Consider the following 144,179-nt stretch of genomic DNA (forward strand, 5'->3'; position numbering starts at 1 on the left):
ATGGGCTAGAGAGGTCTGGAGCCTGCCTGCCAACATGAGGTGCAAGAGTAATGGAGAATCTCCATCTGGAGACAGTGGGACTGAATTATTAGACATTCTTTAGAAAACAGGAGACTGATTATGTTGTTAAAGCATCCAGGGTTCCATGTCTGCCTTTCAAAACCCTGGACTTACCCAGTTCAGTTGGGAGATCAAGCACACCTTAGGGCAACCATATTGGGTTGCATGGCAAGTAAGATAACTTTATAAGCACATTATTTTACATGAAGAAAGGCTGACAATCATAGGCCATGCTTGCAAGGGTGGATTGTTGGAAATGAGAATATGGGGAACAGGAGAAGTTTGAAATTACTGTTATTAATAATTGATAATAACATAATATATAATTTTCTGAAGGAGCATAACATCATTTTTTCTCTAAGTTATTTCTCATCATTTCTTTAGTGTCTGAGCCTCATCTCTGTACTTTTGCAGAAAATGCATTAACTGAGTTTATCCCCACTGGATTCCTGAGTATAGAAACCTTCTTCGGCCATCAAGAGTGGGGCCCCAAATTACCACACTGATCTACTTTCATGAAGGATCTACTTTCCTTCACGTTGTGTAGGAGTTTGCTTTTAGTAGCCTTTTCACTTCTATCACAGCTTAGGAGGGGGTTGTTTGAAATCACTTGGGATATAAAAAAGCAACTTTTTCTAAAAGATAAGAGAAAGGAAAGATTATATTTGCCCTCATTCATCGGTGACATGCGCATCCATATATGGACAGTTTGAAAATGCATTTCTCACACTTTTCTTAAAGGATTCATTGTCAGTATTTATTGGTAGTAAATATCCCTTGTTTAAATTGCACAAAAATGTAGGATTATAAGTAATCTAAGGTTAATTAAGGAGATTGTCATAGACGGAAGACCAGATATTTCACACACAGCTTCAGTGCAACTTCACATGATCCATCCGGGATAGGATCATCACAGTGGAAGCATCTCCTTTAGAATATGGGTCATGTCTAAGCACTGTAACTTGAATAGGGCATCTGACATGGAGGTGGAAAGCATTCTGAAAGCAAAAGACAGGATAATAAAATTCTCAAGGTCTTCTTACCGTATGATTTTTAACTCATGATAATATCCTCCAGGAAAAATTGATGAACCTGGGGCAGTGTCTCAGTTTGGGCTGCTATAACAAAAATACCATAGACTAGGTTGCTTAAACAACAAACATTTATTTCTTACAGTTCTGGAGGCTGGAAATCTCAGATCAGAGTGCCAGTCTGGTTGGGTTCTTCCTGAAGGCACTTCTCCTGGTTTACATTGTGGCCATCATCTGATGGCAGGGAGAGAGAGAGAGGAAGCAAGCTCTCTCATGTCTTTTTTTATAAGGGCACTAATCCCATTCATGAGGGCTCTACCCTCATGACCTATACACCTCCTAAAAGCCCCACCTACTAATACCATCACACTGGAGGTTAGGATTTCAACATACAAGTTTAGGGGGGATACAAACATTCAGTCCTTAACTGACACCGGGGGATATTTGCCAAACGTTGCAGAACATTTCAAGTTTTTAAGAGTTGTTTAATGGAAGTTATGTAATAAATATATTGATTATGAATATATACATGTGAGCACACATATGTTTACTACATCCATATACACATAGTATGTGTGTACACGTGCATACATATAACATGCGTGCACATGTGTGTATGCGTAATCATATGTGTACGCGTGTATGTATATACATGTGTGTGTGTGTGTCTCTCTCTCTATATATATATATCTGTCTCCAGAATCCAAAATTAAGGTGTTGGCAGAACCTTACTCCCTACAGAGTCTCCCGTAGAGACTCTGGCTAATCGTTTCCAGCTTCTGGCTAATTGTTACCTCACTTCAATCTCTGCCAGTGTCTTCACATTGCCTTCTCTCCTGTATGTCTGTCTTCTGTGTGTTTTTTATAAAGGCACTTGTCATTGGATTTAGGGCCCACCCAGATAATCTAGGATGATCTCCTCACCTCAAGTTCCTTAATTTAATTACATTGTAAAGACCATTTTTCCAAATAAGGTAACATTCACAGGTTCCAAGGACTGGGGCATAGACATTTCTTTGGGGGGACACTGTTCAGCTCACTTCAGAAAGGAAGATGTTGCACTTTTTTTGGCTTTTTTTTGTTTGTCTGGTATTAATCTTTTTACTGTATATTTTGGCTTTGTGTTTATGTCATCATTATCATCACAATGCTGTAGTATTATTTTTTTTCATCTCAGTCTATCAACAATGGGGTACTGGAAACAAAGCCATCTTATAGCCAATTTGGCCTTGATATACCATCCACGATTTTCTCCAAATTGTTCCTTCTTCTTTATATCCATATCGAGAGAGTTAAAGGACTGTCAAACCAAATGAAAAGCACCATTTGGCAAACTTATGGTTATTTTGGCAAACACTAAAGGAAGTCTGAATCAAGCTTGTAGTTCTCCAGAGGTAGGGCTTGGCAACCTGTCTACACAAAAGCAGGTAACAGTTACCTCAGAGAAGACACTGTGATTCCCACAGCCCCAGGGCCATTGGTGTAGGTGAAGACAAATATATTTCCCCCTGTGGATCTATGAACCTCAAACATTTAAATTAGACTAAACCATTCAGGAAATTCCTTTCAAGTCTCAGGCCTTATTCCATTTCCCAGTGCCAGGCTGGCTTGGTGATCTCTCTTTTTTTTTTCCTAAAAATGTTACATATAACATTTTTACATTGGATATAATCAAACAATGTTAAAAAAGGAAAAAAGGAATAGAAGGAACACAAGTAAGGCCAAAATACCGCAAGTACAATCTGTGTTGAGGACTTTATAAAAACTATAAATTATTTCAATTATTAGGTTATAAATGAGACACAGACTTGTGCTGACTTCTTCTACTGTCTTCCAGTGTCTTAAAATTACATATTTAATGATTCTATTGCAGAAAATGTGAGTCTTTCTTGAGGTGAAGTTTTACTTTAGCCTGTGTGTGGCTGTGGTAAACAGAATACTTTGTTTCATATTTGTTACTTTCCTGTGGAGGACTCTGTCCCTTGGTGATAGTGGAGGACAATTCGAGGACTGTCTCAGAACATCGTGACTTTGTATGTCTTATAGTTACTCTCGGACTTTGAAAAGAGGATCTTAGAGATGTGGTCAGATAGCCTCAAGACAGGATGTGCCATTCTTCAATACTCTTTGGTCCCTGGTGGCTCAGTGACCAAACTTACTCTTTCCCACTTAGCAAGGAGGCATGTATGAAGCCGTATGGGTGATAATCATGATATTCAATTCATTTCGTAAAAACTTTTATTTAGAACAATTGTACAAACATCTAATTGATTGGTAAAAATGGGAATATAGCATGATTCTCATTTTATGGCCCACCTTTTTAACAAAATGCAAGTCGTAAAGCAATATAACTGCAGTGTTTCTTAGCTTCAGATGTGCGTGGCTTGAGCTAGAAGGAGCCCTTCATTCTCAGCACCTCAGAAAATTTCCATCCATATTTCTTTCTCTAGGTTGGTTTTCTAACTTGAGCTTTCCTTTTAACAAACCACTAAAAATGTTCTCATATTTTGCTTGTCCTTCTCCTACTTTTACCTTTTCCCCTGCTTGTGATGGTTATTTGTTTCCCCAGAATTACTTAGATTTTGATTCATGGTATAAATAAAAATATTTATGGGCTCTTTAAACAAAAATGTCAATTTGAAACTTTTCACAGACGAAAAATAATTGTTGGAAATGGCACAGAATGGATGACACAAAACCAATTATTTTTGTGTATTTGCTATTGTGTATAATTAGAAATTGTTTGGGGTATGTAGAAATAGGCACTAGTCAGAAAGAAGGGCAATTAGGCAACCAGAAGAAATATCCATGTCCAACCTAAATAAAAAGCATTAAATATCACTTATTAGATGAATTTGAAATATCTTTGCTCACAGGAAAAGATTCATATTTTTTATTTGAAAATTATAAATGCCTAGCCAATAATTAAATATAAATAGAAGACTTATCCTAAATGTTGGACTAAATTTCTATTTGCCTTACAGCAAAACCAAGGCTATTTGATGGAGTAAATTGAAGATGGTCTTGACATAGCGAGAGGTGGGAGGGCTTGAGGATAAAATTAATAATGAAGATTTCTAATTATTTTCATGGTTATTATTTTAGTCCATATTAGTCAATTCCCTATTCTCTTCTTGATATTATTTTTTTGTGTTGTTCATATTAGTTTTGCATATTAATGCATAAGAAGATAATCACAAGAAAGATGTCTTCTGAAACAGACCAACTGAGAGTCCTCGATGACAGTCTTCCCGCAAATGAATGTTGATGGGTTGAAGAGGAGGAATCACATGAAATTCAGGTTAGTTGAAAATGTTCAAGTGGAGATTAAAAAGAGTGGTATATTTTCTTCTTATCCTTACATCTTAAGGTAATAATTTACCATTAATATGTAGGTGATGTTTCATTAAAACATGGACCAAGACTGCTTGATTTTATTTGAGCAATGTTTCAAACATCGTGCATATTTGGATTCTTAATGAATTTGAATCACTTGTTAACGGTATATTCTGGCCGTTATCCAATATTCTTCCTTCCTAACAGCCTATTTTTATACCAAACTAATGAAAAAATTAACCAAAAATTAACTTGCCTATGATGTGTCTCAGCTCCATGTCTCCTCCATTATGAGCTTGCTCATTTCAAGAGGTAGAATTCTAGAACCTTATTCCCCATCTATACCAACTTCTAAGAAAAGTGAAAGAAAACCACTTCTGGGATAATCTAGGTCATGCTTAAAAGCAAATGGATATGTCCCTTTCATTCGCCACATCACCAAAGCAGTCACTAGCAATTTTTACTGTGTGGTCGACAGAGCAGGTGTATTTTCATTTTTATGGACATCTAAAATATGGTTAAGCCATATACAACTACTGGGACTCATGAGGGGAAATTTTGTAAGACCCATGCTGTGTAGAGCATTATCACATCTGAATCTATAAACTTGGTAGGTAGCGTGAAATGGAACTCTGTGTTGGATGATTAATCATACTATAAATAATTTCTTTAAATGTGTGAAAATTCTAAAAGCATATGTCAAATTGAACACCATTTTATGACTCTAACAGTAGAGAAATTCATGAATCATTCAAGTCCATTTAGCAGAGAAAATTGGAGAGAAGTATTAGTCTTTCACATCTTAGTATGTTCTCTTAAATTTCTAACTTAAAATGACAAACTTACAATGGCAATGGTTTGGCGAGTAAGGGCTGTTTTCCACATCCAATTAGATTACAGTTGAATTCCTGTTTCTTTCCAATTTTCTAAGTTGTGCTATCTAGAAAAATGTGACTTAATTAGTCGAGCATTGTGGCCATAGGCCAGCAGAGAAGCCGTAGAATGTAATAAAGCTAGCGGAAACTTTGGGAGTCAGTCTGGATTTGGGTCCATATCCAGGTTTGGTCTCTTTCTAGTTCTATAAACTTAGGAAAATTATTTAATTACCCTGAAAAACATCTACGTTGCATAAATAACGAAAGGGTGAGTCTAGGTGATAGATCCAGGGCTAAAAGAGAAAATGATTCAATGTCAAAGACCTAGCATGCTTCCTGGAATTCAATAGAAAATGACCTTTACTAGTTAGAAGCAGAAGAAGCAGAATATTTGGATAGAGCAGTTTCTTTTCTGTCTGCGTCAAAGTTCCTCAGCTCAGGCACTGTTGACATTTTGGGCCGGATAATTGTTTGTTGTGGAGGATTGTTCTGTGCATTGTAGAGTGTTTAGTAACATGCCTGACAGCTAGGGGCTAGCAGTGCATCTCATTGTCAATTCTCCCCACCCGTCTCTGCCACCTGGAGCCACCTGGAGCCTTAGTTGTGACAATCAAAAATGTTGAGAAGACATTGCCAAATATGCCTCAGGGCAAAATTCCCCTGGTTAGAACCACTGGTCTGCATGAAGAGCAGGGTCCATTGCCCCATCACCTGGGTCCAGCCCTGGGACCCTGTCCTTCAACTTCACTCTTGGCTGGTTATACAATTCATGTAAGAACTCACTCAACATATAGGAACATGGTCACTATATTTTTGGTAATCATCCCAGAACTTGCTGGAGGAAAATTTCTTAATTACACAAGTTGTTCCTAAATTAGAATAAAGTGTCAGAAATAGAAATGAAACAAGGTATAGTATTTAATTACTTAGTTAGTGCTAAGTAAATTCCACGTGAATTTGAAAAGAAAGGACCACATCAGGCAAATAATTCATACTTAACAATTACCCTTGTTTAATACAGAATGTCTTAAGACAGTTGTTTGATTTCTAAGATTCAAGAATAATCAAAATGAAGTGAAATACATACTTGAGGTAGCAAAATATTCTGCTTTGTCTATTAATAACTCTATTTTCTTAAGTGATCTTTAACAGACACTGTGTAGAAGGATTTTTTAAAAACTGGCATTCTATAAAACACTTGTTTTCACAGATAAATAATTATTTTATTATATTATTTTTGTTTGTGGGAAAATAAAACTTTAAAAAATTAGTATAAACAAAAAGCTTACAGTTTTAAGCAATAAAAGCTATTCTGCCTGTTTTAGGGGACTGTAAAATGAAAACAAGTTTTCAAAATGTGCCGTTTAGTGGTTTAGTACATGTCAGATGCATAGATTGGAGCAGATTACATTTGCAGTTACTTTGTCTTCATGAAAATGTAAGTGATATAAAAGTTGGGGATGGGGGAAGGAAAATTTGTGATGTGATCATGAGGAAGGTCAAAATATTCTCTATTCTATACAAGCAACTTGTAAACTAGGTCAATACAGTTCTTGGTTTATTTCTTTATTTATACTCAACTTTGACTCCAAATAAATTGAGTTAGCTAATATAAAATATAGAAAGATTACTCAAATGCTTTAAGTAGAAGCAGAAAGAAAAAACATGATCCTAGGAACATAAAGTTAAGCCAGTAAAAGCCTTTTTAAAAAATAGAGCTATAAAATTAACTTGATTATGGTAATGATTTCACAGTGTATACATTTATCAAATCACCACATTTTACACTTTAAACATATGCAATTTCATTTGTTAATTATATCCCAAGAAGACTGGAAAAATAAATAATTAAAGCTGCAATACTTTATTGTATATACAAAAAATAAACAGGCAAAAGATCTAAATAGATATTTCTTCAAAGAAGATATACAAATACCAATAGCACATGTTCAACATAATTAGTCATCATGGGAATGTAAATCAAAACCACAAGGAGATACCACTGCACACCTATTAGGATGGCTATAATCAAAGACAATAATATTAACAAACTTTAGTGAGGATGTGGAGAAACTGGAACCCTCATACACTGAGGGTGAGAATATGAAATTTGGAACATATTTTGGAGAACAATCTGGTATTTCCTCAAAATGTTAAACATAGAGTTACCAAATGATCCAGGAATTCCAAGAAGACATTTGGAGAGTGAGGTGAAAATTATCATTAGTTTGTTCTTTTTTGCAGAAATGACTGGATCAGTCATTCATAGAGTATTTGCTTCTCTCCCCATACTCTAAACAGCAACACCTCACTCTTGTTAGCATGGGTATTATCAGAAAGGTGAGAAATAACAAGTATTGGTAAGGATGTGGAGAAGGGAACCCTGTGCACAGTTGGTGGGAATGTAAATTGGTACAGCCAATGGGAAACAGAATGGTGGTCCCTCAAAAAATTAAAAATACAACTACCATATGACCCAGCAATTCTACTTCTGGGTTTTTATCTGAAAGAAACAAAAACAAGAACTCAGAAAGATATCTGCAGCCCCATGTTAATTGCAGCATTATTTACAATAACCAAGGCATGGAAACATTCTAAGCACCCCCTGATGGATGAATGGATAAAGAAAATATGGTATATAATACACAGTGGAATATTATTCAGCCATAAAAGAATGAAATCTTGCCATTTGTGACAATACAAATGAACCTCGAGGAGATTATGCTAAGTAAAATAAGTCAGAGAAAGAGAAATATTGCATAATCTTACTTATATGTGAATCCAAAAAAAAAAAAAAAAGACCACAGACTCAGAGATACAAAGAACAGTTTGTTGATTGCCAGAGGTGAGGAGTGGCGGTGGGGTGAAATGGGCAAAGGTGGTCAAAAAGTACAAACTTAGAGTTATAAAATAAATAAGTACTGGGATGTAATGTACAGCATGGTGACTACAGGTAATAATATTGTATTGTATATGTGAAAGTTGCTAAGAGAGTAGATCTTAAAAGTTCTCATTACAAGAAAAATTATTGTTCCCACATGTGGGAATGGACTTATTGTGGTGATCATTTTGCTATATATACATATATCAAATCATTATGTATTATATCTAAAACTAACACAGTGTTGTACATCAATTACATCTCAATTTAAAAGAAAGAAAAAATCCACCATCTTTAGCTCTTACATTTCTTAACTCTCTAGCAGTTCACAGTCTAGTGCTCTGTGAGAGAAAATGTGTTTGCTTCCTTGGAAATGAATCTCTTTGTAGTTCCGTGTCCTGTGGACCACACCACACCAAGAAAGGAGAGTACAGAACAATGTTTAATCAGCAGATAGATTATGCAATTCAGTGCATCCTCCATTGTCAGGAATAGATGCCCTGGCGTCGTACACAGGGAGATCAACATGATAGTATCATGAGATTTCCCGTCCCGCCCCCAGAAAAAAAAAAGTCTGGCTCTCAATATGTTCAAGTTAATAACTCAGTTTTAGGGAGACCAGAAAATGAGTAATGACAGTATATGACATTAAAGATGGCTAGTATTACTGTAATTTGCACAAATGCCAAATTATAAGCTTGTACCTTCTAAGCTTTTTGAAAAGAATTTTTGCACTATGAAAAAAATAGCAAAGCAATTTCTACATGGCTTCTACTGCCTGTTCATGTGTTTAAACCGAGAGACACGTCCTCCACTATCCAAATGATTTTTCACCAGCCCCCATTTCTATTTAAAACTATTAGAGGAAGTTACCAAATCATTAGAAAGTTGAGTCAGTTCTTTAGAAACCGAACTTATTTCCTACAAAAACAATAGTATACTTGTGGCCTACCTAACTCATGCCCAAATATAGCAGTAAAAACACTGTAGACTCCAGCATCATACTCCGAGCCCTCTCAGGGGACATTCAAAATGGATTCTAACTTGGGATGACAGGAACCATGTCCTACTGCTGTAACCCTTTCAGTACTGTCTCCTCAACAGAATGATTATTAGGACCTGGATAAAGAGTTGCAGCCATCTGAGGCTTGGGTGAAGGACAATGGAGAGAGAACACAGAGTCCTCTGAGGTCCTTTCTGCTACATCAGCTTCTAATTACATTTCTCATACGGCCCTGAGAGTTGCCCACGTTCCCAGTTCTCCTACCTTGACCTGTCCGTTCTGCCCACAGTTTGTCTCCTCTCCCAGGCCACTAACATGAAAAACTAGAGTTACTCTCTAGTCTCCAAGTCTGTGGAAAGTACAGTCCTTTGCAGCAGCGGTTTTCAATTTTTTTTTTTTGACTAAGACTCATCGTAATAGAAGTATTTTACATCATAATTAAATAAATATATACCTACATATATACATAACTGAAACAAAAGTTTTATGGAACAAATCTCAACATACTATGTGATATGCTCAACGATAATTTCTGTTCCATTCTAGTGTATTAAAAGATGTTAGTCACAGCTCACTAAATTGATTTCATGACTGATTTACAGGCTACATCCCATTGTTTGAAGAACTCAGTTTAAGGTTTTTAAAAAAGATTTCAATAATAAAATTTAAAAAAATTTTAAACTAACGAATAAGGGAAAATTCACGAAATTTCTAAAAATGTCACTCTACTGGACATTTAGTTTGTTTTGGCTCTTTAGGTGTTGAAACCTAAACGTTTGGAAAATTCTCCACCTTATGATACCTAAGGAGGCAGGGCCCTTCTCCTACTGCAAAACACTCCCATTCCACTATCCAAACCCCCTCTTTCTCTGTCCCCTGGAAGTGAGGGTTTAGAACAACCTTACAGGCCCTTGGTCTGGAGCAAGAATTCATCTGGCAGCATAACTTACTCTTGACCGCAGACACCATGGTACAACAGTGTACACTGTCTAGTGCCAGAGGCTGCATCCAGTGTCATCTGCAAGGACAGCAGTGTCTGCACCCACATGGTGTTTGGTGGTGGGATTTTAGCCACGGTCATTGTGCCCAGGTTCCTTCGATTCTTGCCTTGCCTGTGTCTTATTTTCCAGCTGTTTTAGCAATTCTCCTCCTGTTTAAATCTGCATAGTGTTAGTTGATTTCTCTTGTTTGCAATCAGTTGCAATCCATTTCCCTAAGGTTTAATTAAACATTAGGGATTTTAGCTCTGCTTTATGCAAAAAAAAAAAATTATCTTGGCAATTCTCTGAAAAATCTGCATTAGAAGTCCAGGGGAGAGAAGGTTGGGGAACTCGGAGAAGTGAAAGTTTAATTGGGAGATTGAGAATGTAGCTTGCTGGTGAGACATTAAGTTGAGGAAGAACCCATCTTGGAATTTTCCACTTTTCTTTTCCAACTAGCTTCCTCATTATTTCCCTTCTTATTGTCAAAAACTCTGGGGGTACTAAAATACCAAGATTCAGAGTGGAGGAAAGGAAAGGCAGTCATAGGCAAAGAAAGGAAAGGGAACCCTAGTTGCCCATTAGGGAATAAAAGCAAGCTGTTATGGTCACTCCTGGAGATAGACTTTCACGTGCAAGAGGGCAGTCCTGGGTATGTATGAGTAGAGAACTATACAGGAAGCTAAAATACATTATTACCCATGAGCATTTATCTGAGTATAATTAATAATTATTATTATTATTAAATAACATAAATAATTAAAATTATTATTACAGTATTTTGTCGACACACTGTGATATCCAGTTTAATGCTTCCCAATCAAGAGCTAGATTAACAGTATAAATTCTCCTGGTTGATTCATCCAGATGGTACTCAATTTCTGTACAGTTTCTAGTCAATAGGACTGGAACAAGGAGTACCCAAGTACCAAGATGCAGGTTTGTTAGGGCAAACACTCATTAATTTCCACTGTTGCTTTCTTCTTTGAAACATTATGTTTTGACACTTCAACTGTCCTCATTTCACAAGAGATTTCAGACTAAATGTTTTGTGTATAAATCTAGTGCAATATGTTGAAAACTTTAATTCACACCCCAAATATCACCGGGCTACCAAATCTGCACTGGATTAACGCACATGTGTAAATGTGATGACTCCTTATGCTTGCTTCTAAGCTAAATGAGCACAAATATGTTCTTGTAGCAAATAAGTGCTTGTGAAATATCTAATGAAATAAACATGAAAACCAATAAATTCACAAAAAAGCAAAAAGAAAAAAAGATGCTGTAACAAATAATTTCATTTCAACTTTGACTAATTTATCTCAGGCACAAGTTTGACTAATTTATCTCAGGCAGTGGACATATAGGTACAATTAATATAAATATTGTTTTAATACCTAAATATCAATTTTAATATTTAAAAAATTTGGAAAGGTAATATTTACTGGCATTCATCTCATGAGTTTCTATTTAAGAAAAATACAGTTTTAGAAATACTTATTTTCTTAGAAATTTTTCTTTTCCTAGGACTTTTCTTCACCTGCATTGTTATAATGAGATATAGATGTAAGGCACAGATTTTGTTCATGTGGATTTTCATGCAGTAGAGATTTTGAACAGTATGAATAAATTATCAAAAAGTATCACCTGTCGTTTCGGACTTGAGTATAATTAAGGCTGTTTTGCCTATATTTGCTGCCATTCTGAGATGTGAAGAGACAGAATCCTTGGGGGCATCATCTAGTTTATTCAGTAAAGTATTAAAGTTTGTAAAGAATAATTCTTGCTCATGAACCAAATGCTAAAGGTAGCTCCCAGAAACTGACAGATAAACTTATCTTCACAAATAGTCACATAATCAAAAATGAGAAGGAAAATACTTAAAATTTTTAAAGTAAGAACAAATAGTTTTAATCTTTGATCCAACTGATAAAAAATAATTAAGCATTTATCACATTTAAAAATCTTCATAGGTTTTTGAGTGCTACCTGTTTTAGGAATGGTAAGCTCAGAATCTAAGCCTGTTTAGAGTCAAGAAAAATGAAAATGAAGTAAATTCTAGAAGAGTCATAAATTAACTTTGGAAGTTATTTCAGGAGATTAATTACCTGTGTGGCTATGGCCGACCAGCTTCTCTGGGTCTGCTTTTCCTTATTTGTGAGTCCTGAGCCAGTTGGTGTTACCCTAATACCTGATAAGACTAAACATCTAGTAATGCAAAGAAAGAAAGAATGGATCATATTTACTAGAAACTTAGGATGTGCTGCACAGTGTTGTTCTTTATGTTGTCTCATTTAAGGTCCATAGTAGTCTTGGTGGTAGGTGTCTAATGTAAAACACAATGGAGCCAAGTAACTTTGCCATGTGACGCGAAGCCTAGGTGAAACCCAGGTTGTATCCCCTACTCTTTGGTATGAGAAAGTTCAGAAAAGCTCACTTCAAATATTACTTCCTTTAAAAAGATTTCTCTGACTCTCCCAAGCTGCTCAAGAACTCTTTCCTTTTGCCCCTCAATGCACTTTATTAATTCATCCATTATATAAACCATCATACTAGTTGTTTCCTGTCCACCTCTCTTTCCTGAGAGAGGGGACTGTGATATTTCATGTTGTATCCCCAGAATCTATCAATATATGCTACACAGTAGGTACTAAATGTATATCCATTAAATAAATGAATGGCATATTTGACATGTTTCTATGGAAATAAAAGGTAGTAGGCTGACCATCAATTTAAATAAAATAAGACAGTCATCCAATACCAATAACTTGGCTCTGCTTTGATGAGCAGAGCAGACAGGAGTTCGATTGAGCACTGGCGTGAGGAGAGCTGCTGCATAGTCCAACTTGGCCAGTCCAAACCATACACGAGTGAAATCAACAGCAGAGCAATGTGTTTCTCTCCTTAAGAGCTGCCTAGTATAGTAAGACAGAGCTAACCTGACTGCTCCTGTGTCTGCATCCTGACTGGTGTGGACTTCTTTCTCAAGATAAAAGATTTGTTTGGAAATGTCTTCACTTGCTGAGCAAAATGGTCCACCAATGTCAAGTGTCCCATATTAATTCTCTTAGAATTTATACTTTCTTGTAAATGCATCTTCTTCAAGAAGAGCCAATCCTCCCTCGGTAGATGAAATGCATTTGAGTGAAGCATGCAATTTTGCTGCTCCAGCTAAAGTTGCTTGTACTCACAGAATTACCATTAAGGTGGATAAAATAATAACGTTTAATTAAATTACTTTATAATGATAATATATTTATAATTATACATATTAAGAATAATCATATTTAGGTGAGAAGTTAAACAATACATAAGAAACAAATTGCTTAATAGCTTGGTAATTTATCTTACTTATTAATATATTTGGAATATACAGGAAAGAAAAAAAGATAATATAATAGCAAACCTACAGCTTTCATTGACTCAAGGCTTTCATTGTTTCATATTGTCATATTTCAACAATATGAAGAAGCTAATGGACTTTAGTTTCATTAATAACATTTCTGATCCTTCACTGAATAGTTTACATTTTACAAAGTAGGTTCTGATACATTAACTCCTTAAAACTTTACAACTGCCTCCTATGGAAGTTTTATTCTTAGTTACAGGAAAAAAAAAAAGAAAGAAATCCATTGAATAATGGAGTCAGCATATATGGTACAGCATTATGTTAATATTCTTAAAAGCTTTAAAAAAGAGCAGGATTTTCATAAAATAGTATTTCAAAGAAAGTGAAAAGAAAAATAAATTTTACCATAGATGCTAAATAATTATACAGCAAAAAGGAGCAGGACTAAGTGTAGGTAGTTATGAAAGTAATTTTGTTATATAACACTCAATAATAACATTTTCATTGGAATAGTTTTTAAATAGATTTCCTATTCATTCAAAGCTAATTCCTTGATATAATATTCTCTTTATTCTGGAAGAAAGGAATACTGACAATCTTTTGGAATTACAATATAATATAAGTATTAATCTCTCTGTACATCAAAACTTTAACAGCTAGTACACAGAGTCGTGGGTACTTCTTGAAAGCAATAAAAATGGTTTTTGAGAGGGAAAAGTAAGAGTATATATAATTTTTAGTGATAAGGAAATCCTGTGAAGAAGACTTCTGCTTCTGGTTAAGATAGACTAATATGACTGGATTAAATCTCACATCTGAAACAACTTAAAAACGGACAAAGTATATTAAAAAATGGTTTTCAAGACATTGGACATCCAGCAATGAAGAACAGTAATCCTTGAGTTATAAGGAGTAAATGAGATGAGCCCAATAGTTGTGCCAGCTTATTGACTGGAAAGAGTTCCAGGGCACAGGACGAGAAGAGAGAGCAAGGTGGAATCTGGCAGTCCCTCTGAGTTGAAGAGATGGAGCTCAGAATCCTGGGAGACCAACATGGTTAGAGGTTGCAAGGCATAGTATCAGGGAGGAGAGAGAAGCCCAGAGTAACTCTGAATCTGTAGAGGGTAGTACTTAAAATTTCAGCTGAGCTCAGATCAGTGAATGCATGTGAATAAAGTATCGAGGTTGGGGAATGAGCCAATCAAAAGGATATGAGGGAGCAGTATGCAAAGCTTACTCAGGGCCAGGAATACTTCCTATTTCGACCATCCAGAGTGGAAAATCTCATTATTCACAGGGCATTGGGTAGAAAAAGTGTTTTATCTCAGTAGTGGGGCAAACTTAGCACTACAATAATCTTTGCTCTAGTTCTGCCTAACAAAGCTTAAAAACAGGTTTCCAAAGAATCAAACTTTGTGTTTCCTAACTGCATCCCAGAAAATAGGTCAGTACTTAAAGAAATACAAAAATATTCAGCACTAAATAAGTTAAACTCACAATGTCTAGCATCCAATCAAAAATTACCAGGTATGCAAAGAAAAAGGAAAATATGACTGATTTTGAAGAGATAGATCAATCCATTGAAATTGATACAGAAATTACATAAGCAATGGAATTAATAAGGATGAGTTAAACAATAAGTATAATTGCATTCCATATATTCAAGAAACTAAAAGACAGGCTGAGTATGTTAAGTAAAAACATAGAATATATAAACATTATTAATGTTTATATTAATATCAAAGTAGATTTAAGAGGAAAGAATATTATCAAGGTCATTTAATATGATAAAAGTATCAATGCATCGAGAGGACATAACAATGCTCAATGTTTATTCATCTACTAGCAGAGTTTTAAAACACATGAAGTGAAAATTGATAGAATCACAAGGAGATATAGATAAATGCACAAATACAAAGATTTCAACACCCCTCTTCAATAAATTGTGGGACAATTAGTCAGAAGATCCGTTATGCCGTAGAAGATGTGAGCAACACTGTCAATCAACTTGACCTAATTGACATTTACAGAACTCTCCATCTACCAATAGCAGAGGATACATTATTTTCAAGTGTCCTTAGAACATTCATAGATCATATTCTGGGTCATAAATCAAGTCTTAGTAAATTTAAAATCATACTAAGTGTGTTCTCTGACTGCAATGGAATTAAATTTGAAATCAGTAAGAGAAAGGTATCTGGAAAATCTGCAAATATTTAGAAACTAAACAACAACTTTATAAAGTACCCATGAGTCAAAGAATAAAAAGGGATCAGAAAGTGTTTTAAATAGAAGGAAACTAAAAACACAACATTTCAAAGTTTGTGAGATGCACTAAAGCAGTACTTGGTAGAAAAGCAAGGCCCTGAGTTCTACCTTAAGAAACTAATAAAGAAGACCAAATCAAACTTCAAAGAAACAGAATAAAGAAAATAATAAACATCAGATAGGAATTCATATATAGGCTCATCTGGATAATCCAGGATAACCTCCCCCATATCAAGGTCCTTAACTTAATGACATCTGCAAAATCCCTTTACCATGTAAGGTAGCATAGTCACAGGTCCTGGGTATTGGGACTTGGACATCATTGGTGGGCCATAATTGTGCCTACCACAGTAGGTAATACTATGAACAACTTTATACCAACAAATTAGGCAATTTAGATGAAATGGACACATTCATTTAAAGAACAATCTACTAAGGCATAATGAATAAAAATAGATAATCTAAGTAAACCTATATCTACTAAAGACATTGAGTAGTTGTAGTTATGAAATTTCTCATAAAGAAACTTCCAGGGCAATGTCACTTTACTGAAGAATTCTCTCAAACATGGAAGAACAATAACCAGTAAACTGAAAAAAAAAATACTTCCTAACTCATCCCATGAGGAAGGTATTACCCTGATACCAAAACCGATAAAGAAAATATAAGGAAAGAAAGAAAGGTAGAGACCACTATTGCTCATGGACAAAGGTGAAGAAATTCCTTACAAAACATTAGAAAATCAAATTCAGCAATACATAAAAAGGAAAATATATCATGACTAAGTGAAGCTTATCCTAGGAATGCAGTGTTGGTTTTTATATAAGAAAATCAATGAAAGTAGATTTAAAAACAAATGCCATAAGATCATCCCAATACATGCAAAAAAGCACTTGACATAATCTTTTTTTTTTAGTGAATTACCATTTTATACCAGTCATATTGGCAAAACAATTTTTTTTTATAAAGCAGGTTCTTATTAGTCATCAATTTTATACACATCATTGTATACATGTCAATCCCAATCGCCCAATTCATCACACCACCACACCCAGCCTCCCACCGCTTTGCCCCCTTGGTGTCCATACGTTTGTTCTCTACACCTGTGTCTCAATTTCTGCCCTGCAAACTGGTTCATCTGTACCATTATTCTAGGTTCCACATGTATGCATTAATATATGATATTTGTTTTTCTCTTTCTGACTTACTTCACTCTGTATGACAGTCTCTAGATCCATCCACGTCTCAACAAATGACCCAATTTTGTTCCTTTTTATAGCTGAGTAATATTCCATTGTATATATGTACCACTTCTTCTTTTTTTTTTTTTTTTTTTAAACTTTTATTTTTATTTTTTTTTTTAATTTATTCATTTATTTATTTATTTTGGCTGTGTTGGGTCTTCATTTCTGTGCGGGGGCTTTCTCTAGTTGCGGCGAGCGGGGGCCACTCTTCATCGCGGTGCGCGGGCCTCTCACTATCGCGGCTTCTCTTGTCGCGGAGCACAGGCTCCAGACGCGCAGGCTCAGTAATTGTGGCTCACGGGCCTAGTTGCTCCGCGGCATGTGGGATCTTCCCAGACCAGGGCTCGAACCCGCGTCCCCTGCACTGGCAGGCGGACTCTCAACCACTGCACCACCAGGGAAGCCCCCACTTCTTCTTTATCCATTCGTCTGTCAATGGGCATTTAGGTTGCTTCCATGACCTGGCTATTGTAAATAATGCTGCAATGAACATTGGGGTGCATGTGTCTTTTTGAATTATGGTGTTCTCTGGGTATATGCCCAGTAGTGGGATTGCTGGAACATATGGTAATTCTATTTTTCGTTTTTTAAGGAACCTCCATACTGTTCTCCATAGTGGCTGCATCAATTTACATTCCCACCAACAGAGCAAGAAGGTTCCCTTTTCTCCACACCCTCTCCAGCATTTGTTGTTTGTAGATTTTCTGATGATGCCCATTTTAACTGGTGTGAGGTGATACCTCATTGTAGTTTTGATTTGCATTTCTCTAATAATTAGTGATGTTGAGCAGCTTTTCATGTGCTTCTTGGCTATCTGTATGTCTTCTTTGGAGAAATGTCTATTTACATCTTCTGCCCATTTTTGGATTAGGTTGTTTGTTTTTTTTCATATTGAGCTGCATGAGCTGTTTATATATTTTGGAGATTAATCCTTGTCCATTGATTCATTTGCAAATATTTTCTCCCATTCCGAGGGTTGTCTTTTTGTCTTGTTTATGGTTTCCTTTGCTGTGCAAAAGCTTTGAAGTTTCATTAGGTCCCCTTTGTTTATTTTTGTTTTTATTTCCATTATTCTAGGAGGTGGATCAAAAAAGATCTTGCTGTGATTTATGTCAAAGAGTGTTCTTCCTATGTTTTCCTCTAAGAGTTTTATAGTGTCTGGTCTTACATTTAGGTCTCTAATCCATTTTGAGTTTATTTTTGTGTATGGTGTTAGGGAGTGTTCTAATTTCATTCTTTTACATGTAGCTGTCCAGTTTTGCCAGCACCACTTATTGAAGAGACTGTCTTTTCTCCATTGTATATCCTTGCCTCCTTTGTCATAGATTAGTTGACCATAGGTGCATGGGTTTATCTCTGGGCTTTCTATCTTGTTCCATTGATCTATGTTTCTGTTTTTGTGCCAGTACCATATTGTCTTGATTACTGTAGCTTTGTGGTATAGTCTGAACTCAGGGATTCCTCCAGCTCCGTTTTTCCCCTCAAGACTGCTTTGGCTATTTGGGGTCTTTTGTGTCTCCATACAAATTTTAAGATTTTTTGTTCTAGTTCTGTAAAAAATGCCATTGGTAATTTGATAGGGATTGCATTGAATCTGTAGATTGCTTTGGGTAGTATAGTCATTTTCACAATATTGATTCTTCCAATCCAAGAACATGGTATATCTCTCCATCTGTTGGTATCATCATTAATTTCTTTCATCAGTGTCATAGTTTTCTGCATAAAGGTCTTTTGTCTCCCTAGGTAGGTTTATTCCTAGGTATTTTATTCTTTTTGTTGCAGTGGTAAATGGGAGTGTTTCCTTAATTTCTCTTTCAGATTTTTCATCATTAGTGTATAGGAATGCGAGAGATTTCTGTGCATTAATTTTGTACCTGCAACTTTACCAAATTCATTGATTATCTCTAGTAGTTTTCTGGTAGCATCTTTAGGATTCTCTATGTATACTATCATGTCATCTGCAAACAGTGACAGTTTTACTTCTTCTTGTCCAATTTGTATTCCTTTTATCTCTTTTTCTTCTTTGATTGCTGTGACTAGGACTTCCAAAACTATGTTGAATAATAGTGGTGAGAGTGGACATCCTTGTCTTGTCACTGACCTTAGAGGAAATGCTCTCAGTTTTTCACCATTGAGAATGATGTTTGCTGGGGGTTTGTCGTATATGGCCTTTATTATGTTAAGGTAGGTTCCCTCTATGCCCACTTTCTGGAGAGTTTTTATCATAAATGGGTGTTGAATTTTGTCAAAAGCTTTTTCTGCATCTATTGAGATGATCATATGGTTTTTATTCTTCAATTTGTTAATATGGTGTATCACATTGATTGATTTGTGTATATTGAAGAATCCTTGCATCCCTGGGATAAATCTCACTTGATCATGGTGTATGATCCTTTTAATGTGTCATTGGATTCTGTTTGCTAGTATTTTGTTGAGGAGTTTTGCATCTATATTCATCAGTGATATTGGTCTGCAGTTTTTTTTGTAGTATCTTTGTCTGGTTTTGGTATCAGAGTGATGGTGGCCTCATAGAATGTGTTCCTATGAACACATTGGAGTGTTCCTTCCTCTGCAATTTTTTGGAAGAGTTTGAGAAGGATGGGTGTTAGCTCTTCTCTAAATGTTTGATAGAATTCACCTGTGAAGCCATCTGGTCCTGGACTTTTGTATGTTGGAAGATTTTTAATCACAGTTTCAATTTCATTACTTGTGATTGGTCTGTTCATATTTTCTGTTTCTTCCTGGTTCAGTCTTGGAAGGTTATACCTGTGTAAGAATTTGTCCATTTCTTCCAGGTTGTCCATTTTGTTGGCATAGAGTTGCTTGTAGTAGTCTCTTAGGATGCTTTGTATTTGTGTGGTGTCTGTTGTAACTTCTTTTTCATTTCTAATTTTATTGATTTGAGTCCTCTCTCTCTTTTTCTTGATGAGTCTGGCTAATGGTTTATCAATTTTGTTTATCTTCTCAGAGAACCAGCTTTTAGTTTTATTGATCTTTGCTATTGTTTTCTTTGTTTCTATTTCATTTATTTCTGCTCTGATCTTTATGATTTCTTTCCTTCTGCTAACTTTGGGTTTTGTTTGTTTTTCTTTCTCTAGTTCCTTTAGGTGTAAGGTTAGATTGTTTATTTGAGATTTTCCTTGTTTCTTCAGGTAGGCTTGTATAGCTCTAAACTTCCCTCTTAGAACTGCTTTTGCTGCACCTATAGGTTTTGGATCATCATGTTTTCATTGTCATTTGTCTCTAGGTATTTTTTGATTTCCTCTTTGATTTCTTCAGTGATCTCTTGGTTATTTAGTAACGTATTGTTTAGCCTCCATGTGTTTGTGTTTTTTACGTTTTTTTCCTTGTAATTGATTTCTAATCTCATAGCGTTGTGGTCAGAAAAAATACTTGGTATGATTTCAGTTTTCTTAAATTTACTGAGGCTTGATTTGTGACCCAGGATGTGATCTATCCTGGAGAATGTTCTGTGTGCACTTGAGAAGAAATTGTAATCTGCTGTTTTCGGATGGAATGTCCTCTAAATATCAGTTAAATCTATCTGGTCTATTGTGTCATTTAAAGCTTGTGTTTCCTTATTAATTTTCTGTTTGGATGATCTGTCCATTGGTGTAAGTGAGGTGTTAAAGTCCCCCACTATTATTGTGTTACTGTCAATTTCCTCTTTTAGAGCTATTAGCAGTTGCCTTATGTATTGAGGTGCTCCTATGTTGGGTGCATATATATTTATAATTGTTATATCTTCTTGTTGGATTGATCCCTTGATCATTATGTAGAGTCCTTCCTTGTCTCTTATGACATTTTTATTTTAAAGTCTATTTTATCTGATATGAGTATTTCTACTCCAGCTTTCTTTTGATTTCCACTTGCATGGAATATCTTTTTCCATCCCCTCACTTTCAGTGTGTATGTGTCCCTAGGTCTGAAGTGGGTCTCTTTTAGACAGCATATATATGGGTCTTGTTTTTGTATCCATTCAGCATGCCTGTGTCTTTTGGTTGGAGCACTTAATCCATTCACGTTTAAGGTAATTATTGATATGTATGTTCCTATGACCATTTCTTAATTGTTTTGGATTTGTTTTAGTAGGTCCTTTTCTTCTCTTGTGTTTCCCACTTAGAGAAGTTCCTTTAGCATTTGTTGTACAACTGGCTTGGTGGTGCTGAGTTCTTTTAGCTTTTGCTTGTCTGTAAAGCTTTTGATTTCTCCATCAAATCTGAATGAGATCCTTGCCAGGTAGAGTAATCTTGGTTGTAGGTTCTTCCCTTTCATCACTGTAAGTATATCATGCCACTCCCTTCTGGCTTGTAGAGTTTCTGCTGAGAAATCAGCGCTTATCCTTATGGGAGTTCCCTTGTATGTTATTTGTCATTTTTCCCTTGCTCCTTTGCCATTTAATTACTATGTGTCTCAGCCTGTTTCTCCTTGAATTTATCCTGTATGGGACTCTCTGCACTTCCTGGACTTGGGTGGCTATTTCCTTTCCCATGTTAGGGAAGTTTTCAACTATAATCTCTTCAAATATTTTCTCTGGTCCTTACTCTCTCTCTTCTCCTTCTGAGACCCCTAAAATGCCAATGTTGTTGTGTTTAATTTTGTCCCAGAGGTCTCTTAGGCTGTCTTCATTTCTTTTCATTCTTTTTTCTTTATTCTATTCCACAGCAGTGATTTCCACCATTCTGTCTTCCAGGTCACTTATCCGTTCTTCTGCCTCAGTTATTCTGCTATTGATTCCTTCTAGTGTAGTTTTCATTTCAATTATTGTATTATTCATCTCTGTTTGTTTGTTATTTAATCCTTTAGGTCTTTGTTAAACACTTCTTGCATCTTCTCAATCTTTGCCTCCTTTCTTTTTCTGAGGTCCTGAATCATCTTCACTATCATTATTCGGAATTCTTTTTCTGGAAGGTTGCGTATATCCACTTCATTTAGTTGTTTTCCTGGGGTTTGTCTTGTTGCTTCAGCTGGTACATAGCCCTCTGCCTTTTCATCTTGTCTATCTTTCTGTGAATGTGGTTTTTGTTCCACAGGCTGCAGGATTGTAGTTCTTCTTGCTTCTGCTGTCTGCCCTCTGGTGTATGAGGCTATCTAAGAGGCTTGAGCAAGTTTCCAGATAGGAGGGACTGGTGGTGGGTAGAGCTTACTGTTGCTCTGGTGGGCAGAGCTCAGTGAAACTTTAATCTGCTTGTCTGCAGATGGGTGGGGCTGGGTTCCCTCCCTGTTAGTTGTTTTGCCTGAGGCAACCCAACACTGGAGCCTGCCCGGGCTGTTTGGTGGGGCTAATGGCGGAGTCTGGGAGGGCTCATGCCAAGGAGTACTTCCCAGAACTCCTGCTGCCAGTGTCTTTGTCCTCAGGGTGAGCCACAGCCATCCCCACCTCTGCAGGAGACCCTCCAACACTAGCAGGTAGGTCTGTTTCAGTTTCCCCTCGGGTCACGCTCCTTCCCCTGGGTCCTGATGCGCACACTACTTTGTGTGTGCCCTCCAAGAGTGGAGTCTTTGTTTCCCCCAGTCCTGTCAGAGTCCTGCAATCAAATCCCACTATCCTTCAAAGTCTGATTCTCTAGGAATTTCTCCTCCCGTTGCTGGACCCCCAGGTTGGGAAGCCTGACGTGGGGCTCAGAACCTTCACTCCAGTGGGTGGACTTCTGTGGTATAAGTGTTCTCCTGTCTGTGAGTCACCTACCCAGCAGTTATGGGATTTGATTTTACTGTGATTGCACCCCTCCTACCATCTCATTGTGGCTTCTCCTTTGTCTTTGGATGTTGGGTATATTTTTTGGTGAGTTCCAGTGTCTTCCTGTCTATGATTGTTCAGCAGTTAGTTGTGATTCTGGTGTTCTCACAAGAGGGAGTGAGAGCATGTCCTTCTACTCCGCCATCTTGGTTCTCCTCGCACTTGACAAAATCTAACATCCCTCCGGATAAAAGCTTGTGCTGAACTAGATATAGATGAGAATTTCCTCAACTTGATGAGGAATAGCAATCAAAAATCTACGGTTAACATCACACTTAATGGTGAAAGAGTGAATGTTATCTTCCTGATATCAGGAATAAGACAGAGATGTCCTCTCACCACTTCTATTGAATATTGTACTGCAAATTCTTGGTAGCACAGCAAAGTAAAACCAAAGAAATAATAAAGGCATCCAAACTGGAAAGGAAGAAGTAAATCTATGTTTATTCATTGATGACATGATTATCTATATGGAAAACCCAGTGGAATGTGCAAAAAAGTTATTGTAACTAATAAATGAGTTTAGCAACAGTTCCAAGGTATTAGATTAACATACAGAAATTGATGGTATTTCTTTATACCAGCAAAGAAAAGTCAGATATTGAAAAATTTTATAAATACTGTATATAGTAATATCAAGATTATCAAATACTTATATAAATCTGACAAAAGCTGGGCTGTAACTGTGCAACAAAAACTACCAACATAATATTGACAGATGTTAAAGAAGACTGAATAAATGGAGAGATATATTGTGTTACTGGATTCAAAGATCAGTATTGTTAAGGTGGCTGTTCTCCCCAAATTATTCTATAGATCCAGTGCATATGAATAAAAATCTCACAGACTTTATTTGTAGAAACTGACAGACTGACTCTAAACTTCAAATGGAAATGCAAACGATATAGAAAAGCCAAAGCAACTTTGAAAAAGAAAATTAATGTTTGAGGATTAATGATGTATTTTAAGATTATAGGTAGAATAATGAAGATACTGAAAAAATTCTGTACAGGTACACAAATAGATCAATGGAACATAACAGAGATTACAAAAATAGAACCATTCATATATAGACAACTGATTTTCAACAGAGTTGCAAAAGAAATTCAGTGTAGAAAGAAGTCTTTTTAACAAATGGTGCTGGAATAGATATCAGTATACCCAAAAAATGAAGTTAAATCCATACCCTAAACTGTATAAATTATTAACTCAAATGGATCATAAATATAAATATAAAACCTAAAACTCGTATTTGTCAAGTAGAAAGTATAGGAGGAGGCTTTTTTTGTGAAACCTCAGGCAAAAGACTTTTAAATGGGGTGTAAAGGCATGAACCATAAAAGAAAAAAATGATAAATAAGACTTAAACAGAATAAAGAACTTCTGTTCTTTGAAAGACATTCTTAAGAAATCTGAGGGCGAAAAGCAGACAAACTGAGGCTCAGGAGAAAATATTTGCAAAGCACATATTGATAAAGACCTTTTATCCAGAATATATCTAAAAAGAACTCTCAAAACTCTATAAGAAAACAAAAAACTCCATGCAAAATAGGCAAATGATTTGGATAGACACTTAAGCTGTATGAAGGCAAATTAGCACTTGAAAAGTAGCTCATTATTACTCATTAGGGATATAAAGTCAAAACCACAGTGAGATATTTCTACACAGATATTAGAATGTCTAAAATGAAAATGTTTTAGCTTACTGTTGATCAGGCTGTAGAGCAACTGAAACTCTCATTCACTGTTAATGAGAATAAAAAGTTGTCCTAGCACTTTGGAAAACATTTTGGGAGTTTCTTTGAAAGTTAGATAGATCCTTACCCTATGACTCAGCTATTCTACCCCCAGCTATTTATTCAAGAAAATTGAAAGAATATGTCCAGGCAAATATTTGTACAATAATGTTCATAGCAGCTTTATTTATAATGACCAAACACTGGGAAAACACTAAAATTTCATTAAAAGGTGGATGAATAAACAAGTTGTAGTATATCCATTCAGTGTAATACTACTTATCAATATAAAGAAATAAGCCATTTCTTTTTGTTTTTAATTGGGGTATAGTTCTTTTACAATGTTGTGTTAGTTTCTACTGTACAGCGAAGTGGAGTTCCATGTGCTAAACAGCAGGTTCTCATTAGTTATCTATTTTATACATATTAGTGTATATATGTCAATCCCAAGCCATTTCTACTTGCAGCAAAATAAGTTAATCTAAAAATAATTATGCTGAGTGAAAGAAAACAGACCAAACCAAAACAAAAGTGCACATTATATGATTCATTTACATGGAATTCTAGAAAATGCAAATTAATATATAATGATAGAACTGTCAGGATTTGATTGGGGACAGGGGTGGGGCAGGTGTGGTGGGGAGTGGCAGCAAGGAGGGATTCAAAGGAGGACACTTTGAGGGTTGATGGATGTGTTCATTATCTTGACTGTGGTGATGATTTCTTAGGCATATACATCTGTCAAGACTTATTGAATTGTACACTTTGAGTTTGTGCTGTTTCTTATTATTATATATTATACTTCAATAAAGTTATTTGATAAATAAGATATTCTCAAGAAACTCTCTGAGTCACCTAAAGAACATTTAAATTTGACTAATAATATTTCTTATTATTGATATTAGACAGTGAAAGAATATACATACATGCATACATATATATGTGTGTGTATATATATATACACATAGCTAATTCTGAATTATTTACCTTGTCATGAAGTTAAAAGAAACAAAAAGAACCCATATATTACTGTGAATGCCTCAGTTGTAGATACTTCTGTATATGCATGTGGATGAATCTCTCTTTTTAGTCTAGTGAATAAGCATGCTTTTCCTTTTTATTCCAAAATCTTCTGCAACTAAGTCTGAGCAGGTGTCAAACAGTTCATGAAAGCACATCAGAAAACAATCTACTGGCTTTGCTTAAAGCAGAAGAGGAGCTGCTGAAGCAAGTAGGGTAGTAAATGGGTGGGTTAGCCTTCGACCGGTGGTTTAAATAAACCCTAGCAAGAAAATAAAGTAATTTGTATTTTCTAGTCCTTTTATTCTGTCTTCTAAAATCTGTTGAACCAATCTTTTAACCCTCAAATGCATTTTGAAATAATTAAGATGCTTTAAGAAAAAAATCCTCATTCATATTTACTAATCCCTTCCTCATTCTGGCTCCATAACGAAGCTCCAATAATCCCTATATTTACTCCACCCTTCTCCTAATCTAGTGTGAGGAAATATACCAAGCATTGAGCCTGGGAAGAAAAGTGTTGGACTATTGGAAAAGTTTCCATTTTGCTAAATGAGGTCCCTGCCTCCTCCTACACCTTTTCTGGCTCCACTTGACCCTGTGCTAATGCTCCTGTTTTATATTAAAAGGATAGATTGACCTTTAAATTCTGTCTGCAGCTTAATGTTGCCCTGCTCCCGCAATTGGGTCTGCCCCTTCCCTGCCTTTGGCAGCAATACTGCTGGATTAATTGTCTTACACACATTCTAGTATTTGTCTGACAGCCTCTGGAAGGTACAAGGGCAAGCTTGAGGCATTGGTAGCAATACAGGGAGATGCAAAAGACAAAACAAAACAAAAACAAAAACCTGAAACATTAAAGAACTTCTCAATAGCTCAGCAAATCATCTTTTAGTAAATTAAATATTGGTGAATGTGTCACTCATCAAATTGACCTTTAGCACATTGGTAGTTTAAGGATCCATCAAATGTAAGAGTCAGTGAGGGATGGCCAGTTGCAGGAGTTGAAAGACCCACCTACCAACCTGCTGATGTTAGAGCCTGAGGACTTCGAGGGGAGAGGCCCAAGAGTGGGTCCCAGCAGTGACATTTCTTTCACATGTGGGCTGAGGGTCCCTCAGATATCAGGCAGAATCACTCATCTTCCAGTAGGTGCTCTCTGCTAAAGGAGGGCAGGCTGGGCCCCTTGGTGTTCTGCTGATTAAACGAAGCCAAAGGAACTACTCAAGTTTCTTATATGCTTGAGGTGGGCCTACATCCCTCCCATTCCACCTGATACTACAACTGGCCATTGTGGTTATGTGAATACAGGATTATCAAATCATATATCCTAATCCTTTAGTCTTAGTATTAAGGCTGGTGAAGGAGAGGTGCAACCAGTTAGGACTCTGTGGGGTAGTGATGGGAGGGAATGGTGGAGGCCAGGGTTCAAGTCTTGGGAGAAAGGAAAAGAAGGCAGAAGTTTTCCTGGGGTATTAGCTTGGTCTCTAAGCATCACCCAAGGAAACTCTTCTTTATTTAGTGGAAGGTCCAGGTAGGGTGGTTATGGAGATGTGAGAGCTATTGCTTATGCCTACCGAGACTCCCTGATGTGTATGGACCTGGAGAATGTAGGCCTTATTGGCTATGGTTATCTATTTCTGATTTACCTACTTTGAGCCCTTTTATTTGCCATGCAGCTTCTCTAAATCTTGGCCTGCTATTAGAATAGCCTCAATGACAGTGAAAAGGATAAAAAAATGTTACAATGAAGAATATGTACTTAGTAAATGCCTGGAGAGAATTAGAATATGCTAACTTTGTCCCAGTGAAGTAAATAATACACTAGGTGATACAGCACTGAGGTACCCCTCAGTTTACAATTTTCTCTGCATTTGTTATTGGCATAGGAGGGGGTACTAAATAGAACTGTATAAGTACATGGAATTTTTGAAAAGGGCCCACCAAGAGAAGAATATGAATTAGAATTCTTTAGTCTTATCATGTGATCTTGGAAGCCAGAGGACATAAAGACCTGAGTGTGATAATCTGAGGATTATTCATATCAGGGGGTTGAATTGGGCAACCTTTGCTAATATGAGTGTAAAGACTTATATGTAAGACTGCTGAGACCAGATTCCAGTGTACTTGGGGTTGAAGAGCAGGTAAGAAAACTATTTAGTCCATCTGGTCTAGATGACAAGGTCAGGTGGGTATCACCAGGTGACCCTGAAGCCCAGATTGTACGCTTAATTTCACTGGTGATCTACCAGTATTATGCCAGTGCGCAGGGAGAGCGCCATTCATAAGCTTCCCTGGTGAGAAATGACTTAATTAACATTCCCTGTAGAGCCTTGTCAAAGATGGTCCTGAGTTGCATGAGGCACTCCTGTGCCTAAGCTTTGACAAATTATGTGGTCAGATGGCAGCAGCGAGAGCTAACCGTGCTTCTGCCCTCCCCTGGGTAAATCCTCTAGCCAGAGGTTCTGTCAGCGTGTCATTGCTAGAAGTCGTGTCTCTTGTATTCTGATCTTTAAACAAGGGTGTCAGTCACTGTGTTTATTCTGGTTCTCATTTTGTTGAAACAGAGACACAGAAACTGACATTGACTGTTGGAAACTCACAGCTGTGACGGAGTAGCAGGCTTTCTACATCTGTTACTGGGTGTCTTTCATTAACAGTAAAATACATCATCAAATCTGTATTCTATTCATGAAATATCCACATTGAGAAAGGTCCATATTAGGGCTTTTGTAATCTTTCTAAGGGTTCAAAAGCTGATTTTAAAAAGTCGACAGGTTTTTCCTGTTGGCATGCATCAGAAATTCCTTGTCCGTAATCTTTAGGTTTTCATTTGATATTATATTATGCAGTTCATGGATATCAACTATTAAACGAGGCAAAATTTGTATGTACCTCCTGTAGCAAATCAGAACACACATTCTTGTAATAATTTGGGGAACAGTATCTCTTTGAAGTGTGTGGCCTGCATTTAGAGGCCACGTTGCTGCCATATTTCTCAACTCTGCAAAGGTCTGTTAATTTAATTTAGCTTTTGTTTTAAATATGTTTTTCTAATTTACTATATGATATAGGCTGGAAATTCAGTATCATCAAAATCATAAAACAGATACGAATTTTGAATTAAATAGTTTCATGTAAAGTAAAAGAAAAATTTACATTTGATAGGCATGAAACACTTCAATAATAGCGTTAGAAAACAGAACAAAAACCTTTACAATATATAACATGAACTAACTTGTACATATTTGTGTAAATATTATACATCGTCCCTGATATTTCCAATTTAATGAAAGTCGTTAGTAACTGCTTTTGCACTTCCCAGATAATTTCATACACTGATGGTGAACATGCCAATGATACAGCTGATATGGAGGGTAAATTGGCAATATCTGGAAAAATCACAGATATGTTTACTCTTTCACTCAGCAATCTCATTTCTAGGAAGCTATCCCAAAGTTACACTGGCAAAAGTATATACTATGTGCACATGCTCATTAACTGTAACAATATTTGTAATGGCAAAAGATTGAAAACAAGCCCATCAGCAGAGAGTGAGTTGAGTAGGTTGTGATAATAGCACACAATGGAGTATATGCAACCACACACACAAAAAATGAGGATTTCTGCATGATGACAGATTGTAATCACAGGGACACATTAGGTGAAGGAAGCAAGGTACAGATCAGTGTATACAGTAAGCTACATTTCATCATCAATAGTGATGTGCTATTTCAGGGCAACTAGATATTATGTTTATCTTGATGTACTACAACCTAAAGTACATAGAATCACCTATAGTTGCCCCCAAAATGTTTAACCTGAGTCTCATCAAGTCCTTAAGTCTAATTCCCAGTTTATTTGGAATACAGGGGACAAAGGAACATGTTAAAGGAGACATGGGGAAGCATCAGACCAGTGCAGAAGTTGGGACACTCTACAAGACCACTGGCCTGTTGTCTTTAACTAGGAAATGTCTTGGGAAAAGATACAGAGGTTGTGATAAGATCTATTCAGATTAAAAGACAAAGAGCTTGAGTTGATTCTGGTTTAGACCAACCAACTCTAAAAGACATTTTGGAAGGAATTAAATATGGACTAAGTATTAGATAGTACTAAAGAATTTTTGTTAATTTTATCTGATGTAATTACTGTATGGCGAGTAGGTAGGGAAACATCCTTTTTGCAGAGGCACCCAGAGGTATTTAGGGTAGAAATACTCTATGTTGTCTGTAATTTAAATACTTCAGGAAAAAAATAGTTGAAAAAATTGGGCAGAATGTTAACAATCATGAAACCTAGATGATGAGTATATTGGGGAGGACATTGTGAAACCAAGTCCCCTAAAACCAAGTTCCCTTGCCAAGTTTGTGATGAACCTCTCAATCAAAAACTTAATTTTCTTTCTTGCCCTGCCCTTGTTCCTCTCAGGATTGAGGAGTAGCAGGATTGAGGATTGAAACAAAGTAGAACCCTGCAGGGCCTTCCTGGGTAAAAAAGCCCCTCCATGTCCCCTCCATATTTGTAGAAAAAAGGCTTTGGTCTCCTAGGCCTTCCCCAAGTTCCAAAGAGCAGACTCAAGCAGTTACTAATTAGAGAAGTGGGGGAATGCAGAAACAAAGGAAAAGCAGTTAAGCAAGAAAAGTGTGATAGCTTAAAAAATAGTTCAGCAATGAAAGAGTCCTAATTCCTCCTGAAGGGATATGTATAATAAACTGATACATGTCTTTGAGTTGTTCTGTAGAACCTAAGACCTTCACCCAGGTAGAGGATGGGGACTACACACTCACCACGGGCAGCAGACGCCAGACTGATCGGAATCAGAAGGCTGATAATTAAGATTTGCAAAACATCACCCTGTTACCTCACCACCAGCCCATCAAAAGAAAGTCCATAAGCTGATCAGGTAACCTACAACCCTCACCCCTCAGGTCGACATTAAAAACCCTTCCCTGAAAGTCATCGGGGAGTTTGGGTCTTTTGAGCATGTTCTCCTTGCTTGGCGTCCTGCAATAAATACTGAAATTTCTTTCACCTCAACCAGGTGTCAGTAGATTGGCTTTGCTGCATTTGGGCAAGTGGACCCGAGTTTGGTTTGGAAGCAATATTTGTATTATTTCTATCTTTATGTATGTTTGAAACTTTTCACTTAAAAGCTAAAAAATGAAACCTAAACAAAGAAACACCAACTGAGGTGCCCCCTGGTCCCCTCCTCTCTTGGTCGATGACTGGGAGCAGGCAAGAGCTGTAGCAGCTGCTTTGCTTTTCTAAGTGGAAGGCACAGGTTGAAGTCTGCAGAGTCATGCCAGCTCTGGACCACCTACCTGCCCAGAGAGAAATGATTATTATAATTAAGCCATTGGCGGAAATTTTTAATTTTAAGTGTTAGGAATTTGCAGGATGTGTCAAGAAATAAGATATACGCTCTGAATCTCAGAAGTCCCACTCTCCCTGCCCATACCTTCTAGACTAAATCTTAGACCTTATCAGATATGCAAAAATAGGGGCCCATGGAACAACTCACTGCAATATTCAGAACATTGTTAATTCCTAATAAAAGCTGCCAAAGAGTTTCTTTGGTTTATCTCACTAATGATCAAATGACCTGCCTCCACATAGGTGGCTTATAAAATAGAAATGAGGCTTATGCTGAGGACTCAGTCAGTGATAAAACTTTATATAAACATCTTTTCCAAATAGTACATTTCACCAGCACTGAGGAAGGGGAAGTTATCATAAACAGAAGTATCCAGATGTATGCAAACTGTTTTTAAAAACCATGAATAAAATATGAGTGTAAAATGTCTTGGCAGAATTCTGACTGGCATGACTTTCTAGGCATAGTTTGTATTCTGTGGCAAAAATGATAATTAAAAATTTAATTTGTTTGGGAATTGTTCCCCAGACCATTATTACTGAATCACTTATTTGGTGCTATAAAAATTTTACATTTCAGGAAGTGTTTGGTGTATCTAAGACATGTGGTAATTTTAATACCACCCAACCCTCTAACAGGAAGCCTCATCTTTAATGTTGAGTTCGCTTCATGAGTCCTTGTGAGGAATAATATCGTGGGCAATAATTGTTCATTAAAACAAACAATCAGATTGTAGGATGAGTAAACTTCCCATTAAAAACCGAACTCCGATCAGAGAGTAAAACAGTAATTAAAACCTGAACAAAACCCTGTTCTTGGACAGAATTTTAAAGTGGATGAGTCTTACTTACACTCAGCATTTCTCACCCTCATTTCACCATCTCTCTTCCTCATACATTCCACTCCACCTCAACCCCTTCCCCAAGTGCCAGCTGCAGTGTAGGAACTCAGTGCTTCTTGGCCCAGTGCAAATACCTGTTATGGTATTTTGGTGCCAATGTAGCATCATCTGGGGCCTTTCTAAACCTCTACCTTCTTCCCCAAACCTCCCATAATCCAAAATGTGACTACTGTAGGATTTCATCAGAAAACATACGGACACAAGTAACTGATCTTCACAAAGTCAAAATTTTCAATTTACAGTGCTAAAATCCTATGGGCATAAGTCATGGCTCATCATATGATGCTTTGTTCAGTTTTACTTTGATCTACTCACTAAACAATTCATCCTCAACGTAACTGAGGGTAAAGAGGGGGGTGGGAGTGGGTTAGAGAGGAAAGTCAAATCGGAAATGGGAAAGGGGTAGAGTAGAGCATATTTGGACTGAAAATAAAGCAAGATTTTTCTTTTACATGGGGCTAATGTAGGAATACACACAATACTTCTAGCTGTCCCAAGATGATCATTGATTCCTTCTTTGTGGTGAGATTTCAGGCATGGAATTGGCCTTAGCCAATATAAATTTTGGCAACATATGTTTTTAGTTCTAATAAATCAAACTGTCTCACATTTATGGTGCCAAATATTTTCTCAGCTCACTTATATCAATAGTTGCTAAAAATTTTGTTCCATGACCTGGGATGATGTTAGGAGGTCCGTGATAAGAAAAATCAGTGTAACACATGAGTTTTTCATGAAGTTAATTTTATTTATTCTCAAAGACTGTCTTTTATTATAATGGTATTCCCTTCCTTCTTTAATGCTGAAATAAATTCTTCCCTTTATGAAACAGTGGTGACAGTAGATGGTAATTGTTTTAATGTGTGCTTACTGTTTTTAATTTTACACATTAAAAAGATGGCAAACCTATGTTTCTTTACTCGTTTTCCAGTAGAGGTGGACAGATTTTACTTGTATTGGAATTCAAAAGTCTGAGACCAACTGCTCCATATTCTATTCTCTGCTTCAAATATAGTTTTCTTGGAGGTGACTGATTCAGACTAGATCTAGGAGATAAAAGCGTAGAATGTCAAAGATGCTTTTCAAGTTGTAAACTAGCTTCTCAGTTGTAAACTACTGGGTACTAATACTTTTCTTTAAATGGAAAGGTGTTTCTGAATTGAAAAGACCAGAGTTTCTAAATAAATTTAGAAAGCATTTTCTTGATCTACACAAAAGGGTTTTAAGGGCTTGTCTTTCTTTTGGGCTCTTCACTGTGACTTCAAAGTAATCATTTTCAGATTATTAAACCAGTCTGCCTTGGAGTTATCAGTTTTTTCTTTATGAGGAAATCTGAGGTTAGCTAGAACCCAATTGCAGAACATAAGACTGAAGGAGGAAAAGCTGACAAAGTGAGGCAATGCTTAATCATTTCAATATGTGCAATTAACCATTTATACACTCTTCTTAAAAGCAGAGAGCTGGGATGGTGGTATGTGAAAGAAAAAAATGTGTAATTAAGCACCCCTCAGTTTATCTTCAGTAAAATTTCACCATTGTATAAAATTTATTGTTATTTGCAATTACCTGTTTTGGCTCCTCTTTGTCCTCTCCCCCTCTTGGAATCCTTAGTTTTGAAGTTCTGTTCATTCTTTAAATTATCTCAATGGAAAAAAATTATTTTATGCTTTTTAAAAAAATATGGATGTGGGTATGGACTTAAGCTCCCACATCAATCAGTACTGGAAAATTTTATAAAAAGCACTATCAAGGCACTCTAAGGATAGAATTCTAGTATAAATGTCAATACCAACCTACTAATATAAGTTTTCACAAATACTTTTTGTAGAACGGCAAACCAACTTTGTGATGTTTCATGAACAAAGAGTTCAAATATTTCTTGGTCTCTCCAATTCATAAATATCTTTTTTGTTGTTGCCTGTCTCCCTGTTCCCTGCCTCCCCCCTGCCCCCTACGGCAGTTTTGGGGTTTGTTCTTTAATTCTTCCCCTCGCCTCTCTAGCCTCTAGTTTAGTTTCCTGTATTGACTATTTATTGAATGAATGAACTCCCCGACCCGGTTCCCGCAGCCTGGTTCCCCTCGACCCCACGCGATGCGGCTTTCCCTCCTGGGACTCCGGTCGCAGCACACTCGCCGGGGGGCTGAACGTGACGTGCGCCGAGGGAGGAGCCGGCGTGGGGGCCAGAGCCGCTCCAGCGGCCGCGGTCTGAGCAGGGGTTGGCTGGGAGCCTGGAGGCGGGCGGGAGGCGGGCAACAGCTCCGCCGTGGCTCGGAGGAGAGCTGCACCAGCTCAAGAACCGGAGGGGAGCCGCGACCCGCGTAGAAGGCAACTCTTCCAGGGGGCGCGGCGGTCACCTGGGAGCCCCGCGGGGACCCGACGTGCCCGAGGGGAGCTCCCGGACGCTGGGCTGCGGCTGCGGCGCGGGGCGGCGCTGCGGGGCCCGGATCCCACGAGACCTGGGACACCCGGGACGGAGGCGTGGCCCCGTCACCCTGCGCGGTTTCTGGTGGACCAAGGCGGGAAGCCGGTGCGTTTCTAAGCAGTCGCCACCCCAGCTTCTCTCAGCTCGAATTCAGCCTCCAAGTTGCAGGCACCGGAAAGACTACCTCGACGAGGAGGGCATCTGCCCCTGACTGTGGTGGGGTTTGCTCAGGGGCTTAGAAGGCACCGGGGACTGACCCAACCAGCCCGGGGAGGACTGGCAGGCGCCTGAGAAAGCCGCAGGGCGCGGGCCGCCGTCGGGGTTCGGAGGCGAGGGGGCTGTGCTCGATTCGTAGATCCCGAGGCCCTGAGCTTATCTCATGGGCTGTCTGCTCATCCACCAGGTGTCCCACGCCTGATCCCCGGCGCTCCTTGGGGCGACTTCTGTGCAAACTTCTGATTCTGTTTCGCAAGATTCCCTTCTTCTTCCCGGAAAGGTTGGGACGAGCTGCAGGTGCTAGCCTTGCACATCGCGGACCAGTTGTCTCCGAGGAGAGGTGCACCTAGAAGAGGACAATGGCAGGGCCGGGATCAGAGCTGCCTTCTGGCCCTGTGGCCCCCATGCTCCTGTCATGGCTAACAGGACTAGGGGCTGGAATGGTCTTCCTGAGCTTCATGCAGAAACTCCTGTACCCTTACTTCTGGGACGACTTCTGGTACCTGCTGAAGGTGGTACGCTGTGGGTTTCGGATGGAGATGTACAGACTGAAAGGGGAGCTCGTCACTGTCCTGGATAAATTCCTGATGCATGCCAAGAAGCAGCCTCAGAAACCTTTCATCATCTATGAGGGAGACATCTACACCTATCAGGATGTGGACAAGAGGAGTAGTAGAGTGGCCCATGTCTTCCTGAACCACTCCACGCTGAAAAGGGGCGATACCGTGGCTCTGCTGATGAGCAATGAGCCCGATTTCATTCACGTGTGGTTCGGCCTGGCCAAGCTGGGCTGCGTGGTGGCCTTCCTCAACTCCAACATTCGCTCCGTCTCCCTCCTGCATTGCATCCGCAGCTGTGAGCCCAGGGCCCTCGTGGTGGGTGCAGGTAGAGTATGGGGTGTGGTCCGCTTGTGCAGAATGGCAACCCTGCCTCCTACCCCTGCCCCCTCATTTTTTGTTAGAACCAATTCACAACTAATATTCTGGGTGTGTGATGAAGTGTGCATGTTGAGGGTACAAAATAGTTTTATAATTCTATGGCTAGTGGTTTAATTCCCCCTCTCCCACTTCAATCACGTACTCTGTTGTAAATTATTAATTATTAGGACAGCTTTTGAAGACTTCTGAAATCTCTGCTGCTTATTATTTTAGCGAAGGGGGGGCGGGGGGGAGGGGGAGGGAGGAGGGCCGCGCATTTTACCTTTCTTGATACCTTCAGTGAGCGCAAGAACGCAGAGATATAGAGCTTGGTAAGTTCTAAATTTTGTCAGATCTGACAAGATTATTTGACGAGGAGGAAAGGAATCCTGATTTCATTGTGGAATACCTACTGCCTCGAATAGTAACATTATCAGGGTTGACTGCCTTTGCAGAAGAAACATGTTTGATCGCCAAGTGCATGAATGCCAGTCTTCGTGTCTGCTCTTATGCTGCACTGCCTGCAAGCTAGGATTTACCTGGCAAGGTTGGGCTCCCACCTCCCAGCCAGTGGCGGGCTCTTGCTAGACTCTCAGCCTCTTTCTCTCCCTTCTCCCATCCAAACCTGTGCATCATTTTGTTTATTTCAGTAAGTGCTAACCTTCTTCCCCCTCTCCTTCGATTTAGGCTTTGCATACATATACTGACAGTGAACTACAAAGAAAAGTCTTTGGTTGAGTGCCTAACTAATGAAGAACCTAGTAAGATGGGTTGCATAACACAGTGGAAGTGCAGTATGAAATCTGATGCTTTGGTATAATCTAAGTGGTTTATGCTTATGCTTCTTGCATGGCGGTAGGAAGGTGGAGGACGAGGAGGATGGTGGCAAGGACCTTAGTGAAAATATTTAAGTATTTTAGGTTAATAGATATATACTGACACCTCATATAGAATTTTTAGATTTACAGAGAAGTATGGGGGAAAAAATCTACATTTATACACCAGTGATGTCTAGAGTACAGTACTTTCCATGTAACCTTGATTATATAATAATTGCACATCACACGAAAATGAATTAGGCAGTATATAGTAGAAAGGTTCGTTATTCAAGGCTTTCGCTTTTGCTTGTTAACAGCTGTCCTTCCAGCTCAGTTTGTGACCTGATAAAATAGCAAAAATGTTTACTCTTTTTATTTTATGATATTTTTTTCACAGAAAGGCATTTTATTTTAAATATAGCAGTGTGTACATATCAATCCCAAACTCCCAATCTATCCCTTACTACTCTTAAGCACTGATTTTATCTTACGTTATAGGAGTGGAGAAGGCAGAAGGCCTCTATTGTGTATTTTGGTTCATTTTTTTTTTTTCCATTCAACAGTAATATCCTCCAAGATTGAAATTCAGCTCCTCTTCACCTTGGAAAGAAGTTAACTAGTATGATAAAATTTCTCTGAACTGTAGCAATATGTAGGATAAAGGAGTCACACAGAATTTTGATAACATGGTGAAACAATATTTACCTCTAGTGCAGGGGTGTGATAATATGAATGCAGCAGGGAAAACTATCACAGTTCATCTCTGGATATATTCTGACACTTTAGTTGCTCATTCTAATTTAGATTGCAGTTTCTGGAGCAAATCTAAACCTTAAATTGTGCAAAAAATTAGTAAAGCCATGTGGTCCCTTTCGAAGAGCAAACTAGAAGGGCCACGATATCTCTGAAAAGATTTCTGTGGCCGTGATGTTGAGGCCAACCTGAGAAACATCCCATATCCTGTCTCCTGAGGGACTCCTCTTGAAGTGCATAGGGCTGGTTACCTCTCAAAACAGAGTTTTCAAACTTTGCTCTTGACCAAGTTCTTGCCTAATTAGGACCAATTAATTTTGCAGTTTTACTTGTGCCAGTTTTTGCTTTGCTTCCCAATAACTAATTGCATAGTTTACTTGTTTTTGTTTTTACCACTACCAGTCAGGTTTTGTTGGAATTTTAAGCCAAAAACATTTAATTGCTTTGCTCAGTAAGTAGGTACCTGGAGAAATCAACCTTAAATCCTAGTAACAGTTCTTTTTAGCATACCTCCAAAATACATAAATTGCTTATGTTTTTCAAAGATAGGACAGTTCTATTTTTATTAATTACTGATTTTGTTTTGTAAGACAGCATGGCTTAGATCACGGTCACTTTTTTGTATTTGAAGCTCTTACCCTGAAAACTGTATTCTTGGCATCTTGAGTCTAATCCATGAACAACTTATACATACAGCTTTTAGAATTTTCCATTCCAGAGGTCTTAAATTCTCATTGGATGTTTCTAATGGAGATGTACTATGAAATCATTATATCCCCGGGGAGAGTGTATGGAGATGGAAAGACCAGTCAAGTGGTTTAGATCAAGATAAGCCAGACAGTCCCAGGTTTCACTTATGATCTGCCACTTCTTAGCTGTGTGATTGAAGATAAGATTATCAGCTGCTCTGAGTCTCACTTTACTCAGCTGTAAAATGGTGATAATACCATCTCCTTCACAGTGTAATTCCGAGGATTAAATGACAGCTTTTGTAAAGTGACTAACTGAGTGCCTAGTATGTACAAAGTAAATCCTTGGTGAATGAACATAATTGCTGTTATCATTATAGAGTCATCGGAGGCTTTTACTAAGGGATCTCATTTGGATTTTGCTGCTACATTCTAATTTGGTGTTAGCTGTAAGAAAGACTAGTAAGTCGGACTATCTGTTTGGGATAGGACCTTTAACGTTTCACTTTGCTATGTTTTAGCAAAATGTTATTTTTCATAAATTATATAAAAACAGTGTCAAACAGATATTGTCTATGGTGGTCCATGGTGATAGGTGACGTTTTAATCATGTCAGGTGTCTGATAGTTCTGTCTGTATCAACTAAGCCTCCAGGGAAATAAATGTTTTTCTTGCTCTAATTGTCATTAACAGAAATATGAATGTTGCCATTTACTCAAGGCTGACTGTGTAAAAGGTACTCCCAGTGATTCTGAGAGGCAGGTACAGAGCTATATTTTGGAAACTGAAAGGAAAAGAAATTCATCTAGGGTGTCTAGGATGACACAGCTTAGTAGGTACGGAGCGGACTCAAAACCCGGTATCTGATGTAAGACTCTGCTGTATTATACACTATAGCCCAATGGTTTCTGGGACTGTTAATCCCCTTTTGATATAACCATGAAAAAAAATGCATTCCAGTCATATAAAAATAGTAAAATTAAAGTTGCCAATATTAAGGCATCAGGTTTTTCATGCACAGATAACTAGAAAAAATTTAAATGTTTTTAAAACTATTATTCCTAGTTCTCATTCTGAAGATTCAAAAATAGTCGCAAAAAAGCTTATATCTGTATAGTTTCGTTTAGAAGATGTGTCAGGTGGCATCCCAACTTTCCTTGGAAAATTTCAGCACTTACTGAAAATTATTAAATAGTCTTGTATTAAACCTACTTCTTTCCCCCCAATATTTCAACTCTGATATTGCAAATAGTGCCTGCTGCCAAGATAATCATCCACCTAGATATCCTCTTCTCTTTACTTGGAACAAACAGAAAAATGTTGAGATGTTTGTATGTAGCTTTTAAAAGTTTTTGTAATTATATCCTTTGACATATTTAGCAATAATAAGAATAATGATAATAATAAATCATAATCTCTTCCATTTTTAAAGTACTGTGTAAATAACAAGCTGTTTTTAGACACATTATCTTATGTCATGCTCACCACAGCCATAGCCTGGTTTTAAAGATGAGGGAAGCATGGTTGGGAGCGGGCAAGTAATCTTGTCAAGGTCCTACTTCTAGGAGAGGCAGTGTGGGAACTGGAGCCTGGATTTTCTGATGCTAAATCACAAAACCTGTTGGGTACACAGGTTTTGGGTCTTTGTCCTCATTTCTGCTCCTGCTCCTTCCCTCATCTCCATCTTTTCCTTTCCTCTTCCCTTCACTTTCCACCCCTCCCTCTGCCCTGCTCCTTTTCCTTCTCTCTCTGTCATCTCTTCCATCCATTCGTCTACTTTGTTTCAGCACTTTTCCCACCAATCCTCTTGCCTCAGTCACTGTATGCTGGCTATCCCAGTGACTCAATGGAATGGTAAAGATCTGTTTGCCAATTCACGTATAGATATTTGTGTAGCTCTGAGGAATGCCAATAACTCAGATGTAAGCTCTTAGAGAAGGAAGTTTGTTTTGTTTGCTGCTAAATTCTCAGAACTTAGTGTAAAGGAGATGCTCAATAAATATTTATTGCCTGGATGAATGAATAGGTGATTGAATGACCTAATGAAAAACTGTACGGTACATATGGGCATTCACTAACTGTTTACTTACTTGCCTATTTTTGCCCATGAATTGTCCCTCTGCTGTTCTTTTGGTAGCTGATTTTGGCAGTAGATACATCAATGGAATTTCTGGTTGTGTTATTTTATATCAGTGTTACTAAATGTTAGAATCATGACTCCCCAAAAGTCAAAGCATTTTAGACTCTGTAGTCTTTAGTGTTTAGACTAAACATCCACAGAATTTCAGATTTACTTGCATGTGTGTATTTTGCACTCTCTCCTTTCTCAATATATCACATATTAAATCATTATAATTATAAGCGGATAACTAAAAAATATATATTGATATTATCCAGAATGTTTTTACTTTATGTTCAGTAGTATTTTGTGTCTCCACATTCTTGGGTTTTGTGTTTCTATTCACAAGAAGTACAATCCTATGTCAGCTCTCTAGACTTACAGTAATGCATGCAGCATTGCCCTGTTCGTTTTTATGATCTGTTGCATTCAGACTGTGCAGGGCAAATATTCCAGTTAACAATCAAGCCATTGTAATTCTCCAAACGACTTTCAACCATAAAGGCATCTTCTTTTCAAAGACCAAAAGGAAGAGGTAGAGGAAAAATAAGACCCTTTAAATTCTGTAGAAAGTTCTATAGAAAGTAATACATATTCAGATAGATAAGACATGGCTCATGTGAACCTGTAATATTTTATCCACGTACTATGATAGCCTCACATATCTATTTTAATTTTTATGTGTAGTAGAATGAATGGCTGTTTTGCATTTTTTTTTCCCGTTTTAGACTCAGCTCTGTCTAGGATTATACCTCCATTGAAAAAGAAAATAACTGCTTTTGATTGGAAGTTTAAGTGGCTTCCTGGTTTACTAGTTGGAAAAGGTAGTGTTCTAAGCATGTGTTATTTTCTTCACTGATTATGAGGATACCAACCCTGGGATTCTTATGTACAGTATATGTTGAACATGTGTTTACTGTAAGGGAATGGTGCTTGAATACTGACAGAAGCAAAAACAATTTAAAGAGGGATTGTGCCTCCTCAGAGAAGTGGCAAGGCTGAATGGGAGAAACACATCTGAGTAATAATTATTTACTGGCAATAGGAGATGTGTTGGAAATAATGTCAAGTGAAGTATTCTACTTTTTATTTTCTTGCACAATTTTGCCAATAATAAATACACTGTCTACTCCCCAAAAGATGTGGGGACAGCTGAAAGTGAAAACCCATAAACCCATTTGCAAACTTGTGTGCTTGTATTCAGGGCAGTTAATAAAGGTGCTTCAGGGAAGCATATGTTGATGAAAGGCTTATGCTCCTGTGTACTTCCTAGGGTTATGATTATCAATAAAATAATATTTGTAAAAATAGCTGGCACATTATTGATGATGAAATTAGTTTCTGGCCTGATAAGAAGTATTGTTATCTACATCCTGATATACGTTGCTTTAGGACATTGCTTACTTAAACATCAGTTTTCTTAGACACCATAGCCTACCCATGTGTTCTTTGAGAAACCTGTTGAGCTGCTGTTAAGCAGTAGGATGGTAGTTATGAGCATGTGATGAGACCTACAACTTCACTTTGGTTTCTGTGTGAATATTGCTTTGCATTATGGAAAGCTCAAGTTAACCCTGTGCAGCTGAATTTCATATTAGTTGTATTAACACATAAAAGTTTAAAGTTAAATGTTTGCCAGTGTTTTAAAAGCTACAAGCAATACCTTTGAAATACCTATTAGTTTGTTTTATGTAGAATAAGATAATTTAAAAATAATTTTTGTAAGTCAGAGAAACACAAACATCATATGATATTACTTATATGTGGAATCTAAAAAAATGATACAAATGCACTTATTTATAAAACAGAAACAGACTCACAGACATAGAAAACAAACTTATGGTTACCAAAGGGGAAAGGGGGGAGGGATATATTAGGAGTTTCGGATTAGCAGATACACACTACTATATATAAAATAGCTAAACAACAAGGTCCTACTGTATAGCACAGGAAACTACATTCAGTGTCTTATAACAACCTATAATGAAAAAGAATATATAGGTATGTATAACTGAATCGCTGTACACCAGAAACTAACACAACATTGTAAATCAACTATACCTCAATTTAAAAAAAAAAGTTTTTAATGCAGAATGAATAACATAATTCACACTAATGGCATATTAGAGGAATATATTACATTTTTACTCATTGATTTCATAGTCTTAGAAATGTGAATAAGAGGCATAATAATGATGTAGAAACAAGAAATTAATTTGTACAAACGGTACTAAAGGATTGTAAGCAGAGATCATAATTTACCTCTTTTTATGCTTGCAACCCCTCCTAACACAGTGCCTTGTCTATGCGAGGAACAGTGTGTATTTCCTGGAAGAATCTGTTGCTTTGAAAAGAGAGATTCAGTCTTCTCCTGTAGTGCAGCCTTTGTTAAATCTCGTAGAATTGTCGTCTGTCTCATTTTCTTATGGTAATTTACTGGTAAGACCTGCACCTACAGTGGATCCCATGGACAGAGCTCCATTCCGTATCCAGCACCTACGGTGTGTGTGCCAGGCACAGTCAGTGAAAGAATGAAGTAGGACAGGCATCATTTTGAGGTGCTTACAGTTCTATGGGTTTCAATGGTAGGACACTTCCCTAAAGAGTAAATCTTCATGAAACACAAACAAGTTACCGTGAAGTATTTAAACACATGCTATTTTTTGGTGGGACTTGATATTTAAAATTTACTTGTAAAATGACACTAAAACTTTCCATTTGATTAAGAAAGATTGACAGTGATACGTAAATAATGATTCTTTATCCCCTACAAGACTTTTCAAATTTTTATTTCAATTTTCGCTATCCTCATCCACACTTCCTACCACTATTGAAGAAATCATTTGGTTAGATAAAATTCTCTTTGATAATTCTAAATGTCTCAGCTAAGTCAATTTCATTTTAATGTATGAAGGAGATTAAATTGTATCTCCTCTGATTCCTAGGAAATCCACTCACTTCCTTTTTCTTGTAAAAGTCATCGCTCTTTGTAAGTACTCTGATTTTTTTAGACTCTACAATTCTAACAAAGATTTGGGGCCACAGTTAATCATATTGTAACTTTCTTTGTAGTTATTTTGCCAATTTAGACACACATATTATTAAGAACACATAAAGTTTGTGCTGTGAATTTACAGTTCCAGGTGAGAAATTTGAAATTAAGGTAATGAAATGGGTCAAGGCAGAGACTTATCCTTATAAGTTCAGAATGCCCGGGAGAATCATTTAAACAAAATCTAGTGCTAAAAATTAAAAGAAGATACCAAGTGCAGATCATTTGCTTGTCCTGGTTTTTCATTTATTTATGACTCGTCCTTCCCCTGGCATTGCTTGTGATTTTTCACTTCTTCTTCTCACCAAAGCAATCTGTATACAGCAGCATGCTGTGTATGCTCAGTACAAATAGATTTTTCTCTGGAATCTTACAGGTCATTTTATTTGGATTTGTTAAAGAAATAAAAATTAACTCAAAAAATTTCAAGCCCCAGTTTGCCTCCCCAACCCTGATATTTCAACTCCTTGTCATTTTTCTGTGTTTTTGCAGTTTTCTTGTGGGTTTTATTGTGAATTTCCTAGTCCTATTTGATGTATTTCTCTTGCTGCTTCTTTGTGAACAATTTGGGTTATGGATTTTGAGGTGGTAAATCATGAGTTTTTTTCAAATGTTTTGTATTATAGTAGAACTAAGTCAGGGCTGACAATGGCTTTTTGAAATAACGAGACAGTGATTTACATTTCCGGGAAGATGTTTAATGCAGCACCCTGAATTCAGCTTCAAAATAGAATATATCTGGTGATTACTTTTTATTTTTTGTTTAAAAATTATTTTAAAATGTAATTATTTAGATGGACAGGTTTATATTTACATGGACCTTATCATTCTGACCAGGGTATATTTTACATTTAATAATATTTTTTATCATTGATTTCTTTAATGAGGTAATATATAGGTTTTAGAGTTAGGTTAGACTAACAGTTCTGTCTGCCAACTTGTGACCTTGGTTGAATTAGTTTCCTAGGGCTGGTGTAATAAAATAACACAAACTGGGTAGCTTAAAATGACAGAAATTCATCCCCTCACAGATTTGGGGGCTAAAAGTACAAAATCAAAGTGTCTGCAGGGCCATGCTCCCACTGAAGGATCTAAGAAAGAATCTTTCCTCGCCTCTTCCTAGCTTCTGGTGGTTGCTGGTAATCGTTGGCGTTCCTTACATTAACTCTAAAAGGCCACTGCTTAATATCCCCGTGGATGTTAATGTAGATTTTAAGATAAATAATATAGGACTCAGAAATCGCTTTTATCTTAGAAAAGTATGATGTATTATAATACGGAAATAAAACTGGAGCACCCATGTAGAACATGAAAGTGGATCTTCACTGTTAAAGATCCATGTTAAAGGAAAGGAGTGTTACATTTTAAAAGAATTTAAAGAATATAAATAACTGTTTGTCTCTCTACTCCGGAAAAAAAATGAGGCCTCGCTCGCTTCCACCTCATCCAAGGAATGCCGATGCTCTGCTTCTTTTGTACCCCATAGAGTGCTAGATACCTTCACGCTGAATATTTCCTTCTCCAGGACCTGCACCCACCTTCCATCTCCCTCCTTCTCTACCACTACCCTCCTCCTGGACAGACGACAGTTTCTCCTACATTAAAGATCAAATTAAGAAGGTCTGATTCAGTCTCCCAGAGTGACTCAACAGTCTCCCTTCCACAGTTGCTCGTTTGTTAACGTGTACGGTAGATGCTTCCTGAGAGAAGTATCCCTTTTCCTTTCTCCAGTCTGAATTTCAACCCAGACCCTTGATCTTGTGAGGACCCCTAAGCTCTTCAGGCCTGAAGACACCCGTGTTTCTGGCTTTTCTACTCCTCTGCCTTCTTTTTTGCTTGACGTTGGTTCTAGCCAGGCCTTGGATCCCACTGCTGCTGACACAGGCTCTGCTTTCACCAGCCCACTCTCACCTGCCATGATCATAGCCTGCTGTGCACCATGGATCCTACTGCCTTTTCTGGAAGGCGTTCTTTTTCTCCTTTTGCTTTCAAAGACCTTTTACCTTTAATTATTCTAATCCAGAGAAAAGAGCATCTCTGGATCTCCTCATTTAACTTTTCACTCTGAAATGGTGTCTAAGCCATAATCTTGTGAATCTTGTGAATCCGGTCAGGTGTTTCTCCTGGATCATTACATTATAGTAGAACTAAACAGTGACAGACAGATGGCTTTTTGGAATAATGAGCTACTGAGTCGTATTTCAAGGAGAATGTTTAGTGCAGTGTCCTGAATTTAGATTTAAAGCAAAGTACGAAAATAGAGTTTTATTTAAAAATTGGGGGAAAAAACACAATCTGGATAATGGAATCTCCAAAGTTCAATTTGAATTGGGCTATTTGCATTGATTACATCAGGTAATAACTAGATTTTCCTTTCCTTTGGTCATGTTGAAACATACTCATAAAATGGCTGGGATGTTACTTATCCAACGTGGAAAGGAAGTAAGCGTTGTATTTACGTATCATCCCTGTTCCAACATGCAAAAGAACACACAAGGTGAGTGCTTTGAGATTTATGTCTTATTTACTTATGCCTAATCCTTTGGCTTTCAGATTTGCTTGGAACTATAGAGGAGATCCTTCCGAGCCTCCCAGGAGATATCAGTGTTTGGGCAATGAAAGAGTCTGTTCCGGAAGGCATAATTTCACTCAAAGAAAAACTGAGCACAGCATCTGACAGCCAGGTGCCACACAGCCACCATGTTGCCTCAAACCTCAAGGCTCCTTATCTTTATATTTTCACTTCTGGAACAACAGGTAAGATCCATTTGTTCTTGAAACTTAAGAAGAACGCAGCGTATTTGCAAAGCAGCAGTTTCAGGCAGATCTCTGCCACGTGTAGTTGTAACTGAGCAAACAACTCATGTGCCCTTGACACAGAAAGCCACACTCTGACAGTGGGAGTCTGCAGCCCAGTAAGGATTTATTGCAGGGCGCCCAGCCTCAGATCCACTCCAACTTGATCTTTGAGTTAGGAGTTTCTTAAAGCGGAAGAACAAAGAAGCTAGGGTTAATCATCAGCTTGTGACATTTCTGTGACAGTTTCTCGGGAAGTCAGGCTGTCTCTGGTTTACAACTCTCTGACCAGGTGGTCCATGGCTTGAGGATCTGTGAGCTCATCTCGCCCTGGAGAAACAACCTGAGTTTACACGTTAATGATATCTATAATAGCTACTTGAGTACATTAACTATGTTATCCGCAAGAGCAATTTTAGTCATCTGACTCTGGTTGATTATTGTTCAGTTAGCCCAGAATTGAGGTCAGAGGGGACAAGAAAGGAAACAAAGCTTTGGATATAGAGAGATTAATCATAAAGTTGGTAAGAGAACTTGGTTTTAGGGGGGCTTGGTTTCATAGTCACGAGACATCTCAGAAAGCATGCATCCAAGAAGGCCTGGGGTTCTTAGATCTTTGAACTCCCAAACTTGGATGAAAAAGGTAATTGCTTTAACTTTAACTTGACAAGTCACCATGTTCACTTGGCCATTGTCTCGTGTGGAAAGATTTTCTTCAAGTTTGGTAGTACAAATGGCACAGGAATGTGTGAAGACTTGAGCCAACCCAGTTGCTCAGAGTGTGGAATTTGGCCAGCTTCTTCGGCAGGATCTTTGCTAGCTTCCCTTAGATGCCTAATGTATAAAATGAAAAGATTAGTTTAAATAGTTTGTAATTATCCTGCTGGATTAAAAAATCCATTAGTCTACTTTAAAACAATTTTCTATATTCTTGTATAAAATGTTAAATCCTAAGCACAATCCAAGTATGGCTGCAATTGAAGCACCTGTAGCTGGCTCTCCTCCTTTTCCATAAGTTGATTGGAACATGTGAGAAGCAGGAAATCTTGAAGGCATTGCAGGTTTGAGGAAGGATACAAAATAGAATCAAGTAACTAAACTTTCCTTTTTTTAGGTAAACAACAACACACACACACAAAGAATATGAAACTACTTGAGAATTCAAAAGAAATGTTAAACTTAATTGATTCTTAAGAAAAATTTAATGATATTTTTGGTAGTCTAAGTAAGCTTTTGTAATTAGTTTGAAGATGACTGGGAGTTTGAATTAGAGGCATATTAAAAATATTGGTACTAATTTCTCTTGCACAGGTAGTATTGTAGGCAAAACTACTATTGCATTGGTAAAGTTTTCTTACTTTTTTCTTTTTTTTTCCTATTTGGAGGCTAACAATGATCTCCTCTATACTGGAGAGTAGACTATGGTTTTCTTTTTAACTTTGCAACAGCTTTGATAAGTGAACTAGGAAATGCTAATATGTATCAAGTCACCAGCATAAATTCAGACTGACTTTGGACTTTGAAAGAGACAATAAAATTCTGGAAATTATATGCTTTGAAAACTTCCAAGGGAAGGTACTTGACCAATTTGTCTTTATGGTGTTTTCTTGTAAAAATAGAAAGTGACTCTGGTCTTCAAAACAATCTTTACCACTCCCCCCCTCCCTCCAACCCCCCTCCCCACCCCAAAAGAGAATAGTGTGGAGCAGACTATTACATCTTTTTTTCTTGAAGATCTCTTAAAACCAGAGTGTTTGGTACATTTGCACAACAGGCTGAAAGCAAAAGTGCTATTAATTTTTTCTGTTTGATATTTATTTGTATTAAAGTTATACAGCACAGAGATGAAAAATTCTAATAGTTTTAAAAATTTTAGAGAAAAATACCCTGCTTACCCCTCTATTTCTCCATCCCGAAACCAATTATATTCAGTATTTTTAGATCTTTCTTTCTGTAATCACCTCCATTTATCTAAATAGATTTATTAATAGTATTTTACTGGATACTTAATAGGTACCTACTAAAAAGTATGTACTGCTTTTCCACAATGGAAATGAGGATTTTCTCTTCTTTCTTTACCACTCTCTCCCTCCACTCATTTCTTTCTCTCTGGTGCAGATACTTTCTCTCCCCAACATCACCCTAATATTGTTTCATCATAAATTTTTATTTGATTGGTATCAGTATCAATTAACTTAGTAAATACTATTTCTTGCTGAGCTCTATAGTATAACAAAATTATATTTATTTCCTTTCATGTAAAACTCTCCCCAACCTTGAATTAATCATTTGTTTTTGTTTGTTTGCTTACTTAGTTTTCTATACACCTATAAATGGTTCGTACCCATCCCTTTATCAAAAAGTAACTCACCTTTAGATATTGAAAAGCTAGTCTGTATTTTGTCAAGCCCATGTTCTTGGCTGCATCCTTCCCAGAGCTTTCCTCCGTACGATTCCAGTCTTGACATGTTGCTCTCTTACTGTCCTGGGTTCATTCCTCACCATCGCCCTGAGAATTCCCTTCAACTCTTTTCTTTTTTTCTGATCCCCTGATTCTTAGATTCTAAATTCATTTCCTTAGTTTGCTTTTCATTTTATCACTGCACTGCTTTCATTAGCTGCTTGATAAAGAGTATTTAGTAGGTACGTTTTAAGTCCTTATATGCCTGAAAGTGTCTTTTTCTACCCTTACACTTGTTTGTATGGAATTCTAGATTAGAAATGATATTGATGCAGGAGTTTGAAGGCATTGCTTTTTTATCTTCTGTCTTCCAGTACACATACTGAGAAGTCTTTTTCTTTCTGATTTCTAATCCTTTACTTGCAACCTGGTATTGTTTTTCTTTCTTTCTTTTTTGGGATTTTTAGAATCTTTTATTAGCCTTCAGTAATCTATGATATCATGATTATTTGTACTGGAACCAGTCTTATCCATTTTGCTGGTAAATTTGTAAGCCTTTTAAATCTAGAAACTCATGTCTTGCAAGTCTAGGTACTTGAAAATTTTTTTTTAAAGGTGTCTACATATTCTTCTTTTTCCTTCTTTATTTCTATTCTTTCTGCCCATTCCCTCCTTCTATTATATTTGTTTGCTTGTTCGTTCTTTTATCTTTGGAACTCTAACTTTTTAAAGATTGGCCTCCTTGCACTGAGTTATTAATTTTCTAATCTTTTATAACCTATTTTCCTTCTCTTACCTTTTGATTTACTTTTTTTAAGTGCAAAACAATAAATTTTTATTTGTTCACAGTTAAACACAAGCAACTGCCTTGATATTTTAGAGCATTCTAGGAATGCTCTAAAAAGCAAAAGCAAACCCTTTTGAATCCAATTCCCATTCACTGAGATTATACCATTTCCTCTTGCAGTTCACGTTTATGGCATCTGATGTGGATTGTTTGACATGCTTTTAAAATCAAGATGGGAAGGTGTAAACGTTTTGACAATAGATTACTTTCTAAAATTTAGCTTTTAGCAGTCAGCCAAAAACAAAATCTGTTTTTCACTGATGGGACCCCTTGATTTACTTTTTGAGGGATTTATCTTTTAGCCCTTGTGTTCTCTTAATATTTCTCATTTTGTAGCATGTTATTTTTGTATTATTGATACTTCATTGTCTCATACCTCTCAGAATATTAATATTTTTTGAAAATTTCTCCTCTCTACCTTGTCTCTATTTTTCTCTGACATCCTTTTATCTTTTGTTTTATGTTGGTCTCTGTTCTTTACCCTAGAGGATTTCCTCAAGTATCTGGTGACCTTTGGCTGTGCATATTTAAAATGCAGCCACCAAAACACACACACACAAAAACAAACCAAATCCTAACTAGAAGCTCTGTGTGATTGAGTGGGATTATGGGCTGGTTAGTTTCATTGTTCACGACATTTTGTTGGGAGATTCGTGACTGTCAGTTTTTACTTCTGGGCGCTTTAGATTCCTCAGATAAGAATCTTGAAGGGAGAACTAGTCAAGTGTAAAAAGGGAGCTGGAGAAGGATGCAGACTTCTCTTATTCTCCCTACTTGTTCAACCTCTCTTCTTCCTGGTGTTTCCAGAGGCTCATGTTTTCCCAGAGAATACATATCAGATCTTATACCAGTGTGGAGGAAGCAATCTGGGGCTGTAATTTTATTTTATTTTATGTTTTGCATTGTAAAATTTCAAAAGCATTTACTGACATTCTTCCAAATTTGGATTGTGAATGATCTTATACAGGGAAAGTTATACAAAAATCATCTCTTGTTAGCTTAAAGTTCTGAGCAACATGGGGTCTTGTAGAGATCAAAGCAGAGCAACATACAGAATTAGGCATATAGTAGATGTCATGCTTTATAAATACAAAGCTATCAAAGAATGTAAAATCACATTTTTTACTGACTAGGGCCCTTGGACTCTTTAATCAATAGAAATTAATTAAGTTCTACTCAATAGAAATTGATTAAGTTCTACTCAATAGAAATTGATAAGAGGTCAGATGAGGAATTCATGCTAGGCTTTATTGGGACTCATGCTGCAGCATGAGGAAATGAAAACAAGTAACAGGTGCCCTTACCCACTCCCTGAGGAGGGACTGGTTCCTTAAATAGGGTGAGGGTAGTGGTGGATTGGTGGGTCAGGCTGGAGGGTGGCTCAGGTGGTCTGCCCACCCCCTTGGTGGTAATGTGTGCAGGAATCATGTGCAGGACCCTGCTTTTGCTCCGGGCACCTCAGAAATGGCAGTTGATTTGTGGCCTTTTTGTATTTTATTGTTCATAATTGCCTCAACTGTGCATGCATGCAGTTATTTTTAGCCCCTTATAGTTTCTTTGTATTCCGTTGCTCAAGGTGAAGCAACTCCAATAAAGGATCCCAGGCACCAGCTCCCAGTCTGTCTCAAGTTGAGCCTTGTTAGAGACTTAATTGACATTTTTTATTAAAAGCATCTCTCTTGTTCTCTCTCTCTAATATAAGCTGATGTTTTGCAACTCAAAACCCAGAGCTGAATTAAGTGATGATAATTGTAATGAACATGAAAATTTATATTAGTATGTCACCTATTATCATAAAAATCACTGATTCTCACATAAAAATCTTATAATGTTGATAACGATGAAGGTGTTGGTGCAAGTTACGAAGTGATGTAAATAAATGAGACTTGGAAAAGTTAAATGATGGCAGTAGAGTTTGCTCATAGGCCCTTTCAGGCAGGTTATAAGGGAGCATTTTGGATTATATTGAATCTTTCCTAATCATTTTACTACTATGAAGTCCTGTTTGCCCAAGCTCACCAAAATATTATATCCATGGACCCAGGAACAGACTTAGAATGTCTCTGAGTAAGGAAAGGATTGAGGTCAGTTTTTATACCATTCACGTGTCTTTGACCTGGGAGATTCTGTGAGATCTTGATGAACAAGGGGTGATTCCCTTATCTATGACTCTGATGGAATTGCTTCTTAAACAGAACTCCCATTTAGCTCCCTCTTTATAGTTCCATATTGATATTCCACTCTGGGGGGTACCTGGTCATCAAGTTTCTGAGCCTCGCTGGGGTTCTGTGGGAGCAAACCAACTTTCTTCAAGGCTTCAGCTTAGGTTTCATCTTCTTGGGTCTGCTGTGTCAGTCACCAGTTGTCCATCTGCCTTTCTATTTTTTCCTTCCTTCCTTCCTTCCTTCCTTCCTTCCTTCCTTCCTTCCTTCCTTCCTTCCTTCCTTCCCTCCCTCCCTCCCTCCCTGCACCGGGTCTTAGTTGTGGCATGTGAATTCTTAGTTGCGGTACGCATATGGGATCTAGTTCCCCGACGAACCTGGGCCCTCTGCGTTGGGAGTGCAGAGTCCTACCCACTGGACCACCAGGGAAGTCCCCATCTGCCTTTCTAAAATTGTGTTGCTGTCATCTCCAATTCCATTCTTTTGGCCTATGTATGTGTTCAGTCTGCCAACTTCTAGTTCTGTTGTCGCTCACTGAAATTGGTTAGGTGCCTGAAGATCTCTAGGAAAGGCTATTTACACCTGGACAGAGCAGCCTTACCTTCAGCCACTCCGGTAAGTAGAGGGAGGAGGAAAAAGACAGAACTGCCTTCCGTGCTGCGCCTGGGGCCAGTTGCTATCACCATCTAAGTCTCTATTTACTTTTGTCTCTCCTTCTCCTTAATCTTATGGATTCTTTCCTTTTTCCAAAATTATCCCTGAATTCCCCAGATTTTTTCATGCCTGCCCCTGAATTGGTTTTCTCTTGATATCATCTGTTCCTCCTTCTTCCTGCTAATCCCCAATTCACTGGACACAGCCTCACTCCCACCTTTATGCCTGGACCTTATCCCAGTGGCCTCCTCACATCTGCGGACATGTGGAGAGTTTCAATGCTAGGGATTCATAGAAGGTTAGAAGAACAAAGGACTCAGGAGACCATCTAAGGTAGCATTTCTCCAAGCATGTGGCACAGCATGTCCCTTCATGCCTACAAAGAAGGGAAATAAAAGTTGAAAAGGGGCTTTATGACCACATAAGCTTGAGAAACATCATTGAAAAAATAGTAACATTTCTGTACTGTTGGGCTTGTCGAAAGCTTTAATATGTTAATGTGCTTTCTAACTCTTCCAAGAAGGGACTCTAAATTGCAGTTTTAACAAGCTTCATTTATTCTGTTGGTTCTTCTTTCCTTTAAAACTTTAAACTCCATGAGCCTTTGATCACTTTCATTTGTTGGATAAGCTCCTATCTGTTGTCTCCTTTATCAAAAAGTCTGAGTACCTTGAATGGTTTAATAATAAATTAATGAGATCATTATTCACTTAAAGCTAACCAAATTAGGAATGAAAACATGACTAATTCGCTCACTAAAGTGCTTTACAGGAGTGACATAAGCACACAGGTGGAAAATAACTAGATAAAGCATCCTTCTTTTTTCGACATACCTCCAACTGAAAAGTTATTTTTAAGGCTGGGTTGCCATGAGATCAGGAACAATATGGAAAGTAGGGAATATGGTGACTGAAGAACAGTAGGTGGGAACTTCTCAGAAGCAGAAAATGCATAAATATTTGATTCTCTCAATGAAGAAAAGAAAGGCATTGCATTATCAAGAATCAAGGATGCTAGTCTCACTCAAAATCTTTATACATGGCTTTGACAAGAAATTTTGGAGGGGTTCCCTGTGCATGTGGATGACAATAAACTCTTTTAGGGTGTGAGATGCCAACCTATCAGGAAAAGCCACAGAAACTTCTTTTGAAAAAATGAATTATTTTGAATAATAAATGAATTTTGGTTAGGATGGTAAGCAAGATCATGCCAATTTTGTGTATGAGATCTTCCAGTTAATGGAAATGGAGCACAAAGCCTGTCAGAAAATGTCAAAGCAGGTGCAGCAGCAAGGCAGACTTGAGGTTAACCCTGGTGAGTGTCTGGAAGTCACTGTAAACTGGAGTTCATAGCTACATGTGCTGCTGTCACCAAAAACCCATGACAACTTGGGCTTTATTTGGTAAATATGTTGAACCAGAGAAGGAATGATGTATTTTTGGCATCTTTATAGCAGATACGACTCTTTGAACCTTACAAGATCTCAAACTCTATGTAGATCTAAGATTCTAGAGATTAATTACAGTTGTAGCTGACATTTGCATGACCCCTTTTACCAACGATACAGACTATTTTGATGTATTTTTGTCTCAACTGCTGTTGTAGTTGATACCAGCATAGTATCTATTCTATTATTTATTTATTTTTTTCTTTTCTTCTAGGTCTCCCAAAAGCAGCTGTGATTTGTCAGCTGCAGGCTATGAAGGGTTCTGCTGGATTATGGGCTTTTGGTTGTACTTCCGATGACATCATTTATATAACCCTTCCTCTGTATCATAGTTCAGGATCTCTCCTGGGAATTGGTGGATGTATTGAGTTAGGTAAGCTTTTATATTCTGTTTCATAAGTTCTCAAAATGCCTAATAATTGGAACTTGCCTTCATTAAAGTTCAAAACTCTATCAGTAGAATTCAGAGTGATCGTGTGCATGTTATACAATTATAAAAAAATATTTATTAAAAGGACACAATTTCATCACATACTTCAGTGTATGCCTGAAGTGGAAAGAGCAGTAATTTGGCCTCGTGGTTGGATCTGGCTGTTGACAGGGCTTCCCTCTCCATGTGGTCGCTCACCCTTGAGTGGTTGCCGCCCCTGTCCTTAAATGGTGGTAGGAGCCTTCCCAGAGGGTGAACTCAGAAGCTGTGTAGCTCTTAAGTCTTAGCCTCGTCGGAAGTAACATGGATCATTTCACCTGCATTTTGTTGATCAAAGCAAGTCACAAGCCAGTTTAAATTCAAGATTTGAAGAGTGGGGAAAGAGAACCCACTTCTTGAAGGGAAGGGTGGCAAATTCACATTGCAAAGGTAAGGGCGTAGGAGAAATTGTTGAGGCTATCTTTGCAAACAGTGTATCCCAGATACCCAAGAAGTCAGTTGGTAGAGCTGGTGACTCAGTAGATTCCATTCATAACTATGCTGAGATTATGTGTCTGTTACTAGTTAGCCCAGAAATAATATACAGAGATAATTCACCATTATTTATATATGTCTAAAATACTATAAAGTAATCTTATAGAATAGTATATTTAAAATATGATCAATGCCCACAATAAATAAAGATGAGGGTCAAGACTTTAGCATTTTCCTTGGAACATATTCATATGACTTACATTGTTATTAAAATTAGGTTGTTAAAGTTAGCAGTCATTATTGAACCTTTTTGTTGGTGCTTTCATACTAACGCTACCTTACTAACTCTCAATCTCAAACTATATTGAGACTGCTTAAAAGTTTTTAAAAATGAATACTATGTATATATTCAATGTCGAAAGTAAGTGAATATTCTTGGTTTCTGTGAAGAAGGATGACCTTATCTATATTCATGCTCTAATACTTGTAATTCTCCTACTTATTTTGGCTGCTTCTTTCATCCCATGTATTGCAAAGAGTATATCTACAGTCAAAATATAGAATTACAACATGAATATTTTTAAAAGACTTATTGGACTGTAAGATTAATGTTTTCAAATGAGCTTGATATAAATGGCCACTGATGGATTATAAAAGCCTTGAAAGTGAGCAAAAGTGTTCTAGACAGAGCAACATCATTTGTGTTTTATGTTAATTCTGCCCTTGAATTTTTTTTCCCTTTTGCCTTTTTATACCTTTTCTTGTAGGTGCTACTTGTGTGTTAAAGAAGAAATTTTCAGCAAGCCAATTTTGGAACGACTGCAGAAAGTATAATGTGACTGTGTTTCAGTACATTGGAGAACTTTGTCGCTACCTTTGCAAACAACCTAAGGTAAGAGTAATCATTGTCAGAGAGAAAAAGTAATTTCAGAAAGAAAAAGAAAATAATTGAGAGAAAATAATTTTTGTTTGCTTATACTCCATTTTCTTCCAGAGCATAGTTTAACTGACTTACAAAGATGTATGCAAAACCGCAAGATAAAATGAGTATAAAACAAGTCAGAGAAAATAAAAGGAGGATACCAGGAATGTACTGTGTTTTATATTGAGGCAGGAGAAGACAGACTCGTAATCCAGTCCCCTTCATGTTTAGACGGATTAAAATTTCTGTAAACATAGCATGCATCTGATTATGAAATTATTTTCTGTCTACAGAAAGCAGTTATTCCAAGGGTTGAATTAGATCATCTTTTAAAATGCTGGTCTTTAAATAACACACAAAAACTAATAACAATGGTTATACTTGTTTTTCTATTTGTTTTCTTTTGAATAAGCGATTAGATTAGAATATCTTTTTGCTTGGTTTTGCTGTAAACTTAAAAAGAAACTTTGCTTTGATTTGCACTTGTCTCCCCACCACCTCAAGCAATCATTTCCATGAAATTATGATAAATTGCCCCCTTCTGAAAATAGACCGGCAGAGACAGTTACATTAGCCTAAAGCTTGTCTTTATTAGTTCGTTTGCTTTTTTGCCCTCAGAAGTTGTTGTCCTTTTCCTGGTCTCATTTGTATTTTGAGATGCTTATTTTTTCACTGTCTGATTGTCTAAGCATTCTTGAGGCTACAAGGAAGGGACTCTGCCTGTAATCAAATCAAAACCAGCCCCCTTGAAGGATGGTGACAGAGGTTGCCTTCCTTTACCCACAGCACAACTGAGACGAGGCTGGAGGCATTTAAATAAGACTTTATTAAAGATATGGAATTACACAGGAGAGATAACACAGAGAAGAATCTGAAGCTGGATAATCTTATTTACAAAATGCCTGTAAATTTAAGCTTGGAGTTTGCCATGGAGAGACCTTCCATCTAACTCCTGACCTGCCTCCTTGTGGGAGAAGCCATCCTTCCTCTTTTTTTGGTCAGGAGTACTTCAAATAGCTAAAGATTCCCCACATCCATTCCTAAGACAAGGAGTCCCAGAAAAGTGTTTTAGCTTTTTCACCTTTATTTTCCTCCAGGAGATTTTGCCAATATCAGAGTAGTGGTCTTACCTGAGGATTCCCAGTAGAATAATTATAATGCCACAAGCTACAAATTTTCTCTTATAGTTTTCATTGTATTCTTTGATGATATGATATCTGGACTATGTAATTTAAGGAATTAATGCCCTCCAGTAAAATGAAAGCCTCCTTCAGTATAGGACATAGTAAGCACTACCTAATGAACTTCTTCATGGCTTTTCTAGACCGTGCCCCCAGCCATTCTTATTTCCTCTCATCTTTTATTAGCAACATTAACTTTTGCAAGATCATTTGCTCTGTAAGTTTTTATTGAATAGTTGGATTCATGCATTAATTTTTTTCTGAAGTTTTACCACCTTAAACGATGCTGTACTTCGTATCTTCATGGAATATAGTCAGTGTAGGGCCTCAGAAGTGAAGGTAGTCAAAGGGCATGGGTATTTTGGTGATTTTTTTATGGCATATTTCCAGAGTGCTGTTCAGAGTGGTGGATGTGATTTAGAATCTCATCGACAATGTGGGAGTATGCCCACTGCACAGTCTCTTATCGATACTGAGTGGTATTAAAAATAGTGGTCTTCCAGCGTCCTTCATGGAAAACTAGACACTAGTTGTTTTTGTTGTTGTTGTTGTCAGTCAGTAACACTTACATTTTACTTACGTGGGTAACACCTAAAACACGTTATGCTTTTTAAGCTTCCTCAAAAGTCCCTGTAGGATGGAGAACAGGGAGAATAGGCCAGTTTCCATGGCCCACCCTGTCAAATATGGTAGATGAAACCCAACTTGCTTGGGCTTCGTAGTGATATTCTGTTTGAACAAAGAACGTCCTGTTTTTTTAAAAAAATGAGGAAAAGATTTCTAATTTTATTTATAATTTTATAGACTAGAAACAAACATATTTTTAGTTTCTTTGTTAAGATTACTGGCAAGGTGGGATACTTTTCTAGCTGTATTTCCCTTTTAAAATACCTCCTCTGAGTCTTTTACTCATTTATCTCTTTGGCACATAATGTTTTATCTTATTCATTTGAGCTCTCGTTTCATATAATAAAGGAATTAACAGTTTGTCATATTTGCTACAAGTCTTTTTTCAAGGTGTTTTCCTTTGACTTTTTTAAATGAAATGAAATAGTCTTTTCACCTCTCTGAATTTGTAATGCAGTGATTTGGGGGAAAATACTGGAGCTGCAGAGAATTTGAGAGAACTGAGAACTGAAAGCAGAACTCCTGGTTGCTTTTAGTTATTAAGTATTCTAATTCTTAATTAAAGTTCTTTGAGGAAAGACTAGTGTTTGTGTAATAATCTCTAACCACTTACCTGAAGACAAGTTGAGGAGGAGAGAGGGAAATAAATATAGATTTGCCAAAGGAAAACTGAATGATTTTTTTGAGCAGAGATGCGTTGTATTACCTAATCCTCTTTGTTGATTTCTCACAGAAAGAGTACAAACAGTTCTTGGCATTAAAGATTGGGAAAAGGAGAAAGTCATTTTGTTATGACATCTTATCCCTTCAAGGAGATCTTGCTTTCTTGCTGGGCAGTGTTCGTTCCTTTCAGTGAACTTCCCCTGAAAGGAAGTGGCCCTGTCTGTTATGCAGCCAACATAGCAGTGGGTTCAAGTAGGGCCACAGAGTGAACAAGTGACATGGTCAGCACCCTCAAAGAAATTAAATTGCTTGTCTCATGAGTCGTGGTTTGAAGCCCCATAGATATTTAATATAAATCTAAAAGAAAGCAAAACCACATATTCCCTAAGTATATCCAGAGTTGTTGTCAATCTCAGGTAAGTAATATATTCCAAAGGACATTTACCTGCAGGCAGAAGCCACAGTCTGAGTTGAGTGTTTGTATATAGTTGTATAAAAACATCCTAGGGTTGGTTTTCCCTGGCTGGAAGCACTTACCACCCCCCACCCAACCCCATCTTTTTTCTCTTTTTAAAAAACTCCGGTTACAAAATTTCCTTCCGCATAAACACTGGATGTGCCTCAAACTGCTGGCAACAGCACTGTCCTTAAAAAATAAAGCTGAGGTACTTGGCTCCTCTTAGTCATGGAGTGTCGGGGTAATTATCCTCTTCCCCTGAGACTAGGAAGGCAGCTCTTTCCAATCTTCCATATTTTCTACATTACTGAAGACCATCATACATTTTATGATTGGGTATAGCTCTATATTTTCTTAATATTAATGCTGCATTTAATATTGAGAGGTGAGGAATGTGGTGGAACTCTAGACATCAGTGATCCTCTGGGGGACTCTTGCTGCACAGTTTATCTTATTTAAATAACTCTGCCATACCTAGGGATTTACCTAGGAATAGGATCATGTCACTCACTCCTTCATGCAAGTAATGTTGTAGGTTTGAGTCGACAGGGGCACAGAAGACAAACAAGACCCCTTTTCTCACGTAACTTACAGTCTGGTTTGAGGAGATAGAAAATAAGCCAGCAAACACATGAAGAAAAGTGATTACAGATAATGATAAATATTATGAAGAAACAAAACCGGTTGAGGTGATGGAGACCAATGAGTGGTGAGAGTGGGGCATTGCTAATTATAATAGATTGAATGGTCAGGGAAGAATTCATTGACATGGTGACCTGTGAGCTGAGGAATTGTTATGGCAGGTGGGATCCAGCCACGGAAAAGCTGGGGGACTGCAGTCTGGATGGAATAAACTGAAAACGAAACAGCCCACAGAGGACATAGCCTGAGTGTTTAAAGTGAAGGAGCTGGGTCATCCATAGACCAGATCTTATGGGGCTCAGTAGACCCTGGAGGAGAAATTTGATTTTGTTCCCATCAGAGTATTTGGAAAAAGATGAAGGCAAACTGGAAAATACTATAACGATTTGGGATCTATTTTGAAGGAAAGATAACAAGACTTGTTAGTTCAAGAATAGGGAGTGAAGAGTGAAGAAATGGATAGAATCAAGGATGAGTCCCAGGTTTCTGGTTCAAATGTCTAGGCAAATTGCAAACCATTTGCTGAGATAAGGAAAACTGAGATTTGGGGAATGAAAATTAAATTTCTTTTGGACCTGTTAAGTTTGGTGTGTTAATTAGACATCCAGGGTAAGAAGTAAAATAGGCAGTTGGATGCAAGAATCTGGAGCCCAAAGAGTGCAAGGGATGGGACCTAGTTAGCAAAGACCTATGTTATAATGCATAAGTATGATGCCTATTTTTCAGGTTAACATTATGGTTTATCATTTACACTATATAGTTTGTCTATAGCTCTCAATGTGGAACACCCACATTTTGACATTCTCAAGGCATAGCTTATATTCTTTAGTATATATTTGTATATATGTTTTCTATTAATTATATCCTGTTTCTTTATTCTATTTTCTTAAAATCTAAGATATTTATTGGGAGCCAGAAAGTATACTTACGATTCTGGTTACTGTAGTGAAAGTATATTAAAACTTCGACAAAACGGATTATGCTCAACTCCCACCATGAAAAGAGACATTTTTAAACACCTGAATATTTGATAAATATTTATTAAATATTTTTCATTAAATATTAAATATTGTTCATTAAATTCCATATGGATTGTACTAAATTTGTCACTAATAATGTTCAGACAGTCCTGCAGTGAACCCCTAAGTGTTTTTTGAGGGTAAAAAAATGAAAATGTTGAAATTGATGACGTGAGATTTTTTAAGACTTCAACATGAAAGGACACCTACTTTATTTTCTCCAAAGAAAGTCTATCATTTCTTTCAAGCTTTAAGAGGTTTCCTTGTTATATTTAGATAAGATGTAAGGATAAAGACAATGCAACAGTACCAGAGAATAAAATTCCAATAGGGGAGACTAAATGATGCTGACTTAACCTAAATCTCTTGAACTTGTTTGTTTATTTGTTTTACCAGTTATGTTTTGAATAGGTCTGAAGACAGTTACAGGCTAAGTGCATTGGCATTACCTTGTCCCTGATTCAGGGCATTACCATTTATTCTTTTCTTTTCTAATTGAAAATGGATATTTTTAAAACATTTGTTCTTTTTATCGTGTTTTCATTTTCTTAGTTTCTATATAACTTCAAGTGTTTTACCATTATGTTTTCCTCATTTCACATGTTGTGAAAGATGTAGTTTCTCAAAGCATTAAGCTGTGGAAACTTTTTCATCACACATAGTAACCTCTAAGGAATGCCGTTTTAAAATTAACGTGAATTTTAGCTGTTATTAAGATGTTCTGATTTAGTTTCATTACCATTGTCTTCTCGACAACACTCACAACAATTGATTTTACCTCCAAGACCTAGTAGTTTAAAGATATTTTTACTTTTTAAATTTTTTCTTTTCCCCAAATATTTGAAGCGTATTATTACATGGTTGAGAAAATCAGCTCTCTTTTAAAACCCAGTTTTTCTGAAATAAATCAAAGATGTGTTTACTATTCTCATACTAAATATGAAAGCATTTAGAAAAGTTGGCAAGGAACCAGAACTTTCTTTTCTGCTTAGAAACTACAAATATAGAAATATGAGGGATGGCAGAGGAGAAGGCCATGTGAAGACAGAGGCAGAGGTTGGAGTGATGCAGCCACAAGCCAAGGTCACCTGGAGCTACCAGAAGCTGGAAGAGGCAAGCAAGGATTCTCCACTAGGACCTTCAGAGAGAAGATGGCCCTGCCAACAACATTGATTTAAGACTTCTGGCCTTCAGAACTTTGCTGATCATCTGAGTTGTGATCCTCAAACACAGTTCTCTGTCCCTCCTAACATCAAACAGTGGATTGCCTTGCTGCAGAGGGGAAATTGCACCTTTAAAGAGAAAATATCACAGGCTGCTTTCCACAATGCAGTTGCTGCGGTCATCTACAATAATAAATCCAAAGAGGAGCCAGTCACCATGACTCATCCAGGCACTTGACATTTTATTGCTGTCATGATTACAGAATTGAGAGGTAAGGATATTTTGAGTTACCTGGAGAAAAACATCTCTGTACAAATGACAATAGCAGTTGGAACTCGAATGCTGCCAAAGAACTTCAGCCGTGGCTCTCTAGTCTTCATGTCAATATCCTTTATTATTTTGATGATTATTTCTTCAGCATGGCTTATATTCTACTTCATTCAGAAGATCAGGTACACAAATGCCCGGGACAGGAACCAGAAGAATTCCAACTAATAAATGAAGAAGGGGACTTCCCTGGTGGTGCAGTGGTTAAGAATCCGCCTGTCAATGCAGGGGGCACAGGTTCGTTCCCTGGTCCAGTAAGATCCCACATGCCATGGAACAGCTAAGCCTGTGTGCCACAACTAGTGAGCCTGTGCTCTAGAGCCCGCGAGCCACAACTACTGAGCCTGCGCACCACAACTCCTGAAGCCTGTGCACTCTAGGGCCCGTGTGCTGCAACTACTGAGCCTGCATGCTGCAACTACTGAAGCCTGTGTGCCTAGAGCCCGTGTTCCGCCACAAGAGAATCCACTGCAATGAGAAGCCAGTGCACCGCAACAAAGAGTAGCCGCCCCTTGCTGCAGCTAGAGAAAGCCTGCGCGCAGCAGCAAAGACCCAACACAGCCAAATAAATAAATAAATAAATAAATAAATAAATAAATAAATAAAGACAGAAGGCAAAAAACAAAAAGAAATATGAGGGAGTAAGATAAAAAAAAATAGCTATTAGCAACCTAAATGTTAGTAGAATTAGGAGGGAATTAATATTTTGGAAAGTTTTAGAACTGCGTATATATTAAAGACTATAAGTGCTAATTTTAATACTTAGTGATTCGTAGTTCATGGGTAGTGGTACATATAAAGTATACATATCTTTTTCTGTCTATCTGCTTATACCTTTCCTGCTGTCATTTCCATTAAGAATACATATATCCTTTATTTATTAAATTTCCCTACAAATTTAGTTTTATGTGGAAAGCCATCAGATAGTGTGTTGGCTGTGGAATCAAAAGACAGGCTCAGTTTCAAGCCCTTGTTGTATGACTCTCTGCTGGTCTCTTCTCTTTGAGCCATAGTTCCTGTCTTCATATAAAATACCTACCTCTCCTAATTTGGCCTTTGATTCTCACCATCTGGTTATGAGATATATGTGAAAAAATGTAAACTGGGAAGCCAATACAAATGGAAGGATTTTATTTTTATGCAGAACGTGGTAATGTTTTCCATGAATGTCATTATAAAATTAGAGTAAGTTTTGTGGTGTTAAAAAATAATTGGCCTTTGACTAACAAAAATCATACAACACTGATTGCAAAAGTCAATTTAGATCATGATTATTTTAAAATAAAACTTTTTAATGTTAAAATATTAACAATTTTATATTACACTTGTCACACAAAAACATTAGAAATAAAAATAAAATAAGAAACCCTGAAAACATACCTGTTTCCTCTTGGGGTATATCCTGCTGTTACTGTAAATGTGGTATGTTAGTAAGGTTTTCCTACATTCCAGACTGACTTAACATTTTAAAATTTACCTTCAAGATTATTTATTTTACTATTTATTTGCTGTTTTTCATATTGCCTATTCCTTTAATTGTCTGTTCCTGATACTCATGCTACGGACATAGGAAGTCAAGGTCAGAAATGGTCGATCTTTGCCCTTCCAGTAAGGCTTACCAGCAAATACAAGAATCTTTAGCAAATTATTACCAACTAAAATTTTCCAATAGATGATTTTATTCCCAATGGAAAAAAGTAACAATGAATTTAAAGATGAGGGTTTTAATTCCATCTTTTCCATTAATTCATCATGTGACATCAGGCAAAGCATTTAATTTCTTTGCCCCCTGAAGTTGGGGAGCTTGAAGTTCAAGCCTATCTTCCCTGTCTTACAAGCTCTGTGATCTTGGACAAATTTTTGCTTTTCTGAGCAGTCTCCACCCCAGTTTTCTCATCTATAAAATGAGTGTAATAACAATTACATCCAGAGCTGACATAAGGATTAATGAGTTAAGTACTGAAATACAAATGAAAACAGATTGACCGTAATGCTGGGGGCTCTCTGGAAGAGGAGACAGCCTTCTCCCAAGAGGCCTCGCAAGACATTTTTGTTATCATAGCAGATGTGCCAAAATTGTTCTAGCCTCCAACCTGACAGGTTCAGAACCGCATTTATCAGTACCTGTTTTTAGATTAGACTCATATAAACCAGGTTCGGGAATGCCAGTTTATAGCTTTAAATTGTCTCCATTGCTGGATCTTCCTCAGTCTTCCTGACTTCTAATTGTTAGTGTGTCCAGGACTCTCAGTCAAGCTTTTCCCTTTTCTCTCTGGACATGTTCCCAGCTGCAAATACCATCTACAACTTAACTCTCAAATTTATATCTGTAGCCCTGTCTTCTCCCTTGATGTCAACTTTTATGTGTCTAGATTCCTACTTGGCATCTCCACTTAGAAATCTGATTGACATCTCGTCTCAAAAGTGGCGAACTTTGCCAGCACCTCCCGCATCCGCATGTACCCCTTGCTTCCATCTTGACTGTCTCAGTTAATGACAACTCCATTCTTCCAGGTACTCAGTCACAAACACTCTAGAATGTCCCTTGCAGCTTCTCTTTTTCTCACACCTCCTGTCCAGTCCATGAGCACATCCTGCAGTTTCAACCTTTAAATATATCCAGACTCAAACCTCCTCTTACCACCCGACCTGCTGCTGTCATCTCCATCAGCACTACTTCTCCCCTGAAATTCCAGCAATGGCCTCTTCTTAGCTCCATTTTGCCCCCCTAACTTCAATTCTTACGTAGCAATTGGAATGATTCTGTTAAAATGTAAGTCAGATTATGTTACTTCACTACTCAAATCTTTCTGATAGTTTACTTGGAGGAAAATCCAGGTTCCCTTGGCATGGGCCACATAGCTCTATGTGATCTGCTTCCCCTGCTGGGACCTCCTCCCCTGTGCGCTCCCTCACCCCACCCGACTACTTGTTTACTCCACCCCAGCCTCACTGGCCTCCTCGCTCTTTCTTCAATGCACCAGGGCTCTCAGTTTCCTCCCACTGAGTGTTCCCCCATATGTTTGCATGCCTCACTCCCTGATCCATTGAAATCCCCTCCTCCTCCTCCTGGCGACAACCCCTATAAACATCTGGTATGGTCACCTTCCCAACTCCAATGGACCCCGTACCCAAAATCTGGTTCAAATGTTGAGACTGACGATGCCACACGTGCAGTAAGAGAATATGAACAGGTTTATCGCTCCTATAATGGGGCTTTCTGGGGAGAGTAGGGCAGGGGCCCAAGCAGGTCAAAAACTGGCTTGAGAAAGCAGGGGAAAGAGACAGGTTCAGCGCTTATTGTGATAAGAGGCTAGCACTAAGGTGAGGGGCCTTGTGCATGCAGGATCGCTCATGCGCTTTGAATTTCCTGTTGCTGCCAAAGGAAGGAACCCTGGGCTTTCTCAAGAGCTTGCCCAGATATAGGGCAGAAGAGGAAAGGGGATTGGGGGTGGTTTGAAAGCTCTCAGCAGTCAAACATCAAGAATGGAGTCAGCTCTTTATTACAGTGTTTGTCTCTGAGTCCTCTTTCCCTGCTCTATTTTCCTCATAGAACTTATTTCCCCATTACATATTTTATAGATAATTTTTATTTGTTGTCACTTCATCTCCCCACCCTATTATATAAGTTCCAGGACAGCAGGGAGTTTATCATTTTTATCTCTAGTTACATCCTCAGTACTCAGAATGGTGCCTGCCATAGTAGTGCTCAGTAAAAATTTGTTGAATTATTTTAAAAAATAAAGTAACAAATGTAATGAGACCAGTTGCTGGGACACCTGTGTGTTCACGATCGGCACAATCTTTGCCTAGTCCAGACCTGAAAGGAAAGCTCAATTGTAATGAGAAAGTCAGAGTTCCTGGGGAGGACAGAGTCCAGTGAGAGACTTTGGAAAAATCAAAGTCAGCATCATTGCGTGAAGGGTGTCAGGCCATTGCTGCGTCCAGCTCACAGCAGAAATTATCCTGCACTTTTAATGGGCCTCTGAACTTCTCAGAACATTCATTAGTGACTTGTGGTAGTTGTGGCTCAGGTGACCTCTTTCTGGGTCTCCAGGGAAGATCATCCTCCCATTACATCTGCACAGCCTTTTTTTAGGTGAGTGAAACAGTCATTTGGGTCAGAGGTGAGTCCTGCAGACTCCTGGAGCTGGTCTTTCTCTACAAGGCAACTGTGCAATGCCTCTGGTCTGAAGCATTGCTTTCCTCCCATTTTCAGTTCTCACCAGTGCTGCCAGGATAGAAAGCACCTGTGCAGAGTGAGTGGTCTGCAAATGGTAATCTCAATTACTTATTATTTCTAGAAAATGAATTGGAAATAAGCCCACTATGTGTTAACATCTTTCTGCTGTAACATTTGCAATCACAGAGGTCTTTTCTAGCTGTTATTTATGACTCCAAATTGTTTGTTGAACTGATGACTGTCATCTCTGAAACCGTGGCCTGCCAGTAACCAGACTGGAAAGGCAGCTACACCAAGACTCGGGCAGCTGAGCCCACGCTATCTTAGCCTTGGGGGCCTCTCCTTTTAAATCCTCTTATGTCCTTTCTCAGAAGAGTCCCCTGCCCTCTCCCCTCCACCATGCCTTTCCTGCTTCAGGGTAAGAAACTGCTGTTTTGTGCCCATTTTCTTGTTAACAGGATTCTCTCATATCCTGTTTGCATTTAAGGTTTCTTTGTCCCTGTTCTGTGATACCCACTGGGCTTGCTGCCTATATTTTTCCAGTGTGTAGTAGAAGAGTGTCCGTGAAAGAAGCAAACTGTTGGAATGTATAGTTATTCTTCTTATTACAGGGATGTGTGGGTGTGGTACATGCGCGTATGTGATTATCAGTGGGTTTTAGGGAAAAGAGGTCTTCTGTTAGATAGAATCATGATGGAAGAATCATAATCCCTAACACATGTTGTTAATATGTTTTCGATGATCCTTTAGGAATTAGACCGTACTTTTGTGCATTAAGCCGCTAGTTATCCAGGGCTGAAGGCAGAAATGATTTGTCCCTTTGTTTCCACTTTGAGTTTATGTTTCTCTTCTGTCTCTCCATCTATCAACCGTCTTTGTTTCCTGAGAAATCAGGGTTGATACACAAAATTACCTGTATTGAAACAGAGCCTCCAGAGTTTCACTTTTCACAGGCATACAAAGAGGCTCTTCAGCCTGGGTGTGTTGTAGATTCACTGTGTAGGATTAAGCCCATGGTCTGGAAGAAAGAGGTTTTGTTTCTAAGAGGTGTTGTTAGAGACCTGCGTATTTTGGCAAGTGAATAAATCTGTGACTGGGTAGGAGGTAACTGTAGTTCAACCACTGCCTCAAATATAGCAGCTCAACAGACACTCCTGGAAAACAGCTCTCAAAGGATGTTTTGAAGAAACAAGAGCCTTGGTACAAATTAACGTGACTCCTTCGCTGCTATCCGCACATCATTGTGATGTGTGGTACTGAAAGCCAGAGGGACTGTCTACTGAAATCCATAACCCTGGGGTCTCTACATTAAAAGCTCTGACCCATTCAGCAAATTCTTAAATTTCAAATGGGATTTTAAAGGGCTGACAATAAAATGAGTCCTTTCTGTGTACTGTAAAATGGCTTACTCTGTGTGTGTGCCAGTGTATCAACATTTAAGCACTTACTGCTGAATTAGAAACCCAGGTTTCAATTGCTTCCTATTACTGAAATCATGGGGAAAGGCTTGGAAAAATAGAGCAGGGGCTGTTAAGGGTTTTTGAGCTGGTTTTCTCCCTCCGCCCCTTCTTTCCTTCTTTCCTTCTTTCCTCTCATCCCTCGTTCCTTCCCTCCCTCTCTGCCCACAGAACACTTACACTTTGATGAGTTCAAATTCTATCTCTGTTTATTTGGTGTATGACTTTGGACCTGAACTTCATTATCCCCATGTGCAAAATGGGGATAATGCTTCTTATTTCATGGGGTTGTCATGGTGATTAAAATGAGATAATATAATAATCTGGTCATGGAAGCACAGACATATTTCACTCCCTTGCTTCTGATACAGCTGCAGACGTGTCTTTTGTTCCCGTCCCACTCTCTCTGGATTTCTGCTTTTCCCCCTTTCTTGGACTCTCTTTGCCTTGATTTCTGTTTGTAAGTCTTTTTATTTGCATGTATCTCTTTCCATGTGTCTCAATACTGATGTCTCTGTGAGCAGCTATGTGTCTCTATGTATGTGCCTCTCTGTCTTCTGATATATGTGTCTAGTTTATATCATTTTTTTTTTTGGCTGTGTATGTGTGTGTTTGTGTGTGTGTGAGAGAGTGACAGAATATCCCTCTGTGTGCATGCTTCTTTGTCACTGTCTTTCACTCTGTGTGTGTTGTGGATCTCTGTGCTGTGTGAATGTGTCTCACTTTGCATCTCTGTGTGTGTGTGTGTGTGTGTGTCCAGCTCTCTGAGTGTCTCTGTGTTTCTCTCACATGTGGTGGGTCTCTCTCTGCCTCTGCATATGTCACTCTGTTTCTATGTTTTTCTATTTCACTCTGTCCCTTTCTCTGTTTTGATCATATTCTCTCCCTCTCTCACTCTCTCTGTCTTTCACTTTCACTCTCTGCCTTTCCTGCTTTCTATCTGTCTTTTTGTCTCTCATGCACTCTCTCAGACTCTCTCCATCTCTGTCTCTCTGTCTCTTAGTCTCTCCCACTCTGTGTCTTTCTCTTGTGTATGTACATATGAAGGTGCTATGTGTTCATTAGTTCATTTAATTGTACTTGTATTTATGCATGCTCTTCTCATTCTGTCCCCAACACAGCTTAGATATCCAGTGACAGTTAGGTGGTAACTTCATAACTCAGGAAGAAGTGAAAGGAATAGGAATTTGTTCTAAAGAAGCCTTCAGGGACTTTCCTGGTGGCGCAGTGGTTAAGAATCCGCCTGCCAATGCAGGGGACATGGGTTCGAGCCCTGGTCCGGGAAGATCCCACATGCCGTGGAGTAACTAAGCCCATGCACCACAACTACTGAGCCCACGCACCACAACTATTGAAGCCTGTATGCCTAGAGCCCATGCTCCGCAACAAGAGGAGACACTGCAGTGAGAAACCCACACACTGCAACAAAGGATAGCCCCCGGTTGCCACAACTAGAGAAAGCCCTCATGCAGTAACGAAGACCCAACACAGCCAAAAATAACTAAATAAATAAATTTATAAAAAAATAAAAAATAAAATTAAAGAAGCCTTCAGGAGACTTATGGACAGAGAGGAGATTCTTTAAATTATAGATGGGCATTAGGAAGATTTGGTTGTATTTTAGATGATTTACCACTAATTTTACAAATCACCTTCAAAATGGACGCATTACCAAAATGGACGCAAGACCAAATATAATTAGCAACCTCAGACCCTCCTCTCAATTTCCATATACTCCAGGGCGACGTTTGAAGGCTCCCTTTGCCAATCTTGATGATTTTTTCTTCCACACGTTTTTCTTTCTGCTGACCCTCCTTTTCCATTTCCCTGACCATAATCTGGGTTCCTCCTCTAATCATCTTTTATCTGGACCACTTTAGCTGCTATCTCTGACTCCTGCCAACCTCCTAGTGCATCGTGCCAGTTGATGCTGGGTTAATGTTGCTATTACTTAGGCTCTGCTTGATCCCTTCCCTTGGCTTCCAGTCATCTTCCAGGGTTACCAAGAGAGCTTCACAACATCACTACCTGGGTAGGATTTTTTTAAAGGCTCATCTGAACAATGTTTTGCCCACCTACCAATATGCTCAATGTGTATAAGAAACTCTACACCTGCTTTACAAATAAAACCAACTCCCAGTTATTTCCAATGAGATAAAGTGTTTCTTAAGAAGAAGACATAGAATGAACTTAAATGGGAATCTGGATGAGGAAGCTTCACCAATTTGTAGCACCAGTGTGTTGTCCAGTTTACCTGGTGATGCTTAACGTGTGTAAATATTAAGTTGATTTTTTTTTACTTTTTTTTTTTTATAATTTAGGGCAGAGGTCAGCAAGCTTTTTCTGTAAAACACCAGATTAGTAAATATTTTAAGTTTTGTGGATCATGCTATCTCTGTCACAACTACTTAATTCTACCTCTGTATTGCAAAAGCAGGGTAGACAATCCATATAAATGCGTGTGACTGTGTCCTAATAAAACTTTATTTACAAAAACAAGAAGTAGGCTGGATTTAGCCCCTGCTAAACCCTTGATAACATGTTGATAACATTTATGATAACACCTTATTGTGTATTATATATCTTTTAGGTAAAGTTTCCATTCCTGGGCAAACTAGTTTTTTTAAAACTTCTGTTTATCTCTCTCTCTCTCTCCATTATGTATATACATGTGATTGTGTGTGTGCCAAAAATAACTATATATCTATATATTTTGATCTTGCTACAGAGCTTCATGTAATTTTTATATCATTATTATAGAAAAAGGAATCATATTATTTTCATATATATATGTATATATATATTTCCGTGCTCATGATTTTAATCAGGTAAACAAAAATCTGAATAATGTCACTGAAACTAGATTGTATCTCAATAAACTGAAAATGGCTAATTTATATCCCTTATATCAATTGTCATTTGTATTTTACTGTTTTCGGAGTGCATGCATATCAACAACAGAAGAAATATGCATTCTCTTTTTTCTCACAACACTAAATAATGAATCTGTTGATCTTTCTTCATACTCCTCAAAGCATGATCTTCTGGGCTTTCTTTTAAATGAAAGGAAAATAGAATAAATATTTAAATACTTTAAATAAATACATATCTTGAGAGTTAAATACATGACTTTGATATTTCTAGACAAAAGCCTTATCCTAGTTTTGATGATTTTATTTTCTATATCAGTTGAATGACTTTGGATGAATATTATTATTTAGTAAGCTTGAATAGCTATATAGCCGACACAGGTTAAAGTCTATGGAAATTGGTTTGTAAACCACCTTCTTATTGGTTTTCCAGAGTGTGCCAATTCATTTTATAAATAATACTTGCTAAAACTCATCTCTAACCTGAAAAGCATCCAAGAATCATGCCATTTAAAAGATTGTTCTCTGGACTTCCCTGGTGGTGCAGTGGTTAAGAATCTGCCTGACAATGCAGGGGACACGGGTTTGATCCCTGGTCCGGGAAGATCCCACATGCTGCGGAGCAACTAAGCCCGTACGCCACAACTACTGAGCCTGTGCTCTAGAGCCGGCGAGCCACAACTACTGAGCCCATGTGCTGCAACTACTGAAGCCCATGCGCCTAGAGCCCGTGCTCAGCAACAAGAGAAGCCACCGCAATGAGAAATGAGAAGCTGCAACAAAGAGTAGCCCCCACTTGCCACAACGAGAGAAAGCCGTGCGCAGCACTGAAGACCCAACGCAGCCAAAAAAAATTAATTAATTAATTAATTAAAAAAAAATAAAAATAAAAGATTGTTCTCTGTTAAAGCAGAATAAATCCTAAGATTTATAACACTACTGTTTTATATATGAAAATGGTAGTGAAAAATCCAAGAGCTAGTTCCGTGCCAGGTGGGCAATACTGGACATGCCCATGGGAGGTGGAACCAGGACAGAATTGCTCCTGGTAGTATTTAGTGGTAGAAAAGAATCATCTGTCTTGGAAGTAGCTACTTTGATTGAGTGAGGTTTTTTGCTTGTTTGTTTTGTTTGTTTGTTTTTTTGTTTTTTTTCTATCAGTGGAATATTTACCTTAAACCCTTAAGGGTTTAAGGGCCTAAGGAAATCAGCAAGTCAGATTCTGATGTATCCACAACCTCGGCTCTTATTTTATTTTTTTAATTTAATTTTTATTTTATTAAATTAGTACTTTTACAATTCTGAAAAATCAAATAGTACTCTCAAGAAAACAATACCCCCTCCTATCAATACTTGACCTCTAGAGGTAAACATATTTAATTATTTTAAGATATTTTGGTTTTTATTTACTTCCATATTTCTTAATAAAACATGTATGTTACTATTTCTTGATTTTTCAGTCTTAACTATCATCTACCTGGCTTCCTACTCACATATTCACACACATATGTTTCTTCTCCCTCTATGGCACTGGTCTAATTATGATCATTTTAAAATACTTTGATAATAAGTTTTTTCATTATAAAAATTATATATATTTTATTCATAGCTGACACATAATGTATTTAAAATATAATAACAATTTTTAACTTTTGATTACTGAAAATAATTGACTTTTTAAATTTTGCTTTCTAAATGCCTGTTACTAATTCATCTCTCCATCATAGCCCAAACTTCTGAATATGATTTGACAACACTTCAAGTATTTTTAATCAATTTTATTTATTTTCTTCTTGAAGATATTCCCCCTGATTGTCATCAAAAAATCAGTCATTGTCCTACCAAATGTTGTTTGAATATTCTGATTTCTACCTCTGTAGATTAGTTTGGCTCTGAGATCTCACCATTTAGTATTCAGGCTTGCATTGAACTTACTGTTTTCAGATTCCTGCACCTGAAATGGTATCTGGTTGGGCTTCTCCAGAGTGTCTCCAGTGTTTGACCAGTGTGCAGAGGTCAGACTCCCCATATGTATTATCTGAATCAGGGTGTCTAGGGGTGCAGATGCTTCTTAAACAAATTTCCAACCAAGTCTTCTGACTTCCTCATTTTTTTGTTGTTTCCTTGACACTCTTAGGAGCATGTGTTGCGTTCCCAACTGTGGGCTTAGATTTCAGAATTAACTACTCTGCTTAGTCACATGCCTTTTATCTATTCACCTTTCAGTTTGTGAAATTACCTTTCTTTCACATTCTCTTTGTTCTTGAGAGTTAATAGATTAAAATCTCCTTTAAGACGGAGAAGGAACTAAGGTAAAGAATGTGTTCATTGGATCATTTTTTAATTGTGTCAGGGACATTGATTTCTCTATTATTGTTGTCTATTTATTGTTATTTCTTGTTATTTTGTATTACTTTTGTAAGGTTGGAGGTACTTCAGAAGGAATCATGGACATACCATGACTAAGCTGATATTATATTCTTACTCTAATTTTTTAATTGAGGTATAACTGACATAAAACATATAGTTTCAGGTATACAATGTAATGATTCAATATATTGTATATATTGCAAATTGATCACCAATATAAGTCTAATTAACATTCAACACCATACATAGTTGCAAATTTTCTTTTTCTTGTGATGAGAACTTCAAGATTTACAGTTGACCCTTGAATAGCATGGGTTTGAGCTGTGCATGTCCACTTATATGCAGATTTTTTTCAGTAGTAAATATCACAGTACTAAATGATCTGCAGTTGGTTGAATCTGTGGATGTGGAACCGGTGATACTGAGAACCAACTAGAAATTACATTTGGACTTTCTACTGCATGGAGGGTCCTTGTCCCTAATCCCTGGTTGTTCAAGGGTCAACTCTACTCTCTTAGCAACTTTCAGATATGCAATTCAGTATTGTTAATTATAGTCACCATGCTGTACAGTATATCCCCAAGACTTATTTATTTAATAACTGGAAATTTGTAGCTTTTGACCCCCTTCACCCATTTTTGCCCGCTCCTCACCCTGCCCCTGGCAACCACCAATCTGTTCTCTGCTCAGCGTTTTGGGTTTTTGTTTTTGCTGTTGTTTGTATTTTTTTAGATGACACATATATGTGAGATCATACAGAATTTGTCTTTATTTGTCTGACTTATTTCACTTAGCGTAATGCCCTCAAGGTCCATCCATGTTGTCACAAATGGTAAGATTTCATTCTTCTTTATGACTGAATAACATTCTGTTGTGTATATATACCACATTTTCTTCATTCATCTATTGATGGGCATTTAGGTTGCTTCCATGTCTTGGCTATTGTAAATAATGCTGCAATGAACATGGGGTGCAGTATCTTTTTGAATTAGAGTTTTTGTTTTCTGCAGATAAATACCCAGGAGTGGAATTGTTGGATTGTATGGTAGTTCTACTTTTAATTTTTTGAGGAACCTCCATTCTGGTAAGGAAGAAAGCATATTTCAGGAAAAATAAGACTTCAGCATCTCAAATTTAGGAAGCGATTTTGCCAGATATAGGGAAATAAAGCTGTATTACTCTGGGCCAGTGTTAGTTTCATTAGCTATTGGACTTAGTTCTGCCGTGGACTTACATGATATTTTTTTTACTCCTTTGCATTATTGCACACATGCAACTTACTTCTGGATGGTTGCTCTTTAAGTAATAGCAACGAAAGAAAAAATTGGGAACTGGAAATAGTAAATTACTAGTAAAATCTTTTCTTCTAACAGAGAGAAGGAGAAATGGATCATCAGGTACGTTTGGCAGTTGGAAATGGCATACGGAGTGACGTATGGAGAGAATTTTTAGACAGATTTGGAAATATTAAGATGTGTGAGCTTTATGGAGCTACTGAAGGAAACATTTGTTTCATGAATCACACTGGGAAAATTGGATCAGTTGGGAGAGCAAATTTCCTTCACAAAGTAAGTACAATATTTTCTTTACAAAAGAAATATATTGAGATCTGCTAACCTCTCCTCTAGACTTTGTGCTTGTAAATTATACTAAATATTATCACCTTTTTTTTAAATTTGAGAACTTCTATAAATAACATAGTGGCCTCTAGATGAACTGTGGTGCCATAGATTGTAAAAACCTCAATTATCTCCCATCTTTTCCCCCTGTAATATGGGGATAATGATAGTTAGTTCTTTTGTTCAGTTTTCAAATTTAATGATATAATGTATAAACAAGCATAGGTCCCGATATGTATTAATTTGACTCCATTTTCTGTGTTTTCAATCCACTATTTCTACTTTCCATTCATTTTTATATCACTCAAAAATTATATGTAGGCTTCTAATATATGGTTTCCTTAAAACCTATGTCAAGATATCACTAAAATTTTTAAAGTAGCCAAAAAATTACCTTCTTAGGAGTAAAAGACAGCTAATTTCTCAATAGCAACCATGGAAGACAAAATATAGTGGACAGATATCTTCAACTTGTTTGGAGGAAATAATTATCAAAATAGAATTTATATTCAACAATAATATTTTTAAATAATAAAAATGAAAATTTTAAAAAAGTATCAAAATTTATATAACCTCAAGGGGAAATAAACAAATCCAGAATCATAGTAGAATATTTTATTTTAGCTCTTTACTATTTGATAGAACATGCAAAAAGTTTTTTCAATGACGTAGTGTATTAGAATAATACAATAACTAAACTATTTGAACTAATGAACATATATAGGACACTGCATTTAAAAACTGCAGAATATCCATTATTTTTAAGCGTTTATCACACATTCACAAAGATTACAGGACCACACAGGGAATTCCAGCAAATTACATAGGCTTGAGTATATATTGATTATGTTCTCTGACCACAGTTTAATTAAGATGGAAATGTTTAAAATAACAGCTAGATCATCTCCTATATATTTGGAAATGAAACATCTCTAAATTTCTATGAGTCAAAGAAAAAAATCATAATAGAAAAATAGAAATAGAAATAGAAAATACTTTAAGCTGAATCATAATGAAAATGTTACATTTCAAAACTCAGATAAGAATAGCTGAAAATTAGTGAGCTAAATATCCATTTCTATAAGTTAATTTTAAAAAACAACTAAAATAAACTCAAAGAGTATAAAAGGAAGGAAGTAATAAAAAGCATATTTTAAAAAAGTAAAAAGAAACATTTAGTGAGGATTATCAAAAGAGATAAAAGTATAATTTTTAAAGAGTAAAGAAATAGATTCAAAGCTGGTATAAATTGCCCTAATGTTTGAAACTTAAAGAAGGTACAAACTATTTTTATAATGCATTTTATGGGACTGTGAGGGTCTTGTTGACATTTCAGAAATACATGTGCATTGCGAACAAAAATAATTGGGGGAAAGTAAGTGCTGATATTACCGAGTATTATTACATTCTTTACAGTTAATTTTCTGAATGGATTGCACTGGTTCCGTTAAAAATTTGGTATTCATAATTAAAGCTTTTTGGTGAAGCTGAGTCATTCCTAAGTAATCATGTAATAGGAATACGATGAAGATTTGTATTTTGTATTACTGGCTTGACTTCATTATAATTTTCTAATATCTTAAAGTCCCTGTCAGACTGTTATAATGTCCATAATGCAGGAAGTTATGATTGTCTCCAATTTATTTGGGCAACTTCTGATTTTTTTTCTGTTTTTTTTTTTTTTTTTCAGTTTGAAAATGAAAAAAAAGTACCCAATGTCATATGAATTCTAGTCTTTTATCATTTCATTTGCATGTTGTTTCGTTACATAGCAGGTAATCAGAAAAAAATTGGACCAATAACTGTTTCATAACTATGTGAGGAGATTTAAGTGTGTCTCTCAAAAATTTAAACTTATTGGAGGCTTACACTTACCATCTCAGAGAGGAATCAGCCTCTAAATGGAGATAGGATGTTAAAAGTGAAAGAAAAAGATGAAGCAGCAACAGAGTTCCTCTGACCCAAATGTCCTTCTTCTGTGCTATGCTTACTATTTAAATGCATGAAACTGAAGGAAGGGGTGTCCCATATACGCCCCCAAAGCAAATAATATAAAAAATTTGGTGACAGTGCATTTGAGAGACAAATCCAAGTAAAAATTGGGGACCGCCTTCTCCTTTTCTATGCCCAGTAATAATAATTGGGAAGGAACAAACATGAAATCCATAGAGGAAATAAAACTTGAAAGAAAGGGAGAAAATGAATCTAAATAAAAAACAGCTAAAAATATATGGATGAACATCAAAATAATAAGTCCCCCCAAATGGCCAGAAAATGTTTAGAAAAACAATTTCCCATAGGTTAAAAAAATTGTAATAATATTCTCTTTAAACATAAGAGCTCAAAGGAAAATGCAAGGAAATCATAGATCAACAAATGGAGTTGGAAAGTAGGCATGCTCAACCCAAAGGACAAAGAATAAAAGGGAAAAATGAAAATATTACAGAGCTGAACACCACACTGAAGGACTTAAAAATAAACAAGACTGAAAACATTGTTAGCAAGATGGATGGGATTAAGGAGTTACACAGATGTAAAGAATAAGCAAATAATAATATAAAATAAATTAAAAAGGTAAATTTTGAAAGCATAGACAATGATCTGACATGTGCTTCATTCATGTTCTGGCAGAAGAAAACAAATCAAAGTGAAAACAACTATTTGAAACCTAATAGAAGAAAACTTCCTGAAAATAAAGATTTGAATCTTTAGCAAAAGAGCACATTATGTTCCAGGGGGAAAAAATATGGTACAGAATGATCATAAGAAAATATATATATTCTGGTGAAATTACTGAACATAAATTGAAGAACCATAAGAAGATGCTAAGGCAGAAAAAGCAAGATGTACAAAGTATACGGTGAAGATGGGAAATGTCTCAGGCATCTTTCAAAACAAAAACGTTACACTCAGTGCCCCCCAAAAAAGAAAGTAATGTTTTCACCTAAGAATTTTAGTTCTAACAAACTTGTCCTACAAGTCCAAAGGCAACAAAGTAGTGTTCTCAGACTTTTAAGAAATCAGAGAATATAATTCCCATGTACTTACAGGAATATACTACTTCCTTATATTCACTGAATGAAAAATTCTAGTGAACCTGAAGATAAAGCAGTTTAGAAATTGAAGGAACCACCTTCAGTTGAAAGGTTTGATTGAATCCACTTAAATATAGAGGATTGAAAAGCTCTGAATTATGTTTATAGATCTAATGGAAGTATAAATCCTGACAATATAAAAATACTTATAACTAACAAAAATGGGAATTGTGTGGGAGGAGAGAAGAAGGTATAAGTATTGATTATCTCATCTTTTATGGTGTTAAATCCATAGATACAAAGTAAAGATAAAGTATGAGACTTAATAAAAAGGCTCCTTTTGTTCACATTTGTATAAACTTTTTTTTATTGTCTTAAAGTAGGCATCTTTTGGAGACTAAGAAATTTAGCCAACTGTGAAGTTAGAAAACAGTTCATGTGGGACCACCTTCACATTTAACATCAGTTGCAGTTTGGGAGTCCCTAAGACCACCTTTAAGTTTGATCATTCACTGGAAGGAACACAAAGCTCACCAAAAGCCATATAATAGTTACAGTTTATTACACCTAAAGGATATAGATTAATATCAGTCAAGGGAAGGAACAGTAGGGTAGAATCCAGGAGGGTACCAAATGCAAGGCTTCCAGTTGTCCTCTCCTGCGAAGTCAGGAGGGTATTACTCTCCTGAAATTGATGTGTGACAATGCATGGAGTATTGCCAACTCAGGAAGCTAACCCAACCTTGATGTCCAGAGTCTTTTGCGGGGGCTCAATCTTTTAAATCTAGTTGGCTGCCTCTGTGGTCAACCTCCACCTCCAGTCCCTCAGGAGGTCAAGCTGGGTGACCCAAAGCCCCAACCCTACATAACATTATTGACATGACTCAGAGACCCACTGTCAATCATAGAGTTACTATCTGGTTGCCCAAGGTCCTTAGGCAAATAAAAAGTCCTGTCCCTCATGACATTGTGAGGGCTTTGAGATTATCTCCCAGAAGCTGAGAGCAAAGGCCAGGCCTCTAATTAAATTTGTGGTTAAAGTTAAATTCTTTGACCCCATAGCGACTGGTATCTCTTATGCTAAAGACACATTTTAGTTTAACTTTGGTTCCATTTTCTTTTGTTAAATTCAAGAAAATGTAAATTGATTGCATTTACTAGAATGGTGTGGTTTCATTTTTCATAAATTATTTTACTAATCAGTTTCATACCTTTCCCTCTATTGATTTAAATGCATTTGTAATGATGTTCATCAAATGCCTTTCTTTATATATATTTATAATAGGTTTCCAGTATGCCTGACACAAGTGAGCACAGTGAACATAACACACATAAATTCCTGCCCATGTGCAGGTCATGTTCTGTAGAGGAGGAAAGAAAACAGACAAGATCAATAAATAAAATACAGTCTATAGCATATACTCATAAGTGCAAAAGAGGAAAATTAAACAGGGAAAGGAGACTGTGTGTGTGTGCATGTGTATTGGGAGGTGTTTTTGAAATTTTAGGTAGAATGTCCAGGGATCACGTTGTATTGAGAATATATTACACCATGTTAAGAATGGTTTACTTTTGGTTAAAATTTGGGGAAATTTAACTTTTTCTTCTTATTTTTCTGTTTTACTTGATTTTTTTTTAAATGATTATTTTTTAAATACAAGTCTGCGAACCATTCAGAAAACTATGCTGTTGCATAACAGTGCATCCTAGAAATGAGTATTCATAATGTCCCAACTCTATATAATATTACATGTTACTATAGGTATATAAATGTATATTTATGATAGAGAGATAGATGATAAGTTTATGAGTGTGTGTGTGTGTGTGTGTGTGTGTGTGTTTGTATCTTTTAAGGGTCTTCTGTTTAAGGAAACAGAGAAACCACCCTTTACCTATGGTGTAGGATAAATGAGCCTGTACTGTATAGGTCAAAGCAATGTAGTATAATGCTGAGGCAAAAAATCCTGAATTGGAATCACTGTACCTAGGGCTCTAGTTCTAGCTCTGCCACTACTTGACTTTTTGACTTTGACAAGTCACTTTCTTCTGGATTCAAAGTCTACTCATTTATTTATAGAGGAAATAATTTTTGTGTTCCCTTTCTAACTTCTAAATTTACAAATCTGAATATGCAAAAGCATACAGGTATGTGTGGGAACTCCAAGGGCCAGTGTGCACAGTCACATAGGTGTATGCTGTACAGTCCTGGGGACCCATTTGTCTAGCCTGTTACAAATGAGACTCCCTGCAGCTGTGTTCTGGCCATGTATACCTCTTCCTGTACCTATACCTGTACATGTATGTATACTATACATTTAGGAGATACTGAAGTGTGGCATCTATTTCTTTATTTGTGTTATTATAACCATTTTTGTAACCTCATGGGTCCTCTTGAAGGCAGGAAAAAAAATAGAAATCCTTCTAGCTGAGACTTAATGCTCTGATCCAGACTACTTCTAGAAGGTGCTGTGATATATTTAAATTTCATTTGTATTATAAAATTACTCAATTTCTGACCATCAAGTCCCCTGTATCTGATAACAAGCACACTGAACAGTGATTTGGTGTGAAATGAATCTTACCCATGCATGTGGTTGCCAAATTAATCTAAAAGAAATAATGTTAAAGATGATATTACCAGTTGCTGGGCAACTTTTTCAAAATATAAAGCATGTTAAAACAGGAGAGAGTAATAAACAGGACTCTGTTCTAGTTTGGCCAAAATGATAAATGCAGTTCTGGAACCTCTGGAATCTTTCTTTTGACGAGTCATTAGGCAAGTAGCCAATATCCTATTAGCCCAATTACAGACAAAGACCAACAACATGCAAGCTTGCATTTTAATAAGAATCTTTATGTCTAGAGTAACAGTTTTTTTGCTTTGCTGTCTCTTTCATTGGCCCTCATCTTAAAATAGGATAATATTAATTTCTACCTTATAGGGTTTTTGATGATTAAATTAAAAGCTCTTAGCACAGTGACTGAGACACAGTAAGTACTCAATCAATATTAGTTGCTCTCAGACTTCCCTGGTGGCACAGTGGTTAAGAATCTGCCTGTGAATGCAGGGGACACGGGTTCAATCCCTGATCCGGGAAGATCCCACATGCCGCGGAGCAACTAAGCCCATGTGCCACAACTACTGAGCCTGTGCTCTAGAGCCCACGAGCCACAACTACTGAAGCCTGAGTGCCTAGAGCCTGTGCTCTACAACAAGAGAAGCCATCTCAATGAGAAGCCCGTGCACCGCAACGAAGAGTAGCCCCCGTTGCCCCAACTAGAGAAAGCCTACACGCAGCAACGAAGACCCAACACAGCCAAAAATAATAAATAAATAAGTAAATAAATAAATAAATTTATAAAAAATATATATATTAGTTGCTCTCATTTGTATTTTAATTCCAACAATGAATTGTGATCGTAGTTACATGCTGACTTTCCTGAGATGTTTGTGTTTACTCTTTGATAATAAATAATACTATTAAATTTATCTCATTAATTTTATTCATATTTTCCCATTTGTTCTTTATTTGTTCGTTTCTCTCCCTCTCCTCATGCTCCTCCTTCTTCTCTCTTGCTCTCTTTTGTTTGTCCTTCCTAATTCTTTTTTCTCACTTCATTTTATCACCTCCATTTTAGTTTACTACATGCTGGTTCAGCTTAATAAGATCGCTTGTTTAATTGATTGGGAAAACCTCAATTTTCTTATGCATGAAATGAGGGAGTTGGATTGAAGCAATCTGCAGTTCTCTCCCAGGGTCAGATTTTGAGGATCTGTGAATCTGCATGACATGGTAATATGAATGTTACAAGAGCAGAGGAGCTGGAAATATTGGGGGTCAAGGAGAGATGTCCAGTTAGCTTGTTTCCTGATGTGATGGGGATGTTCCAACAAATTTCCATCTTACACCACAACTGTGTACAGAGGTACGGAGGGTTCGTTTAAGGACATTAAGTTGAAAGGCCTGGGGAAAAGGTCTAAGTAAGTGACAAAAACAAGGACTTTTGAGGTATCTAATCCCTTTTAGGGATGGTAAGTTAAAATACACAACAAAATCCTTGCATTCACATAGTTGACATTTTAGTTCTATTAAAACTTTCTATTTCAAGGGATGTTTGAAAGATTGCAAAAAAGAGAAGGCAAGAAAGTGTCCTCTTAACTATAGTTAGCAGAGTATGTGATTTCGTGCAGGGATTGCTTCCTGGTACTCAAATTAGGGGAGTTCCCTGGCTGTCCAGTGGTTAAGATTTCGATCCCTGGTTGGGGAGCTAAGATCCCACATGCCTCGGGGCCAAAAAGCCAAAACATAAAACAGATGCAATATTGTAACAGATTCAAAAAGACTTTAAAAATGGTCCACATCAAAAAAAAAAAAAACTAAAAAAAAAAGATTAAAATTAGTAAGGCTTTTCTAAGATAAGGTGCAACATAAAAGAAGTGAAAATAAATGCCAGTACATGAGTGCTGGTTACTAATACCTTCAGTTTTGATTTTTAAATATTTATTTAACTTTTTACCAGGAAAGCTTGTTTTAATAAATCCACATTCTAATTCTGTATTTCAATTGACTGAAATTTAAATCTACTACCAGGAGATGTCATTGCACAAATAAATAACTAAATCTTGTTTTTTGTTTGATTTTGTTTTTGCAGCTTTTTTTCACTTTTGACTTGATAAAGTATGATTTTCAGAAAGATGAACCCATTAGAAATGAACACGGCTGGTGTAGTCTTGTGAAAAAAGGTAAGATTCTTGTATTTGAAGATGTCTCCTCAGGCAAAGTTCCTGAATTTCTCTTTAATTACTGAATTTAGAAGAGAAGGAATGGTTATTTCTAATATGTGACTTATTTGGAATTTTAATGCAGGTAGAATGGTTTAATTATTAGAAGTTAGAGGCCCCACATGGGTCACTCAGATGGTAATTACGAAAATTTAAAAGTGATTACTGTGGGCTTATAGTTTTCTTAATCCACCACTCCTACAGTGCCATATGTCTAATGTCCTGTACCACCAAGATATAATATAAAAATGAATGGCAATTTATGATTCTGTGTATAGTGGAAAGTGAGACAGACTTGGATTTAAATCTGGGCTGTCACACTTAGAAACTGTCCAACTTTGGGTAAGTCACTCAACCTGTCTCAGTCTCATTTTCTTCATATGCAGAGTAGAGGTGGCAGTATTTCTTTCGGGAGGTGATTGTTGATAGTTTAATGAGATGATGTATGCAGAGCCCTGTGGAGGGCCTGTCATGCGGCCAGTTACCTCCCTCCCTTTCTCTTCTTCCTCCCACTCCTCCTCCTCCACCAGGCTAGTCTTTCTCATAGTTTTGGGTTAGAAATTTTAATGAAAACAAGTGCCCTAGTTAACATGCGGCTGCATATAATCAATCTAGAAAATTAAATGTAGAGATGTGCCCTTAGAATTGGTTTGAGATCCAGTCTGAAAGAATCAGGCCAAAGTTACTTTTTACTGCCTCAGAATATGTTTAAACTTCATTTCAGAGATGACTTCAAATATGGAGATAAAGGTCACAGACCCGGGTTTCTTTGTTTTGGTTTTTGGTTTTTGGTTGTTTTCCTGGTAGCTGAAAGATTGGACAAAAATATAAGCCTTGTCTTTTAAAAAACAAATTTCCCAATCCTCTGAATTTCAAGAGCATTTATCAAATATCTTTCTCTAATTCAATTCTATAGACAGCATCTAAGAAAAAAGTCACTTCTAAGGAGATTGCAAAGAACTTTATTTTTTTATTTATTTTTATTTTTTATATTTTTCTTTGGCTGTGTTGGGTCTTAGTTTCTGTGCGAGGGCTTTCTCTAGTTGCGGCAAGCGGGGGCCACTCTTCATCGCAGTGCGCGGGCCTCTCACTATCGCGGCCTCTCTCGTTGCAGGGCACAGGCTCCAGACGTGCAGGCTCAGTAGTTGTGGCTCACGGGCCTAGTTGCTCCGCGGCATGTGGGATCTTCCCAGACCAGGGCTCGAACCCGTGTCCCCTGCATTGGCAGGCAGACCCTCAACCACTGCGCCACCAGGGAAGCCCACAAAGAACTTTACTAAAGCACTCTTTTCTAGTGTGTTTTATTTATTACAATTACAATAATATCTGATATTGGAACTTGAATCCCAGAACTACTTATGCAACCTCAGGGTTTTTCAAAAACAGATTGTCCCCAAATATCTGCTTTACAATTTTGTAATTCTCATTATGGATTGCTCAATTTTATTTTACATTAAAGCATTGTGTCTTTCATAACGTATGCCTGGGAGGGAAAGATAAGTATACACTCTGACCTTTTTAAGCATTTGCAATAATTAATTTGTCAGTGAAGAAACTATCACCTGTGTCCTGAAGAAGAAAAATAAAGAACATAAATTTTAAGGGAAGTATAAGAGGCTTAGAAAATTCTGAAATGTATATAGGGGATGTAGATGGATGGGATATGCGAGGGAGGAGAGCCTTTGGAGTCAGATGGACCTGGTTAAAAATATTCCAACTTCAACATTTGGCAGCTGTGTAATATTGGGCAAATTACTTTTTCTTCCTCAATTTCACTTGTAAAATGAAGACAATATGAGACCCTGTCTTACAGGTTTGTGATGAGGATGAGATAGGATACATATGTAAAGTGCTCAGAATAGTGACCGGTACCCAGAAAGTGCTCAATAAGTGTAACAATGGCAGTGATTATGATAATGATGATAATGATGGTGTCGGTGATGACAGTGACAGTGATGGGTCCCTGCTGAGTCAGGGCAGCCTAGTTTTGGCCAGTGGCATGTGTGCCCTTGGAACCCATAAAGCCTAGAGGAGTGGGAGCAATAAGAATTGAAAAGAGAAGGGGCTTCCCTGGTGGCGCAGTGGTTGAGAATCTGCCTGCTAATGCAGGGGACGCGGGTTCGAGCCCTGGTCTGGGAAGATCCCACATGCCGCGGAGCAACTAGGCCCATGAGCCACAACTACTGAGCCTGCGCATCTGGAGCCTGTGCTGTGCAACAAGAGAGGCCGTGACAGTGAGAGGCCCGCGCACCGCGATGAAGAGTGGCCCCCGCTTGCCACAACTAGGGAAAGCCCTCGCACAGAAACGAAGACCCAACACAGCCAAAAATAAATAAATAAATAAGTTAATTAATTAATTTAAAAAAAAAAGAGTTGAAAAGAGAGTGTTAAAATGACATAAATCGCTTTAGAGTTTGCTGGAATACAGCCTCATCTAACCCATCACATAGATGTTAGATGTCTTCACAGCGGCCAAAACAAGTCAACAATGGCCTTGAAATCTTCTGGGGAAGTGATTGCTGCTCCCCTTTGTCTTCTACTCTTAGAAGTAGTTTTTTACCTTGTTGATTGCTGGGCAGTATCTTGATTAACTTGAATAAGTCCGATTAAAAATTATTTTAAATAATGTGTCTAAATGTAAGTAAAACTAATAAATTTCGTGGCTTATCTCCTGTCCATTGAGGATTTCCAGAGTAACATTCCAGAGGAATAAAACATATTCTTAAGCTGCTAATAACATATTTATTAAATCAGAGATAATATTTTACAGAAAAATCATAGGGACTTGAATTTGAGTTCTAGGTCCATTCCTTTTTATCTGTTGGACTTTGCTAACATACTTCCTTCTTCTGGACCCTAGTGCCTTCCCTGTGAAATAGGGATTATAATGATCAATTTCAAAGGATTTCTTTGAAAAATTAATAAGGTGACAGTTGCATTTCTCATGGGGCTTGCTCCATAGTAAATGCCCAATAAATAAATATTGCTACCATCATAATCTTATTTAAAATTATTATTGTAGTTGTTATTTATATAATTGTCATTATTATCAGTGTTAGAATCTACATAATCAAAAAAAGTAGCCATTGCTGTATCCACCCAGGATGTAAAATAAATTTAATATTCCTTTCTTTACATACAGTTTCCTTTTTGTTAGTTTTTCCAAAGTGATTTGTGCTTTGGCAGTCTGTGAAACGGTGTTAGATTTAGGCACCCAGAGTAACTGATGTCAAATATAATAAAAATAAGTTCAGAGGAAAGTAAGATAAGCTACACTGGATGTGTTGGTCATATGTAACTTAGGTACATGCATGGTGTGTAATAATAGTTTTAGTCAAATCACTGAAAATACCTCTCTCCCAGGGGAACCTGGACTTCTCATTTCTCCAGTGAATGCAAAGAATCCCTTCTTTGGCTATGCCGGAAATAAGAAGCACACAGAAAAGAAACTGCTTTGTGATGTTTTTAAGAAGGGAGATGTTTACTTTAACACCGGAGATTTAATGGTCCAAGACCAGGAGAATTTCCTTTATTTTTGGGACCGTATTGGAGACACTTTCAGGTATGAAATAGCGTCGGTTGCAAAGCTTGCTCGGTGATTGTGAACCCTGCTCTGAGTGAGGCTCTGTGGAAACATTATACACCACCTGCTGTCTACCTTCAGGGAACGGAGAGCTTTTATCTCAATAATGTCTCCCAGTTTAAAAATACACTGCCCATCTGTTTCTAGATTGAAACATAAGTTACATTTCGATGTCATTTTTGTAATTATCTTAATGAACCATTTGGGTCCAAATCAGTGAGCTCCTTTTTTTTAGCATATGATACAGGCAGGCTGATGTGAAGTCTAAATGGTAAGGTTAAAACAGAAAACCAATTTAGTCAAATATGGTCTAATTCTTGACCTAATGGCAAAAATAGTGAAACAGCAAAATTTCCCTTTCTTATATTTGCTTTTTTAATTCCTTAGGGTTATTTTAGGCTTATGAATTTATTTTGCTTTACTAATCAATGACTATAGAACAGTAGAGGACAGACAGTAGACAGTCCAAAAACGTTTGAATGAATAAATGAATTATACTTCCTATTTCCTCACCTTCTTTGTGTCATGTTAGGAGGTCACCTTATGTAAAAGCATTTTAATTAAAACATTCATGTGCATTAAAAGAGCCAAAGGGGTTAATTCCTAGAAATTAAAGGGGGTCAGTACACCGAAAGACAACTATAGCTTTCCTTTCCATTTTTTCTATCATTAGAGATAGAGAATGCTTTGTACTTCACTGTTATTATATTACAAAACAAAGAGGGATTTGTTTTTTTTTTTTTAATGACATATTAAAAAAACCCTTTTACAGTAGCAGTTCATACCAGTGAGACACAGATAATGTAATTTTAAATAAAAAACAGATACTGATGTAATTTTAAATAAAAAACAGATACTGACTTTGTGGACTTCTCAAAAAAGTTCTTCCTTAGAAATGTTTTTCATTTTGAAAACTGCCATTATTTTTTATTATTAGGTGCTTGCACAGAGCCAAATGCAAGGCACTAAAACTTAAAGCTGGGCACCTCATTATTCAAGTATAGGTAACTAACTGGAACTTGTTTTTTGTTTAGATGGAAAGGGGAAAATATTGCAACCACAGAGGTTGCCGATATTATTGGAATGTTGGATTTCATACAGGACACAAATGTCTATGGTGTGGCTGTACCAGGTATGAATATGTTTCAGGTTTGGAAAGGGTTCTCAGAATGTGCCACTTTCCTTTCACTTTGCAACAATTTTATTAATTCAGCATTTCATTTTTCACATATTAAAATAAATATCTTAGTTTTGGCTTGGCAAGTAATGCCCTAGACCAAGCTAGCAAACTTCATGGTCACACCAGGGGAAAGGTACCAACTGCATTTTAATGTATGTGTGTATTTCTAAGCAGATCTTGAAAACTCTGATCAGTGACTCACTGCTAGAATATTTACAGCTTTTCAATGGTCTGTTATTTTTCTCTTGATGACTAGAGTTTATACATACCACTAAATAGGAATGTGTTCTAATTTAAATGTTTAATAACACTGACTTGTAGTTAAGTTGAATCTTTTTCAGAAATTATTTTAAAATCTGGTTGGCCTCATTTATTGTTATAAATATGCCTATGAGGATTGTCTCACGTTGGTGAAAATGGCAAAGAAAAGTGACCAACTTGAAATCACAGGACAGCTATTCCCCTTTACTGCCTTTTTTTTTTTTTAAATAAATGACAGTATTTTCCAATTAATGTTTGTAGGTGCAGGGGACACTGAGTGTGGGAATGTTTGGATAGGGGGCAAAGAAAGAGGATATTAACTCTAATAGACAGGCACTGGGTGCTGGGAAAATGCTACAAGAGATTCCAAAGCCCTGGAAAAAAGGTGGCATGATAAGCAGTAAGCGATCTGTGGAATTAATTGTGGAAATACCTGCCTCTAGTTTCTTAACTTGAACATATTGAATAATACCTTTATTTTTTGCATTGATGCTTAACATGGACATTTCTCTAAAATATATTTGCCTTTAAAAAAATGTTTCCTCTTAATATTTTATAATAATAGTGGCAGGATGCATATTATGGGTCACTTATGGTGTTTTCTATTCCATCTATTTCGTTTTTGTAGTGTAAACAATTAAACATAGACTCTGCACTTCCTTCCTCCTAAATCATTTCTAGGGAGTAAATCATATGCTCAGGGAAAGACCCTCTCATTTATGCTACTGTTGCATTGTTATTGCTGCAATAGATGTAATGTCTACATTTGTAACAATTAGTGTGTAATTAACTGGATTTTTTAAAAAGTTCACCTACCACTTGTAAAACTGATGCTATTACAAACTTTTTTTTTTCAGATTATGAAGGAAAAGCAGGAATGGCTTCTATAACTTTAAAACCAAATACGTCTTTAGACTTGGAAAAAGTTTATGAACAAATTGTAACATTTTTACCGGCTTATGCCTGCCCACAATTTTTAAGAATTCAGGTAATTTTACCTACCCATAAAATTTAAGACCAGGAATCTGGAGATGGTTTAGTTATAAAATAATATTTACCGCTTAGATAATAGGTGCATTTTATTTTTATTAGAAAATTTCAAGAACAATGAAAAGCATTGGGATGCTAATTTATGCCATACTTGAAGCCTAATTATAGAAGGGAGGACAATAAAATGCTAGGAAGTCTTTGTCGTAGTCCTATTTGTTGCTCTTCTCCTCTTCAATCAGATAAATGAGGGGCCCAGTGATGGTGGCAAGCCAAACCCAAATCTTACACATGCCTTCATGCTTTGTGAAGACATTTGGTGCTGTGTACCTAAAATTAGGTTCCACCAAGCTGACATCAAAGTGTCTGCAGGATGTGTGTAGACCCTCAAGGCAATTGGCTTTAAGCAATTTTGCCTTTAATGTTTTATCTTCATTCTGTCCAGTCTCCTTCGGGGACCTTATATTTTGGGGGAATTCTGAACTCATTGGTTTTGAGAGGTGGGCTTTCTCTTGTTAGGCTGCTGGAGTAAAGTCCAGTAAAAAGGAAACGAATTTTCTCAGCTCCTGGGTAACTTTGCCTGCTCATTTATCCAGCCATTTATTCATTTAATATTGTGCCTCAAATAGAATTTCCCAAAGCTAGTCTTCATCATCTCTTAACATCCCATCACATAGAATTTTTCTGGATATGTTTGTCATATCACTGTTACATCCCTGATAGAGCAATAGCTGACTTAATATTCTTTTTTAAAGCATTTGCTGGGTAATCCTTGTGGCCAAGTCACTGCTTGGCCAATGAGACACATCATCTAAACTGTCATAAATACGTATCCATTTACATAATATTTTAAGAGCTTTTACATATATTGTCTCAGATTATTTTCATAGCAGTCCTCTGAAATAATAAAGGTAGCTAAATATGAAAAAGAAGTAACACGGTTTTAATTGAAATTTTTGAAATAATTGTAGATTCACATGCATTTGTAAGAAACAATACAGAAAGATCCTGTGTAAATGATTACAACCAGGATATTGACATTGATATAATCCACTCATCTTATTAAAATTTCCTGTGTTTTACTTGTACTCATTTGTGTGTATGTGTGTATTAAGCTCTATACATTTTTATTACCTGTGTAGCTTCATGTATCAATGACCATAGTCAAGATATGGACAATTCCACCACCACAAGGCTCCCTCACGTTACCCTTTTATAACCACACCCAGCTCCCTCCTGCCCCTCCCATCTCACCCCAGAAAGAATGGATTTTAATTCTTAGTAGAGTAGAAAGTTGATGGATCAAATAATATTTTAAACATTTTCCTCCAAGGGCAACTTAAAAGTCACTGTCATTAAGCAGAAGAAATATTTTGTCATAGGACTCCTCTATAAGATTAAATCAGTCTTGTACAAATTTAGAAAATATTTTAGGATCATTAAACACCTAAAAGAACTTGGCCCATGAGTGTTACGTTTATTACAGTATTTGCTATAGTTAGCACAATGCATGACACTTAGTTGGCACTAAAATTATTTAATAAATAAATTATAATAAATGATCTGATATAAGCAATGCAAACATATAAGTTACTTCTGACAAAATGAATAAGACAACTATCTTATTAAAAATATGTTTAGCACAAATTTATAAAGGATTCTTTTCGGCAATAAATTTACAAAAAATTTTTAAATGTGATATTACTCAGTATGGCTGAGATGAAATTAAACTGGTCCTTTCATTCTGCTTGTGGGAACGCAAATTGTTATGCTCTCTCTTGAAAATAATTTGGTAAATATGTGATCACACTCTTAGAATTTGCATATATTTTGATTTAGTAATTTCATTTCCAGAAATTTACCCTTAGGACATAATTAAAGATGCACAAATGTTATATATAAAATGTTATTATTTATGTAGTAAAATTTTTTAATATTCTCTATATAAGTTCAAGAATAAGAGTAAGGTTAATTAACATATTATAATTATATGAGATCTTATGAAACCATTAAAAAGTGCCATTTTGATGAAAATTACCTAACCTGGAGAAACATACCAGGAATAATATATTTTTTTAAAGAAGGCAGACTGTCAAATTGTATAATGTGAACTAATGTTTTTAAAAAGAGAAAAGAATATGTGTTTCTACACAGTTACATCTCATTCTGTGATGACAGTGTTGGATAGGGGATGAGATCAGAGAAGAAGGTTCAAAGAAAAGTTGACTTAGTTGCATTCATTCAGAAGGATGCATAAAAATGGCCAAACTACTCATAGAACCTTGTATGGACCCTACATGTCATCTGACTTAAAACAAGTTTGCTTCCCTATGCCTGAAACTACCACAGAGATAATATCCTTGTCTCCTTTAAATTCCTTAAAATAAAGATTGTTAAACTTTCTCAATTCATAACATCTTTAGTGTCTTAGTAATTATTTCATGGCACTCTTGGGCCAAAACAAATACCTAAACATTCATTTATTCAGTACTTAGGGCAAAGCAATATAACTATTTAGGTCTAATAAATTAGTTGCTGTTTGAAAAAATAATGCATATAAATGGAAAGAAAAATGCTTTTATTTCATATTTAAATAACCACATGTATTAAGGAGATGTAACTTGGACATTGCACAGCTCCTCAAATTTTGGAATTAGATTGTGCTGAACAGGGCCAGACTAATTCCATATTCCACCTTGATTTTTGGTTATACTTGCTTTTTATCATAGCAACCACCAAAAACCCTGTTTCTCAAAGATATGATGTCATTGAAAAGAATGTATCATAAACTAATATTGAAACTGTGAACTACCTTGACCAAGTAGTTGGTAGTGTGACAACAGATGTCACTGGGTTTACCTTGAAAATTTTAAATATCCTATGGGGACTCTGGCAATTCACTGAGGTACTATGAGGCACCTCAGTGCATAGTTTGGGAACCCAAGTTTTAGATCATTCCTTACCCCCTCTGGTTCTTGCAGTATTCTGCCTTATGGAATAGATTGCTGTCTTTTATAGCTTTTACCTTCTTGCCGTCTAGTAGCATTCTTTGTAAATAATATTGCCTTGACATTGGATTGAAGAGATAAACCTATATGTTTTAGACATATTTGTAATCAGTTATTAGCTATATTCATAACTCTATGTTGAATGAAGTTCACAGGAAAATCAAGGTAAAGATTTAAGTGTTCTAAAGAGCATTTTTAAATTTCTAATATTAAATTATTAGTTTAAAAAATTATTTATTTTCTTTATTAGAAAATAAAGATGGTCACTGGATATAAAAATGTTATAATTATATATTACAGTCTATATTGTTGAATATTTTATTTGTATATTATACATAACATTGACTGACTCCACTAATCCTGGTCACTGTTTTATAGGAAAAGATGGAAACAACAGGAACATTCAAACTACAGAAGTTTTGGTTGGTGGAAGAAGGATTTAGTCCATTGAAAATTTCTGATCCACTTTACTTCATGGATAAGTTGAAAAAATCATACATTCCATTGACCAAAGAAATTTATGATCAGATAATATTAGGGAAGATTAAACTTTAAGCTTTTATTATATATGGGATTTTCCTATGCTGCTTAGGAGAAGTGAAAGGAGAGTATGTGATTCTTTAATATGAAATGGGGAGAGGGAACTGACATTAAGCATGTGCTATATTTCCTTAACATGCAACGATTTTTCTTTAATTAAGTACTAACTTTAATTAGTTTTAATTGATAACAAACTTTGGGTGATTATTCTTTTTACCTATTTGGGATTCAGTGCATAAGTAAATATCTGCCTTAAAGTTTTTAAATAATAAGTGGTTAACAATTTAGACATCTGCTAAAAATTTACTTATTAATATTTAAAATTTCTAGTTTTGAGTAAAGGGTTAAATTTTAATCAAATATTTGATTTTTATGTGCCCTGTCCTATAACTGAATAAAACCATCTTTATTAATATGAGTTTTGAAGTTTTGTTTTGATGTTTTTAATTGTAAATATTCATTCAAAGGAAGGTAACTAACTAAATGTATGCGCTCCTGTCTCCCTTATCCTAAACTCACATTAAGATGCTAGAAGAAATGTAAAAATATGAAACAACAAAGCATGAAAACTGGTAAGCCCAAAGCATTTAGGAATTTTGGGAAGATATATAAATGGGATCAAATTGATGCTAAAATCCAACAGAGCTGTAGAAACCACTAATAATACAGGGAAAGAATAGACTAGACTAGGGCCCATGTGTTAACACTAAGATCAGAGGCATAAAGGCTTTGAGTGTGAACAGGTTTTTGAGTAGTTAACTGGGAAATGTATCATAAGGGTAGTGTAATAAGCACAATGGTACTTATCTCCATCTGGAAGCACCAGGCTCCAGTGTTTGCCTCAAGCCAAAAACATATGAGAGACTCTCTTACCAAAGTGAGCTAACTTCCATGGGAGGGGGTGGTGGAGCTAGACTAAGAAGCAGAGTAGGGGACAATGGCAACTGCGTCAGCCTAAGTGGGCCTCCATTTTCAAGTGGTTTCTGGACATTGCCGCGGGAGCCGCAGTTGTCTCAGACTTGATTGGCAGCGGCAGCTCGTGTGTGCGCTTCTGCCGTGTTCTGGATCGAGCGGCAGCAGCAAGACCTGACAGGGTGAACCAGCATCAGCTTGGCCTCTTCGCTCGCTTGGACCCTGCCCCTGGGCTAAGTCGGCAACATGAGCGGCAACAACTTGGATGCAAACGACGAGTTTGATGAGCAGTTGCGAATGTAAGAATTGTACAGAGACACCAAGGACTGTGACCCCCAGAAAGATCCCAGTGGAGAAACCGATTCTTTCGGGCAGCAGCCGACTGACACCCTGTATGAATGGGACCTGGACAGGAAGGCGTGGTTCCCCAAGATCACTGAAGATTTTATTGCTACATATCAGGCCAATTATGGCTTTTCTAATGATGGTGCATCTAGTTCTACTGCGAGTGTCCAAGATGTCAGTGCTAGGACTACAGAGGAACCTCCGCAAAGAAAAACTCCCAAACCCAGTTATCCCAAAAAGAGGGGAGAAAAGAGAAAGGCTGAATCAGGATGGTTTCATGTTGTAGAAGACAGAAATACAAATGTATATGTGTCTGATTTGCCTCCAGACACTACAGTGGATGAATTTATACAGCTCATGTCCAAGTTTTGCATTATTATGAGAGATCTTCAAACAAGAATTTAAGGTCAAGCTTTACAAAGATAATCAAGGAAATCTTAAAGGAGATGGACTTTGCCGTTATTTGAAGAGAGAATCTGTGGATCTCGCATTAAAACTTTTGGATGAAGATGAAATTAGAGGCTACAAATTACATGTGGAGGTGGCAAAGTTTCAACTGAAAGGGGAATATGACACCTCAAAGAAGAAGAAGAAGTGCAAGGACTACAAGAAAAAGTTGTCTATGCAACAAAAGCAGTTGGATTGGAGACCTGAGAGAAGAGTTGGCCCACCCCGAATACGCCACGAGCAAGTTGTCATCATTAAAAATATGTTTCATCATATGGATTTTGAGGATGATCCACATGGATTTTGAGGATGATCGTTCGTGCCGAACGAGATCAGAGAAAACCTTCAAGTAGAGTGTTCAAAGTTTGGACAAATTAGGAAGCTCCCTCTCCTTGATAGGCACCCTGATGGTGTGGCCTCTGTGTCCTTTAGGGATCCCGAGGAAGCTGGTTATTGTATTCAAACCCTCAATGGAATGTGGTTTGGTGGCCATCAAATCACTGCCCAAGTGTGGGATGGGACTACAGGTTATCAGGTGGAGGAGACCACGAGAGAAAGGGAGGAAAGGCTGAGAGGATGGGAGGCTTTCCTCAACACTCCTGAGGCCAACAGAGGCCTTCAGCGTTCAAATTCCATCTGTGCTCCAGAAGGGTGGGTCCTTCTAGAGTTAGGCATTTTTCAGAGCACCCTGGCACATCTCAAACAAATGTTCAAGAAGCCGCAACTGAAATGGCATTTGAAGAACTTATAGATGAAAAGAAGTTTGAAAAAACAGAAGATAGGGGAGAAGATGAAGAAGCTGCTTCTGAAAAAGATGCTAAAGGAAGTGGCCCTGAAAAAGAGGCTGAAGAAGGCTGTCCCCAAAAAGAATCTGAAGAGAGCTGCCTCGAAAGAGAGTTTGAGGAAGGCTGTCCCAAAAGAGAGCGTGAAGAAGACTTCTCCGATGGAGAGTCCAGAGAAGGCAGCCCCGAGACGTAGCATGAAGAGGGTAGTCCTAAAAAAGGGTCGAAAGAGAATGGCCCTGAATGAGAGTCCAAAAAGAAGAGACCCAAAACGGATCCGGATGAGAATGGCCTTGAGCAGGAGTCTGAGGAGGAGGCCAGCCCCCAAAAGGCAGCTGAAGACAGCAGCTCAGAAGACAGTCTGAAGAGTGCTCAGAAAAGCAGTTTGAAGATGACTCTGAAAAAAGAGTTAAAAGAAGACGGCCTTGAGAAAGGTTTTGAGGAAGAGGGCTCTGAAAAGGAATTTAATGAAAACGTTTCTGAAGAAGAGTTAGAAGAAAATGACTCTAAAAAATCAGAATTCAAAGATGACAGCTCCAGGAAAGTGTTTGATGAAGAAGGCTCTGAGAAGGAATTTGATGAAGAGTCAGATGAGAAGGAAGAAACATATGAAAAAGTATTTGGCGATGAGTCAGATGAAAAAGAGGACAAAGAAGCAGAAGAAAAGGGGCTGGGAGATGCAAATGAAAAGGATGAAGAAGACAATGCAGATGAAAAGATATTTGAAGATTCAGACGGAAAAGAAGATGAGGAAGATGTAGATGTAAAAGAAGATGAAGTCATAGATGAAAAGATGTTCAAAGATGACGATTCCAATGAGAAGTTGTTTGATGACAATTCCAGTGACAAGTTGTTTGAAGATTCCAATGAGAGAGGGACTGCAGGTGGTTTAGGGAATGTTAAGGAGGAAGGGCCCCTGTCTACAGGCAGCAGCTTTGTCCTCAGTAGTGATGACGACACTGTTTAATCCCTTAAACTTGCTTTGTAGGGCAATTCCTCCATCTCCATTTTGCTTCTGCTCCAGGGTAATTACTAGTAGTGTTACATGAATGTGTGCATAGAGGTAGGATGCCATCAGATTAATGCAGTGAAGTGTTCATGGTTACCTGTACTTAACGATTTTAAATACATGTGAATTGGCTTTTCAGTTCAAACTTCATAGCATAATACAAGTCAACTGAATCCTTGCCCTTTGTCAAATTTGTTAAGCGCATGCAGAATAATATTTTTTAAAGTATTCTGACTGAAGTTTGTGATATTCAAAAATAAAAAATAAGTTCTTAATATGAAAAAAAAAAAAAAAGGAAGAAGTAGAGTAGGACCCAGGAGCAAACTCCTTTGTCCATAAACCTAATTCTCTGTACAACCAGAAGGAAAGTTGACTTTGCCTCGTGTTGCCTCCATATGCTAAAAAGTTTATTTTGGCTGGAAGAGAAGTTGCAGATAGTTCCTTTTTGTCATTGTTTGGAAAACATGTGTTATAAAGTTAAAACATTTTTTAAATGTAAAGGTTAACCATAAGTAGCATAGAAATAAAAGGTCACACTTTCAAATGAAAAAAAAATGAAAGAGAAAATAATATCAGTTTTGCAAAAATCCATAATTTTAAGAGAAAGAAATTGTTTAAATGAATAGAAATAGAAAAAGTTAAATAAATCTAAGGATAGCCATGTTCCCACTATATAAATGAGAATGGATTAACTGTCTTTATTTAAAAAGTATTAAGTAAATGAAGAAATTGGCATTTAATTTTTATATTGATGATCTGGCTGTTCTTTACCTTTCCCATTAAAAAACTGTTTTGCCTTTATATTTTTAATTTAGATTAAAATGCTATAAATCTGAATGAACTTTTTTTATTAATTCATAGCTCTTTAAAATCTTTGGAGACTAGATTGGGAGACAAGATGGTGGAGTAGAAAGACATGAGCTCACCTCTTCTTGCAGAAACACCAAAATCCAATTAACTGCTGAAAACCATCAACAAAAAACACTGGAACCTACCAAAAAACGATACCCTACATCCAAAGACAAAGAAGAAGCCACAATGAGACTGTAAGAGGGGTGCAATCGCGATAAAATCAAATTCCATACATGCCAGGTGGGTGACCCACAAACTGGAAAATAATTATACCACAGAAGTTCTCCCACAGGAGTAAAAGTTCTGAGCCACATGTCAGGCTCCCCAGCCTGGGGGTCTGGCAATTGGAGGAGGTGCCCCCAGAGAATCTGGCTTTGAAGTCCAGCAGGGTTAGATCACAGGAATTCCACAGGACTGGGGGAAACAGAAACTCTACTCTTGGAGGGTGCACACAGGATCTCTTATGCACCAAAACCCAGGGAAAACAGTGAACTCATAAGAGACAGGGCCATACCTACCTGGTAGTACTGGAGGGTCTCCTGTGGAGGTGGGGGGGGTGGCTGTGGTTAGCTGCAGGGACAAGGACACTGGCAGCAGTAATTCTGGGGAATACTCATTGGTGTGAACACTCTCAGAGGCCACCATTTTCTCAACAAGACCTAGCCCCACACAATAGCCTGTAGGCTCCAGTGTTGGGGCACCTCAGGCCAAACAACCAACAGGGCAGGAACACAGCCCCACCCATCAGCAGACAGGCTGCTTAAAGTGTTCCTGAGCACACAGCTGCCTGATAAACACACTCCATGACTCGGCCCTGCCCACCAGAGGGATAAGACCCAACTCCACCTACCAGTGGGCAGGAACCAGTCCCTCCCAACTGGAAGCCTGCACAAGCCTCTTAGACAGCCTCATCCACCAGGGGCAGACAGCAGAAGTAAGACAAACTACAACCTTGCAGCCTGCTGAACGGAAACCACAATCACAGAAAGCCAGACAAAATGAGACAGCAGAGGAATATGTCCCAGATGAAGGAACAAGATAAAACTCCAGAAGAACAACTAAGTGCAATGGAGATAGGCAATCTACTGGAAAAAGAATACAAAGTAATGATACTGAAGATGATCCAAGATCTCAGAAAAAGATGGAGGCACAGATAGAGAAAATATAAGAAATGTTTAACAAAGACCTAAAACAACTAAAGAACAAACAAACAGATGAATAATACAATAACTGAAATGAAAAATGCACTAGAAGGAATCAAAAGCAGAGTAACTGAGGCAGAAGAACGGATAAGTAAGCTGGAAGACAGAATGGTGGAATTCACTGCCATGGAACAGAATAAAGCAAAAAGAATGAAAAGAAATGGAGACAGTCTAAGAGATATCTGGGACAAAATTAAACACACCAACAATTGCATGATAGGGGTCCCAGAAGGAGAAGAGTGAGAGAAAGGACTTGAGAAAATATTTGAAGAGATAATAGCTGAAAACTTCCCTAACATGGGAAAGGAAACAGTCACCCAAGTCCAGAGAGAGTCCCAGGCAGGATAAACCCAAGGAGGAACACACTGAGACACATAGTAATTGAACTGACAAAAAATAAAGACAAAGAAAAAATATTAAAAGCAACAAGGGAAAAGCAAAAATAACATACAAGGGAACTCGCATAAGGTTATTGGCTAATTTCTCAGCAGAAACTCTGCAGGCCAGAAGGGAATGGCACAATATAAAGTGATGAAAGGGTAGAATCTACAACCAAGAATACTCTACCCAGCAAGGCTGTCATTCAGATTTGACGGAGAAATCAAAAGCTTTACAGACAAGCAAAAGCTAACAGAATTCAGCACCACCAGACCAGTTTTGCAACAAATACTAAAGGAACTTCTCTAGGTGAAAAAGAAAAGGCCACAACTAGAAACAAGAAAATTATGACTGGACAAGCTCACTGGTAAAGCCAACCATACAGTAAAGGTAGGAAATCATTCACACACAAATATGATATCAAAACAAGCAATTGTGAGACGAGGAAAGCACAACGCAGGATATTGGAAATGCATTTGAAATTAAAAGACCAGCAACTGAAAACAATCTTGTTTATATATAGACGGCCATATCAAAACCTCATGGTAACTGCAAACCAAAAATCTATAATAGATGCACACACAAAAAATAAAAGGGAATCCAAACACAACACTAAAGTTAGTCATCAAATCACAAGAGAAGAGAACAAAAGAGGAAGGGAAGAAAAAAGGCCTACAAAAACACATCCAAAACAATTAACAAAATGGCAATAAGAACATACCTATCGATAATTACCTTAAATATACACATATTAAATGCTTCAACCAAGAGACGTAGACTGGCTGAATGGATACAAAAATAAGACCTGTCTTATTTTGTACTCTGTCTACAAGAGACCCACTTTAGATCTAGGGACACATACAAACTGAAAGTGAAGGGATGGAGAAAGGTCTTCCATGCAAATGGAAACCAAAAGAGAGCTGGAATAGCAATACTCATCAGACAAAATGGATTTTAAAATAAAGACTGTTACAAGAGACAAAGAAGGAAATTACATAATGATCAAGGGATCAATCCAAGAAGAAGATATAACAATTGTTAATATATAGGCACCCAACATGAGTGCCTCAATACATAAGGCAGATACTAACAGCCATAAAAGGACAAAGTGACAGTAACACAATAATAGTGGGGGAATTTTTAACACCTCAGTTAAATCAGTGGACATCTCATCCAGACAGAAAATCAATAAGGAAACACAGGCCTTACATGACACTTTAGACCAAATGGAATTAATTGATATTTAAAGAGCATTCCATCCAAAAGCAGAATACGTATTCTGCTCAAGTGCATATGAAACATTCTCCAGGATTGATCAAATGCTGGGCCACAAAGCAAGCCTTGGTAAATTTAAGAAAATTGAAATCATATCAAGCATCTTTTCCTACCATAACACTGAGATTAGAAATCAACTACAAGAAAAAAAAAAAACTGTAAAAAACACAAACACGTGGAGGCTAAACAATATGCTACTAAACAACCAATGGATCCCTGAAGAAATCAAAGAGGAAATCAAAAAATACCTAGAGACAGATGAAAATGAAAGCACAATGATCCAAAACCTATGGGATGCAGCAAATCAGTTCTAAGAGGGAAGTTTATAGTAATATAGTCTTACCTCAGGAGACCAGAAAAAATCTCAAATAAACAACCTAAACTTACACCTAAAGCAAATAGAGAAAGAAGAACAAACAAAACCCATAGTTAGTAGAAGGAAAGAAATCATAAAGCTCAGAGCAGAAATAAATGAAATCAAGATGAAGAAAACAATAGAAAAGATAAATGAAACTAAAAACTGGTTCTTTGAAAAGATAAACAAAATTGATAAACATTTAACCAGACTCATCAAGAGGATTGTAAGAGACTACTACAAGCAACTATATGCCAATAAAATGGACAACCTAGAAGAAATGGACAAATTCTTAGAAAGGTACAATCTTCCAAGATTGAACCATGTAGAAATAGAAAATGTGAACAGACCAATCACAAGTACTGAAATTGAAACTGAGATTTAAAAACTTGCAACAAAAAAAAGTCCAGGACCAGATGGCTTCACAGGCAAATTCTATCAAACAATCAGAGAAGAGTTAACACATAGACTTCTGAAACTATTCCAAAAAATTGCAGAGGAGCACTCTCAAACTCGTTCTATGAGGCCACCATAACCCTGATACCAAAACCGGAAAAAGATATCACAAAAAAAGAAAATTATAGACCAATATCACTGATGAACATAGATACAAAAACTCTGAACAAAATACTAGCATACAGAATCCAACAACATATTGAAAGGATCATACACCATGATCAAGTGGGATGTATCCCAGGAATGCAAGGATTCTTTAATATATGCAAATCAATCAATGTGATTCACCATATTAACAAACTGAAGAATAAAAACCATATGATCACCTCAATAGATGCAGAAAAAGCTTTTGACAAAATTCAACACCCATTTATGATAAAAACTCTCCTGAAAGTGGGCATAGAGGGAACCTACCTCAACATAATAAAGGCCATATACGACAAACCCACAGGAAACATCATACTCAATGGTGAAAAACTGGATAGCATTTCCACTAAGATCAGGAAGAAGACAAGGATGTCCACTCTCGCCACTCTTATTCAACATAGTTTTGGAAGTCCTAGCCACGGCAATCAGAGAAGAAAAAGAAATAAAAGGAATCCAAATCAGAAAAGAAGAAGTAAAACTGTCACTGTTTGCAGATGACATGATACTATACATAGAAAATCCTAAAGATGCTACCAGAAAAGTAATAGAGCTCATCAATGAATTCAGTAAAGTTGCAGGATACAAAATAAATACACAGAAATCTGTTGCATTTCTATACACTAACAACGAAAGATCAGAAAGAGAAATTAAAGAAACAATCCCATTTATTATCACATCAAAAAGAATAAAATACCTAGGAATAAACCTACCTAAGGAGGCAGAAGACCTGTACTCTGAAAACTGTAAGATGCTGATGAAAGAAATAGAAGATGACACAAACAGATGGAAAGAAATACTATGTTCTTTGGAACAATCAATTGGAAAGAATCAATATTGTCAAAATGACTATACTACCCAAAGCAATCTACAGATTCAATGCAATCCCTATCAAATTACCAATGGCATTTTTCACAGAACTAGAACAACAACAAAAAAATCTTAAAACCTGTATGGCAACACAAAAGACCCCAAATAGCCGAAGCAATCTTGAGAAAGAAAAACAGAGCTGGAGGAATCAGGCTCCCTGACTTCAGACTATACTACAAAGCTACCATCATCAAAACAGTATGGTACTGGCACAAAAACAGAAATATAGATCAATGGAACAGGATAGAAAGCCCAGTAATAAACCCACGCACCTATGGTCAATTAATCTACAACAAAGGAGGCAAAACTATAAAATGGAGAAAAGACAGTCTCTTCAATAAATGGTGCTGGAAGAACTGGACAGCTACATATTAAAAAATTAGAACATTCTTTAACACCATACACAAAAAATAAACACAAAATGGATTAAAGACCTAAATGTAAGACTGAACACTATAAACCTCTTAGAGGAAAACATAGGAAGAACACTCTTTGACATAAATCACAGCAAGATCTTTTTTGACCCACCTCCTAGAGTAATGGAAATAAAAACAAAAATATACAAATGCTACCTAATTAAACTCAAAAGCTTTTGCACAGCAAAGGAAACCATAAAGAAAACGAAAAGACAACCCACAGAATGGGAGGAAATATTTGCAAACAATCCAACCGATAAGGGATTAATCTCCAGAATTTACAAATAACTCATGTGGCTCAATATCACAAAAAGACAACAACCCAATCAAAAAATTTGCAGAAGATCTAAATAGACTTTTCTCCAAAGATGACATACAGATGGCCAAAAGGCACATGAAAAGATGCTCAACATCAGTAATTGTTAGAGAAATGCAAGCCAAAATGACAATGAGATACTCCAATAAAGATGTTAAAAAAAAAATAAGACAATGAGATATCACCTCACACCAGTTAGAATGGCCATCATCAAAAAGTCTGCAAACAATAAATACTGGAGAGGGTGTGGAGAAAGGGACCCCTCCTACACTGTTGGTGGGAATGTAAAGTGATACAGCCACTATGGAGAACAGTATGGGAGCTCCTTAAGAAACTAAAATAGAGCTACCATATGATCCAGCAATCCCACTCCTGGGTATATATCCAGAGAAAACCGTTGTTCAAAAGTATACATGCACCCCATTTTTCATTGCAGTGTTGTTTACAATAGCCAAGACATGGCAGCAACCTAAACATCTATCAAAAGATGAGTCAGTAAAGAAGATGCGGTACTTATATACAACAGAATATTAGCCATTAAGAAGAATGAAATAGTGCCATTTGCAGCAACATGGATGGACCTGGAGATTATCATACTAAGTTAAGTATATCAGACAGAGAAAGACAAATACCATATGATATCATTTATATGCAGAATCTAAAAAAAATGATACAAATTGAACTTATTTACAAAACAGAAACAGACTCACAAATTTAGACAACAAATTTATGGTTATGGGAGGGGAGATTGGGCGTTTTGGGTTGACAACATGTACACACTGCTATGTTTAAAATAGATAACAAACAAGGACCTACTGTACAGCACAGGTTTGAGGGTTTGAGGGTTATCTTCGAAAGCAATATTGGCAATAGACATAAAATTTTTTCAGTATACCAGAAGCTCAGCAAACCTCAAACTGGAAAAATACAAAGAAAACTATACCAAGGCACATTATGATCACACTGCTGGAAACTACAGATAAAGAGAAATTCTTGACAGCAGTTAAGAGAATAAAACAGCATGTTACATTAAAAATAATAATAAAGGACTTCCCTGGTGGCACAGTGGTTAAGAATTTGCCTGCCAATGCAGGGGACATGGGTTTGATCCCTGGTCTGGGAAGATCCCACATGCCATGGAGCAACTAACCCCATGTGCCACAGCTACTGAGCCTGCACTCTAGAGCCTGTGAGCCACAACTACTGAGCCCACATGCCACAACTACTGAGCCCACATGCCAAAACTACTGAAGCCCATGCACCTAGAGCCCGTGCTCCACAACAAGAGAAGCCACTGCGGTGAGCAGTCACCACAATGAGAAGCTCGTGCACCACAACGAAGAGTAGCTCCCGCTCTCTGCAACTAGAGAAAGCCCGCGTGCAACAGCGAAGACTCAACACAGCCAAAAATAAAGAAATAAAAATTTTAAATAATAATAATAATAATAGAATAAACCAACAGTTTGAATTATGGCTGACTTCTCATTGAAACTATGAAAGACAGAAGAAAATGGAATAATATTTTTAAAATGATAAATAACTGAAGCCAGAATTCTATATGCCAGAAAAGTATTCTTTAAGGACGAAAATGAAATAAAAGAAGTTTCAGATAAAAAAAATTTATAGCCAGGAATCGTGTATTAGAAGAAATACTACGGTAGCTTCTATAGACCAAGGAAAAATAAGAGCAAGTAGAAACTCCTATCTTCAGGAAGGAATGAAGAATATTGAAAATGGTTAATATGTGGGTAAATATAAAAGATTATGTTATTTCTTTGTTTAAAAAATATTATTTCTTTGTTTAAAGCATAATTTGTAATACTGTTTTGGGCGCTTATACTCTGTGTAGATGTAATGCAAATAATAATTATAGCATAGAGAATGTGAAATTCAATGGAAAAATTATAGATGTCTATGAAGCACTGGGGAAAGAAATCTTAAGATTCATTACAAATTAGGAAACTGTAACTTAAAATAAGGATGAGATACTTTTTACCAATGAGATTTGAACAATTAAAAAGATTGGATCTGTCTAGAGCTGGCAACATACTAAAAATAGAACTCTTATAGGCATTGTTGGTGGGCCTATAAATGGGTGCAACTTTCTGGAGGATAGTACCTATCACAATATAAAATGCATGTAACTTTGACCCAACAATTCTACTTCTAGGAATAAAAAGTTATTGATAGTGAGCCAGTATTTATGTCAGATTATATTCAGTTCAGGGCAACATTATTAATTGAAGAATTGAAGACAACCTAAAATATAGAAAAGTAAAATAAATATTGGTAGAATCCATATTTTGTGTTGCTCTGCAATGATTACAAAGAGTGACTGAAAAGTCAGCATGTGCTGACATGGAATAATTTCCATGTTATATCAGTAAGAATGGAGGTTACAAAGGGTATTTATCATTCGTTAAAAATACATTGAGAAGTATAAATATTTACAAGGACAGTTTCAGATAGTCTAATTAATTAAGTATAGAATTGGATGAGGAATGGGTGGATTTTTACTTTTTACTCTTTACCCTCTGTGTCATTTGAATTGAAAAACTGCCATACACTGCTTATGTATGCTTTTAAGACAATTTTAAAGTTAAGTATCTTGGCATCTTTAAGGAAAGCATAAGACAGATAGCAGAGAATTGAATTAACTGTTATTACAGGGGGGAATTTAAGATACTCAACCTTTCTCAGTAGAAATAATTTTTAGGTTGTCATTTTCTCACTCAATAAAATTCACTTCCCTGTAGATTCTACCACTTCTTGACATACTTAAGATGAATTAAGACAGTTCAAGAGAAGAGAAAAAAGCATCTGATATTTTTTATAAACTTCATACATGAGTATTATCTTCTTGAGGAAGAACACTCTGGCTGTTAATTCTGCCTACATATCAGTAAATTTGTAAGTAAATTTTTAAATGTGTAACAAAAATCAAGTTTGAACCACATTCTTGATGATCTTTCATTGTTTGTTACATCTGCTTTTTTACTAGTGAAAGGATTTATTATTGAGACTGTGGTTTTCGGACCAGAAAGCTCTGGGCAATGTCTTCACCAAATTAAAAGTCAAAGTTAAAATGCAGTACTAAAAATGTCTATGGAGTTTACTAACCTCTTGCAGTGCTTTCATTGTCTTTTCCTTAGTCAGAATTTTGGTCTCTTGATTTAATCTGACATTTAGTCTATGTAAACTATTTGACTCACCTCCTTCTGGAGACAGGGGCGTAGCTGTATGATTACCATCTGTGTACTCTGTCACATTTCAACAGTGAGGTGAGAGAGTGAAAGTATGATTGCGTTTCTCAGTCAACAGAACCTGACCTTGTGAAGAGTGATGCTTCCTCCTCTTCATCAAACTACTGCAGGAAGCCGTTATTGCCACAGTCCCCAGCCTCCAACAAGAGACATGGTTCTCAAGGCCAGAGTGAGTAACAATCATTTTTGCATCTTTTAATATGCAGATTCTCAGGTGCTACCCAATTCTACTGAATCAGAAACTCTGTTGGATATAGGTCCTGGGAACTTGCATTTTAACAACTCCCCTAAGATTCTGAGCTCTGGCTATGTATTGTGTCCCATTTCTTTATTCTCATTCTCCAACTCTCCCTGCTGCCCAGAGTTTCCTCTAGGCCCTCTTGGAACCCAGATCTGCACATACCAAATCCCCTATAAACCCTCAATGTCTTATCAAACCCATCCTTCCAACTATTTGCCTTATTGGAAATGTGGCTCTCCCTGGAGGGTACCATTTTCCCTTTGGTCCACTAAAGTGGCGGTTGTAAATACTCATATACCCCAAATATTGTGGTCCAGAGGTTATGCTCTTTGTACCTCATGGTCCCTTCTGGACTATTATGATTCCTGGTCCTGTGAGGACCCTGCAATCTTGCTATAACATCCTCATGTCTTGGTACTGCCACCTCATCCTCTGAAAACTTCATCAAAGGGCTCACAGCCTTCTTCTCTCTCTAATTCATGTCATCAGTCAATCCCAATCTTCATTAAACCAATTGCTTTCTCATGTTTTCTTCACTATAAAATACTTCCTCATGCTTTCCCAATCTTCCATTCCTCATCCACCCCACTCCATTCAGCTGATAGCTCCCCTCACACTTAATTGAGAATATATGTCACCATATGGGAACACCATCATTTTCATAGCATGCAAAAAATGTAAGTCTATATGCCAATTACTTTCATTTTTCTTGCCATGAAATGAATGTTCCTTTTACTATCAAAAGCCATTCTTATTATATATGTTCTGGAACTCATCTTCTCTGCCCCACTTAAGAATTCTTCCTGATTATCTCCCTTTCTCCTCTGAATTTAACCTCTCCTCTCTATTTGATTATTTTCCTCAGTATATAAGTATGTTCTGTTATTTTCCATATTTAAAAAGACTTCCCTTTTCTAGAACTAGACAAGGTGATTTTAAAGTATGTGTGGAAAAATATCTAAGATAATTTTGAAAAAAGAAGAGCCATGAGGGCTAATGAGTCATACCTCATATTAAAACATATTATAAGGGCTTCCCTGGTGGCGCAGTGGTTAAGAATCCGCCTGCCAATGCAGGGGACATGGGTTCAATCCCTTGTCTGGGAAGATCCCACATGCCGTGGAGCAACTAAGCCCATGTGCCACAATTACTGAGCCTGTGCTCTAGAGCCCATGAGCCACAACTACTGAAGCCCACACACCTAGAGCCCGTGCTCCACAATGAGAGAAGCCACCACAATGAGAAGCCCGTGTGCAGCAACAAAGACCCAATGCAGCCAAAAAGAAATAATTTTAAAAATAAATAAATAAAACATATTATAAACTCTCAGCAATTAAAGCAGTGTGTCCCTGGTTCATGAATAGACAGGTAGGCCAATGGAAAATGATCAAAAGTTTGAAGCAAAGACAAGAATTTAGTACACAGTATGACAGCAATAGGACAAAGATAAAATTTTAAATAAATCTTCTTGAAACAACAAGATTGCCATCTGGAAAAGATAAATTCATACCACACACTGTATATGAGGATAACCTCTAAGCACTTGAAATATTTAAATGTGAAACACTGAAAGAAAATATGGACCAATTCCTTTATAACACTGGAGAGGCAAAGGCCTTTCCAACTATATAACTCAAAATTTACAAATCAAAATGGAAAGATAAAAATATTTGACTATGTAAAAGGAAGGACAGGAAAGAGAGGAGACTGAAAGGGGTGGGAGAGAGTGGGGAGGAAACATGAAAGAGAGAGAAGAAGAGAAGGAGGAGAAAGAGGAGAAGGAGGAGAAGGAGGAGGAGGAGAAAGAAAGAAAAAAAAAAGAAAACGAGAAATTTCTGCTTGGGAAAAAAACACCACAAAATCAAATGACAAATGAAAAACTGGGGGAATATCTGCAACTTGTATCACAGATAAGAGATATTCTCTTAAATAAAGATCTCTTAGAAAAGATAAGTAACAGTAAAAAAACCCCAAAAAACAACAACAACAAAAAAGGTTATGAACATAAGCAGTTCAGAGAAAATAATTAAGTGTGTAAAAAATGTCCAACCTTATTCATAATAAGGGAAACATGTACTGGAAATACACTTTGCTTCTATTTTTCACTTATCACATTGGCAAAATTCAAAAGTTTCACAACAGTTGGCAAGGGAATAAGGAAACAGGCCCTCATATATTGCTAATGCAAGTGTAAAATTATATAACCCCATAGAAATCAGTTTAGCAATATCTATTAACATTTTAAAACATGTATCTTTGCTCTGGTGATCTCATTTCTGGGAATTTATTCAAACAGATGCACCTGGCTGTATGCAGAAAGAAATATTTACAAGGTCATTGACTTGGGCATTGTCTGTAGTAAAACGGTACTGGGAACAATCCAAGAGTGCATGTCCCCACCAGTCTAGAGCTCAGTGGGTGGTCTGAGTTACAGATAAAATTTTGGAATTGCCACATAAATGTATTTCGAGTTAAGGAACTCAAGGACACCTTCTAGTAGCAGAATGAAAGATGACCCAAGACCAAGCCCAGAGAGCCTAGGACCAACGTATAAGGAGAACCAACAGTTAGAGCTCAGGTGGAAGTGGAAACACCGGAGTGATCAGAGAAGTAAGAGGTAAGTGAGCGCTACTGTGTCACAGACCTAACAAGGTAATAGTCAATAGTGTAGAATGATACAGATTGATCTAGAAAGACAGGGCTAGAAAGGAAACTGTTACATGGGTTTGGCAAAATACGTATCATTAATGACTTCAGCAAGAGTACTGGTGGGAAGGCAATAAGACAGGTTCAAATAGGTTGAAGAGTGAATGGTAGGTGAGAAAGTGGAGATAATTTTATGAAATTTTGCATTAAATGGGGACAGAGAAATAAAGAGCTTGAAGGGTATGTGGAGTCAAGAGAGAATTTAAATATTTTATTTGTATTTTCTTTTAAATAGACCATCTGGTTTTAAATAAAACAATACATAAAGCAAGATGAAAAGATACATTGATAAGTCTTGGTTCCATCCTGACTTGTCTCCTGCCCTTAGTAGAGAACCATTTTTATTCATTTCTTGTGAAAACTTGCAGTGTGTCTTTATGAAGATATAATAAGTATAAATACATATTCTTATTTCTGTGCCCATTTCAAGCATATAAAATACTATTCTGTACCTCAAGTTTTCCATTTAATAATGTATATGGGAGATCTTTCCAAATTAGTATACAAAGAGATTTCTCACTTTTTATAGTAGTTTTTGATGCCTATATCATACTTTATTTAAGCAGTCCCAATGCCCCCTCCTCCCCAAGTATCCTTAGCACACTCTCAAAAACTTAAGATCCAATGTCAAGAGAAATGATAGATGGAAGAGAAGCCAAAATTGCCTGAAATTAAGTGCTGCAATCTTGCCTTTTCAAATGGAAATTAGATTAATTCTGGCTTGAACTTAAAGTTAAATTCCCTAACTTTTAATTCTTGACATAGAATTACAAAGAAGCCTCTCTACTGATATATACTCAGAGGACTGTTCATTGACTGTGCTTCTTGGGGTCTTCTAGGATGATTCACAATTGACAGCTATTTTACTTCTTTCTAGTTGTTTGTGAATTATGTCTGGAATAGGAAGAGCAGCCAAGCGACTGCTATGGCTTCATTGTGCACGATGAATGAGAACAAGGAATGCGTTATCAGTAATGGGTGGGTCAAAGATAAACTTGTGCTGACCCCGAGCTGCCAAATGTGGAAATGGAAATAGGTAATGCATTTGCTATCTTTTTTTATTGTGGCTCTTTGTGCTATTTCTTGAATGTACTATTATCTCTAACTGGACATCTGAGACAAAAAAATACCATTTTCTATAGATATACGTTTTATAAATTGTCAATAACTTAATGGAAAATTAAAGCAATTCTCCGTATATTAAGAGCTGCAGTATTGAGACCAGATATTATATTCTCATGAAGACAAGCTAAAAATATTGAAGATGATACATGAAAGCTTATGCCAAAAAGGCAATAACATAATGAACAAATTTCTGTCGGACTGAGGTAAGTAAACAAAAAGGCAATTCTTTTTTGATGGTGCCAAGAAAACCAGTAAGGGAGAAATATGAACTAATTGATTTATATCAAAGCTAATGATCAAACCTATGCCTGTAAATCCTGTGTCAGTCAAATATTTCGGTGATTGGTAAGCAAGCCAAACTATTAAGCTTAAAGAGGAAGTCTATGAATGGTCAGTTGTCTTTTATCTGCATCAAAATACCTGATTTTACTATTTAATTACCTTCATAAACTATTTAAATCCAAAAAGAGAACGTTATTTGAAGCTATTATGATCTAATTTTGTGCTGTATGAAAACATGAAAGACGTTTAGATCAAATGGAGTTTTGTAGTAAAATGAATCAATTTTTTACAGGACATGTGGGAAAGTTCTATATATGAGAAGAGCAAAGCAATAATACAGATTTCTCATATGCTTTCCTTAGATGTTAGTTACTGACACTGGACTAAAAAAAGACAATATGTAGGCAATAACCTATAGACAACCCCAGTCTTATCATGAAAAAGAAATCAGACAAATCCCAGTTAAGAACATTCTATAAAATATCTGTCTTGTATTCCTTAAAACTATCAAGGTCGGTAAAAACAAGGAATTTAATTAAATAGCAATTAAATGAATGAATAGTATATAGTATATTTATTTACTTTTATTTAGCAGACCCCCAAGGAGAGAGAATGTGCTTGATGGGGAAGGCTTGCAGGAGGGGCATGAGAAGGAAAGAGTTGGAGATAAGAAATTTAGAAAAAGCCTGCTTGAAGCTCCATGCTTAGGGAATAGGTCCCTGGAGTGTAACTGTCAAGATGCAGGAGTGGGGGGTCTCTAGTAGAAAAAATAAGTCCATAAATGACCAATATGTTTAATTTCCTAAACCTATCTGAAATGCTGATTATAGTGATGGTGATGATAATGATGATGATGATTTTCTCCTTCCATTTATAAGATTTGTGTAATGATTTCATGGGCTAGAAGTGGTTGGTCTTGCTATTGCCTTTACCAGTGACTTGCTAAGAATAGAAATGAGCCTCATATTCTAATTAATGAGACACCAGGGCAGGTTTTCTGAGAAAGTCCTTCCTTACTTTTAATGGACAGCAATGGAAAGCCAGACTTTCCAGCCAGATGTGAATGAGGACGCAGGTTGCCATAATTGTTGATGGCAGTTCTGTTACAGTGATAAGGGGAATCAAGCTAAAAAAAAAACCAAAAAAAACAAAAGAAAAAACCTGACACATACATACAGAAGCGCAGAGTTGACAAATGCAGAGAAATGGAGCGAAGGCCCTAATTGGACCACTCTACAATTTGTTCTTCATCTGGACTTTTATTTATGGGAGGCAATAAAGTCCCTTTAGTTAGCTGTCATTGAAAATATCCTGAGAGGGGCTTCCCTCGTGGTGCAGTGGTTAAGAATCCGCCTGCTAATGCCGGGGACATGGGTTCGAGCCCTGGTCTGGGAAGATCCCGCATGCCGCGGAGCAACTAAGCCCGTGCGCCACAACTACTGAGCCTGTGCTCTAGAGCCTACGTGCCACAACTACTGAGCCCATGTGCCTAGAGCCCGTGCTCCGCGCCAAGAGAAGCCACCGCAATGAGAAAGCCTGCACACAACAATGAAGACCCAATGCAACCAAAAATAAATAAATAAAATAAATTTATTTTAAAAAAAAAAAGCATCCTGAGGACCCTTCTACACTGTTGGTGGGAATGTAAATTGGTGTAGCCACTATGGAGAACAGTATGGAGTTTCCTTAAGAAAGTAAAAATAGAGCTACCATATGATCCTGCAATCCCACTCCTGGGCATGTACCTGGAGAAAAACATGGTCCGAAAGGATACATGCACCCCAATGTTCATTGCAAGGCTGTTTACAATAGCTAAGACATGGAAGCAACCTAAATGTCCATCAACAGAAGAATGGATAAAGAAGATGTGGTATGATAAAGAAGATATACAATGCAATATTCCTCAGCCGTTAAAAAGAATGAAATAATGCCATTTGCAGCAACATGGATGGACCTAGAGATTGTCATACTGAGTGAAGTAAGTCAGACAGAGAAACAGAAATATTGTATGATATCGCTTGTATGCAGTATGATATCGCTTGTATGCAGAATCTAAAAACATGATACAAATATACTTATTTACAAAACAGAAACAGACTCACAGACTTAGAGAACAAACTTATGATTACCAGGGTGGGAGGGGTGCGGGGAGGGATGGTTAGGGAGTTTGGGATTGACTTGTTCACACTGCTATGTTTAAAATGGATAACCAACAAGGACCTACTGTATAGCACAGGGAACTCCGCTCAATAGTCTATAACAACCCAATGGGGAAAAGAATTTGAAAAAGAATAGATACATGTATATGTATAACTGAATCACTTTGTGGTACACCTGAAACTAACACCACATTATTAATCAACTATACTCCAGTATAAAATAAAAAGTTAAAAAAAGAAAGTATCCTGAGGTGCTCACTATCTATCAATACTAGGAAACACATCAGGGACTTTCAGGAGAGCAGCTAAGTCAGGTTCACATGTAAGTCAAGCACAAAGCCTGACAGTATTAGCAGCAGTAATAAACCATAACCAGAAGGAAAAAAGGAGAATGAAATTAGAAGTGGCCATTATTGTGCAAAAATCACTTATAAGAACATATTTTGCCACATACTACCTTGCATAAATGGTACTTTCAAAGATGGATTAAATAAACTTTCAAATGCCAAAATAGATTACCTGAGTAAAGATATACTGCTTTGCTGCTCCCTGGTATCAGTAGCTGGCACCCTAGTTCCTGAGTGCCCAGTAACGGCTGGGGTTGGCCTGTGTGGCCCAGGCAAGCATGCCTAGGTTGCCAGTTTCAGACTGTTCCCTTTATGGAAGTGTAGCTTTACATTCTCCATAGAGCTAAGCAGATTGTGTACTTATACCAGGAGACTATAACGCTTTTATGGACTGGTGTCTGAATTCTTTTCCCGTTACTGTGTAAAATAAAATTTACATTGTCATTTGAAAAATACAATCGTCTAGCAAGAACACAAGTATTATTTTAGTAACAATACAAAAATATACATTTAAGAAAAAGAGAGAGAAAGAGAACTCCATCCCATAATATTTGGTAGCATCTGAGATTTAGGATTGAACGTCTTCAATAAGAAGGGGAAAGGATGTTGAGGATGAGATCTCTGTATTTTTGTTTTCAATTTTTCCTGAGTTAAATTTTGTTATCACCATGTGACCAGAAGAGAACAAGCTATAAAAATGAGTGAATTTTCTGCCCCAGCACATTCCATTTCTCATAGCATTTAAAAAACTTAAATTTTAACTTATTTCAGGAAAAATTACAATTAGTAAAATTATACACACATTTAAAAACTAGGTAATTAACTAGCACTTTTCTCTGTCTTCCCTGAATAGATAAAATTCTTTCCTAGCCTGGATTTAACTCTAATCCCATTCCCTTTCAAGTAGAGCCATTTACATTTCACAACTCTTCTAATATCAATAATTCCACGTAATTTAAGAGCTTCCTCTCCAAACATTCACTCTCATGTTTGTCCTTTTCCTAGGCTATATGAGTTTGAGACTAAGACTGCACTGTGTATCCACCTCCTCGTTATCCAAGAACCACCCTTTCACCCCTCTCCCTTCCCTCCTCACCACCCTCTTAAAGAGCTAGGGCAAGAGGCACCTGTTCCATCAAAGTGGGCCTATTAATTATAGCAGAACACAGAACAAAGAAGTCAGTACTTAGCTTCTGCGCTTCAGAATTGCAAGCTGCAAAGTCAGTCAGAGCCACTGTTTCTTGTCTCTGGAGATAATATTCGAGTTTGCTAGACTGGAAAGGGGATGGGCAGTTACAAAAGGGTTGGATATTGGTGTGATTCCCAGAGAATGGGCTCTGTGCCTTGGCTGATGTCTGAGGCCAAGTACCAGGGAAGTGAAGAACAATAGAAACCCTAATTAGAACGGTGTGGGATCTGAACCCCAGTTCCAGTAAAGCCACGGGAGGCAGCAAGACATCAAGATCCCCTTTATCCAACCTGGTGTGGTGTGGGTAGGAATTACCTGTTGCATGTTTAGGCAAAAATGGTCTGAGATAGCATGGGAGAATTTCTTCTTGTGCCAGCATGGCTTGGGAGCACAGCAAAGTATTTTCCCAAGCTTTTAAGACGGGCATAATAGTAATGAAAGAATTGGAATAAAAAGCTATGAAGTTGGGGAGAAGGACGACTCAGCTGCCACTGATGTGCCACTGGTCTGATCTGCAGACCAGATGGGCAAATGGAATGATGGACAACTCAGCAGGTGAAGTGAAGTGAAGTGATCAAAAGTTAACCAGAGCTAGTTTCACTTCCTGTGCACCTGAGTTTGTGACCTGATACATTCACCAGTCACTGCTCATGTTTTCCCATCTTCTTCCGTGTTTACTTTACTGAAGGAGAGGAATTAATTACTTCTTTGTCATAAAACTTTTAAAACAAATAGCATCTGCTCACTTATGTATCAATTTGGAATTTTAAGAATATGTGTATATCTGAAATATAATAATAAAACAGGGATTTGAGTCTGTGGAAAAGGTTGAGACAATTTAGAGTGTCACCTACATAGTCATTTGCTTAAAAATTATCTTTTATTTTAAAATATCTCCTTTACTACTCTTATTGCAGCTTAAAATTGCAATATATTAAAAGTTTAGTTTAAAATAATAGAATTAAAATTCTATAAATGATTACAGTTCATGGTGAGAGATATTTAGGAGGAATATAAGCAAAATTAAAACAAAAAAAAATTTTCAAACTGTTGATGATGTTTGAACATTTTGAAAAACAGATGGCTTAAAATCATAATATTGCATTATGTAGATGATAATAAACATTTTAAAGTGCATTTTTGCTAATAAATCTGCATGATCGGATGTAATAATTCAGAAAAAAATGTTGCACAAAGATTTTATTGAGTTTGAAGTTTAAGCGTTTTCCTATAACGGTAATGTCATTTTTTTATCCAGGTTATATGAACCTAACTTTTTCTTTTTTTTTAATGAGGACAGAGTAGCAGTACAAAGTGGAGAGTATCTCCATTGTCTAGCATAGTACTTGGCACATAGGTGCTTTCAAAACGATCTTTTATGAATGAATGAATGTTATCCCCTTTTCTAAATATAGTACTATTAATGCAGCTTAAAATTGCATTATCTTAAAAAACTCGTATTGATCATGGAGTCAGCTAAAAAAACTATAACAGTTTATTTTTGACAATATTTCTGTGAAGTCATATCTTTCTCATTGCATGTTCATGGTGTTTTTTACACTTTAAGTGCAAGAGCTTTGATTGATTACATTGTACTTTTAAGATAAGCTGCCTACTACTTTATTCTTTTTCTTTTTTTTTAATAAATTTATTTATTTTATTTTATTTTGTTTTTGGGTGCATTCGGGTCTTCATTGCTGCACGCGGGCTTTTCTCTGGTTGCGGTGAGCGGGGGCTACTCTTCGTTGTGGTGTGCAGACTTCTCATTGTGGTGGCTTCTCTTGTTGCAGAGCACAGGCTCTAGGTGTGTGGGCTTCCGTAGTTGTGGCACATGGGCTCAGTAGTTGTGTCTCACGGGCTCTAGAGCACAGGCTCAGTAGTTGTGGTGCACAGGGTTAGTTGCTCCACAGCACGTGGTATCTTCCCGGACCAGGGATAGAACCCATGTCTCCTGCATTGGCAGGCAGATTCTTAACCACTGCACCACCAGGGAAGCCCCTACTTTGTTCTTTTTCAATATTTTCTCAATTGATCTCAAAATATAGGATCATTAGACCATGTTTCCATAGTGTACAGGTTTTACATTAGAGAATTGGAAGCAAAATTATTAACTTGTGGCTACCAGCATCTAATTTTAGAAGTTTTTCACAATTCATTGGAGAGGCTGTTGTTAGAAGTAATAACTTCTACTAAGTACTGTTAGAACTTCTAACTTCTACCAAATGTTAGAAGTAAGTTTAAGATATTAACTGAAATCCACAGTTATTATTCATTTTATTTGACTGGTCTTGAAAGTAAAGAGCTAGTGCATGTTAGAAACAAGAGCTAGTGCATGTTAGAAAGATATAAATGAAATGAATGCTGTGGCGGAGAGAATAATGTCTCCCCCACATACACCCTAAGATTTCTATGTCCTAATTTCCAGAACCTGTGAATATGCTACCTTAAATACAAAAGGGACTTTACAGATACAATTGAGTTAAAGATATTGAGATGGGAAGTGTAGCCTAGCTTATCCAGGTGGGCCCAGGGTAATCACAGGAGGCCTTATAAAGGAAGAGAGGAAAGCAGAGGAATGAGAATCAAAGCCAGAAGCAGGAAGATGAAAGCAAAGAGATTTGAAGATGCTAAACTCTTGTCTTTGAGGATGGAGGCCCATGCCATAGACCAAAGAATGCTAGTGGTCTTTAGCAAGAATCTGGAAAAGGCAAGAAAACAGGTTCGCTGAGAACCTCCAGAAGGAAGGAAGCCCTGCCAACACTCTGATTTTAGGACTTTGGACTTCTAGAGGTATAAGATAAATCTGTGTTGTTTTAGGCCACAAAGTTCATGGTATTTTGTCCCAACAGTTGAAACTAATATAGATGCTGAGTTCTAGGACAAAAGAGGATTGAGTTAAAAACAGAGACTGTCTCTGGTCAGTAGGCGCCTGGCTTCTGATTTTGAAATCTTCTCAGATGTAGCCCATAGGATTGTGAGACTGCTCGTTCATCAGGAAGGGATCAACCTGAAGCACTGAGAGCCAGAGGTTCTGAATTTGGAAAACATAGATCCCGCAGGAGATCTCTAAGTGTTTCGCCAACGAATTGGATGCACCGACCTGGGAAAAGGGGCCATAGCTTTCCTCAAAGTAAGTCTAGAACCCCCCCAAAATTTAAGAAGCACCAAATTAGAATGGCGGTTTACTGTTTAATTTTATTAAGTAGTCTTTAAAATCGCCAATTATCATTAAAATTGCAGTCGTACGAGGATGTGAAATAACTGTCGCTTCAGTGACTGCCCACGAGTTCTTTCTGGCCTGCTGAGATGTCCGAGCTGTGCACGCTTAACACAGGATGCTCTCATTTACGCTCTTTGTCTCCTACAGGCGTTGTGTTGGTAACAATGGACTTTTGGATTTGTGATCAGGCAGCTTGGTAGCCATTGAACTTAACATGTTCTAATTTAATTCTTACAAGAGCATCCTGAGGGTCACAAGGAGTCTCCTGAAGCACATGGCTAATCGGGAGTGATCTGGGATTTCAATGCACACCTGAATTTTCATTGACTCTAAGAAGCCATGTGGTAGGGGGAAAATGAATGGGGATTTCTCAAGTACCCCACAAGGAAGAGGGTATTTTGTGCAGCTACCTAGAGCTAGGCAGTGGTTCTCAGGTGTGGTTCTGGGGCAGCAGCAACAGCAGCACCTGGGAACTCTAGAAATGCAATTATCTGGCTCTTCTCCAAACCTATTGAATCAAACTCTGAAGGCAGGCCCAGCAATGTGTTTTAACAACCCTCCAGGTGTTTACAGTGTGAAAGTTGGCAAATCATTGAGCTAAAGCATAAAATCCCTTACCTGCTTATTGAATATTTTGCATTGATTTTTGTATTCAAGAAACAATATTCAAATTATAAGTTAGTTTTCCAGGATGGGGAGGGAGATGGGGAAGGAAAAGAAGGAAGGCAATGCAAGTTAACAGGAGAAGAGGAGAAGTTAATTTGATCTTTCTTTTCTTTTTTCCCCCCTTTTCTCTCCTTAAAAAAAGAAACAAATAAACGTTAATACAATCCTTTCCTGATCACTTGTGGTGGCAAATAATTACTTCTTTCTGGGGCACTGGCTCTTAACCTAGGAGACCCTGAGAAAGCTTCCAGGGGTTTATGAGCCTCTTAGGCATTTTTCCTGAGATTAGATTTTTATCATCAGGTCAATAGTTCAGCCTTAGCTAATTTCCTGTAGTCTGAGCAGCTAAACTTATAATACCAAGCATAACAAGGTCAAATTAGATTAAAGCAAACTGCATTGGCTAGGAGTGGCTTAGGACAAACTCCAACAGCCATGGCCATCTGATTTAAATTTCTTGGCTCTCCTAACTTGGCATATTCACTCAACTCCAGCGTGACCTTTCTTAGTTTTAACATTCAACTAGGTGTGCCTAAATCTAGGCTCTCCATATGACAAATGCTGAATAGAAAAGGAGGCTGGGACACTTGTAGACCAGGCAAACAAGGATGTGTGATCTCTATCTAAATAGCAAAGGCTAATATAAATAAAAGATTACTAGGTGCAGTGAGTTGTAGTGAAAGCTTCAAAACCCCTTTTCTGAGCTCTTATGTTGTATCATATCTTTAGGCATGTCCTCTTCTTTGATTTCTGCCATCTCATATGTTCACTGTATCCTGACAACTGGCATTTTCTTTAGTTGACGGACTGGATATCCTTGAAGTCTCAGGGTAGCCTAACTGATGAGAATATAACCTTTGTGGAACATTAGCAACTCCCTTATATCCCATAATGGTCGTTCACCTTCAGGCTTGCATGCAAGATTTTTATGAAAATCTATTATTGGATTTGTTCACCGTATAATTTATCTTATTTAGAGACTTCATTATGTGGATGACTATTACAAATTGTCATTCCTCATAATTATAACATTTATATTAAAATCAGCTTCAACTGAGTTTTCAGAGTGCAGCTTAATCAATGTATCTTGCTTGGTTTAGCATCTGATCATGCATCATCTACACAACTAATCTTCTACAAACATGTTCACATCTTCATCTTCATTAAGCAGTTTCGCCTATCCTCAGTTGTTAAAAATGTCCTCTCCTTTTTATGGCCAACCACTTACTTACTTCCCGTCAAGACTCCTCTTTCTCACTTGGTATTTTCTCCATCAGTTATGAACTTTTTCTCTTATATTTATCCTATCACTCCCTTGGGTCTTTCTCAGTCTCTAAGTTTATTCCTTCTGGAAGAAAAAAAACAAACAAACCCTTCGTCAATCTTGCTCCTCTTTACAGCTACCATCCCATCTCACTATAACTAAGATAAAGTCTTGAAAATCTACTCTGACCTTGTTATTTCCAGTTACTTACTTCGTTTGCATCTTAACTCAGTGATATCTTATTTTTGATGCCAAAATTGCTCTATAAAAGTACTTAATCATCAACTTATTGTTAAATCCAATATTTATTTATTATTTATTGGATAACAGTAAACAAAATTTATTGTTAAATTTTTTCTTTAGATATACAAGGTTTATTTGACATCTTTGAGTACTTATTTCTTCTTGAAACTCTCGAGTCTCTTGACTTCTAATACACTACTTTCTCTGGGTTTTCTATGTTATCTCAAAGCGCTTTGCTCCTCTTTCTCAACTCAGTTCTTAAATATGGATGCATCTCAGGATTTCAACCTACTGCATTTATGATAACAGTAAACGGCACCATTATCCACCCACCCAATTACTCAAGTCAGAAACTTTTGTCTTTTTAGAGTCAGAAATTGCTCCTTTGGTTCTCACATAATGAGATCTTAAAATATATCTCTTAAATGTCTCCCCGCATCGATTGCCCTTTCCCCATGCCCTTTTCAACCTTTCTAATTCATACTCATTATTCAACAGTCATCAGAGACTTTGTCTTAACCAGGAAATCTTCCCTACTCCATAAGCAGTTTCTGAACAAATCTGCATTAGCAAAACTTGAAGTATTAAAGTAACCGAGTCCATCTCTTGCCAACTGACTGCACATTGCTCATTCACACTGAGAAAAGCAACTGAAAGCCTTTGAGTTATTTAAGACTAACTTCTATTTATTTAAGTTCTGGTAGCTGTCTCATTCAGCCTGTTAACTGGTCATACAATCTGGCCTTGTTTTCATTATCCAGAATAACCAAGCATAAAGCTGTGAAACTGAGATGGGAGAAGGATTCATATGAGCCCCCAGTTCAACATTATTTGCATACTAGGAGAACTGCCAGCTCTTCCAGAACAGCTTCAAAGAGCCATAGTAGATCCTAGGAAAACTGAGAGAAAGTGGAATTTGTCTTCTGCACATATCTACCTTTATTTCTATCCTTTCTTTCAGCTTCATGGTATTCCTATCTCTTGTGTGTCTTCTAAGCTATAAATATTTGGAGTCTACTTTCCCCGTATCCCTAATATTATATCTATGTTCACTATGTTTTTCCTTAGAGTTAGCTAAGGTAAAGGAAATTGATGTTAAATGTGCTTGCATGAAACTTATGCCCATTTTAATATTGATAGAATTGAGTATGGGGCATTGCATACCATGAATCTGTTAAACCCTTGGCTTATAAATATTAAATATAATATTAATGATTGAATTCTGAGATTCTGACTTTCAATGGATCTTATGCTATTCTATTAAAACCCTTATTTTTAATAAGTTTAAGAAATGAAGAAACCATTTTAACTAGATTAGAAGGAGATGAAATGACATGTAAAAAAACAAAAGGGGAATTATCTTTACTGATAGTAGCAAACTAGGTAATTAAAACCACTCTTCTCACTGAGAACTAGAAAACTTGCATAAAATTTGTTGTAAAACATTTACTTGAAGTGATCACTATCCTAACAAGACAGTAAAAAATTAGTGGATGAGAAGACAGAAATGCAGAGAAATACAGCATCCCTTTGGGGCTGCTTTGGCCCAGAGGTCTTTGGTCAACCCTGAAGTGGTGGTAGAGAAGCTGAGCAACACTATTGAAGAAATTAGAGGATATGGGAACAAAAGTTATCCTCCAGAGCCCACCAATTGTGGGGACCCTTATAAATGCCCAATGCCATAGATTAAGGCTCAAAAAATTGCATTCTAGTAGTTAGCGTAAACTGGGAATGAATCAGCTCTTGCAGAGACTATAGAACAGCTTTAAGGCATCTGAGACGTTCTGAAAAATCCCAATCCTAGCACTTAGTAATTTACATTTAACGTAACTAGTACTTGAAATTATAACCAGTATCAATAGTATTTGAGTTAAAATTTACAATCTTGCTACTTGCTTTCTACATAGTCTATCTCTTTGCTTTTCCTTTCTCTACTTTTGTGACTTCTTTAACCATCTTCCTATTTATCTGTCACTAACTTAAATTTTATCTGGATTAGAATTTGAGTTTCTTGAATCTAACGATTGAAGTCTTCCATTAGTTTTAGGAAATTCTTAGTTGTTATCTCTTCAAATATTCCTTCTGTCCCATTCTTTCTTTCTCTCTTTTTTCTTTCTGGAACTTTAGTTAAAAGTATGGTAGACATTCAGAAAAATACAACTTACTTAAACTGATACAAAAGAAGATAGTAAATCTGAATATTCTATTAAGTAAATTCAATCTTTAATTAAAGATCTATCATACAGTTAAAATACTTAATATATTATCATAGCATCACAAACAGAAAAATAAAAGAAAAAAGAAAATACAGAAACCATTAACATACCTGTGTACATATAGACATTTGACTTACGAAAAATGTAGCACTAGAGAGTGGTGGGAAAATTACATTGATTTCAAAATATTACGCTGTGAAAATTGGATATCCATGTGGGAAAATAATGAAACTTGTTTCAGCATCATGCCACAAGCAAAAATCAATACAAATTGATTGCAAATCTCAATGTGAAAGCAAAAACAATAAAGATTTTAGATGATGAGAGAATATGAACTCGGGAGGTGAAAAATTTTAAACAGAACCAAAACACTAGCTACGAAGAAGGTTAATATCTCTAATTCAATTGAAATTAAGACTTTATGTTTTTCTAAATCTATCATTAAGAAGATGAAAATTCCAGCCACAGATTATGAGAGAACATGTACACACACAGAGAAAACTCACTTTTTATTGAAAAGAATATATAACATTAGGTAAATGGCTAGAATAGCAAAAATCTATAATCCTATATTAAAATAAACATATTTTTGCATTTTGCATTTTACCCTCTATGTGCACAAATATTCTTATATTGTAATCATGGAATACATAAAATTTTGGATTACTTTAGAATAAATATGTTTTAATTTTCTATATTCCCTATTTTTAAAGCCTTCATAGATGTAAATAATAAGGTATTATGCATAATAAAAGCTGGTGCTAATGTATATTTACGTTTTAAAGCAAAGGAACTTTACTCATGAAAAACAGTATGGCATAAGTGGATAACACATGGAAAATATTAAATAAATTAGTTTTATCACTTTATGTTTCATGGTTTTCATTATAAAAATTAAATAGATTAAAATAAATCAAGTATAAGAAAGCTTTCAGATTTAAAACTTTGTGATAACATTTAGTAAAATTAAAATTTCCCTGAGCTAAAGCCTTAACATTCAAATTAAATTTAACCCATCTTATTTAGAAAGCAGAAGAGTAGCCCATAGTCATAAAATAACAAATATTAGAAATATATGATTATAAATAATGACAAATATTTTTAAACTGAAGATGAAATTTTTATTAGTTTAAAATTCCAGAAGAACATGACCATAAAACCAAACCATTCAAGCTGTAACTTGATTCTTGTTTGAAATTCATCATGGAATACTACTGTAATTAACGTTAATTAAAATATTTAAGCCTCAAAATTATTAGATATAATGTAAGATTATGATCAGGGGAACTAGATCCTATTCCATATTCTGCCACTTATATGTGATGTATACACTTATCCATCTCTGTGTCCAAGTATCCTTTATTGTTTTTTAATATTTATTTATTTATTTGGCCGCGTTGGGTGTTTGTTGCTGTGCACGGGTTTTCTCTAGTTGCAGTGAGCTGGGGCTACTCTTCGTTGCGGTGCGCGGGCTTCTCATTGCGGTGGCTTCTCTTGTTGCGGAGCGCGGGCTCTAGGCACGCAGGCTTCAGTAGTTGTGGCTCGCGGGATCTAGAGCACAAGCTCAGTAGTTGTGGTGCATGGGCTTAGTTGCTCCGCGGCATGTGAGATCTTCCCAGACCAGGGCTCGAACCCATGTCCCCTGCTTTGGCAGGCGGATTCTTAAGCACTGTGCCACCAGGGAAGTCCCAAGTATCCTTTATTATATAAAAATACTTAGTGACAAAGGTTATACTTTTATTTTATTATTATTTTTTTAATTTTTGAATTTTATTTTATTTTTTTATACAGCAGGTTCTTATTAGTCATCCATTTTATACACATCAGTGTATACACGTCAATCCCAATCGCCCGATTCATTACACCACCACCCCCACCCCCCCGGATATACTTTTAAATTTATATAACAATTTTACATATTTGTATACATGATTTATGTATGTGTACATTACAGGAATATGTAAATATACAAATGGTAAGAAATTCCTCTACTTAAAATTGTTTTTCAGATTTTATGTTATTGCTTAGCCATCCACATATACTTTATCTCAGCAATTATATTCTACACAGGAAAAGAAATACTTCTAGTCCAAAAGGGATAGTTTGATCTTAATAGTAAATAGTCACTGATAACCAACTAGTTGTCAGGCATTGTGTTTGATGCTGCTTTCTGAAGGCAAGAACATATGAACAATTATATTTTTTCATTTTAATAACTTTTAATAATTGTAATCTAGATGAGTGCCAACATTGACACACACATGAATCACTAGATGATGAGGTTAAAATGAAAACTCTGATTCTGTAAGTTTCAGGACCCAAGATTCTTCATTTCTAACAAATTCCCAGATGATCCCCATGTTGCTAGTGCAGAGGTCATGCTTTGACAGCAAGGGCGAGCCTCCTTCACTGACTTCTGTTTAAAAGTTCCCCAGGTTGTTTTCTTTTCAATTGTTTATTCCCCTTGGTGTTTGGCATTCTGTACTTGTTACAAGGTTATTTCCTTACTTCCTGGTGTTACTCCTCTTGAAGTATAATCTACATATTAAAAGATACCCCATACTTTCTCATTTATCATTTATTTTTCAGCCAACTGTGCCATCAGTTAATGAAAACAGTTGCTCTGTGAAAGTTCCCTGTCCTTGTGAAAAATATTCCCTTTCTTTTTATAGATCTATCTTCTGTAGGGGAAAACTCAGTTGGGACCAAACAAACTAGATGCCAGAAGCACAGATACGAGACTTCAGTCCAAATGAGCTCAGGGGCTGTAGACAGCACAGGCAGGACAGACGGGAAGAAAATGAGGTGGAAATAGATGAGAAACGCATTTGCTAAAGGAGTCCTGAAGTTTAAATTTAGTTAGCCCACAAGGGAATTTAATTTTGCAGACCTAGAAACTGACAGACATCCCTGGGATAAAAGTAAATTGTGTCATATCCTGCTGCTTGTCTATCTTTATACAGGCTACATAGTGTTTTAACTTCATCATATTAATTTGGCAAAGCATTGGAAGCTCCTTGTGTCTGTCTTTTCCAGGTATCACCCTAGGCCTAGTTTAGCATGAATAAAATGCCAGACTGCTTCCTGATCCTGCTCATTGATAAAAGTCACAGAGAAATCACTAAACTAGTATTTTTCAGCAGTTCTTAACTTCCTGAACTGGCCTCCTATTGCTTCCATCATTAGCCTATGTATACCCTAATGTATGTGTGTGTGTGTGTGTGTGTGTGTGTGTGTGTATGTGTGTGTGTGTGTGTTGGAATTTAACTTGTTGTTTTAGTTGGCAGTCTCCATTTCTAGAGTAGCCACATCCAAATTTGAGGTAGAGACTGATGAATGTAATGCAGAGAGCCAAGGTATTGAGCTTAATGCCATGACAGAGTGGGATTTTTTTTTTTTTTTTGGCTGTGCCATGTGGCATGGGGAATCTTTAGTACCTGACCAGGGATCAAACCCATGCCCCCTGCAGTGAAAGCTCACAGTCTTAACCACTGGACTGCCAGGGAAGTCCCATGAGTGGGATTTTTGGACTGTCTTTCTTGGAGTAGGGGTAGATGTATTCTCTTTGTGGGACAGAGAGTGAACCAGTTGAACCACATTTGATAAACAGAATGATGGTTTTATATAGTCACTATGCTGTTTATCAAATATTTCCAATTTCTTTCCAGGCATATCATGGAAAATCTATCAGTTCCCGTTGAAGTTACAGGTGGCCATGAGATTTGCTAGGGACAACCAAGTGTGGTCAGAAACGATATATATCAATTTGGAGAGAAAGCTCTGATGATCACAGAAGCTTTTACCTCCCAGATAATTACATTGGTCAGAGCCTTCTCTAACCCATGCTGAATATGTAATGTGCTTAAAGAAAAATTATTTATTGGGTTAAGTCATTATGTTAGGGTTTGTCTGTTACTGTAGCATAAATTACTACCTCTTCTGACTAAAGTAGACTTCAATTTGCTCAATCTCTGTTCTAATCTTTTCTGACTCTTCTTTCTCTCATCACTCCCCTACCTCTCTCAAACTCTAGAGTTTCTTTCAGTCTGTACCTCATAATCTGTGATGAACGAGTAGGCTTTTTCAGAGTCTCCCAATAGTCAATACATAAGAAGCCACCAATATCTACTTTTAAGGTCAAGCCTGGGAGATGCCACAGTACTCAAGCAGAATTCATAGGGACAATATAAATGATCTCTTTATCATCTGGAAATGACTCACATTAGCTAATGTCTGGCCTTCCAAGTACTGGCCATATGTTTTTGTTGTAAATACTATTAACTGATGGACTGTAGCCATTATCTCAATTAGCAGATATTTAAGCCTGGATGAGCAGTACAAAAATCCTCGACAGTTGGCAGCATGTTTAGATTCTGTTGTGTTTAGCTACAGGGAATGTGAACTATAAGAAGTTCAGTGCTTGTCTTTCTTTGATCTGTGTGGAATCTATGTTTGTCCCAAGAAATCCCTTTAGTGAACTACATGTATTAATGACAATAAAAACAACTTGAAAATAATTATAATTTCCCACTAGAGTTAGCAAATATCAGTTTGACTTTTAGGTTAATTTGTCAAGCAATATATCAGACCACAAAATCAGCAATGACATTTGGGATGCTTATATTTTAAAATGAGTTGAGTTTTGAGAATATATATATATATATATATATATATATATATATATATATATATATATATACACATATAGAATGCTGGAAATCAATTAGTAAAAAATAAACACAAATGGCAAAGAATTAAAATAGGCAGTTATTAGATGAAATCTAAATGTCTAACAAAAGTATAAGAATGTTTAACCTTATAATTAATCAATGAAAGGAAAATTAAAACCACAGAAATATCGTTAAATGCTGTAAGACTGGCAAAAATAGAGAAAGAGTCAAAGAATTGGCCAAAAGGTATGGAAAATTGAACCTCATATTTTCTTAGTAGAATATGAACTCACTCAGTAAGAAACCAATTTGGCCATATTTAATAAACCTCCATATGATCCTAACCTGTGACTGACAAATTTCATTTCTGATAATATATTCTAGGGAATCTATCACGAGTTCACAAGGAGCATATAAAAGAATGTTCACTGCAATATTTCTTTGGAATAGCAAAAAACTGAAGACCCCTAAATATCCATATATAGTGAATGAATGAAGGGATTGTATTATATTCATTCAATGAAACACTATGGAAGTGTTACAATAAATGAACTAGAGCCGTAGAATAAATGCGGATATATATTGAATAGATAATGTTACATGGAAAATAAATAAAAAATGGATACCATTCAAGTAATTTTAAAAATTCCAGTAATCATAGATTTTTATTCAAACATACTTTCATACCCAGAGTAAAATACTTGATCAGGAAGAATATGCACCAACTCCAGAAAAGGTTTTCTCTGGGGTGAGGAGAGGGTTCTCAGGAGACACTGTAAAGGGATTTCAACTACATCTGTCATATTTTATTACTTAAAGGAACTTTTATGATAAGCAAACAAAAAAAACAAGGGAAAAGCAGTAAAATAATCACTAAAAATTTAAAATATAAAAAGTCAAAACAAAGTGAAATATCATAGATAGTATCAGTTAAAATTTTGTTGCATTAAAATTTTTTCTATAGATAAGAGTATTTTAACCTAATTAAATTTATACTCTTTACAAATGTCTCTTGCTTTCAAATTTTTATATTTTAAATATGTTTTCATATTGTATTGTATAGACTATGCATCACTTTTACCAGTGGAAGGTGGGGGAAAGTGCTGTCTGTCACTTCTGGATTAAGGCTTTAAGTGAATATAGCTTCCCCGTGCTCTCTTGTCGCTTCTGTTTTCCAGGTGCAGATGATGAATAGGGGATGGCAATGCTTTAGCAAGAAGCCTCCTCATCTTTAAATCAGGATGTCTAGGAAAGCCACCCTACCAGGGCTGTCACATGAGTGAGAAATAAACCTCTTTTGTGTTTAAACCAGTTTACATGTTTGGAAGCAGTTACAGCACCTTAACCTACAGCAATTTACACAATAGAATTCTTAGATCAAAGATCATTAATATGTTCAAGGTTTTTGATACATGAAGTCAAGTTGTTTTTTTAAAGGATTATATTAATTTACATGCTGACCGGAAATATATGAAGGATTGTCTTATTCCACCTACCAACATATAATATTTTAAAAAATATTTTTATATGATGTGGTATTATTCTTTGAATACATCTTTCCAGTATTTTGTAGAATAGCAATACCTGTGGTGTCTCAGAACTGGTGGGACAGCTTAAGGCTATACACTGAAGTGCATGTGAGCTCTTGTGCTAGTTTGGTCAAAGGAGAATGAGATTCTGTGGAAGGAAGATGTGGCCTTTGGGCCAAGTGACCTGACCCTAAGAGTGTGGTGATGTGAAGAACTATGAAATTTGCTTTGGTGAAACTGGGTGTGTGGGGGAGAGAAATAGAAAATGATTTGGTTTGAATGGTGCTATAAAGAATGTAGACTTGGGAAAGGATATAAATACAGAGCTTCCTGGAAGAGAAAAGCTGATTGGTTAAAATAGCCTCACCTGAGCAAGAAAAGCAGAGATAGGTGGGTCAAAGACTTCAAAGGGCAAAGCCTATAGGTCTCCATAGCCCAAAGGTTACAGGATTGTCTACTAGAAGAGTGACAGATTTGATGCCATGGGATGTTTAGCCTTAAACCTTTCCTGGGATCTGTGGGTTACTGAATAAGATTTAGGGCTGAAATATTGGGAGTACAGGGGTCTAGAAAGCTTTTCCAGAAGGGTCTGTCTTAAAAATTAAAAATGATAAGGAGTATCTAGCTTGTTTACTGCTTATTGCCAACAATGGTGTTCCTTTGATGGATTGGTTGAAAGTCCATTCATTCAGCAAATACTTCAACTGGATACAGTTAATATAGCATACTTTTCTCACATTATTCTAAAAACCCTGCACTTAAAGTGATTTTGTGTGTATAAGATGATAAATTACACAATAGAACAAAGAGTTCTGCCAAAGATGAGAAAGTGGGGAAATTCCATAACCTAGGAGTACTGCCTTTAAAGGAGAAACTTTTTTTCATTTGATTTCTATCTCGGCACATCAGTCTGGAGAATTCTTCTATAGGAATGATGGAACCTGGGTTCAAATCCAGATACTGCCATTTAATGAATATTTGATCTTGGATGAGTTGTATAATCTCTCTCTGTCTCAATTTCCTCACCAGTAAATGGAGATAATAACTATATTTCTCTCAATGGCTGTGTGATTAAGTGAATTATATGTGTAATGTGCTGTAGCGGTCTGAATCATGGCTGCCAAAGATATCTGGTCCTAATCCCTGGAACCTGTAAATGTCTCTTTATATAGTAAAAAGTGACTTTGTAGATGTGATTAAGTAAAGGATCTTGAGATGCCGAGATTATCCAGGTGGACACTAGAAGTGATCACAGGTATATATAAGAGGGAGGAAGATTTGACCACAGACAGACATAGAAGAAGGTGATGTGAAGATGGAGGTGGAGATTGGAATGATGTGACCACAAGCCAAGGGATGCCAGTACCCACCAGAATCTGGAAGAGAAAAGAAGTAGATCCTCCTCCAGAGTCTCCAGAGAGAGCATGGCCTTGGTGACATTTTAATTTCAGCCCAATGATACTGAGTTTGGACATCTGGCCTCTAGGACTGTGACACAATATATTTCTGTTGTTTTAAGTCACCTAGTTTATGGTAATTTGATAAAGGCCACAGGAAACTAACATGAATGCTTAGACCCATGCTTGTAACATACTAAGCATTATAAAAGTATATGCTATTAGTAGTCTAAGAAAATGGCCATAAGGTCACACTCTGAAGTACAGAACTGGACAGCTCAAAGATCATTAACTGAGTATTTTCAAGGAACTTATTTGTAATAAGTAATTTGTATTTGTGTCTGTTTGGGTACAGAAGTGAATTCAAGAAAGAAGCAAATTCTGATGTGGGAAGTGAATAGAACGTTCCATGTGGCTCCTTCCACCGGAAGACCTTTCAGTCAGGTGCAGCTGTGGAGCCTGAGAGGGAGACAGTGGCCATACTGCAATGCCCTCTCCTTCTGCTCAACCAAGAAGATATCCCATTTGTATTCCAGGCAGCAAACTCACCTGGGAGGTATGTGAAGTATTTTTCAAAGCCTTGAAAACAGTGGCCCTGAATAGTATCTTGAGCTAAAATTTGCTTCCCAAATAACAGTGAGAAACCCATTCAAGAGAAGGTGGTCTACTGCAGTGATTAAGAGCCTTTAGAGTGAAACTGACCTCTTACTGAACCGCTAATCTGTACTTACAAATTACATGACCCCATACAGCTGGCTCTCCTCTCTGGACCTCCATTTTCTCTGTAAACTTGGGGTTGGGATGGGGAACTAAGGGGGAGGAAGACAACATTGCCTCATTGGATTATTATAGGAATCAAATTAAATAATGCATGTAAAGTGCTTAGTCTTGGACTGGTAAGCAGTAAATATTCAATAAACAGTCTCCAGGAAAGGTGAGGCCAAAGCAGTAATTCATTCAGAAACATGGAGGATTAAGTAGACAACTAAGTTCAATAAGGCTAAGGGATCGTAAAAAATCTGTGCACAAATAGTCCCAATAGTTTTTTCTTTATTTGTTTTAGCCCCATATATTGTTTTATCCTTTTAACATGTTTATCAGAGTATAATTGCTTTACAATGGTGTGTCAGTTTCTGCTTTATAACAAAGTGAATCAGTTATACATATACATATGTCCCCATATCTCTTCCCTCTTGCATTTCCCTCCCTCCCACCCTCCCTATCCCACCCCTCTAGGTGGTCACAAAGCACCGAGCTGATCTCCCTGTGCCATGCAGCTGCTTCCCACTAGCTATCTATTTTATGTTTGGTAGTGTATATATGTCCATGTCACTCTCTCACTTTGTCCCAGCTTACCCTTCCCCTCCCCGTATCCTCAAGTCCATTCTCTAGTAGGTCTGCATCTTTATTCCTGTCTTTCCCTTAGGTTCTTCTGACCATTTTCTTTTTTTTTTTTAGATTCCATATATATGTATTAGCATACGGTATTTGTTTTTCTCTTTCTGACTTTTTTCACTCTGTATGACAGACTCTAGGTCCATCCACCTCACTACAAATAACTCAGTTTCGTTCCCTTTTATGGCTGAGTAATATTCCATTGTATATATGTGCCACATCTTCTTTATCCATTCATCTGTTGATGGACACTTAGGTTACTTCCATGTCTGGCTATTGTAAATAGAGCTGCAATGAACATTGTGGTACATGACTCTTTTTGAATTATGGTTTTCTCAGGGTATATGCCCAATAGTGGGATTGCTGGGTCATGTGGTAGTTCTATTTTTAGTTTTTTAAGGAACCTCCATTCTGTTCTCCATAGTGGTTGTATCAATTTACATTCCCACCAAGAGTGCAAGAGGGTTCCCTTTTCTCCACACCCTCTCCAGCATTTACTGTTTGTAGATTTTTTAATGATGGCTATTCTGACTGGTGTGAGGTGATACCTCATTGGAGTTTTGATTTGCATTTCTCTAATGATTAATGATGTTGAACATTCTTTCATGTGTTTGTTGGCAATCTGTATATCTTCTTTGGAGAAATGTCTATTTAGGTCTTCTGCCCATTTTTGGATTGGGTTGTTTGTTTTTTTGATATTCAGCTGCATGAGTTGCTTGTATGTTTTGGAGATTAATCCTTTGTAAGTTGCTTCATTTGTAAATATTTTCTCCCATTCTGAGGGTTGTCTTTTTGTCTTGTTTATGGTTTCCTTTGCTGTGCAAAAGCTTTTAAGTTTCATTAGGTCCCATTTGTTTATTTGTGTTTTTATTTCCATTTCTCTAGGAGCTGGGTCAAAAAGGATCTTTTTGTGATTTATGTCATAGAGTGTTCTGCCTATGTTTTCCTCCAAGAGTTTGATAGTGTCTGGCCTTACATTTAGGTCTTTAATCCATTTTGAGTTTATTTTTTTGTATGGTGTTAGGGAGTGTTCTAATTTCATTCTTTTACATGTAGCTGTCCAGTTTTCCCAGCACCACTTACTGAAGAGGCTGTCTTTTCTCCACTGTATATTCTTGCCTCCCTTATCAAAGATAAGGTGACCATATGTGTGTGGGTTTATCTCTGGGCTTTCTATCCTGTTCCATTGATCTATGTTTCTGTTTTTGTGCCAGTACCATACTGTCTTGATTACTGTAGCTTTGTAGTATAGTCTGAAGTCAGGGAGCCTGATTCCTCCAGCTCCATTTTTCTTTCTCAAGATTGCTTTGGCTATGCAGGGTCTTTTGTGTTTCCATACAAATTGTGAAATTTTTTGTTTTAGTTCTGTGAAAAATGCCAGTGGTAGTTTGATAGGGATTGCATTGAATCTGTAGATTGCTTTGGGTAGTAGAGTCATTTTCACAATGTTGATTCTTCCAATCCAACAACATGGTATATCTCTCCATCTATTGGTATCATCTTTAATTTCTTTCATCAGTGTCTTATAATTTTCTGCATACAGGTCTGTTGTCTCCTTAGGTAGGTTTATTCCTAGATAGTTTATTCTTTTTGTTGCAATGGTAAATGGGAGTGTTTTCTTAATTTCACTTTCAGATTTTTCATCATTAGTGTATAGGCATGCAAGAGATTTCTGTGCATTAATTTTGTATCCTGCTACTTTACCAAATTCATTGATTAGCTCTAGTAGTTTTCTGGTAGCATCTTTAGGATTCTCTATGTATAGTATCATGTCATCTGCAAACAGTGACAGCTTTACTTCTTTTCCAATTTGGATTCCTTTTATTTCTGTTCTTCTCTGATTGCCAGGGCTAGGACTTCTAAAACTGTGTTGAATAATAGTGGCAAGAGTGGACATCCTTGTCTTGTTCCTGATCTTAGTGGAACTGGTTTCAGTTTTTCACCATTGAGGACGATGTTGGCTGTGGGTTTGTCATATATGGCCTTTATTATGTTGAGGAAAGTTCCCTCAATGCTTACTTTCTGGAGGTTTTTTATCAAAAATGGGTGCTGAATTTTGTCAAAAGCTTTCTCTGCATCTATTGAGATGATCATATGGTTTTTCTCCTTCAGTTTGTTAATATGGTGTATCATGTTGATTGATTTGCGTATATTGATGAATCCTTGCCTTCCTGGGATAAACTCCACTTGATCATAATGTATGATCCTTTTAATGTGCTGTTGGATTCTGTTTGCTAGTATTTTGTTGAGAATTTTTGCATCTATATTCATCGGTGACATTGGCCTGTAGTTTTCTTTCTTTGTGACATCTTTGTCTGGTTTTGGTATCAGGGTGATGGTGGCCTCGTAGAATGAGTTTGGGAGTGTTCCTCCCTCTGCTATATTTTGGAAGAGTTTGAGAAGGATAGGTGTTAGCTCTTCTCTAAATGTTTGATAGACTTCTCCTGTGAAGCCATCTGGTCCTGGGCTTTGGTTTCTTGGAAGATTTTTAGTCACAGTTTCAATTTCAGTGCTTGTGATTGGTCTGTTCATATTTTCTATTTCCTCCTGGTTCAGTCTCGGCAGGTTGTGCATTTCTAAGAATTTGTCCATTTCTTCCAGGTTGTCCATTTTATTGGCATAGAGTTGCTTGTAGTAATCTCTCATGATCCTTTGTATTTCTGCAGTGTCAGTGGTTACTTCTCCTTTTTCATTTCTAATTCTATTGATTTGAGTCTTCTTCCTTTTTTTCTTGATAAGTCTGGCTAATGGTTTATCAATTTTGTTTATCTTCTCAAAGAACCAGCTTTTAGTTTTATTGATCTTTGCTATCGTTTCCTTCATTTCTTTTTCATTTATTCATGATCTGATCTTTATGATTTCTTTCCTTCTGCTAACTTTGGGGTTTTCTTGTTCTTCTTTCTCTAATTGCTTTAGGTGTAAGGTTAGGTTGTTTATTTGAGATGTTTCTTGTTTCTTAAGGTAGGCTTGTATAGCTATAAACTTCCCTCTTAGAACTGCTTTTGCTGCATCCCATAGGTTTTGGGTCATTGTGTTTTCATTGTCATTTGTTTCTAGCTATTTTTGATTTCCTCTTTGATTTCTTCAGTTATCTCTTGGTTATTAAGTAGTGTGTTGTTTAGCCTCCATGTGTTTATATTTCTTACAGATTTTTTCCTGTAATTGATATCTATTCTTATAGCATTGCGGTTGGAAAAGATACTTGATACTATTTCAATTTTCTTACATTTACCAAGGCTTGATTTGTGACCCAAGATATGATCTATCCTGGAGAATGTTCCATGGGCACTTGAGAAGAATGTGTATTTTGTTGTTTTTGGATGAAATGTCCTATAAATATCAATTAAGTGCATCTTGTTTAATGTATCATTTACAGCTTGTGTTTCCTTATTTATTTTCATTTTGGATGATCTGTCCATTGGTGAAAGTGGGGTGTTAAAGTCCCCTACTATGATTGTGTTGCTGTCGATTTCCCCTTTTATGGCTGTTAGTATTTGCCCTATGTATTGAGGTGCTCCTATGTTGGGTGCATAAATATTTACAATTGTTATATCTTCTTCTTGGATTGATCCCTTGATCATTATTTAGTGTCCTTCTTTGTCTCTTGTAATAGTCTTTGTTTTAAAGTCTATTTTGTCTGATATGAGAATTGCTACTCCAGCTTTCTTTTGATTTCCATTTGCATGGAATATCTTTTTCCATCCCCTCACTTTCAGTCTGTATGTGTCCCTAGGTCTGAAGTGGGTCTCTTGTAGACAGCATATATACTGGTCTTGTTTTTGTATCCATTCAGCCAGTCTATGTCTTTTGGTTGGAGCATTTAATCCATTTACATTTAAGGTAATTATCAATATGTATGTTCCTATTACCATTTTCTTAATTGTTTTGGGTTTCTTTTTGTAGGTCTTTTCCTTCTCTTGTGTTTCCTGCCTAGAGAAGTTCCTTTAGCATTTGTTGTAAAGCTGGTTTGGATGTGCTGAATTCTTTTAGCTTTTGCTTGTCTGTAAAGCTTTTAACTTCTCCATCAAATCTGAATGAGATCCTTGCTTGGTAGAGTAATCTTGGTTGTAGGTTTTTCTCTTTCATCACTTTAAATATGTCCTGCCACTCCCTTCTGGATTGCAGGTTTCAGCTGTTAACCTTATGGGGATTCCCTTATGTGTTACTTGTTGTTTTTCCCTTGCTGCTTTTAATATTTGTTCTTTGTATTTAATTTTTGATAATTTGATTAATATGTGTCTTGGCATGTTTCCCCTTGGATTTATCCTGTATGGGACTCTCTGTGCTTCCTGGACTTGATTAACTATTTCCTTTCCCATATTAGGGAAGTTTTCAACTATAATCTCTTCAAATATTTTCTCAGTCCTTTTCTTTTTCTCTTCTTCTTCTGGGACCCCTATAATTTGAATGTTGGTGCATTTAGTGTTGTCCCAGAGGTCTCTGAGACTGTCCTCAATTCTTTTCATTCTTTTTTCTTTATTCTGCTCTGCAGTAGTTATTTCCACTATTTTATCTTCCAGGTCACTTATCCGTTCCTCTGCCTCAGTTATTCTGCTATTGATCCCTTCTAGAGAATTTTTAATTTCATTTATTGTGTTGTTCATTACTGTTTGTTTGCTCTTTAGTTCTTCTAGGTCCTTGTTAAATGTTTCTTGTATTTTCTCCATTCTATTTCCAAAATTTTGGATCATCTTTCCTATCATTATTCTGAAATCTTTTTCAGGTAGACTGCCTATTTCCTCTTCATTTGTTAGGTCTGGTGGGTTTTCGCCTTGCTCCTTCATCTGTGGGTGTTTCTCTGTCTTCTCATTTTGCTTAACTTACTGTGTTTGGGGTCTCCTTTTCACAGGCTGCAGGTTCATAGTTTCCGTTGTTTTTGGTGTCTATCCCCAGTGACTAAGGTTGGTTCAGTGAGTTGTTCAGGCTTCCTGGTGGAGGTGACTAGTGCCTGTGTTCTGGTTGATGAGGCTGGATCTTGTCTTTTTTGTGGGCAGGTCCATTTCTGGTGGTGTGTTTTGGGGTGTCTGTGGCCTTATTATGATTTTAGGCAGCCTCTGTGCTAATGGATGGGGTTGTGTTCCTGTCTTGCTAGTTGTTTGGCATAGGGTGTCCTGCACTGTAGCTTGCTGGTCGTTTAGTGGATCTGGGTCTTGGCGTTGAGATGGAGATCTCTGGGAGATTTTTGCTGTTTGATATTATGTGGAGCTGGGAGGTCTCTTGTGGACCAGTGTCCTGAACTTGGCTCTCCCACCTCAGTGGCACAGCCATGATGCCTGGCTGGAGCACCAAGATCCTGTCCTCCACACTAGCCCCATATATTGTTTTCTTCACTCCTAAAGGTTACAAATCCAGTAGCACAATATCTGGGGGTTTCAGAATAGGATTGGAGAGGTTGTTCCTGAAAAGGAAAGTAATAGGAGATAGTCCAATCTTGTAGTAAGCTTAAAATGGGGGAAAGGGACTTCCCTGGTGGCGCAGTGGTTAAGAATCCACCTGCCAATGCAGGGGACACAGCTTGGAGCCCTGGTCCGGGAAGAAGAGCCCACGTGCCATGGGGCAACTAAGCCCGTGCACCACAGCTACTGAGCCGGTGTGCCTAGAGCCCATGCTCTGCAACAAGAGAAGCCACAACAATGAGAAGCCCACGCACCACAACGAAGAGTAGCCCCTGCTCGCAGCAACTAGAGAAAACCCACGCGCAGCAACGAAGACACAATGCAGCTAAAATATAAATAAATAAATAAATAAATTTTTTAAAAAATTTGGGGAAAATCCTGCCTATGAAAGTAGATGCTGGCTTCAAAGCAATATTAATTATGGAAATTCTATTTTTGCCAAGTTTTAGCTCCAGAAAGGAAGTTATGAGAAATCACTTTAACTCTTCATAGCTTGATTTTAAAATTTAAGGAGATGACAGAATCGACAATTTAAAGTGGCCACAGAGCCCACATGTATTACCACAGTGGAGAAAGCACAAGGCCTCCCTGTCTGCTTCAATCACAGTGCTCATGCGTTGAAAACATTGCAGGTTTGCAATGCAAACTACTGCATTGCAGTAGAGTAATGGAGTGGAACCTGGGGCAATTGCCATTTGCCGCCTTTGCTAAGCAAAGCCAAAAAGGGAAGGCTGAAATCTGGCTAAAGTTGTGATAGTTTATAGCCCTTATTCTTTATTGTCTGCCAGAAGCCATTCCCTCCTTCCTCCTTAGTACCAAAATACCTACTTTTATTTCTACAGGTGGGTATGTGCCCCACTTCTGACCAATGGCATGCCAGCAGAAGTTTGCTCAGGGGTTTCTGGAAAAGATTTTTTCTTTCAGTAGTGGCAAGGGAGTGACAGAAAACTGTCTCTCCCTTGAGTTGCGCTTGCTTCCAGGCACTGAATATAATTGTGTGATGCTTGGAACTGCAGCGCCTACCATGGGACCAGGAGGGGAAAGGTGAGAGAATTAGATGCCAACCTTAAACTAGACATCACTGCAGCCACAAGCCTCCTCTGGACTTCTAGTTACATGCAAAATGTAAACTCTTTGCCAGGAATTCTATTTCTTGCAAGTAAAAGTATTTCTAATGGATACAATACATATAAATAAATTTAGATTGTCAATAATTTAGGTTCAGAGACGTTGGAGCACACTATGATGTAACTATGTTACAACATCTTTGGGGAGAGAATGGGAAATGACTTTGAATTACTCAACCAGAGAATAGAAAAGAATGTTAAGGAGAATAGAAAAGAGGGTTAAGGAGAAAGACTAATCAGTTAAATTTAGTTATTCATTGGTTTGTTCGAGTATTTATTGAGTTGTATTTGACTGGTACTGTGCTACTGAGAATAATTTGTTGAAAGAGGTGAACAAAGTATCTGCCTTTGTGTAGTGTGTACACTTCATAAATAGACTTATGGAAAAGATGAATACTGGATGGCAAGTGCTTAAAAGAAAAACAAAGATAATAATATGATGAGCGAGGGGGTTCCACTGCCGGAATCTCCTCTAGATAGAATTGAAGGATGAGAAGGAGCCCAGCATGGGAAAATCTTGGGAAACAACCTTGCAAGCAGAGTAAGTGCAAAGCTTTGAAGCAGGAAAATTCCTAGAGAATTCAATGTGGCTGGGGCAGTGTGATATAAGCACAGACATGAGGTGAGCACAGAGAGGCAGCGCTGAAGTCAGACTTCGTGAGCCATAGCAGACCAAGGTGAGGAAGTGGATTTCATCTCACTTTAAATTGGAAGCTAATGAGGGTTTTTAAGGAGAGAAGTAAGATGTTCTCATTTATGTTTTCAACAGTTCACTTTGTCTGGAGCATGGGCTAGGGGGCAAGAGTCGAATCAGGGAAACCACTTGGCAGTAATCCAATAAGAGCTGATGTGCTTCAACTAGGAGTGTTGCAACCTGAGAGTCAATAGTTGGTAGAAGCAATGGACTTTGCTCGTGAAATGAATGTTGTCTTGCTGGAGGGGGATAAGTCAAGAAGGACTCACATGTTTCTAGCTTGATCAGTGTGAGGCAGTCTCACTTTCTGAGATAGTGCCACTTTCTAAGATGGGGAAGACTTTGAAAAAAACTATTTACAGAATGAAAATTAAAAGTTCTGCTTTGACCATGGTATTTTTGAGAAGTCCTGGAGACATGGGTGGAGAGGTCAAGCCAGCAGTTTGACACATGAGTCTGAAGGTCAAGGAGGAGTCAGCACTGGAGAAATAAATTTGGTTTTTGTAACATCTGGATGGCATGAAAATGATGGGAATAGATCATAATCATTTGAGGAAAGTGTGCAGAGAAGAAAAGAGGATCCAGGACTGAGGCCTGCTGTGTGCTGACATTTAAAAGTCAGATAATGAAAGAACAACATTAAAAAAAAAAAAAGCTGGTGAAAGCAGTCAGTAAGAAGGAAAAATAGGGGAATATAAAGTAATGGCAGCTACAACCTAAAAAGGTTTCAAAAAGCAGAGAGTGATCTGAGATGTGTTGAATATATTTGAAAAGTCTGGTAAGTTCAGGGCACAGATACGGTCCTTAGCCATAGGCATGGTCACAGGATTTGGCAGAAAGATCACTGGTGACCTTGACAAGAGCAGGGGACTGAGGAAGGCAGAAGCCATAGTGGGGTGAGTTAAGGAGTAAATGCAAAGAGAATCGGAATTACCTCTTCCAAGAAGTTTTTCTATGGAGAGCAGAGAAATGGGTTCATATTTATAGGAGAAGAGGAAAAGAGTTAATTCATTATCACCTCACTTCATGTCTAATGAGAGAGATCAGTAGAGAGGGAGAAATTTTTCATGTAGAACAGCAGTGGGGATAATTGCAGAACAGAAGTCTCTGAGAGATGTAAGATCCAGAGCCCAAGTGGAGCGCTTGGTAGGAGCAAGGGTGCTTCCTTCAGCTTGTGAGGAGGGAAGATGTGGATGGTAAACGCTGTGCTGACCTGAAAAGCTCTGCGTACTATGCTGTCTTACATAAGGGACTTCAGCATCCACAGATTTTGGTATCTGAGGTGCGGGGTGTCTTGGAACTATTCCCCCATGGATACCAAGGGACAACTGTACTAACTTTTGTCAAAGAATGGCAAATCACAAAATTCCATTTGCCAAGCATGACACGGCCATCTGCAGCAGAGCAGTGAAGACAAGCAACAATGTGATTAAGGATTCCAAACCAGCCATAACCGAACTTGAGGAAATTAAAGCCATGCAAATTGTGATTAAAATTAATTGGGATTAGTGAGATATTGCTAAACTGTCTTAGGTTGATGATTTCAAGATCTTAAGATAAATTTTGGACACAATAGGAGTTCTGGATTTAGGAAAGAGTTTATAATTCTGCTTTTTCCTTTCTACTCTAGGAACCCCTTTATCGAAAAATGAGCCAGACTCAGCAATGCACAGAAACTTCCTGATGAGATATGTGGAAATTCTAAAATACAAAATAGAATAAATTATAAACACCTTTCTGTCTTCAAAATATGATCATGGTAAGGTGAATGTTTTAAAATAGAAATGTGACTCTGAAAGTATGTTCTTTGAAAAGAAAATAAGGAAAGACAGAGTTAGGAATACCTTATCAGGCCAAAATTATGACTGCCTTTAATATAGTAATATATATCTAAATTATACCAAGAAATAAGGATAATAGACATTTAAGACCTTGTTGTAAATAATACAAAAGAAAATATAATTAGGCAACTCCCTCATTTTCTTATTCTAAAATTATTAACCTGCTTGTATGTTTAACCAAATTTCATTCTCAATAGAACAACTGTCTCTGATCCTACAAGAAGCCCGAACTCCCTTCAATCTTATTCACTGATTGAATAAATTGATGAATTGATGAAAAATTCAAACAATTCAATTTTATATTAATGTGAGTTTGAATAAGATTATGAGTGACACTCACAGCTGGATGCACCAGCAATTAACTGTAAGATCTTTGGTGATGTTGTAATCAAATAATAATAATAAATCCTAGCAATAATGTTCTGCTAGATGTCTCTACTAAGTGATCTCTAAGGTCTCCTCTGGTCATAAAATTTATCCGGTAGCACTTCAAATCATTTGACTGTACCATAATCTATTTATGTATAAAATGACATCTTGACACGCTTCCCATTCCTTTGCAAAAATTGTCAGAATTCTCCGGAGAGGAGAGTATAAAAGCTGTTTTGATACTTGACTTTCTTTGCTTTCCTTACCACGAACTTTCCAGAAAACACAAATGGAGTCAGATAATCTTGTTTGGAGCCTGCTGAGAAATCCAGTAATCCAATAATAGTTGTCTCAGGATTCATTTACAATGCAGACAGAGCAGTCACCTAGAAACAAATCCCCTCTGACTAAACATACCTTGGATTTGAAGTATGGTAAGCTTGAAGACAAATTCAGTGTAACAACCCTTCACCAAATATTTGTAGAGAGCCTACTGTGTGCTGGGTTGTGATACAGCATGGAACAACACAAGCAAGTCTCTGCTCTCACAAATGCAAATGGTGATAAGTGTTAAGAAAGAGAAGAAAAAAATGAAGTAGGAAATGGGTATAGATTGTGATCACAGTAAGTGCTCTATTTTATATAAGATAGCAAGGGTAGATGGCTTTGATTTGAGGTCCTTATTTGAACACAGATCTAAATTAAATGAGGGAGCAAAAACTCATATAGACTCATATAAAGCTCAGCGAGTGTGGCTGTCTGGGAGAATAGTTTTCAGGCAGAAAGAGCAGCAGGTACAAAGATTGAGACTGACAGGGGGTCAATGGGGCTGGAGAAGAGGGTGAGTGACAGAAATTAGGATCAGAGAAATAAGACATTGAATTGTACTTTTTATTTTTAATTATTTTAAGATAAAAATTCCTATACAGTAAAATGCACAGATCTTAAGTACACAGATAAAATACAGAATATTTCCATTATCCCAGAAAATACTGTCACCCCTTCCAATCATTCCACTTCTTCCCACAGGGAATCGTTGTTCTGACTTCTATTACCAGAGATTAATTTTATCTCTTTTTGAACTTCATTTGAATGGAATCACACAATACACACTTTTTGGTGTCTGGCTTCCTGGTTTTGTTTTTTGTTTTTGTTTTTAGATTCAACCACATTCTAAGGGTATCAGATATTCATTCTTTTTTATTTCTATGTAGTATTCCATTGTATAAATATATCACCATCTGTTTCTCAGATCTCACTGATATCTGGGTTATTTCCAGTTTGGGAAAATTGTGCATGGAGCTTCCATGAATGTTGATGTATAAGCCCTTTTGTGGATATATGTTGTCATGTCTCTTGCATAAATAGTGAGGATTGAGATTTTGTGGTTAAAGGCCAGGTACATATTTACCTGTGTAAAAAGCTTCCTTATCAATTTTTCCAAAATGGCTGTGCCATTTACATACCCACTACAGTGTATAAAAATTTTAGCTCTATATTGTTGTCATTGTCTTTTTAATTTTAGCTATTTTAGTGGGGTGAAGTAGTATTTTTTGTTGTTGTTGATTTAATGTTTACTTGCCTTACAACTTGTGACATTAAGCACTTTTTCATGTACTTTTTGGACATTTATCTTTCTTTTATGAAGCCTCTGTTCCAGTCTTTTTCTCCCATTTTAATTGGACTGTCTTTTTATCATTGATTAATAGGAATCCTTTATATATTCTGGTTGTCTACCTGGTGGGATAGTATCTCTCTTCTAGCGGCTCCTCTTAGTGAGCATTACCATACAATATGAAAATTGTCATACTTGGTGCTTATTCCCATATGAACACATTCATGTGTCTATCCCAGATCTCTTTGTTCCTGATTTTCCAGTCTTTCTTCTTCCAGGTTCCTGACTAGCTTGCCGAGCCATTTGCACTGCCCATGATTCTCTGTTTCTTCTAAGCTCAGCTCAGGCAACTTCTCTTTCCATGCAAAGTAGATGACCAGCTTGCTGCTCAAAGTTTTGCCCACTGGGAGGACTTCCCCTCATTCCTGACTTCCAAGGCTTATACCAACATACTAAGCCAATCCATCTGTGAACCAACCTCAAACTTTTTATACCCCATCAGCTAGTGATAATGAATTCCCTATCTGACCTGAGGGACAGGCACTGGTGAAACAGTGGTGGATGACGTGGGTGTCTAGACTAGCTGCTCATGTAGTTCAGTTGTTCTGTCCATTCTTGCTTATTATTGATCCCATAAAAATCACTTCCAGCTTTCTATGGGTTTCCTCTTGGCTTCCTTAACCTTAGGTTTTGATGGATCTGACAGAAATCAGCTCAGGATGGGCGGTTCCATCTGCATGGTTACTTTATGTCCTATCAGAATATAAATTTCTGCTGCAGGTGGCATGGCTTTGTTCCAAAACTTATGGTGTCTCCATTGTGATTCTTGCACTGGTGTTTACCATAAATCTAACAGCATCCTTTTGTACCATTAGTATGTCCAGTAACATAGGATTTGTCAGGTTGTATGGTCTGAGAGGCAGGGCTGCTTGCACCACTGCTGGGACCTACTGCAAAGGCATTTCTACTACTCTCGGCCCCACTCAAAGCTGGCAGCATTTCATGTTGTGCAGCATGAGTCTTGGCTTCTGCTCAGTTGTGGAATATGCTGTCTCTATGATATACTAAAGAGGTCTCCTAGGCTGTGTGCTTCCTTCTTCACGGTGGGAATAGCAGGTGCAAGGAGCAGTAATTTGTCCTGTACTTTGATGGGGGTGTCTTAGAATGCCCTAGATACTGGACCCTAAAATTTTACGAATGTGATGGGTCCTTGAAACTTCTGAGAGTTTCTCTCTCCCCTCTGGAGCTCTTTGGTCTTACCAAACCCTTCCACGAATAATTACTTTTTCCTTATCTTCTCCAATGAGCGTAATGTTATCAATATAGTGGATGAGTGTGATGTTCTGCAGGATGTCCAGCCACTTTATATCTCTTCAGAGGGAAAGACAGCTACCATGGTTTTGGACTGAGAAATGTAAATGTGTGGTCCACGTAGGAGCTGCCCTAGAAGCACTGTGTCTGGTCTATCTCCCAAAAGCTTTACGAGGGTGTTAAGTTCTGTATGCTGGAAGTTTCTGGATTGATAAACTTATGCTCCACCTCCTTGATCATGCACCCTCATACTCCAGGGCCATGCATGGTCTCAGCTTCTGCTGGTTAGATTCTGCAATTCCTTTGAGTTACCATTCCTTTCCTTCCTTATCAGGCCCGGTGCATCTATGGCCTGGTTTTGCTGTTGCTTAAGCCTATATATGGGCCTAGGTACCAGGAGGGAAGGTGGAGGGAAAATCCTGGGAGAGTTCATGTCTTGCTGAGGAAAAGCCTCTGCACTGTCTTCAAAATATTGGGGAATGCTAGTCATTAAGGAATCTGAGAACTCATGATTTTTGGTGTTATCCATCCCATCCCGTGTGTCATGGTTCCATTTCCCAACCAGGGCCCTGACCTTGGCATAGAAAATATGTATTGTTTAAGAGTTTAATGTTCTTTGGAGCTCTGCTACTCTTGATATTAAGTCCTAGTCCTTGTCCTCAGCATTCTCTATCTTCTCACTGTAGGAACTGAGAGCCTCTTTCAATGCTACCAAAAAAGGCATTCTGGATTTCACACTTATCTTTTAATTGGCAATTATCTTTCTATCATCTTTTTCTAGAGCATCAATAAAGACTTGTAATTGTCACAAGTTTTCTTTATCTCTATAATTATTATTCCTTTATCTCTATAATTATTATTTCCCCCATATTTTTCAAATGGTTGATAAAGCTAAGGCATTTCTTTCCACTGGAATATGATCCAAGTTCACTCTTGGTGAAGTTTTAACAGTTGCCAAGAACTATCTGTGTTCCACTCTCTGGAAATGGTAAGGTATTCATTACTAGCTTGACAGCTTTCAAATCCCATTCACAGTGACTTCCTTGGATCATTCCTCGCACCAAATGTCACATGTGGGTTTCCTTGATACCAAACTCTGAGATAAATGTTAGCATGCTGAGGACTTAATAAGAAGTGCTATTCGGGGCCAATATTTCATCAGATATTCTTTCTGTCCCACTATGTCTTGATTCTCCTTCTTGGACTCCAATTACACATATATTAGACCACTTGATAGTGTCCTACAGATCTCTAAGGCTATCTTCATATTTTTAAAATCTCCTTGTGTTCTTCATCTTGGATAAATTCTATAAATCTTTTTTTGCAATTTCACTAATCATTTCTTCTGTAACTTATAATCCGATGTTTAGACTATCCAGTGAATTTTTTCCCCAAATATTGTACTTTTCAGTGCTAAAACATACATTTGTTTATTTTTTGTCATTTTCATTTCTCTGCTGATATGCAGCAATATCTGCTGATATTCTCTGTTCATTCTTATAAACATCCTTTACATTCTTAAATATAGTTATATAATAACTACCTTAAAGCTTTTCTCTTAATTCCAACATCTGGATTTTCTTGAGGTCTGTTTCCAAGTACTGGAGAATTTTGAACAGAGGAGTGATGTACTGTGAAATCACGATTTTAAAGTACTACTCTGATTGCCATGTGGTAAGTGGCCTTTTGGGGTATAAAAATCAACAAATAGGCACAGTTCAAGAGGATAGTGTTTTAGTCAGATGAGGGATGATGGTGGTTTGGCCTTGGGTGGTAGCACTGGTATGGATGAGAAGTTTTGGATTTTGATGATCAGGTCTTGTTGATAGATTAGAGGGAGAGAGAAAGAGGAATAAAGGATAAGCTCATGGTTATTGTACTTAGTGACTAAAATGAGGTTGACATTTGCTTACATGCTAACACAGGCAGGAGAATGTTTGGAGAGGGTGCAAAACCAAATTAGATGTGAGAAATCTGTTAGAGATCCAAGTGGGCATATTGAATAGGCACTTGTATATGAGTCTGGCATTCAGGAATGAGGTCTTGCATGACATAAATTTGGCAGTCAAAGGTCTATGAGTGGTATTTAAAGCCATGGGTCTTAAAGAAGGGGTGTGAGGACTAAGCCCTGGTGTACTCAGATGTTTAGAGGTCTGGGAAATGAGGAGAACCTGGGGAAAAAACTTAAAAATGAAGTAGAAGGAGAAATAAAAGAGAATGGTATCCAGGAGATGAAGTAAAGAATATGATTCAAAATGGAAGGAGTAATCAGCTTGTCAAATGTTACTGCTAATTAGGGGGAGTAAGAAATAAGCCTTTGTTGTATTAAACCACTGAGATTTTGAAGTTTGTTTCTGCAGTGCATTAACATATTAATCAATACTGTATAAACTAACTTCTTGAATTGCTTGGAATTTAAATTCTGAAAGTAAGTGCTTAAATTCAACTAATAAATGTCCTTAGAGTCCTATATGAGATCATTTTGGGCATTTTACCTATAATGATTTTGTCAATTAGGATAGTTATTTTCTTCTTGTCATTAGAATATCTGTTTATGGATTCTTATTCATTGACTCTTACCAACAACATTTATAAAACTTAATACTCTAATAATTATATTCCTGAGAATAGTAAATTATCAGTGAAAGGTGCACTCATGGTGCTTTTCTAGCATAGTGATGCACTGCTTGACACAGTTGGTACTCAATAAATGTGAATATGTCCATCAAATACCTGTTTTATTAGTGTTATTTGATGTGTTATTACCACAGAGACTGCACTATTAAATGGCCAAAGGCCAATCTCAGGTAGTACAATGGATATGGAAATTAGGTTTCTGACTTTCAGTAAAGAAACCATTTAAAAAATCTGAGAGTGGAATAAGTATGTTGACTCGGGGCCATCAGAAGAGACCGTGCAGATGCAGAGGTGCTTGTTGAGGGGGACTGAGGTCCAGACCAATTTCCAATCTCCAATCTGCTCTGTCCCAGAAGGCATTAGTGAGTAGAAGGAACACTTTTATAATTAGTCCGCCTAGAATAGGCACCTTTTTGTAATTAGTCTAGAGAAAGTACCTTTCTCTTAGCACAAATTTGCACATCTGCATACAGAAGACTTTCAGTGGAATGATATCTGCAAAAATATCATTTTGGTTTGATGGGTTCAGACAACAGTTTTAAATGGAATCTCAAAGTTTGATGAGAAGACAGAAAACAGACTATTTTCAGTAGGTTGGGTACAAGTGAGCAGTAAAGGCCAAAGGATGGTATTGGCAT

General features: G+C 37.1%; 1 protein-coding gene and 1 pseudogene across 6 annotated transcripts; both read left to right on the forward strand.

Annotated features, from left to right (window-relative positions):
* Positions 1–34,002: 34,002 nt before the first annotated feature.
* SLC27A6 (solute carrier family 27 member 6) lies at positions 34,003–91,298 on the forward strand. Of its 5 annotated transcripts, none has more exons than XM_082380787.1 (10): positions 34,007–35,328; positions 45,345–45,548; positions 53,313–53,471; positions 54,770–54,894; positions 73,258–73,452; positions 81,192–81,282; positions 84,712–84,883; positions 85,939–86,036; positions 87,203–87,333; positions 90,719–91,298. In XM_082380787.1, the coding sequence occupies exons 1-10, from the start codon at positions 34,803–34,805 to the stop codon at positions 90,893–90,895; spliced, it is 1,878 nt and encodes a 625-aa protein (XP_082236913.1). In that variant the 5' UTR covers positions 34,007–34,802; the 3' UTR covers positions 90,896–91,298. The 5 variants fall into 5 exon arrangements, with proteins under 5 accessions (XP_082236916.1, XP_082236915.1, XP_082236913.1 ...); XM_082380788.1 differs by having other exon boundaries at positions 34,007–35,298; positions 84,685–84,883; XM_082380786.1 differs by having other exon boundaries at positions 34,008–35,328; positions 84,685–84,883.
* A 135-nt stretch (positions 91,299–91,433) lies between these two features.
* Positions 91,434–101,326, forward strand: LOC309623686 (17S U2 SnRNP complex component HTATSF1 pseudogene; annotated as a pseudogene). The gene has a single exon. The product of its transcript is annotated as a 17S U2 SnRNP complex component HTATSF1 pseudogene (transcript).
* The last annotated feature ends 42,853 nt before the right edge of the window (positions 101,327–144,179 follow it).

Source organism: Balaenoptera borealis (genome assembly GCF_965194805.1).
Source record: "Balaenoptera borealis genome assembly, chromosome: 2".
NCBI lineage: Eukaryota > Metazoa > Chordata > Mammalia > Artiodactyla > Balaenopteridae > Balaenoptera > Balaenoptera borealis.

What these genes read in the sequence shown, in the direction of transcription:
- SLC27A6 (XM_082380786.1), top strand. Translation starts at nt 34,803, where the DNA reads ATGGCAGGGCCGGGATCAGAGCTGCCTTCTGGCCCTGTGGCCCCCATG. An exon ending in GGCCCTCGTGGTGGGTGCAG is followed by an intron (nt 35,329 to 45,344) that starts GTAGAGTATGGG and finishes TTTGGCTTTCAG; the next exon opens with ATTTGCTTGGAACTATAGAG. An exon ending in CGTATTGGAGACACTTTCAG is followed by an intron (nt 84,884 to 85,938) that starts GTATGAAATAGC and finishes TTTTTTGTTTAG; the next exon opens with ATGGAAAGGGGAAAATATTG.